The sequence below is a fragment of the Rhinolophus hipposideros genome, assembly GCF_964194185.1.
Source record: "Rhinolophus hipposideros genome assembly, chromosome: 25".
Classification (NCBI taxonomy): Eukaryota; Metazoa; Chordata; class Mammalia; order Chiroptera; family Rhinolophidae; genus Rhinolophus; species Rhinolophus hipposideros.
The window spans coordinates 20,431,097-20,575,275 of NC_138071.1; the positions used below are offsets into that span (position 1 = coordinate 20,431,097).

The following is a 144,179-nucleotide window of genomic DNA, read 5'->3' on the forward strand; positions in this document are numbered from 1 at the left end:
GGTGGTGAACACACAATGGGATTTATAGATGATGTAATACAGAATTGTACACCTGAAATTATGTAATTTCATTAACAATTGTCACCCCAATAAATAAATTAAACAAACATACAAAGAAATTGACCCAGATTTCTGCGAAATAATTGATAATATGGAATAAGACCCTTTGAATGTATTCAGACCATTAGCCTCAGGAATTTCAACTCTAGAAATTTATTCTATGGAAATAATCTTAAAATTAGATAATTTTTATGCAAAGATATTTAGATACCATTATTTGTAACAGCAAAACTGTAAACTGTAGAAACCACCAAATGTTTAACTTTGGGGAATGGTTACATTATGCAGAAAAAAATATACAGCCCCTTCCTTCATGTGAGGATACGATGAAAAACCTGCAACCCAGAAAAGGGCCCTCACCCTACCAAGCTGACACCCTGATCTCCAACTTCTACCTCCAGAACTAATTACACACTTCATATTTAGACAAGAATGGCGAAGGAATCAGCAATTCCTTGGCTGAAATGTTAAGGAAGCCAGAGTGCCAATGACAAATGTTTCAGAGAAACAAATATAATCAAGTTATTAAAGGAAAAAAGGTTTTTAGTCAAGAAACTCAGATACATGGAAGCTATGAGATTTAAAAAAAAAGTGATAAATTACACAAGAATTTGGAAAAAAGTATACATAAACATAAAATGATGGATAAAAATGAGTCTATAATGACATTAGACAATGTGTATTGCAATGCTAATGAAGACAGGATAGAAAATTGTGTATATAGTATGTCCCTCAACTAGGCAAAATAAAATATCTACGAATACATAGGAAGAAGCCTGGCAGGAATTCCACCAAAATATTGAGGGCTGTTGGAGTAAGTTGCATAGTAACTGGGCAACACTAAGGGGAATTGTGTATGTCTGGGTGGCACATGTGTATGTGTGTTTAATTATGAATTAAGCACCAGCATCTCTCCCGGGTTTCAATCCATCATGTAAAGAGCTTGGAATTCTGTTATAAGGTAAATGTACTACCTGTAAAGTAGTATAGCGCTATTTGCAAATGGACTTGGATTAGTCATATGTATATTGCAAATTCCATAGCAACTGCTTAAAAAGTAAAAACTGAAGTAAAATTGATATACTAAGAGAGGAGGGAAAATGGAATGATATAAATACTGAAAAAGACAGAGAAGGAATAAAAAGAGTGGAAGACAAAAACAAACAAACAAACAAAGAACAAGGTCAATGAATGAAAACAGTAGCAAAGATGGTAGACATTAATCCAACCATATCAATAATCACTTTAAATGTGAATGGTCTAAATACACCAATTAAAAGACAAGGACTATCAGAAAAGATTTTCAAAAAAAACAAGACTCAACAATGTACTGTGTACAAGAAACCCACTTTAAATATAAAGACAAAGACAGATTTAAGGTAAAGGGATGGCAAAAAATATACCATGCTAACACTAATAAAAAAAAAAAGCTGGAGTAGCTATATTAATTTTAGACAGAGCAGACTTCAGAGCAAGGAAATCTATCAGAGATAAAAAGAACCACTACAAAATGATAAAGGGGCAAGATTCCCAAGAAAACATCACACTTCTTAATGTGTATACTTTTAACAACAGAGCAACACAAAATGTGAGGCATAGTTCTAAATACTAATAGAACTGCAAGGAGAAACAGATGGATCCACTATCACATTTGAAGACTTCAACACGTCTCTATCAGTAACTGATAGACCTGGCAGGCAGAAAATCAGTAATGACATAGTTGACCCGAACAGCACCATCAATCAACTGACCTAATTGACATCTATAGAATACTTCACACAAGAGCAGCAGATTACACATTCTTCTCACGCTCACATGCAACATTCACCAAGATGGACCACATTCTGACTCATAAGACACACCTTAACAAATTTAAAAGAATAAATACCACCGTGTCACTCGGTCATTTTGTTATCCCAAATAACAGATACTATTGATCTGAATGTATCTTACTCGCGCCATGGAAAATGAAGCAGAGTTCATTTTTAAACAACCACAAGATTAGACAATTTACTGGGAATTAATGTTTTGCTACCTACTTAAAAAAAATCCTTGAGCTTATAAATCTAAAAGAAATGGCAAAGAAATATTCACTTGAAATTATTTTTCTCAGAACCAAAAAGCTTGTCAGTTTTTGCTTATCTACAGACTAACCTGAATGCGTTGTGTTATGTTCCCTCCTTTGCACAGTGAGATAATATGCCTGCTCCTCCAAAAGCGACTTTGCCCATTATGCTCTGAATCCCAGCCCTTTTCCCTTACTTCTCTTTCTTCTGCATTATCAGTACGTACTAAACTCCCACCCCATGGGTCATCTCCATCAGCACAAACACATCTGATACCTGTCATTTTAAGGTTCCCAGTTAGCAAATAAAAAAAACAGATACCTAGGTAAATTTGAATGTCACATAAACAACAAAAAATAGTTTAGTGTGTGTGTGCCATGCACTAAAAAAGAAAAAAAAAGTATTCCCCGTTTACCTGAAATTAAGATTGAGTTTCCTGTATTTTGGCAACCCTATGTCACTTACCCTACATCCCTACCTACCAGTTACCACCTTCTCTGCCTCCCTTCTCAGCAAAATGTCTGAAAAGAGTGGTCTAAATTTGCTGTTCTCTTCATTCCCACCTCTTAGTCCTCCTTCATTCCCCCACCAGGCTAGCCTCTTTCTCTAGCATTTAACTGACACTGCTCTTGTCAACATCCCGAGGACCTTCATGTTGTTTATCTACAGCCTCCCAAGGGAGCAGGGAATTTGTCTTATTCTCCAATCTATTATAAATTCCCAGCGCTTACGACAGTATCTATCACATAACTTGTACTGAACATTTGTTTAATGAATTCATGCACACATCAGTAGTATTATCATACAATCTAGTCAGTGTTCAGTGCGTTTACCTGCTGTTCCATGAGTCTCAACATCGAAATTGGCAGTTTGCTCTTATGTACGAGGAATATACCACGTTCTAATTGTAGAAGTAGTTTTTAATATGCCATTTACATTTATAAACCATCCAACTTTATTTATATCTACTTTTCCAAGACATACTAAACCGTATCTTTTTCTCCCTTAGTTTAATGACATAATCAAACATAATGTAGTGGGGGGATGGAGTATGTCCCCATCATACTGACTCTGGGGAGAGCCGGAGCTGGTTTTGTTCAGTCACATCCATCTAGGTTTAACCTTCCACATCGCTGGCTCAGGAGTCTTGGAAAAGGACCAAGTAGGCTGGGTGGCCTCGGGGCCCAGACATGCAGCCCTTCTATTGGAGGACAGGTAAGGAACAAGGAGTGTCGTGGGCGGGAGGTCCTTACCAGAGGCTGACAGGAAAGACTCCTAGAGAAAGGCTTTTTCTGTGTTGACCTACTGAGACACCTGTTCTTTCAACTGGGCCAAGACCTGCTTTCTCTGAGGTATTAGTTCTATCTTCCAGAATTCCATAAAGCAAGTCACCCCCCTCTTCAGGGTAAACACCTAGTTTCTTGATTTCTTTTTGAAATGACATGGTTTCCAGTCCTGCCATTCTGGTTCCCCTTCTCCCAGTCTCTCCATCCAATTCATAAACATTCCGTTCAAAATATGGCATCTGTATTCTTCAAAGAATCAGCAGAGGAGATAGAAATTCTTACATCCGCTCACTGGGGCAATATATTTCTGTTTATAGTGCCTACGGCTGTGCTGATCTTTCAAATATCCCCCGTGCTCTTAATCCCTGGCTGGTCAGTGAACATGCTCAAATCTCTTTCTATAAAGTCCTGTTAGACCATATGCATATCTTATCCTATATGCATATAATAGGTTTTTTTTTAAACCTACAACTAGGACTTTAAATTTAGTAGGAATATATGAAATTTTGGTGTTCTGGGCTTGGGTTTTAGCCTGTCAATACCATTTTGAATTCTGATAGCCACCCATCACAATACCACCCCTCTAAATTTTGCAGCATCTGAAAATTCAGTAACTTTGAACCCAGGGACGTGAAGAGCATACAAACACTAATTTCTGTAGTCCAGGGGCCAGTAACCTCCGAAGGTAAAACCTTAATTATCTAGAAAGCGGTTGAGGCACAGAGGGCTTTGTCATAGGCCAAACACATACTTTTGACCCTGCAGAAATAGTTGAGATGCTACTCCTGGTCAACGTAGGGGGAGGAAAAGGGGGCCAGCCTGGGCAAAAAACAGTATGAAGAACTGATGTGTATGCCTAGTTAGCCAGTTAAGGAGCCCCACACTGAAGAAAAAGACATCAAGGCAGACACATGTGACAAGGGTCCCTGTAAGGCAGTTTGTGTGCCAAAGCCTCTAAATTACCTAGTGTGAAAGCCAAAGACTAGAAATAGAATATGGCTTTCTGGACCAGGCCTGCCTAGCCATGAAGTCTTCTATCTCAGCTACAAATACTCAGAAGGCCCTGCAAATTTCCATGAGATCATGAGGTCAGTTGAGCAGTGACCCCACTGGAGTACAGAATTCGGCACAAAGGGGTGGGATCTCAAGGTCATGGTGCCATTTTCTTCCAGCAGTTAAAAAATGCTGTCAATCCTTTCCAGATTACATCCCACACCAGTTCCAAACCTTTGGCCATCCTCCTCATCCTCCCCATGCCTTTGTATGCTTTAAATCCAAAGCAATAGCTTATTGTAAGATCAGTTAGAAAGCAAATCATCCTCATGAGTCCGGGTCACCAAACAAGATTAACTTGGCTATTTATCTATTGAAAACAAAAAAAAAGAGAGAGACCAAAACTTACAAAAAGTTTGATTGCAGTATCACTGATGATGGAATTATAGTGGTTTTATTTCCTTCTTTTTTGCTAATCTGCATTTTGACCAGGAAAGGTAGAGCAAAAAAGGTTAGGGTTAATGGGCTACATACAGTAATACAATGTTGTGATTTAAGCTTGGCTAATCAGGTGTTTGTTTGTTTTTAACTTTACTCCTAGTTTGTGAATCACATCTATCTCACAGAGAATCCAAAAAGAACGGTATCAGAGAACCGTAAAACAGCGATCCAACATATACTGGTTCTTGGACTTGAAATCCAGGCAGTGATTACGCTCATCTCTCACTTAGAGCTTTAGGGGGACCTGAGGGGAATAACCGCTTCTGGGTTCTGCTAAAAACAGAACATCCCTGCTGCTCTTTCAAAGCAGCCACAGTGCAGAACTACGGTTGGAAAAAAAAGATTAACATTCATGTGTCCTGAAATGCGGCAACCCCATTTTCGCTTTCAAGCCCTTTTTTTTTTTTTAAACACACTCTTTGTACTAATGTTTCCTTTAGAAGAATCTCAGAATTTTAAAACGCGCAAAGAAACCACTGATTGGGGGTATCTCATCACATTACAGAATCAAACTCTAAGTACTTACACTAACGCGTATTTTCATGGTACTTATACTCGTAGAACCAACCATGCGTTTTACGCTTCTGTAATGCTATCCTTTGGCACAAGTACAACAAATAGTTCAACTACACAAATGTGGGTTAGATGTGTGGCTGTAATTTTTCAAGTCCACACCACCCGAGAAATCAAAGACACACCACCCCACTTATTCCCCCAAAGGGTGCAGAAAGGCAAGTGTGAGAGATCTTTAGAGGAAGAAAGTTATAAGATAAATAGTGCACAGTCCAACAACGACGAAAACATTTCATTAATTATCTAATTCAGACACTGGAGCAAAACATTTTTCTTCATATTTCCTATTGTTTCTTATTTTCTTCTTACCTTAAGCTGTGCTTTGGCGGGTGCAACGTGGCAGAGGCGAAAGAGGGATGTCCAATTATGCGAATTATGGTTTAAATTCATTACTGTCAACTCAGTGTTCAGGCTCAGGGCGTGGGACCAGCCTGACCTTAGCTGCTTCTAGTCATTCCTTGTTCTTCTACCATTTTGAACCTATTTACATTCAGGGCATATAAGATGTCTCAGTGGAATGAGTTGTACCAGTTAGTCTACACTGTGTTTTAGTTTTTAATCTGAAACTGTATTTATTAAAACAAAGATATATTAAAATTGTCATAATAACTACTGCTTCAGCTATATCTAAAATATTGGAGAGTATCTGACCATTGGGTGTGCACATGCGTATTTTTCAATTCCCTTATTTTTCCTTCAAGGATTTTGGGTTTTGTCAAATGTGCTTAAACTTTCATAATATCCTTCTCCGTTGTTTACTAGTATTTTTTTGTTTGTGTTTTTTTTGTAACCTCTTTAAACACTTCAAACTTTTTTTTTAAGGCTGTTTCATACTGCTCTATCTGCTCTAGGTTTTAGGTTTAAATTCTCCTTTTGGTCGATCCTTGGCCCTGAACTCTCCTTCCTGAAGACTTATTTTCTGCAGAGACTTACAATTGTTAACTACGGTTTCAACTTCAGCAGGAGCTGGCTGCCCCGTAAAGTATGGCAGGTTCTGGGTAATGGACACCCAGAGCAGGCTCATATTAGCCTCTGCAAGGGGAGGCCTTTGTACCAGATTAATTTAAAAACCATACCAGTACTGAAAACGATTCATTTAAGAACTGCGCCAGTTTTTAAATTGTTAAAAAATAATTTTAGATTTAGAGAAAAACTGCAAAAATAACGTAGTGTTTCTGTATACCTTTTACATTGCTTCCCCTAATATTAAAGTCAAGTAACCAATAGTAAAGTTAGCAAAACCAGTAAGTTAACCTTTGCACAATACCGTCAGCTACACTCTAGACTTTATTTGCATTTCACCATTTTCCCACTGGTTACCTTGTTTGTAGTTCCAGGATCCTATCCAGGTTTTCACATTTCATTCAGTTATGGTCCACTGCATTTCAGTTCCTTTTCAAGGGGTTCTTATTTTCTTAGGTTTCATAAACAACTCCCGGTTTACCCTATTACCTTTCCAGAGTGTACAGACTTTGATCTTCTCATTTGTCTTTCTAGACTGTAGAGTCCTAATCTTTTAATTCCAAAATGAATCTGCTCTTAGTGGAAGCATCAGTTTGATTAGCAGGTAGCAGTAAAGCAAAACATGCGTAGAAAGGAGCGGCACTAGCCAATGTGAGTGAAAACAATTCTGCAAATTCCACATAGTGAATAGACTACTTTCAACTTCATTCCTTGGAAAATCCAAGTACTGGGTTTTCTCACCAGGGACACAAAAATTACAGACCGAAAAAAAAAAAATCATCTCATTCAACTTTCACATTTTACAAACGAGAAAACGCTCATGTTGTAAAGGAAATAAACAGAAAATATCACTTGACACCAATTCATAGCATTTATTGACATTTCCATTTAAAATGCTAGGAAAGCTGTATAAATTGTAAACATGGAAACGAAACACTTGCATAAATTATTTCAAAAACTCTACAGCACATTAGAAAACAGTGCAGCTAATTGAAGGGTAGAAACGTAACCGTCAAATAGAAGGGAGGATTCGATTACTAAATCATACACCCATACCGAAATTTAAGTGCCCGTTTGAGACCAGCAAATCATGATTGTCAAGTTCAAGTTGCAGTACTGAGCCACGAGTGGCCTCAATTTACTCTGCGCATTTTCATACATTAACACTCATAATCTAGGAATGAGAGTGCAGGAAGAGTCAGAAGAACATGGACCTTGACAAAGTAGAAGGTGACAAGGCAGCATCCAGAGTGGCTCTGCTAAGCAACCTTTCCTGTAAGGGTAAGGCTAGCCCACTCTCCATGCTCCCTAGCAGGTGCCTTGGAAGAAAGCAAAGCTGAGTTCTACTCCCCTCTTCTGAAATAGGCTCTCTGGTGCTTATAGCAACTGAGTTAGTTGGTGGAGCTCCCATTCCTCTAGTGCCTCCTTCTTTCCCCATATCTGCAGGAGGAACAGTATTGGGTGTCTGGCTTCAACTTGGCCCTGTACTATTCCTAACTTGCAAGTTAGGGAGTCAAGTTATGAAGGCATGAAGTCTGATGGGCATGAGAAGAGACTCCAAGTTGTCCAGAATGGTTCTGTGGAATCAGGAACCACAAGAGCCAAATCCCTTACATTTTTATCTTGGTCCCTCCTACCAATTCATACTTCCTTTAAATGTGAAGTGGCCCCAGAACAGAAAAACCTGGAGGAAGAAGGAAAAGCAAGACATCTGCATAATTATCTACCCTGTGGGAAACTAATTTGGACTCAGATGAAGACATTCACTCCTTCTCCACTTGCTTGCTGGTTCCTAACTTTGTTTCATGTTTCCAAAGGCATTTAAATATTCTTTCCCTAAATTTCAATGCTGCTGCGTGTTCTCAAGATAAATTCTCAAGTGTACCATTACACACATAAGCATGGAAGTTAGGATCGTACCGTGAAGTTTCAGTTTTCAAGTCTTTTTAATACTAGAGAAAGGAGTCCTAGTTTCAACACTGAAAATCACTTCCAAACATATCAAAAGAAACTTGAAATGTACATACACACTCCTTGTTCACTAAGTAATAAGTGTAAGCCTATTACATTTTATGAGTACTTTACAGCAGTTCCTCACAGAAGCCCCTCTCACCTTACAAGAATATCTTTTAATGTGTTGCATTAAATGTAAAAACGAAGTTCAAGTTACCATCCCATACAAATGTGTTTTGTAGTCAATGGTCTGTTTGCAGGTATAGAAGTGGACTTCCTCACGCTCATGTCTGGGACAAATGTGGGTCCTGGAGGCTGGCTTTGGAGACTTGTTCTGGAGGTAGAAATGAAATGGCTAAAACTCAACTAGAGCTGTAGTGTCGGAGTTAAGACTGGAGCCCCCTTCCCCTCTACACCCTCCCCCCCCACCCCCAGCACCTTAACCAGTTTTCCTTCCAACCAACAAATTCATTCAGGTCTAAGAATCTAACATGAAGGGGACAGAGAAGTTCAGGTAATGATTAACATGTGAATTACGGCAAATGCAAATCAGTGTCCGCGTGATTGGCTTGGTCACCGGAGCACTAAGAAGCTGTGCAAATGCCGTAAACACCCACCCTGGACACAGTTAAACAGGAGGCTCATAAAGCACAGAATCACTTGTTTTGACCCAAAGCCTTCAAGAGAACCTTCTTCAACTGGGCTTTGCATCACCGGCCTGGGGCCCTGAAAAGTCTGGTTGGCAAAAACCCACTACTTAATCTGCTGCTCAAATGTGCCACCCAAATCGAAACATACTCTGAAACAAAATAAAATTTGCAGGACAATGTGTAGGTAGCTGTAAAGAAGTCAAATATTTGTATTTATAACCCACAATGCTCCGCAAAGGATTCAATGGCTGACCACTGAGATCTGCTCTAAGCAGGGGTGCACATGGTGTAATTCTTACCACTATTTTCATACTTTACATTGGGTCCTTCAGCAGTTCTTGCTACTCTCCCCTTCCCTCCAGAATGATCTCTTCCTCCGTAGACCATGTGCACAGGCCTGGTCATTTTCTCGCTGTATTACTGCAAACATATACTCACAGCACCACTGCCTCCTCTTATAAAACTCCCTAACCCGTGTGGTTAGGAACTTTGTTCCCTTATAGCAGCTCAGGGTCACGTTCCCTTCCGATGACAGCTTCACCCATTTTCTACCTCCGTCCCAGGCCCGCTCTTCCCACGCTGTGTCACCATTTGCTTGGCCAGTTCCTCTGCCTTCATTAGTGGCTCCCGGTTGACTTCTCCCCAAGATCCTGTTTCCCAATGTGCAACTTCCGCTTCTTCTTCTGGGTACCTAATGCACTTGTGTACTTTCGGCACATCCTATTGGGGTTTAAACCAAGTTATTTATGTGTATCTATTAGACATGGGTATTTATACCCGTCTGTGCTACCTGACTTAGAGTCTAAGATCTTAGAAGGCAGCATTCACGTTTGAGATCTTTGAGGCCAGAAACAGCAGAAAATCAGGAGCAGAAAGATTTTGGTGAAACGCCACTTGAAAGTTAATGGAGAAGGAAGCGAATGTAAAGCAAATCAGGAGCGAGAAAGAAGAGTCACACCTCCATGTGAATTCATTCACGAAAAGATCACAGCATACCAGATCGTCCATCCAGCATCATCATACAGATAACGTTTTACATTTTCACAGTGCTTTGGGGACGTGTGCACACATGATCACATCTGATTCTCACAACGAGAAATCCTGGGAGGTGGGGTGGGCAGGGGAGCTCTGTTCTTGCTTGGCTGCTGGGGAGAATGAGGCTCAGAGAAGGGTACTTCCCATGTTAGTACCACTAGAACTTTGAAAATAGGAAAAAACAAGAGACAATCAAATTTCACTTTTCCTTTTAAGAGTGCTTCAAAGAAATGGAACTCCAAAGCACACATGTTGGACACGAGGCCTTCCTTTCAAGTCGATTACATTAGCTGAGTGTCTGAAGATCCATTTGGTGTGGTGATCCCCATGACAGCTAGTCTGCCCTGAGTTTGGTGACTAGTAAAAGGGATGGGGCAGGGGGTTAGAGAAAACAAGGGCAAACTGAGCGTGCATGACGACCCACACAAGAGTGCAGTGATGCCACAGACCTGCTCACACCACACACCACTGGTTGTTTACTGTACGTTCTCTTTGGTCTTGACATCGGTTTACAAGTGTATCAAGTCTAAGAAGAACAATACCGGTAGAATCCTTTTATGCTAGTTGGAAAGGCATCGAAATCACTATTGCAGCCCCCCTTTCACACAGAGGCCCGTTTCTGCACTGTACAAAGGCGGTAACCATTTTCGGTACACTCTTAGTGCAAACACTTACCACACTGAGCAGAATGGGAGAAGAGGGGCCTGCATTTACTCCACTTGCTGTCACAGGACTCGAATTCACTGTAAGGTATCCATAATACTGCTTGGATATCTGAAATTCTTAATAACATATTCAGGAAAACTGGTATCTTTTAGTGACATACAAAGAGAATGTTCCACTCTGGGTATTAAACCAAGATCGAGAGGTAAGAAATCAAACCCAGAAGGGGCTCTTCTCTCCCATGCTCTTAGAGCCTGGGAGGACTGCCTGAAAAGGAGTTCCCTTTCCTTAATTTAATATCCTTGAGACTAATTCTCCCGCACCCCTCCCTCCTCTTTCAGGGGTGTACAGATGAAAAATGGCTGCATTTTAACTTCCTGGAACCAATTTTCCCTCTATTGTAAGGCTGTAGACAGGCTCAATGAAAGAAATGCTGCAATATGATTCTGGAGTGATGATTACACTTCAAAAACCTATTTTAGCTGTTTTAGGGTTCTTCAAATATGACACAGATTTTGATTAGTCAGAGCCCCAAATTCTGTTTGTACATCTGTTGTTTAAAGTATTAGTTAATCTAATTTTAAAAACTCATAGTAGAAATATGTTATCTAAGCCTGTTTTTCTTCTGAACGTCACTCAGGTACCAGAAAATAGAACAGCCCTTGTTATTATATCCCGCATTCTGATTTGGGAAGTGGGGCATTTGTTGACTTCGGGAGTAAACGGCAAGGGAGCTGATACCCGCTGTCAGGTCCAAAGCACATAGATGGTTTTAACAGTCACTCAGCAGAGTCAAGCACAATAAAATCAGAAATTAGGAGTGCCCCTCTCCTTGCCCTTGTGTTCTCAAAGGTCTTCTTTACATTTCTTGATTGAGCAGAGAGAGGCTGGCGAGAACTCAGTTTCATTTCCAGGTCTGAACACAGACAATTTGATTACTATTCCCATATTCATGAATCACAATTTGGTGGTCCTAGGAATGTTTAAACATAATTTTTGCTCATGTAAGATTTCTCATTCAAACAAAATTTGTGAATCACTCATCGGCAAAGTGCAAGGATTGGTTAAGACCTCCAAAAAGCCTCCTTCCACAAGACTGGCCTTAATGACGACATGTGCTGAAATGGGATTCTCAATCAATAAACAGCAAATACGATTAAGAGAGTAAATCTAAACTTTGATATGTATTTTGAATAACCAAATAAATACTAAGCTTCCCACCACCTACCCACCCTCACTTGGGGAGTTGTTTTTCGTTTTTTGTTTTCCTTCTAGAGCAAAATGAAACTTTCAACATCTGCTTCCATCGAAAAAGCCAATGTTGCATTTCACAGACATAAAAGATGAAGGGCCCTTGGAGCTGTAGCACCAGAAGTAGAAGAAAAAAATGCAGATGATGGCTTTGTTTGGAATCATCAGGCTCTACAATCTATCATTTGGTTTCTCACTAGTAGTTTTTAAAATTCCCGAACAGTCTTAGTATCCTTGTTGTTAATATTACTATTAAAATAAGTTCCTATGGAGAAAAAGAAGGACATACACTGTTAATAAAATGTCTTCAAATTTCTTTTCTCAGAAAAAGCAGCAGGTTCATCGTACAAACCAGCCTGAATCACATCTTCCCGTGGAAAGGCTGGACTCCAGTTATCCCTGTACCATCTCTACATGTTCATCTTTCGCTTTGAAAAAGGAGACTAATTTAGTAATTTTGTCAGCTTAGGTTTGTGGTTTGCCTTTCGTGAAATGCTGCTGGCTTTTGGCCAAAAGTACATAAATTGAGACTGGACCCAAGTGGTCACAAAATTGCCAACGTATTAAAAGCGTCATGAGCTGTCACGTGACTTATGGCATCTTCTAAAATTGCAACTTGCTCCCTTCCATGGGCAGCCAGCCCAGGAGACGCTCGTCCTCTTACAAACACCCACTCCGTTGACTTCCTTTTAGTCTTGCTTCCACAGGAAGCGGACACTTGGCAAATGTGCAAGGGGAGGCCGATCAGCTGTGGAAGTTCTGCACGGCGGTCTGTTTCTGGGAGAGACGGAGGAGCTCCTCACGAATTGCTTTGATGAGCGAAGCGGAGGAGTGGCCGGGCTGGAGGTCTTCCGTGGAGCTGGTGGTATAAGCCAGGCCGGTGCCCTGAAGCCCCCGGTGTGGGAGGTTCCCGGGAGGAGCCGAGGGCTCCCTGCCTGAAGTCCTTGGCACCTGGAACAGCGGTGAAGAAGAATACTCTTGATGTCCGAGCATGTGTGTCTGAAAAACATGGCAGATGTTGCTGTACTTCCCATGTAAGAACAGGAGGGGAAAATCAAACTCAAACTGGCAGCGAGCATGCTCCCAGGATTTCCCCCACCCATCTCCCACCCAACAACTCAGCCCTCCACAAGGACCCCCTAGGACCGGAACAGAGAGTAGGAACCGTGGCGAAATTGTTCAAGGGAGAGCTGTCCAATAAAGAAATCCTCGAGCTTAACAGGCACCTAATAAATACTTGCTTAAAGATAGACAGAAAGAATGATCCCATTGGCCAAGTCGCTGTGTGGCCCGCTGGGAGAATGGGGAGGGACCGGGAGAGCTGTCTAGATTTTCTGTAATGAATATTGCTTTTATGATTTTTTAAAAGGTTATTTTTTTTTAATCATGACTTCAAGTCTGAAACGTGCCTCAAGAAAAATTATATGCTTTCCAAAAGTTCAATGCCAATACTCTCCCACTCTGGGTTTTTAAAAGGGATCCCCAAAGCAGAAGCAGCTGAATTAAGCGATTACATCTAAATTCTCCATCGTGACCCAAACACAAGATACTCACGGCCTCTCTTCGGCCTGCCTCATCCTCCCCGTACGAAGGCCAGCCTGGTCCCCCATACTGGCTGCCTCTGCTTGGTGCAATTTCCACTGGCTGAGCCCCGATTCTGCTCACAATGCCCACCTGAGTCAGGTGCTGGATCTGGGAGCCTGAAGGAACACAATGGAGTGGCCTGGTTATCAACACTGGCAGGAGAGCAAGGCTGCCCAGTAAGGAAGGCCCTTTGGTTCTGACCCCCACAGTCCCGTAGGGATGGGGATAAGAGTATTGTTCAAACACAGCACCAATTCTACCTCCAGAGAATGACATTTCCTGAGAAAAACAGACTGTGAGCTTCTTGGTTCAGGGGCTCTGACTTCCTTTAAATACACTGATGTGATATTATGTTCCTGGCTAGACATCAAAGGACTGGGAACAAAAGGTATAAATAACAAAGGCCCTCCATTCATTTCTGTAGATGTTACAAATAAAAAGATCTTATTTATTCAACAGAAAGGAGTGAAAGGTCTTGGAGCCATAAAGAAGCTGAAACCTGGCTGCTTATGGCTCGTAGCTTTGGGAATCTCAGGAGCTGAGAATACAACGTGTTTTCTTTTTTTTGTCTTAAAACGCAAGGGTGTGGGGGGGTGGGAGATGAGGGTAAGGGGGAATCAAATATATGGTGATGGAAGGAGAACTGACTCTGGGTGGTGAACACACAATGGGATTTATAGATGATATAATACAGAATTGTACTCCTGAAATTATGTAATTTCATTAACAATTGTCACCCCAATAAATTAAAGAAAAAAAAAAGTTAACCAAATCTAAAAACAAAAAACAAAAAAACGCAGGGTGTATATTTATCTGAATTCAGAATGTTGTGGTATATTTTCATTATACTTCCATTGTTTCCGTAACTTAGCTGTATCACATTAAAAGTGTAAAGCCACCCACCCAACCTCATCAGTGAGGCACACTGATGGCAAAGCCAGAACGTTATCTGAGCTTGTTATCCTACATTTACACATGCTGTAGCCCTCCCTGTGTGGCTAGGAAAAGCCAAGCTTTAACCAACATATTTTTCTCCATCAACTTTTGCATATGGAAATATCCCAACTCTGCAGATTAAGGGAGAAAGAGAGCGATCTTTAAGCACTGTGAAACAAAAGCACTTATTTCCGAAGGTTCCTAGGATCATCAAATATAACTGTGATGCTCAGACTGATCCCATCAAGGTTCAGAGACTTCACAGAAGTAAGGGAGGCGGTCCTCTCCATCTTCTCCTCCTCCAGTTGTCTAATTAATAGCCTCCCTTAATTGAATACATTAAAAAAAAAACTCCATAGTTTTATTAGGATATATAACGTTAACTAAAAACAAAAGGTCAGAAAAAAACCTTCCACGCTCCTCTCAAAGTAACATTCTCTGCAGGTGCACTTGTCAGTTACTAAAGATTCCAAACAATTACTAAAATTATTAGGACTGTTAGTAGTATATGCTCAACAGTGTTTGAGCGAATCTCACAAAGAACACAAATGCAGCACAGGGTTCTCTGTCATTTACAAAGATTCAGACAACTGCATAGGGAAAAAAGATGATCTTTGCATTAAAATCCCAACGGTAGTTGAAATCATAATTCAGACGTGATTTTGCACCTCGTTTTAGTCACTTAATGATACAACCCAGGCTTCCTCCATGATTCAACATGGGGCATCAGGCCCAACAAGCCTGGGTTTGCATTCCAGCCCAGCTACAGACAAACCCCACTACCTTGGGCATCCGGCTACCACTCCTGCTGAGCCCCAATCCTTCATTTCTCAAATAGGATTTAAAAAAAAAAAAAAGACCTCATGATGTTATTTCAAGGATTAAAGGAAATAAAATAGGTCAGGTACTGAAAGCATAAGAGGCAACACAGAAATCTTAAATTCCCCTTTTCTGGCTCTTTCTGAGCGCTTCATATTAAATAGCTGCACAAGTTACTCACTGATGCCCTTTTTACTGGGTATTCAGGGAGCTTACATTTATTTGCTATTAGAAGTAATGCTGATAAACATCTCTATACATGCAGTTTTTCTCCACTATTTTGGATTTCCTTCAGGAAGGAGAGCCTAGATTTCCAGAGGTGGAATTACCAAATCAAAAGCTCACTAAGTCATTGCCAAGATGCTTTCCCTAGGTTTAATGATTTATACCAACACCAGAAATAATGGTAATAATAATAATGACAACTATATTTTTTAATAGTTTATGATGTGCCAGGCACTATTTTAAAGCACTTTACATGTTATCTTCTTTAATCATCAGAACCACCATAGGAGGTAAGTACTGATGTTATCCCATTACCATATATACCATATATATGGTATACCATGTATACCATATATACCATACACATTATCATGAAATTAGTTTCATGACTGAAATGGAGCTGGTGCCTCATCAGAGTTTTAATTGGCATGTCTTTGATCATTTCCAAAACTGGGCATTTTTCATGTTTACTTTCATATAGTACACACACATTTCTTTTGTGATTTCTTTCTTCCTGTCCTTTTGCCCATTTATCTCTTGAGGCTTGCCCATTTATCAATTTATATGAGCCATCCTCTATAACAAAAATACTTTTTGATCATCATCTCTGCTGTAAATCTTGCCTAGGTACTATTTTCCTTTTGTTTTGGGTCATTTTTAGACATATGAATGTTTGATAATTTTACATAATCAGAAAGGGAACTCTTCTTGTATACCTTAATATTTTTTCCACTACAAATTTTTACATAATTTCATCTCATTCTTAGAAATTAGAAAATAACTTCCTCTTCAAATGTTTCATACATATAATTTCTATATCCTTCTAGATTAAGTGAGTATGTCTGAATTTTACTTGGTATATGTGCTATGCAACAATTAGCAGGAGAAACAAGACTCACTGCAAAGCATAGTACCTGTGAAGTATGGGAAATCCTATAGGATATCAGGCTATATTATTTCTGTTCACCGACAGACAATGCAAAATGCAAGAACTGCTTAGGAGACCATAATGGATAATTACCCACCAATTATTGCTAATTTGGAATTGTCCTAGTTTCTTGATGACATTATAAAGGTGTATATTCTCCAGAAAGTTAGAAAATAGCAAAATACATCATTGAACATGTAATAGCTCCTCCTAGTAAAGCTTCAGTCTTCAAAAGGAGGGTGAATAAATGAATGGGGAAAATAAAAGAGTAGCTTTGAGCCCCTGTAATAAAATGCAGTAGGATGGCATGATAATGAACTTCAAGGATTTTTCAGAGTGCAGAGTTGTACAAGAAACGCAAAGAGCTTAGGATCTTAAACTACCTAAATGCTTTAGAACCCTGAACAACATCCCCAAATATAGAATTCATAATATCAACTATTACTGAGAGGATGTTTTATGACATGAAACAGTAATTTGTAATATGGGGTACAAGATTAGATCTCAGGGAAGCTGGTGAGGCAGACTACTCAACTAACTGCCCTATGAGAATTTGGGATGTGGCTTGTTAACCCCCAGCAGTGTTTCTCATTATGGGTCTGCAGGGGATCAATTAGCTGGTCCACTTGTACTTCTGCTGGACCGATTAGGGAAATCAAATGTAAAGTATAGCAGCATTTGAAAATCTGGGGATTTACAAAGGTCTCAGGACAAGTCCCACATAAATACCAAGCAGTTACTGACCTTGATGAGAATTTCTTGTGTTTCAACTATTAACACAAAACTCCTAGGAGACGTTAAGATAAATGTATTTCTTTTTCTTTTCAACTCATTTTTTGAAAATAAATTTATTCTTAATCTAGATGTTATTTATTTTTAATCTAGATATAATCATTGAGAACACTCAATTCAGAAAACATTCTTTTTTTATTTACCCAAATTCTGAGGGCTCCTCATTTTCTCAAATCTTTACATGTATCTCGAAAACTAAGCATGAAAGACTGTTAAAATACATGTATTTATAGCTCTTTTTCTAAAAAAAAAGTGAATACATGAAAAAAGATTTGTGAACACACAATAGGATTTATATATGATGTAATACAGAATTGTACACCTGAAATCTATGTAACTTTACTAACAATTGTCACCCCAATAAACTTTAAAAAAAAGAGAAAAGATCTAATCCCTTAATTTTAATTGTGGTCTAGGAAAAACACCATGTTATCTTTTCACTTTAAGCAAACCAAATTATGCATAATGTTTCTCAAATCAACTAATTACAATTTTTAGAATTTTTTTTAACAAAAAAATTAACAAAATTAATTTTCGCTTTGGCTTCAAAATTTCCAGAAATTGAACTATGGTTAAAAGTTCCAACAACTTTTACAGTTGCTTCTTAAAAGCAGGAAAACTGCCCACTTTGAAACAAATAAATGTTTTTGTGCCATAACAAGTGCTCACAAATAGGTATTTCAGTTTAACCGTGAGAATTTAGAACCATTTTACCTGAAAGAGGTGTGCTGTGAATTCCATGTGAAGGGACTGCTTCTGAGACGCGGATTCAGGAATGAATCAGTGGACGTGAGTGTCCAGATCTTAGACACACTGTCCCGTCCCACTTGCCCTGCATCTCACCAGGATCAGAGGGAAAGCAGCTCTTACCAGGGGAAGAGGTTGCTGGGAACACTGGGATTGCTGATACACCGAGAAGTCTAGAACGTACTCTGTCAGAATTTAGCCAAAAAGCAGGCATCCTCTAGTTCAGAAATGCAAGCTAAATAGTCACGTGTACCTGTGGTGCCCCCGACAGGCCGAGGCCGGGCCACCGATGGCATGTCCTCAGAGTAGATCCCTCGGGCAGCATACGGGCCTTCAGTGGATGCCTGGGGCTGCTGGGGCTCAGAAGGCACCAGCTCTGAAGACTGCAACACACCAGGGCTAAAACCGGGTCTGAAGCAAAGCACAAGAAGCATCAGAACCACACTGTACCCCATCTCTGGCATCTGACTAGGGGCACCCTCAGCCCTACGGGAAAAAATAAGACCCATTTGTCTCCTGGTTTATCATCCATCTCCTCTCCTGGAACACGAGCTCCCTGAAGACAGGGACGTTTTCTGTTGGCTCACTGCTGAAACTCCAGAACGCTGCCTGGAAGACAGCAGATGCTTGACCGATCTCTGTCGGAGACTGAAGAAGAAGAAACCCTTTAGTTTACAGCTCAAAAGAAGACGCAGTCAAGTTCTAGGGCCTGTTCATCTCCAGCGTCTGACTACAGTGGTGATTTGCAACTTTGGCCCACCTGACCATCACCTGGGGAGCTTTAAAAGCCCCGATGCCCACGCTGCACCCCAGATCAATTAAAACAGAATCTTTAGGGGTGGGGCCCAGACATTTGTAGTTCTGAAAGCTCCACTGATAATCCCGAGATTTATCCAAGCTGAAAACCAGTGCTCTAAGTCAGTGTTTCTCCAATTTTTTTGGTCTCAGGATCCCCATATACTTAAAAATTATTGGGGATTCCCAAGAGCTTTTATTTTTGTGTATTATATCTATACATATGTATTATATTTGAAATTAAAACTGAGAAATTTAAAAAATACTTGTTTTTAAAATTTATTTAAAATAACAATAGTACACATATTACATGATAATATTTTCATTAAATTCATTATATTTCCAAAAAAATAGTGAGTTTTACATCTTTTTCAAATTTCCTTGATAGAAGATATCTGGACTTTCATATACTTAGTATTCAATCAGTTGCCATAAATATGTAGTTGGAAAAGGAAGGAATATTGTAATAGCCTTTTCAGATAGTATTCAAATAGTTCCGATATTCTTCTTTCATACCACACCAAAACTCAACAAGGTTTTCTTACGGGTTAGTGGCAACATGGAATCTGAAATATCGATGAACTTTTCATACTCTGTTACATTAAAGCCCACTGGTGTATCTTGCACTTTGAATGGACCCACCTATGATTTTATGACATTGGTCATTTGGAAAATATTAGTTCACTGTGTTCCGTAGACTTTCTAGGTATTGATACATTTCATTTTACAGTATGGAAAATATCACATTCATTAATATCACCATTGAGCTCATCAGAAAAGTCTTTAAGTACTAGGAAGCTGTCAAGTTCACGATAGCAGAGGAAAGTTTCCGAAACTCTAATTTTCATTTGAAGGCTCAGTTTTATTATTGGCAAGATACTGTTACTGCAGTTGTGTTTCTTGAAGCGACAGGCCCACTTCGTTCATTTTCCAGACAGTATCTGTCAACCACCCAAGTCTGAATAATAATATCTGCCAGTTGTTTGTTCAAGTGAAAAATATGGGAGCAGTTAGCTCAGGGCAGTTCTCAACTCAAACAACTGAACATGCGCCATTCCTCGAAAATTTCCGTATTCAGCAAAGTGCTTTATATGTATTTCCTCTTTTGTCACACAGACTACTAAAGAATCGAGGGTTTAGGTTTAATAAATTTAATAATTTTTACTACGTCATCAAGGACGTGCTAATATAAATCTGCCATCTTTTTTTAGAAACTGCGATGGTGGTAAATATGATAACTCAAACAACCTGCTGCCACGGTTTTAATTCACCCGCAGTTTTAACTATCACAACTTTTGCACCTCAGTACAAATGTCAACATAATAAAAAATGTCAGCTAATGTCTTAAAATTGTTATGGAAATAATTTTGAGCTCACAGACCCCCTGAAAGGGTCTCAAGGATGCTCCAGGGGTCTTCAAATCCCCCTTGAGGACCACTATTCTAATTTTTAAAAATTAAAAAGATGACAGTCTAATGATAGTCCTTTGCAAATGGCAGTCTCTACCAGTAATTACTAGATCAAACCAGTTTGGTGAGAATATAAACTGACTTGCCCTTAGTCTACAGTGTTATTTCTGGAGTATATCTCAGAAATTGAAGCTCAGGCTATCTATATTACTCTCTTGAAATAATTGCTGTCGTTTCAGATCGACCTCAGAAAGAGCTGTCTTGATATCTTTGACCTTACAGATCTAAGAGCTTAAATAAGGCAAGATATGCATAATGGAGCTCACCTAACCTCATCATAAGCTGTGCACCAACCATCCATTAACTAGCGCTTGCCATTTACTTTTTTCTACTTTACCCAGTCAGTTATCTCCTGCCTATATTTACAGCCTGTCTATATTTACAGCCCTTTTATCCTAGGTTGTCTGCTCAAGTAATTCAGTATGCTCCAAATACTTCGCAATCCTTTCACTCGGGTGACCAATTTACCATCCAAACTAGAGCATTTTTGAGAGCAGAAGTTACTAATAATTATGCTGGACAACAGGTATAAACCGGAGCAAAACTGGGCAAACCAGATCTGATGATCCTCCTGTCATTAACTTCTTCCTGGGTCACCTGAGCTTCACCCGCTCCCTTTACCTTTGTTGCTTTGAGACCACAATGCAATAGCTGGGTGGGAGAGTAGAGTTGGGGATAAATAAACAAACCCCTCTAAAAATGAAGGGGAACAAAGAAAAGTAATAGAAAAATCTAAGGAGGAAGCAGGTAACATTCCTACTTCTGTGTGACTCTTAGTCATTAAAGAATAGTTGAGTATTTCTAAGATGAATTCTGTTTCTCAGCAATTTCTTCTTTGTAATCAAAATCAACTGTCCACTCATGTGTGGGTCTATTTATGGACTCCGTTCTGTCTCATTGGTTTATTTGTCCAGCTATACAGCAATACCACACTGTCTTAATTATTTGACAGTAATTTATAACATTTAGAAGAGTCTTAACACTTTATTCTTCTTTCTTAGTATGTCTTGGCTATTCCTGGTCCTTTGCATTTCCACACATACAGAGGCTACCAAAAAAGTGTATGCAAGAACAGAAAAAACTATTAAACTTGTAATACTAAACAAATACCGATAACAAAAGATGAATACAAGTCAAGTTTGACCTCTGCAATTACAAGAGGTGCTCAAAGTGGTTACCATTAGCGTCCAGATACTTCTGATTACTGCAAACTACTGCTTGAGCAACGTCGACCAAAGTGTTCCTTTGCATACATTTTTTTGGCACCCCTGGTATTTTCAGATCAGCTTGTCTGTTTCCACATATTAGGAAAACCCAATACACTACTGGTATTTTTAATGAGATTGCAATGCATCTGTTGATCACTTGGGGAATACTGACACTTTTAAAATACTGAGCTGTCCAATCCATGAACGGCTTTCTTTAGAGGGCTTGAATATCTTTGGTTAGATTTATTCAGAGGTATTTTATACTTTTAATGCTATTTTACGTAATATCTTTAAATTTCTTTATTTTCTGTCTGTTGCTCATAAACATAAATAAAATAGATTTTTGTAAACTGATCTTATATCCAGCTACCTGGTAATTTGGCTATCTTGCTATTTAACCATCTTGCTAAATTCCTTGAATTCTAACAATTTATGTGTTGACAGCTTAGGATTTTCTAATACAAAGTCATATCATCTGCGAATAATAACAGCATTATTTCTTTCTCTTAATTCCTTAATCTTCGTTTCTTTTATGTGCTTTATTACACTGGCTAGAATCCCCAGGACGCTGTTACTAGAAGTAATATAAGTAGGCATCTTTGTCTTGCTCCTGTTCTTAGAGGGAAAACTTTTAACATTTCACCTTAAAGTAATATTTGCTGAGGTAACTTTTATCAGGTTAGAGAAGTTTGTGTCTATTCTTTGTTTGCCAAGATTTTTACCAAGAGCGGGTATTGAATAGTATCAAATGCTGCATCTATTGAAATGAAAAGATTTTCCTCCTTTATTCTCCTCAAAGTAGTGAATTACTTTGATTTTCTTAAATACGAAATGACCCTTGCATTATTGGAATAAATCCAATTTGGTTGTGATGTGATATCCATTTGTCTATATTGCTAGATATATCTGCTAATATTTACTTTCACATTTTTTTGCATCTATATTTATGAGTGAAACTGAACCCTAACGTTTCCTTTCTTGAAACGTCCTTGGTCTTCTTACCTTGTCCTTGGTATTAAGGTTACGCTGGTTTCATAAAATGAGTTGGGAGTGTTCTCTCTTTTTCTATTCTTTAGAAGAGTTCATATTACATTGGCATCTTTTCTTCCTTGAGTATTTGGTAGCACTCACTGTTGAAGCCACTTAGGCTTCGAGTTTTCTTTGTGGGAAGAATTTTAATTATGATTTCAATTTCTTTAATAGTTAGAAGATTATTCAGGTTTTCTCTTTCTAGGAATTTTTCCATTTCAAATTCATTAACATAAATGTGTTCATGAAATCTTGTTAATGTCTGAAAATCTTTTTTAAATCTGTCTTTTAAAATCTTTTTAACTTCTGTAAGATCTAGATTAATAATATGTCCTCATATTGATAATGTTACAGATTACTTGATCAAGCTCTCCAAGTCTCCAGGGGTTTATCAATTTTATTAGCTTTTTCAAAGAATTTTGAGCTTCGTTGATCCTCTCTATTATGGTACTGATTTTCTATTTCATTAATTTCTATTCTTATTTTTATTATTTTCTTCCCTCGTTCCATTGCCTTTAGGATTAATTAGATCTTTTTTAATATTTTGAGATGGATACTTAGATCATTAATTTTCAGCCATTATTCTTTTCAAATACATGATTAATATGCAAACATATATGGCTGGTCTAGTTGTTGATTTCTAACTTAATTTTACTATAATTGGCAAATATACTCTAAGCGATTTCAATTCTTTGAAATTTGTTAAATTTCTTATGGCCCAGTATATAGTAACTTTTTTTTAAATCTTGTATTTTAAAAGTGTGTGTATTTTGTGGTAATCAAGTCCAGTGTTCTATATATGTCAAGTAGGTCAAGTTGATAAATCATATTGTTCAAATTTGCTATATCCTTTCTGTATCTACATATTTTTTTGTCTCTTGTAAGTCAAATGTAGTTTTTGAAATCCCATTTGACAACCGTTTGGTCTTTTAATTGGAATGTTTAGCCATTTATATTTAATGTAATTATTCATATATATGAATTTAGATCTCTACCATCTTATATTTGCTTTCTATATGTCCTGCCAATTGTTATGTTCCTTTTTCTCCCATATTTCTTACTTTCTTTTGGATTGTTTTTAAATTATTTTATTTCTCCCCACTATCTTGATATTATTTTTTGGCATTCTTTAGGATCTTATCCTAAAAATTACACCAGACTGTTTGATTTATTACAATCTAACATAAATTAGTAGTTTACATCTTCCCATACAATGGATCTTAACTCCACATTAAGCACAATTACTTTAAAATCTCTGTTCAATAACTCTAATACCGGGATCTCTTCTAATTCCATTTCTATAGTCTGTTTTTATTTTTTTTAAGTCATATTTTCTTTTTTTTTCCCTATGTCTGGTAGTGTGTGTCTGTTTCTGTGTGTCTGTTTCTGTGTTTCATATGTACAAAAACCATAATGATACTGGAAGGTCTAGTGTAATATTATCTTCCTTTAAAGGAGAATTATTTTTGTTTCTGCCAGGCAGCTGGAGAGACTAACAACACCTGATCACTCAATCCAATCAGGAATTGAGATAATTCCAAGTTGAGTTTTAGTTCCTGTAGGGACCCACTTACTTATTTACCCTTACTCCTAGGATGTAACTTAAAAATCTGAACCCAAAACCTTTGGGTGTATAAAAGGGCCTATCATCCTTGTTCTCTAGCCCCATAAGTCTGTCAAAAGTTTTGCCCAGTTTTTCAACTATCTCCTCTGAAATCATCAGGTGCCCCAGGAAAAAGTGGCCCAAAGGCGGGGCTCACCTCTCCAAATTTCCTAGATCTTGGCCCCATACTGCTTTATTTTTATTTTAAAATCTTGTCTAACTTTTCCAGTTGGCCTCAGCAAATTATCTAGTCTGTCATTACTGAAAGCAGAACTCAAATTTCAACTTTTTTTTTCTGCTTTTCTGGTTAGATCAAGAGAACACACAACTCAAAGTTTTGCATCTGCTCATACCAGCTAAAGAAATAAGTTTATGAAATTCAGAAACAAAACAAAACAAAACAGCCTACGTTAGGAAGTTCTAATACATTTTCTCCTGAAAACTTTACCTTGGCAATGGGCCTGATGGGGGAGTCATTCCATAGTCTTCGTATCTCTGGAAGAAATTCAAAAGAAGATAAAGATTAATATTCAATACTTATTAGAAAGTGACAACAGCAAACTTGTAAATTTAGGTTTACGGGATCAACTTTCAAGAGAATTATTTTTTCATAAAATGTTAGCATGGTATTGGGGCATTCTGCCATCAGTAATGCCAGAAGTTTCAGTTTGGGGAACTGGGCTACCAAACTTTAAAAAACACACAACTAATTTCCAGACCTCTCTTTCTTTTGCAAAAATATGAATAATCAGATTTCTGTGCCTGCTCTTCCCTACCGGCTTATTTGCTATAAACCTGTATCTTTTGCTAAAAAGACAGGCCAAAGTGGCCACGTTAATTACAAGCGATTCTTTCGATACTTCCCAGTAGCTATTCAAATACACTCAAGAAACTAAACAACTCAAGTGCAGTACCATGTTGTAAAAAGAAAAAGATATAAAGAACCAGAAATTAGAGCAACTCTTGAAGATGAAGTAAGAACCTTCAGTTTCTGGCAGTTGTCTGGCTCCCAGGAGGCCCAGCCATACTCCCTGTCCTTAAGTTCCATAGGTGTCCCCATATTTTTCAATCAGCTCTTTTTTTAATTGTAATTTTTTTATATTGAATTTACTGGGGTGACGGTGGTTAGTAAAATTACATACGTTTCAAGTGTACAATTCTGTAATATGTGTACATCGTCTATATATCACACTGTGTACTCACCACCCAGTTCAATCAACTCTTTACTTGAGCTAATCCGAGCTAACCAAGTGCGCTTTGATTAAAACAATATGGCATCAGATTTAAAGAAACAGACCTATGCTGCATTCCTCATGAAATCAACATATCCTAACCCTAACGTACGTGGGACTCCTATTTCAATATTTCAACAACTGTGAATCATTATTTTGGAATCAGCTATTTTAGCAGAACAGTAACTCTGGATAGAGTCCATCCAGCTCCAGTTTGAACCAACTGGCTGTTCACAGGCAGAAGAAAAAACCAACAACTCCAGGTTACTAAGTCAGCCTGGCTTCCGGATCTGCTCTATTAGATCTTTATTTTTCTTTAACCTGCCATTTACTGAGTTAGTATTTCTGGTACGCACTGTGTAAGCACTAACTCAGGCCCAAAATAACATTAAAAAAAGTGCTCACCACTCGTTTTGATTACTTAACTCGTAAAGTTAAGTAATTGCCTCCTGATTTGTCTTTCTGACTCCAAAGACGATGGTTTTAACCACTGTACTACATTGCCCATGGTTCCCCAAAACAGATGATTCCGACCCCCCCCCCCCCATAATTTCATTTCTATTGTGTTGAAGACGTAGATGCTCTGGAGTCAGACAGACTGGCCAAGCCACTCAACTTCCCAGGGCCTATTTCCTTATACCACGAAGGACAGAATGATCTCTACACCTCGTAGAGTTCTGAAGGGGTTATTAAATATGAAACTGCTCAAATTACTCCACCTTCTGACCCTCTCTGTTTCCATCCCCTTGGCAGAGTGAGAGAGTTCCCTGACGTTGTTGAGTTCCCCAACTGAGGTACAATAGGCCAGAGGGGAGTGTGGAAGAAGGGAGAAATATAAGGAAAAGAAGCTTCGATTCTTTCTCCAAAGAATTAAAGGGAAATTGAGACTTGGAAATTATTCACAGTGGCCTTTTTGCTCTCAGGACAGTTTGGGTGTTTAAAACATATTCACACGCAAAATAAAACAGAAAAGATCAAGGCTTAGCAGTTTACCTATCAGGATTTCAAATCTAATAAGAGGTAAACTTTAAAAAAATAATGTTGCAAACAGCTGTCCACTCTACCTATTTTATTATTGCGCCAGGCATTTCAACTCAACTCTAATGTAGTCAGAAAAGGGATGTTATTTTTCTAGAGACTGCATGTCCCAATGAAATTTTTTTGTTTTTTTTTTAGTCACAGACGGGCGACCAGTTAGCTCAGTTGGTTAGAACACGGTGCTCTTAACAACAAGGTTATCAGTTCGATCCCCACATGGGCCACTGTGAGCTGCACCCTCCACAACTAGATTAAAACAACTATTTGACTTGGAGCTGATGGGTCCTGGAAAAACACACTTAAATAAATAAAAGTTTTTTTACAAAAGTCACAGACAGAATGGCAGGCATTTACTCTAAATGGGTCATATCTGTATACAAGTTTGGGAGACAAAATAGAATTTTACGGTTTCGATCAACTATGTCAATAAAAATCCCATTTTAATGCATCCCTTCATTCTATACAGGGGACCAGCACAAGAAAGGTAATCAGTCGGTGGAGTCTGCGATGGGCCTGCTTGTAAATGTCTTACTCAGCTCAGGTATCCATACCTGCTACTCGAGGGCTAGTCCAGGGAGGTTAACTTAGCTCAGGAAAGAAAATACGACCTATCAAGTGGTCTGACTCATCAATGCATAACTAACACCCTTACACTGGCAGAAAGGAGAAATGTCATCAGATGGTAAATAAAGGTTTATGGGATAACTGAAGAAACCTTGAAACCCACATTCCTGTGGTTTTCAGTGTAGTCAGAAGAAGCAAATAAAGAGTGATCAGGTTCCTCCTGGCAGCAAATAGAATCTTTATGACCAGTTTATAAACACATTGAAATTATACTAGGTATTCACAGATACAACCAATGAGTCTCATTTTCCACCAGATTAAGTTGCTATCATTCTCACCAAAATACATAAGGGTAACGTCAAAAGTCCACAATGAGAAATCCACTCAATAACAGCATTTATAAAAATCTTACTGCGTGTTTGAATTCTTAGTTGAGATGGTACATTAAGACATTATCACAGAATCATTCATCTCCAACACCTTTGAACAATGAGCAAATAACACAGATCTGTCAAAAATTCCTGCTAAAATTCATCAGCAAAAACCAAACCAGTCAAGAAAGGAACAGAATCATGCTATAAACTGAGAAAAGTGGTCACCAAGGGAAAAACCAAACGATTCTGGCAACACGATGTGGCTCCAAACCCCATATCCAGAACATGCAGAATTACCTTCCTATTGAGAGAGAAGTTGACTACGCAGTACTGGAAAGGGAAGGACGGGAGGAAGTAAGGAAAAACAAGGATAGTAGGAGCCCCTAAACAGTACAATAGGATGTAAGGAAAAGCACGAAGGACCACCCACTCTTGCCTCACCCAAGTCTGGGTGTGAAGGAACACAAGCTCACAGGAATGTGGTTACTCCAGCCAGGTGGGTGGGTGGATGTTGGGTAGGGGCACTAAAGAGACAGCAGAGTGGAAGTTCCAAGGAGGACTGGACCTGCCCCACTGGGCCCTACCCTTCCCCTTCTGCTATGATGTCAGGCTGCAGAAACATAGACTGAAAGCCATCCTCAAGAGTGAAACAGGTCCCAAATAAGGTAAAAAGAATACTAAGGTGAATTTACCCCTATTCTAGCAAACCAAAGTGAAGGTAGGAGAGACCTGGAACGAGACAAAAAGAAATCAGCATGGCAGCTCAGCAAACATACTATAGCAATAAACAAGCAAACAAACAAATATATGTTTCAAAAAAAGGAACATATGTAAAAGACAAAGAACCCAGTCTGGAAGAAAATGAAAGTATCAATCAGATTCTCGACAAGTATTTGGAACTATAAAAGAACTTACAAATGGCAATTCTTTGTTTTTGTTTGTTTTTAAGTCAACGATGAGATGATGAGACAGCAGAATAAACTGAAATGGGAGACCACAGGCTGTGGAAATAATCTGAGAACCAAAACAATGCTATTATGGCTCTAAGAAATCAACTAGCAAGAGAAAAAAAGATATTGCTTAATGTCAAATTAATGTCACAGAGAAAAGGCCCATGATAATCATAATGAAGGCAGAGACAAAGGACAAAGAATCTAAAGTCATTAGAGATAAAGTGGTAGATACAGAAAACAAAGATGACCCAATATAAAGATAATTGCTACCTCTTCCTCTAATAAATGAACGAGAGTAAGACAATTATTTCAGAAATAAAGTTTCCCTGAAGTAAAGGAAAGAACTGAGTCTGAAGATAAAATGAGCACTGGTTATTCAGGGGGGGAAATGGAAACTTATTTTTCCAAGTGCCAAGAACTACTTAGGCTTCCCAGCAGATCAGGCTCATCCATCCCCTATAAAGAACAATTCAAGGAGCGCTGCAAGCAGGAGAGGTAAGTAACATGTACAGGCCAGCAGGAAACAAGTTCAGGTCGGAAAGTGAGAACTCAAGGTTGAGTGAAGAAGCTCCTGGTATGTCTTCCTCTTCATTTCAAGCCCTGCTGTCACCCATACGAATCATCTTGAGTAGGTCTCTTAGCTCCTCAGCCTGATCAACGCCTATGTGTCTAATTGTCGGCCACAGCCCTGACATCCTACCCCCAAGAGCAGAGGCAGGAGAAGTCCTTGCAGTAATCTTGGTGAGAGATGATGGTGGCTGCAGCTAGCATAATGCAGTGGAAGGATTCGAGGGGAACAATCTACCAAGCTCCAGACTAGAAAATACTAGAAGGCCTGTACTTACGCTACATGGGTTGTTCGCTGCCGTCTGAGCTGGGCTGTAGAAGGACCCCCACTGGGTGGCTCGTCTCTCTTCTCGGGAAGGGGTGCTGTTCACAGGCAGGCTGGCTGGGACTCCAGGGGCAGCAGCCGCAGCATTGACGGGCTGGCTGCTGGGAGCCACGAGGGCAAAAGCGTCGTCCAGGAGAGAGTGCATGGTCTGGCGTGCCTCCTCAATGGACGGCTGGGGCGGGATGTACTGCGGGGTGGGGAAGGGCAGGCCTGGGTACCGCCCCAGCTCTACAGAGGACGGCGTCTGCACATCTGCCGGGAGGTCGGGGTCAGACTACAATGGGGAAAACAGCCAAGCAGAGAACAATCAGACACCAGCATTGAAAGCAACCTGAAAACAAAACTCGATCTAGGGCCAAAATGGAATTTAACAATTTTCACTGACATTGAGGAAAAGGTTTACCATAAGAATTTTTTTTAAATGACAGCAGAGAAACGTGTGTTACGTCCCATGGAGGCAAAAAGTTTGAATCAGAAAAAAGTGAAAACATTCAACAATCCTTTGTCTGGCAAAACTCTTATCAACTACCTGAAATGCATTTTAGTACCCGGAAGTATACTGTTTGTTTTTTTTTAATTGAAAGCCACTAAGCAACCAAAAATGATATCTGAGTCTATATACTAAAAAGGCTAGCCAACTTTCCATTGATATAGAAAACAAAAACCGAAGCAGTCTACCGACTATTAAGAAAGACTAGCCCTAGACAAACCCCAAAAGAGTTCAAAGTCACCACCACTTTACAACTGTTATGTGTATAAATTTTAACATTTGTTATGACAACTGTTTACAGCAGTAAATATAATAGTAACAATTACCTATTGAGAAACTATCAAATGGCAGTATCTCTAGGTAACAAGAGTCATCAAGAAAGGTTTAAATTATATTCTATACCCAATGTCAAAGAGGCAGGGGTATAAGTAACAACTAAGATTTTTTTTTAAACCTTATTTCCTGATACTGCCTTATGAGCAAACATTGCCGTCATGTACACGAGGTAAGCTGTAAGGGACAAAGCAGGGAACCAATGGAAGAGGGCTTTCAGGTTTCATGGCTCCAGAAGCCCAACATCACAGTCACGGCCGCTGACGCACGGAAGAGGTTCTGCACAGGGGATCAGTGATCCCATGTGAAGAAGGGTGGACGCCTTTTACCTAGAATGCTTTGCTCGCTCTGCTGGTTGGATCACCCTACTGAAGGGTTCAAGGAAGAAACAGCGTTCAGTAGACACATCCTTACACTTAGCCAACTGTCTGGAAAATGCTTCCTAATGATTACGGTCTGTCCGACAGATGATCAGGTGTTCTTCACGCCAGCACCAAACACTGCAGGGCAGCAGCTGCGTAACACCCAACAGAGAGAAAACCATTCTACAAGCTGGCAAACCCACAAACAGCGCACAGACCCTGTTTTGCTTGGCCCGCACAGTCTTAAAAAAAAAAAAAAAAACTTAGCCACTATTTAAAAAATCTGAAAATTTAGTATTGAAACTCAGATTTCTGGATTCTCTTGGCAGATTCTGAGGCTCAGGCATTCCCGGGTCCTCACTGCCCCACAGAACAACTGCTGTTGAGCAGCGGCCACCCTCCTGAGATAGGACAGATGCTCTCCCCTTCACCACAATGAGTGGGTGGTCTCACTCCCATGTACATTACACCCTGGTCCTATAAATCTGCTTCTCCAGGACTGCAATATGCCAGTAAAGGTTCCAGGAAGTGACATCTGTCATCTAGGAATTCTAAGTAAGGCTTCTGGGCCCCAAAGGGGGTCTCTGGTGTATGACGTAGCATTGGAAAGACTTTGAGTCCCTTTCCTTATGGGGTACATAAAAGGTCCACATGCATGTCCTTCCCCTATTCTTGGTTTTCTTGAGGAGCAGACAGGGAAGCCTGAATGGACAGTAGTGTGTCACCAACCTAACAGTTCATGGTGCAGAAACGGAAAAGCATGTCTGAAAACACATCCTACTGGTCAGATGTTCCTGGCCGTGGCTCCAGGAGCGGACCCGGTTATCTGTAGTACAACGATGTGAGTGGTGTGGCCACATGTGAAGCCATAGCCCAAATGGAGATTCCACTGGGGGTGACATCTTAGATACACTTAAGGAGGGTCCAGAGCGACAGTCACTGCCAATCTCACTCTTCGTGGTCATAAGTTGAGAGAAGCTTTAACTTTTAAAGCAAAAGAGAGATGTTCTGAAGGTAGAAAGGAAGGTTCCCTTGGAATCCACTGGCCCCCTAAGTCCTGCCAAGAAGGCCAAGGCTACAGAGCCCTGATGTTAGAGCCTCTTGCTCTTTCTTGTTGCCTTATTTCAAGGCAGGCAGAACTCGCAGGCCAAGAAGACGTCGTCTTCATTTTTCTGTATCCCAACATCTAGCAGTGTTTCACTTATAGACCGTACTTAATAAAAAATGAAATGCTGTCATCTATAAAACTGCATATGTACCCAGGGTCCCTGAGTTGGAATTTGAATTCCACTCTCCTGAATCGCAGACTGATAATTCTGTTGTATTTAGTTTCTTTCCTTTGCACAATACATGCTCATCTGTCATTCTTCAAAAATACATAGGAACCTTTTCACCTACAGTCATCAGAGATGGTGTATTCTGGTGCCTACTCTGCAATCCTTTGCAAGTATAAGAATGTTGTAAGAGTATGATCACACATCCTGGTTGGCCCAGGACAATCTCAGTTTATGGCTGTTGGCTCCAGGATAATAATTAATAGTTTCCTTTCACTCTCACTAGTGTCTGGTTTGGATGATAAACTGTACAAGGGGTTGACAAACATCTTCTGTAAAGGGTCAGACAGTAAATATTTTAGGCTTTGTGAGTCATGCAATCCCTGTTGCAACTACTCAATTCTGCCCATTGTAGCAAGAGCAGTCAGAGATAACATGCCAATGAATGGGCATGACTGGGATCCAACAAAACTTTATTTACAAAAACAGGCAGCTGGCTGGATCTGGCTTGAAGGCCATAGTTTGCGTAGAAAATAGTTTGCAAGGAATCCAGGCATATTTTTTCCCCCACTTTTGGAAAAAAGAACTCTCAAGGAGACAATATTTTGAGGGGAAAAGTGTAAAAATCAAGATAATTCAAAAACACGTTTGTCTAGTACAATCTTGAAGACAAAATAAAACCGAAGAAAAGGTGAGTTCCAAGAAAGGCATTATCTTTGAAAGTACGTGTTTCACAATCTTTAGGGAAAGCAAAAAGTAAGTCTGTCTGAGGAAAAGTTTCGTTTTAGGGACTCAGCAAAATAGAGCGATCGGAGGCGAAGCAGCTGACTGAGGTAGTGTGGGGCAGGGAAGGGTTTCTTTCCATCACTGAAGAGGAACCTCCGGGCTTTCTGCTAAGGGGGGTAAAAAAAAAAAGCAAGGAGAAAAAGGATGGTCCGGACCACCAGGAGAGGCCTGATTGAGCCCGACTGGTTAAGAAAGTGTTGTTTAAGTATTTGTTAGTGTCACACGAAAAGGTCTGGAAGTCCCTGTGTGACTCTGCTGAGAAGCCAAGGGGACCGCCCTCCCCAAGGACAAACCAAACACCACAGAGGCCCGACAGCCAACCGCCTGTCCAAAAACACAGCAGCCCAAGAGCACCATCTGCTGTAAGAACAGCCAGCAATGCTTCCCTTACCTTAGGGAGGCCTTCACTGCCTTCAGAAACGACTGGATTCAACCTATCGAGGAGCAAAGCAATCTAATTTGTCGACCTGCCAAATCCCTGGAAACTCTCCAGTCCTCACGAGCAGGTAGGAGGAGCACGACACACAGTCAATTCCCAAGGAAAAGCCTGGTTCTGTCACATAACCACGATTCAATATTTAGCCCCAATGTCAACATGGTGTTTGGCACATTTGTATAATTATATTTGGCATCTATCGGTGTTAGGAAGGAGTGTAATTCAGGAGACAAAATATAAAACTCAAGAAGTGGCTGGCTCATCAGCTCTATCTAAAGTGATCACCTACTTCACAAACCCCTTCTCCGAGGATGTATTTTTTGCTAATTTCTCTCGAAACAAGGATGGCTGTGTACATTTGCCTCTAGGAGGAAGGGAGGGCTGCACCCTGACGCAAGGCTGTGGGTGCCCACGGCGTGTCCTGGGGCTGTGGGAGTTGGTGCAGCTGGCGCTCACTCTGTCTTGAGATGCCTTTGTGTCTGTATTTCTCACTGCCCCTCAAGGATACTGGCCCTTTCTTCCTTACTCAATGGGTGTGTGTGTGTGTGTCTGTCTGTCTGTCTTAATGCTATCGATGTCTGCCTTTTACACTTCAAACATCTCTGTCTGTGCCCTTTCTGGTGAAAGAATTTTTTCATTCGATAATTCTTAACTTCCCGTAAGTGCGTTCTCCCATTACAATAAAATGTATACATATTATTAGCAAATACAATACCTTTTAGTATTCCAAGAACCGAAGGGAGGGACAAAAGCCTCAGTATCCCTGTTATCACCAAGAAACCCAAACAACTCTCTGACGGGGGAAAAGAAAAACCTTCTGGATGTTTCTGTGTTGCAATTAACCTTACGAAGTACTCTTTCAAGCCTGAGAGGGCTTGCATATGGAAAGGGAAAACACCATGTTTCCAGAGGGCTCACCCAGCAGCCCCTGGTTTACTTGACTTACATCTCCCCTCAAAGGCGTGGCCCCTCCCCTCCTCAACCACACACCTCACAAGCCAACTGGTCTTGGAGCACCAGCCACTGGCTTCACACACGGCAGCAGCCACCACTGCTTATTCTCCTCTCCCCAAGAGCCACCCCAACACTGAGTCCAGAAGAAAGGATCAGCATTACGCACTGGGCATCCAATGTAGGCAGAGTTGTGGACACCGGGGGGCCTTTTGTAAGTGCCGTCACTGTCTGTGGTGATGAGCCTGTCCTTCTCAGCATCTCCAGGGCAGCCATTGATCTGGTGTTTCCGGCGTGGCTTAGGAGAACGTTTTATCCGCGAGCTACGAGGGAAAAAGAGGTTATCTTCAGAGGAAACAAGCCATCCTGCCACTGGGGTATCAGCTAAACACTAAGTATTTTCTGAGCACCTATGACATGCTGGCCACTGTAGGAAACACCCCACAGGATAAAAACAATGTTCAAGACACAGTCTCTGCTCCAAGAAGCTCACTGTCTACCTGGGCAGAAGAGAGTAACACACAAGGAGCAACAGAAAACAATACAGGGCAATATATACTCATGACGTTATTTGGTTATACAGACATTCAGAAAAGGGCGAGATCAGTGTGAGCTACTGATTCACCACTGACTACATGGGACCTGAGCTGGGTCTTGAAGAGCAAGTAGCATCTGCAGACCAGGGGGGATGTGGGAAGAAGGTGTCAAGAGGGACGGAAATGGAAATGCAGGTGAAGGTTCGGGGGCAGGGAGGCCACCAGCTAATGGAGTGGCAGGCCTACCTATGCTGCAGCGTGGTGGAGAGCAGCTGGAACCGAGAGGGAGGTCCCACCTGTTACAGGAGCACAGGCCCCACCCGGAACCATTACAGGTTTTGAGTGGAGAGAGACATAAATGACCGCAGTGTCTAAGAAGATGCTTCTGCATTAGGGAGCAGGGGTCTAGGAGACCCGGAGACCAAGACTGAGTGTGGCTGGGGCACAAGACCTGAGCAATCCACCTGGGTGACCAAGCATAGGAAGTGAAGATATTGGGGTGGAGAGGACTGTGAAGAGATGGAGGGCCCAGGAAGCTAGGGAGAGGTCGGCCTGGGCAGGACAGGGTGAGGACCACTTCAGAATGCTGAGCTGGAAGAGACAGATTAAAATCCAGGGAAACGGTCTGAGGCAACTGGAAGTCCAGGCAGAAGGAGAGCAGCCCATCCGCACACAGGTGGCTGCCCAAGGAGGATTAAAGCCCCCTAGCAGCCTACACAGCCTTTCTGTGCATAAACCTCTCTGACCCGTTTTCGGAGGCCAGGCCCTCCTATCCCAGCCCAGACAGCAGAGGCCAGCTGGCTCTGCCCTGGGACCCCCACCTCTTCCTGGGCTCTATGAACACCGAGGGCACGCTCGCCGTGGGGTCCAGGATCTTATCGATCTGCATCTGCGCCCTGCGGTAGACCCGGTGTCGCTCCCGCGTGTCGCCCGACGACAAGTCGTCCACCACTGGGAACTCGTAGTGGCCACGGCGCTTGGCACGGAGTCGGATCTTGTTCCGATGGTGCTCGATCTCCGACTTGTGCCGCAGCGCCGTCTGAATCTGAGGGGGCGAGATGGGAGAAACCAGACATAAGGAAAGTGCTCGAAGGTGTCTGGGACCCAGGCTCATTTTGCATTTTGCAGAGGCCTTCCTGCCACGTTCCTTGTACCCTAGAAGGCTGTCCTAGGCTCCTACGAGGCCCCAAAGGGTGTGACAAAGGCAGGTACACCCACCCGGGGCACAGAGGACCTGCCATTACCCATCGGCTGTAACCCCAAACTCGCCTGTGTGTGTGTGTGGGGGGGGAGGTCGTGGCGTCGGCCCCTAGAGCCCAACAAAGATAACTCAAACCTGGGACAACGGTGACAACTCTGAAGATACTGAGGGACACTGAAGACTAGGTATAACATGACCTGAGAAAAAGAGTAAATGTTTACTATAAACAATTACTACGTTAGAGACCTTTAAACCCAATAATGACTATTTAAGAGAATTTTAACTTGAGACAGATTCAAAGATGATATTTGCATTATGCAACAGAATATCCACTTACTAATAATTATCTAGTGTCATCAAGCCAAGGTCCCTGACACAAGACCTTCCCCTTCCCAAAGAGGGTATCCACATGTACGGACACCTGTCATCACTGGCTCTGTGGGGCCAGAGCGATGTCTTGAAGACGGAGTCAGATCTGAAGAGGGGAAGGGCGTGGGAAGAGGGTGTGAGGTGCAGGACCAGGCAGAGGACGGGTGACAGAGGAGGGACAGCGCTGCTGTACTGTGGTGCAGTGCAGACTGAGAGGCACTGGCTTTCAACAGGCGCATCCCACTGTCCTATAAACACTTGGCAAGATGGAGACAGAGAGGAAGAAGGGAAACCGAGCCGGGAATCTGATTGGGAGGCAAGAGCAGGACCGTAAGCCAAGGTAAGATAAATATTCCAGGCTCGGCCACAGGGAACCCAAAGCTCTTTAAGACTGTTTGAGAAGCATAGTCAGTTGCATGAGGTTCTCGGCAATTGACCAGCAGGAGAATTAAGAAAGCCCCTCCTACTCTATCAGGACCTCATTATTCATTAAAATATGAGGTCCTCCCACCAAGATATGCTAGGAAGGTGGACCAGAACCTCCGACTAAGAAAACATTTCAATTGAGCTGTGTGAAGCAGACACTGATGATGCTCTAGTTCTTAAGTTGGGTTTTCACTTGACTATTACGCTCTATGATCAATACATATGTTATCTAGTCACATGTATGCATCTACTACTGCATTTAAAATAGAAGAAAAAAACGGAGATGCAGGCTATCAGGGGGTGAGGCTATGAGCCTGGAAAGTGCATTCTCCTCTTTCTTTCTCCAGACGGAAAGCCCACTGCAGGGCGTTTACATGTGGCAAGTGCAGAGGCACACAGGACCAGGCTAGGACTGGGCCTTGCAGGGCTCGGGCTCCTGTGTATTGATGGGAAGGAGCAGCATCCACCACCCTGAACCCATGGTACACATTCCCATGGTCATGCGCATGGCAAGGAACCAATGAGGTGTGGATAGGGGAAACTCTTAAGAACTCTTGACAAGACGTCTTTAAGATGGTCCACTTTAAGGATCCCCTTTAAAGTGGGGATGGGGGCTCAAGTCTACCAATAACTTATTACTTCAACCTGGCAGAACTCAAAACAGCAGCAGGTGTTTCCTGGAGGTGGGAAACAGACAGGCATGAAGCTGCCTTATTGTGCAGGCAGCTTTCATTCAAAACAGCCTTCATTCCACTCACTGTCCACCCAGGTCAAATCTCTCAGGTTCAAGTCAACAGTGACCTGGCTGGTCTTCTGGTTCCCGACACCTCAGGGGGAAGCAGAGCTAACTCACTCTCCCAGGACTCACTGGAATAAAGTTTTACTGAGAATTATCTAGATCCTTGGAGCTAGAGCAGATCTTTCAGGGGTCACAAAGTCTACTACAGACCCAAGACCACCCCAGGTTCAATGATTCACTGGGAGAACTCACAGGAGTCAGCCTTTAGTCCCAGTTTTTACTGCAAACGGATACACAGCAAAATCAGCAAAGGGAAATGACACATGGGAAGAAGTCTAGCAGAAACCAGGCACAAACTTTCCAAGTCTTCTCCTAGTGGGGTCACACACGCTGTGCTTAATTCATCCAGCAATGAGTTGTGACACACATGTGAAATGCTGTCTACCAGGAAGCTCATCAGAGACTCAACATCCCGGATTTTTATTGGGGGCTGGTTATCCAGGCAACCTCTATCGGGCATGTGCCAAAATTCCAGACTCCAAGATGGAAAGCAGATATTCAGGATAAATCATATTGTTTGTACAGTTAAGGCACGATGAGCTCCTCTGTTACAAAAATGGTGGGAATTTTTCCTGAAATTCAACTTCCTAAACACCAGCCACAGGCCAGAACAAGACTTTCTAAGGACAGCAGTCTCAGGTCTCTCTTTACATCTGCCAACGCACCTCTGAACAATATCTGATCTGAAAAAAAAAAAAAATATATATATATATATATATATTTTAAAAATGAAAAATACGTTGTCAGCAGCTCATACCATTACGTGGCAACCTTTTGGCACTAACTTTCATTTTTAAGCACTGATCAAATTGGCAGGTGAGGTTTCATTCTTCTTCTTATTAATGTATTTTTAATAAAAACCAGTACCTCTTTGTTAATTTTGTTGGTTTCTGCCACTCGGTCAGCCAGCCCGGGGTGGTGAGCTGGAGGTGCTGGGATGGGCTGCATGGCAATCAGTTGGATCTTACTGGGGACCCGCCGACTGGCCTCCGAGGAGCGGGACACCCTGTCCACATGCTCAAAGATGGAGGCCGAAGAGTGCTGCTCGTTCCCTGAACTGGGTGGTGGGGGCCCTGGAACAGAAGGAAAAGTCAAATGAATCAACAAAGAAACACACATACATACACAGACACACACACACACACACACACACACACACTTCCTAAAGAAACAGCAAATAATCCAAATTAAGGATTAATCCTTAAAGAACCCTCAGATGGGTGCCTAACCAAAAACACACATCCTCTCTCTGTGGCAGAGGACTTGAAATGTCACTATTTGAGCTTAAATTGCCTGGGTTCAATATTGCCTCCCTCACCCTTATTCCAGATTACAAATGCTGTTAGACAAGATATAAAAATTATTATGACACTTGTGTGCCAAAATTTGCCATTTTGTCTAAAGGGGTTTCAAAGTCTTTGTTAAGAAAGGGTAAAGGAAAGGAGGACTGTGGAATTGCTCAGTCAACAGCAATTTACAGAACTTTTAAGAGAAACGATTATAGCAGCTCTGAACTTCCATTCTCACTTGGAGAGCGAGAAATTCCGTTGCCGGCAGTACAGACATGCGCTGATTAACCATGAGCACGTCTGGCTTTTCAGTTCTGATGCAGGAAGAAAATTAAGTTGAAGAGGCATAAGATAAAAAGGCTGCTGCCTAGAGGAGATTCGTTTCCACTTTAAAAAGAGATGAAGAGTACCCTTAAAAATGGTTAAAAGGGTACGATGATGGCATGCATGTTACCACAATGAATCTTTTAAAGTAATCAGAACTTCAGGAAAAAAAATTTTTTTTTAATGCGTAGGAAAAAAAAGAAGAGAAACTTCAAAATGATAACAGAGACAAAATCTTGGTATAACAGGTGATTTTCCTCCAATTTCTTCGATTATCTGTAATGAGGATTTTCTCTAACAAGTACTGTTTTTACAGTAGAAATAATCCTAATGCACTTTAATTTTAAAAAGGCAAAAAGAGACACAGAGCGATGAAGAGGGGCTAAATAGAGGAAACAGCTCTACAGCCCACAGACGTCCCACTTCAGATAAGCCACACTCTGGACGCTGCTTTAAACTAAATACTCAATTGGCCAAGAGAAGGACTGAGCGCCTGCAGAAACTGTTTTCAAACAAAAGCCTGAGGTTTGAAACCTCAATCACAAGTGAAAAATACAGAGGTTTCTCCCGTGTAAAAAACGATAGACTAGCTGAGCAAAGCAGTGAGAAACAGTACTGATATTTGGTACAAGGAATACACACGGATGCCATGTAAGTCTTTGTATCTCCTCTCCATTTCAATTATAATTGTTTGTGGTCCCCAGGGACTAGAGATTATATATATATATATATATATATATATAACTCTATGAATGAACATCATCTCTCTTAGCAAGGAGGCACAGTCGTATGGATTCCGACTATTCTCAGGCTTTCTTCCCCTGCCCTGGGTCTGGAGGGAGACTGACACTTGCAATGCGAGCACAGCCCAGCACCACCATTCATCCAGTGGCAGCTACTCAAATTGCAGGCACACGGCCTAAAGGAGATCATTAGCTTCACCAGATAGACTGGCCGATAGGCCGGCCTTGCTAACTCAAACTTACAAAGTGACAGCAAATGTCACAAAGAATAGCACTTAAACTACTGATACCTAAAGGTGAGATCACCTTCCTTCACGATGGTAAAAAGACCAGAGTGGCAGGGAGCTCCAAGTGGCTGGAATACAAATGGAGCAAAGGAAGAAAGCCCCCGTCGCCCCTACCCCGTGCTGTCTGTCTGCCTGGGTACCATGGAACTACAGGCCTGTGATTGGCTCCTGTCTACTCCCCATCCCACCCCCCAGGTGTGGTCATGGATCCTTGCTCTATAATTCACCAACTGCAACCGGAGAAGGAGGAGATGCACTGAGAACCCTCAAGCCTACACACTGCCCAGAACCCAGCCTTTCTAAAAGAATGAAAACAGGCGTTATTTGTCATATATCCCGGGCGTGCCAAAAAAATGTATACAAGTGGACACTTTGGTCAATGCTGCTCAAGCAGTAGCTCGCCATAATCAGAAGTGTCTGCATGCTGATGGTAACCATTTTGAGCATCTCTTGTAATTACAGAAGTCAAATGTGACTTGCATTCATCTTTTGTTATCAGTATATATTATTACAATTTTAATACAGTTTTCCTTTCTTAAAATGTGTATATGTATACACAAGTTTACATATAATACATATTTATGAATTTTTTGTTCTTGTTTTTAAAAAACTACCTGTATAATAATGGCCAATGGAAAGTACAATGGATACACAGAGATTAATGCCTTAAGGCTAGTAGGGACTTTAGATTAAAACACTTTTCTCTACCAATATAGTAAAAACAAAAAAATAATGATAGAAATTACATACAGGATAATGTAACAATAGAGAATGGCAGAGGAAAGGGCAATCTGAATTACTAAAATGCCCAAGCCATAGAACATTTTTAAAGAAATATTATTTCATCATCTCTAGGTAAATAAAGTCAAACTGCATTATTATTAATGCCTGTGACCCAGGTTAATACCCTGTGAGGCAAGGGTCACGAGTATTTCTTCTTCATCCTGTCCCTACACCTAATCCATCGCAGACATTTAGTAAACATTTGATGAATGCATGACTAAATGACTAGTCACTTCAACTACGTTTACAAAATTTTACCTCAAAGAGGCCTCTGGGAATCTGCCTTAATGAAGAGATAAGATTTATCATTTATGATCTCAGTTATTTTATAAACGGATGCTCTGCAATTACTTGAAACACTGGGATGTTATATGTAGTCAAAATAGCAGGGAGGGAACACTGGTCCCAGGACAACCTGGCAGAGGGTGCCAGAATGGTTCTCAAGCAAGCTCCTGCTTCCATTAATTTGTATTTCAGCATGATTGGCAACAAAAGGAGGATTTTTAGGTGAATTACAAAATAATTCAAAAACTATGTTTATGAACTCAGAATCTTTTTTATAGGGTATTTAACTGAGTTCTATGCAAGCAATGAAATGCCTGTGTGGCAGCATTGTAGCTTTAAAGAAGTAAACAAAGTTTTAACAGTGAATTGATATTTGTAGTGAGAAACCCATCATGCTAAAGCATGAAAATAATGTACCGATTCTAGTGTCTCTTCATAACAGCGACATCTTAGCTTCTAAAACTCACAAGAATATCTAGTCCACTGGTCTCTTTCCACCATCACCTCTCAGTCCCAAAACTGACATGCTTACTACTGGGATTCTGAATATATGTTGAGAGTTATACTTGATTTTTGTCAGCCGTGTAGAATATACTGGTCGCCATTCTTTCAGTAAGGAGTTAAATACAGGAACTAAAAGCAAGATTTTCTCAGATAAGTAACAGAAGTCGAGAAACTCCAGAGCTGATTCTTTTTCCCCCCAAATATTTCTTTCCCAGAATCAAAATTAGATTTCAGTCCTATCTGAAACAGTGTACCTGTTACCATGGTGCTAAGTAATTTGTAAGATTCTGTGAAATTGGATCCGTAGAAAAAAACTCTTCCCTTATTCTAAGGGGGTATTTCTTTAACATCAAAAATAAAACAACTAGAAGGAGTTGGAAGGAATCTCAGGAACCAGCTAGCTGAGTCCCACAGGAGCCCCAAAGGGCCAACGGAATTACTTGCAAGGTCACAAGCATGACAGTAATGGAACAGGCTCTCTCGCTTCTGCCAGAATCTGTTCATTTATAGTACATGGTTCACTCTGTACTGCATTTTCATACAGAGAAACTTGTGATGAAAAATTTCAGTATAAACATTACTATTAAAAATAATCTCCTCCGGCATCCCAATTTTCTTTGCAATACTGAAACACAATCCTGAAATATAAAAAAAAAACTCCAGCAAATACAACAGCTGCACTAGCGCATTTACTCAACAAAAACCAAGCTACCTTGTCATCATGCCAAAAAAAAAAAGAAAGAAAAAAAAAAAGCTGCTAAGTCTAGTAAGACCTGTGGGCCTCGTTTTCTTACAAGGCATGAGTTTTCATGCTCATACTTTATCGAATGGGAGTCAAGTTCATTGTGGACCTGGTCTAAGTACCTAGAGCATCTGACTACAAACACAAAAATGCGAAACCATCTGATCACACTGAACTCTCTGCTGAAAGAAAGATCTGGGACCCAGTAGAATGCCCTTGGATCTCTGAGAAATACACAACCTTCTAACAGTGACAGCTGGGAAATAACTGAATGTTGAGGTCACTGAATCCTGGAGGCAGTTTTAAGACTCGGGTTTTAGTTCGATTCCTTCCCGCCCTTTGGGGAAGGAAACCCTTAGGATTCTATAAACTAGAATGGAACGTGGCTATTAACCTCAAAACATACCTCCATGAATCTCTAACCTCGAGTCCAGTCCCCCACCTCCAGGCAGACACCAGTACAATGTTAGATGGCAGCAGTCAAATCTGAGACACTCAGCGTACGAGACATGAATATTCCACTGCACAGGCTTTTTTTTTTTTTTTTAAGTTCAGCGTTTGAAGAATGTAAAACCCTAGTCTATTGGAATCTCATAATTTCTACTTCTAACGTGGAGAGCAAGAAGAGTCACAGACCGCTCTGGGCGGCTCTGTGGGACTTGCCGTCATTCACTGCTCCTGGCGTCTTGTCTCCTGCCTCCCTCTCACTGGACTCCTCACTGACTGTCGAGTCAGCATCTGAGGGGGAAACTCTGCAGACACAAAACAAATGTACACATTAGGAAAATAAAAGAAAAGGGGCGGGGGACAAGGTCACATTCATTTGTGAGTGGACGTCAGGCTTCCAGGCAAAACTGATGGAAATGACCCAGAATGCTCTTTCGTGGCACAGTATCAAGGACCCCAGCGACAGCGTACAGTTATTCCCTGAAGACAGTAAAACACAGCATGTGAAACGGCTCCGCCATTTCAACAAATGCTAGGAAACTAGGTGCCAGATTGGAGGACAGTCCCTGAGGGCCCGGGACGGACATTCCGAGTCAGGCATGGGTTAGGTCACAGGATTTGGAGTTCAGGCCTGGTTCTGGGTGAACTGGGTCTGCAGGATCCCTAGGAAGCCAGGGGCGTCCTACAGTCACCCCAAAGAACTCCAGGTCTTTGGAATAAGCTTATACTTACAACACAAAGGCAGTGGTCACCACTGAGACTTGATGCTACACATTAAAAGCAAGGATATCATGGAAGCCAGGTGGCACCGGCCTAGTAAAAACCCTTAAGCAGTTAGCACCCCTTCTCTTTGCACTCCCTGGCAATGTGGGATGCTAACACATTCTGGTGCCCGTGAGGGATGCAAAAATATTATATTAACCGTGCAGGCTGTTGAAATGTTGTGACTAAATGTTTAGGATGAGACTACAAAGGGAGGAAAAAAAGACTCTGCACCATTGTACTGATATATTAAATAATCTTTAAGGATTTGATTTATTCTTAGCCTGCATGATAATTCAATAAATAACACCTCTCTACATAATTCAATTTCTTTTGCAAAGATCACGATCTAACATCCATTCAATTCTTAAAACTAGGCCAGAACCCCTACAGGGTAGGTTTTTCTGAGAAGTCCGAAATTATAACACCGTCTCACATGTTGGTATGATCAGACACTTTGTCTCTCTTAGCAGAAAATCAGGATTGGGAGTTTTCAGAGCTCTAAGGCAGGTTGATAATTTAAGGCTTCAATCTCCAAAGACTGTCTGTGCTCTGATTGAAAGTCAACTTAATAAACCTCATTCTGAACTTGTGTCTTCTTTCACAGAGCTGTAGCCCTTCGCCCAGGACCCGAGGGTGATGGGGGACTTCCAGGGAGTGTGTTAACAAGCAGATCTCCCCATGCTTCACTATGAAAGGAGGGATGGAAATAAAATTGGGACTGGGGAGCTGGGCGGGGAGGAGGCGGTGAACAGTCCACGCAAACACACTAACAACGGTGACAATACAGGCAGCCAGAGAAAAAGCAAGCAAAGACAGAAGGATGGGATGAGGGTCACGTGCAGCGACAGCGAGGAAGTCCTACTAGCCACTGGCCTAATGGGCCGGGACAAAGCCAATTCTGGTGTGTATTCTGTGCTGGGCACTCTGCAGACATTATTTCTGATAACATCTCCAGAGGGATAAGCACGCTTACCCTAGAATATATACACTCAAGCTGGTCAATCCCTGATCCGGTCCCAGGGGTCCACCAAACCATGGCAGACAGTGATTCATAATCTTAAACGCTTCTGGGAAAGAAAGCAGACAGCCTCCTCTGGGAGCCCTCAGGTTCGCAGACTTGGGGCAAGCTGTGGTCATCTCCTAGGCTGCAGACTCGGGCAGTACTCACCGTCAGTGAGCCCCTCTGATAGAGGAAACTGACAAACTGAACACAGAAACATGCTCTCTGATACAATGCAATCCAGAAAGCCCAATACAAACCTTCCTCGGTGACGGATGTTCTTGGCGGGGACCTTGGCCTTGGGGCTGGGCACGTCTCCATTCTCAGAGGGCGTGGTGTGGTCCTTCACAGGTCCCGGCAGCGGTGCTGGCTCATGAATAATCAGTATGTCGTCTTTATTGTGCTGACCCAGATGCTGCTTGGCAAAATCGAAGCCCTTCACACTGGGGATCTGCAACTAAAACACACATGCGCACGTGCGCGCACACACGTGAGACAATCTGAAATCTGAGGACTGTCAAAGAGATTGTGAGGGCTGGCAAGGTGGTGAATGCCAGCATCGGACTTCAAGACTGTGCTCGCAATTCCTCCCATCTAATTCAACAAACATCTCTCAAATGTCAACTGTGTGCCAGGCACCATTTCTACCTCGAGTTTGCAGAAAAGACAGACGCTTGGGAAAGATGCAAGAGGAGTACGAGGATGACACAGCTAGACCGTGACACAAAAGACATCACAAGACAATACCTGACCCACTGTCATACTAGCATAATCACGTGTGTGCTGTGCAATTCTAGAGAGAGTGGCCCGGGCGCAATATTCTTTATAGAGAAATGGAGACTTGTGCCAGGACTCGCAGGACAGGCAGAACTTGGAGATAAAAAGAGGCAGCTACTCTGCGTGTGTTCTAGCTCATGCCAGGGACAGAGAACAAGTGAGGTCTGGAAAGAGATCCCATTAGCTGCACTAGAAGGGTCAGAATCTAGGGGAGTGAGACAAGGCCAGCCTGTATGTCCACAACTCCAAATGCCAGCTTCTAGAGCAGAAAACCACTAAATATTTCCAAAAAGGCAGATTTCTAAAATCCAAGCAGACAGGACACAAAGGGACCAGTAAGACGGCCCAATACTACCACATACATGAAATGACAAAGGCCTGAGCCCCAAATCTTAGCAATGTAAATGGGAAAGAATGAACAGCTCCCCAGAAACTAGGCAGGAGGCCCCGGAAGCCAAATAGACGAGAGAGGCAAAGGAGAGAAAGAAGCCGGCAATGACTGGAAGTCACATTAACAGGTGAGTCCTTGAGGAGATAAAAAGACAGCTTTCGCTTTAAACATGCTTAGTTTGAGATGACAAAAAAAGCTCCAAAGGAAAGCATCTCCACGTAGCTCGAGTCGAGGACAAGAGCTTGGGGGAACTTTCAGGCTGGAGATGTGACTTTGAGAGCATCTGTACAGAAGGTGACACGGTGGGGGGCAGAGACTTTTAAAGATGAAAACAGCCTGCAAATAAAACGTTGGAGAACATCGAATCGTTTGGGGCTCAGAGGACAAAAAAGAAGCCAGGAAAAAATAGAAGGTGACTTCAAAAAAGAAACTTCAGTGTAATAGAAGCCAAGGGAATAAAGATTTCTAGAAAGGAGTGGCCAACAGAAGTAACGGGGGCACAAAGATGAAGGAGAGAGGGGTCTTCGAAAAAGTCCACCTCTCACACTGGCAGATGCAGGAGCCCTCTGTGGGGGTACAAGGTGCCAACACCACACCCACAGCCAAGACCCTCTGAGCCTGCCACCACGGAGTCCAGGCCTCAGCGTCTCGCTCGGTGCGAAGCCAGGAAAGGTGCTCGAAGCATATGGAAACGTGGACAGTAAAGGTGGGACACCACTTTTGATGACACTAAAAGTGCCAGGGGTGGGTATTAACAGTTTCCTTAATTCGAGTGTACAGAGTATAGGAAAATAAACTGCATGTACATAGCTTGTTTCCAGGGTCTCCCCAGCAGGGAGGTCACATGCAAACCCAAGCCCTCCTTGTCAGGCTGGGCTCAAAAGACACAAGGCAAACCCATCCAAGGAGTTATTTTAACAAGAAACTATGGAGAAGCAAAATGGTTTTGGCGTATTTGTGCTAACTTTATGCGTAGATGAGTAAAAATGCCAATGGCTTACTTTGTGATCTCTCACGTTTCTAGCATTAAAAATCTAGCATCAATGGGCAGGAAAGTAGTCTGCAATAATGACTTATGCCAGCAGAGGGAGACAAAACTTACAGTAAATATAGTTTACAAAGCTGTTGCTTGGAAACAAAAGGCAAAGAGTGGGAGAGCCTGTAGTTTCTAAATTGAAGATGTCTTGTTACAAGAGCAGGCTACTCCACCGACCAGGCAGTTTGTGACTGGCACACACACTCAGCTCACAAATGTGGTTTCGAAAAACCTGCCACTCCATGGCTCCTTCCATCTCTCACGGCCACCCAGGATATTTCTTCATGCACGAGACTGGATTAGCACAGTGACCTTCAACTGGGTTCCCCAAATCCCTGGGGATACACACTTTCCTAGGGGCACGCAGTCCTTTCAGGGGAATCAAATTCCAGATAGAAAACCTCTGCATGTGCTCTCTCCTAACACAGGATTTTCCTGAGACTGTACCTGTCATCTAGTCATCATGCTGGTCCCCCTACTCCTCTTCTTTCATAAGGGTCCTTCTCCTACTTTATAGAAGAGAGGCTGTACCTCTCACCCATGTGGTTGCACCTCATTTTAGCTCCATAAACAAGGTGCCTCTAAATGAAAGAGTCACAGAAATCAAATTATTTAATCATCACCATCAGCGTCATCTTATCAATTCTGATACAATCCTTTTTGGTATTATCTCCCAGTAAGATAGTAAAATGCCACTAGCGAGGAGGAAATAATCTCTTCTGCAAGGTAGATGGTTTGCTCTATCAAAATTGAAGGCGGAGCCACAGACGGGAGACCTCTAAGCAGAGGTCTCCCAAGTAAATAAGGAAAAAATATAAACCCACTGCCTCTGTGGTACAGTCTGTGTACCCCAAGTCTAGGAAGTAAATGCCTTCCCTGACACACTCTCAGGACTCACGTAAGAAACAAGCATATGTGTATGTCGCAAAGTTTCACAAATGCCAAGTTACCATACAACTGAGACCGACAGTATTATTATTGCTTGTGGTTGAGAAACATCAAGCGGGTAACAGAAAGAGTCAGCTAAGAGTCCTCAGGCATCAGATAAAGCTACAGACATAAATTCAGATACACAATTTTGTAATTCCGCAACAGGAGGTGACAGGTATATGGCAGACCCTTGAAAAACATTTGATGATGGAATGAATTTCAAAAAGGTCACCTGAAGCGCCAAACGTACTAGATTTGGAGCAAGGAGGGGAACCAAGAAAGGATATATGTCATAAATGAAATGGATATCCATCATAGCCTTGAAGTTCAATATTGGCTTGTCGTTGATTCTGACTAACGTCTTTAAATATACCCATTAGATCCTTGTACTTCTCACAGGCTGGGTGAATCACTGTCTTCTACAACAATATAAATTTGGCAACTCATCTGTGCTTACGCACAAAACAGAAGCCATCTATACAAAGAAGGAAAAACCCAGAGGAAACACTGCCCTCCTCACTTACGGAATTAGCTCCTTTTGTTTCATCCCTACTTTCTGGTACACTTTTTCTAGTTTTCCCATTTCTTTAAAAAAAAAAATCTAGGGTTACGTATGGCTGTATTGTCTTAAGCTTCCACATGCAAATACTCAATATTTTTTAAAAGAGGAGTGATTAATTAGTGCCTTCAGTATTCCCATTAGGACCCAGTTATTTCTGAGGATAGCCAGCCCTGTTGTTCCTTCTTTCTTTACTATATCACAAAGGAGACAGGCTCCAGCATCTGTGCTCTACCAGAATATGTCACGGACAAGTCAGGGAGGCTCAGGGAGCAGGTCAGCCAGGGAACGGAAGAGACGCCTGACGTAAAACACACGAGCTGTAAATACAACACAATCCAGATGGAACAAGACAGAATGAAGTCGCCACGCGTCAGTTAGCCTGAACCCCTGGGAAGGCACACTGAGATGACAACAGAAACCACACAGCAAACCCCAAACGTTTCTGAATGAATATTTGCAATCTCGAAGAAAGCGTCATTGTTCAAACATTTCCTGGTTGATGGATGTGATCTGTGAATACTCATCACAACCACCATGATGTTTCCATTTAGAAGGTGAAGACAAGGCAAAGTTATTGCCATCTACGTGTCTCTGCCATGGCCCAGCATGGGGACCACCACATGGTCTTGGGTTTGGCAGAGCAATCCTTCAAGATTCTCCCACGCTAAGCCACAGCAAGTCACGGTCAGCTGACTGTGGATGAACCAGAACCACCTACACAGGAGGTCTTACGAGAATCCTTGCTGAGAATCAAAGAGCAACTGCAGGGGATGAGCTAACCTTGGCTGTGATGAAAGAAACACTCATGGAGCTTCCTTTAATCCACTGTCCACACTGCCAGCCAAATGACCATTGCAAACATATCTATGTTACAGCTGCATTCCTGCTGAGAACCCTCCAGAGGTACCCACCACCTACAGCTTCACTTCCAAGTCCTTACATGTCCTATAAACCCCTCCGAGACTGGCTCTTGCCTACCTCTGTCGCCTTGGCTTTGGCAGTGCCCTTCCACATACAACCTTTGCTCCCTCCTTCCTGAGTTACATGCCGTTCCCTCTGCCTGGGCCCACTTCATCTAGCTCCGTCTCCTCAACCTCTGAGTTTCAGCCTCCACATTACCTCTTCTGGGAAGGCAGAGGTAGCCCACCATATACAGTGGGGTGGCTGCCCCTCCTCCATGCTCCTGCAGCACCCCAGACAGACTTACACAGTGACTGCATGTCAGCCTTTGGAAGGCTTGTCCCTCTCCCGTATTAAAGCCCTCGAAGGCAGGATTGCATGGGTATTTGTGCCTGTAACCCAGCGTGGCCCTGCCTGGCTCAGAGCGAGCCCTCAGTGTTTGGTGAATGAATGTGCAGTGTCTCAGGCAGCTCCATCTGGCTGCCCGCAGTGCCAGCCGGCCAGGAACTATGGTCCTGAGCCAACAACAGGGTGTGGACTGTCCCCGACAGAGAACAAGTTTCCATGGGACCAGCCAATGCCATTCATATCTTTAAATAGAACCTCAACAGGGCGAGGCGGATCCAAGCTGGAGTTGTTTTTGGAGCAGTGACAAGTGATGACTTTGGGCTACAGATTAAAGAGAATACAGATAAAAAGAAGACATGGGTTAGGGTTGCTTTTTTTATTATTATTTTAAATCATTAGAAAAAAAAAAAAAAAAAAGACCTGTCTCAAAAGATGACAGAATGGCCTCCCTCTTTATCACATTTCAAAACTAATCTACTCCCAGACAATCTGAAGAAGTTTCCTTCTCGTTACAATGGGAAGGGGGTGTGGATTTTTGGTCAGCAGATTTATTGTTTCCAGATGTTTGTAGCTCTGGGATTTGCTAAAAGATTTTGGAGAGTAGCGGCAAAGCAGCATCAGGGGGCGGGGTGAGCAGAAAGGAGAAAGAGAAAACAGAAAGACACATAAGGGAAAAAGAACTATACTCAGCCAGTAAGATAGCATCTTTTCCAATTGTCCCAAGGACTAGGCTACCAGGATGTCGATACTGCCAGGTAATCTTAGAAGAAATGCTTATGAAGTAGAGATATTTGTTTTTTCAACGAAGTGGAGATCATCATTTTCCTACTATAAACACATGAGGAGATGTACACAGTGGGTTTCTGTGCCAGCAAAACTAAGCCTATGACTCTGAAACAGGGGAGGTCTTACTCTCCTACCAGAAGTCACTTCATCTCTCAGGGAAGACCTTTCCTGTACACACGTAATTTAAAACAACAAAAAAAAATGTATGAGCAACTCCAAAGGCTGGAAATTCCATTTGGAACTGTTCATTTGATAGACAGCCACCTCTGGGATGTGAAAATATTTCAGAACTGAAAGTGGGAGAAGGAGAAAGCTTGGAGAATATCCTATTTTGAACTCAAGAGATACGGACCTCTGATAGCTTCTTGGAGTAACGGACAATGGATGGACTTTCATGAGGAGTGCTTATGCTGGAACTAGGAAACATAATAGACCTAAATACATAACCATCTCTACTGGCTAAATCTGCAACTATACTCTTGCACCAGAACAAAAAAACTTCCAAATCTATTGCTGATCTCATTACAATAAATTCACACTATGAATCATTTAGCATGTCAAGTACTTTTTTTTCAGGTTTTCTCCCCGTCATTCATTAGTCTAACAAAACAACCTTGGCAGTCTATGCAAATAATAAATGAAGAGAGGTAATAAATCTAAACTTAATGTATAAAATGCTTCCAAAACACGTGAACACCATAAGCTTGCAATTTAATCAAGACTTTGCATTTCTTAGTTAATGAATAAGAAAAAAGATAGTCTTCATTTACTCTTACAGAAATAAAATGAATTTTTAAAACACTAATTTTTTTCATTTAGCATGTCGAGGTTTGTAATGGGCAGAATTTCTTATACCCAAACAAAATAAAATTCAAAGCTGAATCAGGTAATTCTTTATTTCTTGTTCTTTTGCCTCTTGCTTTTTTCTAATGAAACTTTGGAGTCAAGCGAGTTCTCCAGATTTGTGAGACCCCTGGAGGGCACATATTAGTAAATATGGTAGAAGGACGACCACTCTCCATTCCCCTGGTAATGGCTGATTTGCATGCTATGCTAAGTGCCAGCAGCTAAGTGGGTCCTTCTCCAGTACTTGGCATGTTTTTGCTCACACCAGGTGAACTAGAACTAGATATGGACAAAGAGTCAATGTCCTTGCTCTGAAACATGTATGTGACAATGAAATATTGCAGAAACTGTTGAAATATATGTGTGAGAAGAGAATTGCTCTTACTAGTATGAAAACTACATTGAATGCTGTAGAAAGACATGGAAAAGGAACTGCTGAAAAAGAAAACTGCTGTCAAATTAGGTGTGGGTGAGTTAACTCTAAAAGACTGTAGAGTAGGGTAGGTTGGGAGGAATATTTTAAAAATCTAGAAAACTATGCACTCAGGTTGCTTGGCTCTTCTCCAAAGAAATCCAACCTGGAAACTGCAGCTGATGCATTATGGGTATTGTTTATTACAAGAAAGACATACAGAGAATTCCTCTCAGTACACCAACAATCCAAATGAAAAACTTCAGGTATAGTGAAAGATGGGCAACTAAATATCTATTCAGTAACTTAAGTTAAAATGTGAATGGCATGTATTACCATTTTTTAATGATTAAATGGTCTTGATCAAGGTGGGTAAGTGAACTTGCAACATGATAAACGGTAGAAAATAAAGGAGCTGTCCAGTGAGGCTTTACATGAAAGAAATAGACACACAGATCTGAGAAAACCTCCTTTGGCTCCTGTTCTCTGAAGATATCCAGAGTTAAAATAGATCAGAATTCATACCCAAAATAGATGTGATCTTCTAATTGATCGTCTCAAAAATAAAATCACAGAGGAACTCAAGAGCTCAGAGCATTGCTAAGCCTTTATAGAGGTTCACCTTCCTGGCATATAGCGCATACAACAGAAGAACTGGGGCATCAGTAAGTAAACATGAAGGCACATGGACACCACCATTACAACCAAAAGGTTTCCCTCATAGCCCTCTGCCCCGTCTTTCAGAATCTGAGACTGAGCTTCCCCAGCCCTGCTTGCAAGTTGCCTATGCAAACGCTGGTGGGTTTGCCCCTTACCTTCTGCCGCTGCTGAATGTTGGCCACGGTGTCGGGCTGAAAGTCCAACTTGTCCGTGCGGCAGAGTTTCCAGTAGAGAATGACAACAATCACCATCACCACCAGCACAGGAATGACCACACCAACAATGACCCACAGGTTGCTGCTCTGCGACTCTGGCGACGGCCTCTTCACCCTGTCCACAGCTGCAGACAAGGAAGAAAGGTCTCTGATTCATCCTCTGCAGTCCTTTACTGAACAGCCCTTCTGGGCAGTGAACGTGCCTTCTGTGAGAAATCTGGAAAGTCTCTGTTGTTTCAGCTCAAGACGGCTGGTTAGAGGCCATAATCTCCTGATGACGGGAAACGTGGCCAAGCAACCGACACCACACAACTAGAATACATTAGGGATCAGTGATATACATAATGTGTCTACAAGAACATGGCTAATTCTATAAGTTAATTTTAGGTCTCCTGACTTTATTCTACTAGCTCTCCCTAAAGTCTCAGTGCAGGAACGCTTCCATACCCAAAATTAGAAATCCTCTACATTATCTGTGAGCAAACTGCCTCAATTCCCTCACCTGTGTCTCTCCCTAAACCCTTGAAATACGGCTTTTAATTGAAACTGCTTTACCTAAGGTACCACTTGTCAATTTCAAAATTACTCATTTTGAATCTGCCACTCCCCATCCTCCTGCCACCCTCACCTCAGCCCCACCCCCCATCTTTCATGGCCTTGGACAATTATGCTTCAATTTCCTTCACCCGCTCCTTTTCGTAACTCTGCCTCCCAGGACTGGGCCCTCGTCCTCTTCATTCACTCACCATCTCAGAGGACACAGCTCCTCTTCAAGCTCAGGTTCCGGTCACCAGGAGCTGAAACCCAGACTGGCCCTCCTCTCTGCCCAACCTCCTGATCCGTTCGGGCTGCTTCATAACCACCTCTCCATGACAACACTAGCTCCCCCCTTGCCTAAGTTCTTTTGTTCTGGTTGTCTTTGTCTTGCAGACAATACCTTACTATTCTTTCAAAATGCATTTTATTACATAGATGTATCATGTTGACATACCGCACTACATTGCCCATTAATACAGTCACGGCTCCAAGTCTTGTCTTTTCAAATACATCTCAGTCTTTATGGGCAGGGACTAAGCTTTACACTCATTTGGTGTCCAATAATGGTTAACACATGCTATGGGATCACAACGTCTCTGCTCAAAGACATAACAACAAAAAAGATTCTTGGTGCGGCTTTAAGTTTGGTTTGAGGCCCCGGAGAGAGCGAAATGGGAGGTGAACTTAAGCACTCTAAGTTTGCGTACTATGAAAGCACGAATTCCAGAGCCGAGACTAGGCAGGAAACGGAAAAGGTGACAGTGTGAAACAGTAATATTTTTAAATTTGGCCTGGATATAGGGTACATATGTAGCTCATTTTGCATGAAAACAACTGATGATATAGGATTGACAGAGTCACACTGAGGAGAGGGGACAACTGGGTATTCTTCTTAGTTCTAACCTACAAAACCCTGTCAGTTGCACACATTGGGCTGGCCTCGGTGTTGGCTGAGGCTTCCAATCCCAGGATTGTTACCCCTATGGTTTTTCGCATGAAACTGAGAAAGAGAGCTGCAAAGAGCAGATGGAAGTACACTTGAGAGGTGCCCATACCCTACTGCGATTTATCTTTTTTAAAAGGTGAAGTGCATAGCTGAAGTGGGGCACCTCTCCACTTCAATCAGACCAAGCAACAAACACCACACAACTAGAATACACATGAGTGAAGTCAGGCTGAGAAAGACAAATACCACAGGATCTCACTTATACATAAAATCTAAAGAACAAAATTAACAAACAAACAAAGCAGAAATAGACTCATAGATACAGAGAACAATCTGATGGTTGCCAGAGGGAAAAGGAGTTGGGGAGCTGGGTGAAAAAGGTGAAGGGATTAAGAAACACAAATTGGTAATTACAAAATCATCACGGGGATGTAAAGTACAGCATAGAGAATATAATCAACAATATTGCAACAATTATGTATAGCCAGGTGGGTACTAGACTAATCTAGGGGATCACTGCATAAATTATATAATGTCTAACCACTGTGCTGTACACCTGAAACTAAAATATTGAATGTCAAAAATAAATAAAATGCATGAAGGTAAAAGTCATATGAAAAAATGTAAGTGCTTTGTTTTTTTCCTTACCACTTTGAAATAGAACACACTAATATGCAACCATATATCAAGTACACAAATGCAAACCACTAATAGTTATTTGCTTAAACTCTCCCATCATCTTATAAGGAATGGAGAAAGTGTGTCCATTAGTCCTCACCCTGGTTAGTTTCCAGGGAAAAGTATAGATTTCACAAAGAATCTTCTACTGCCGAGGATAATTTCGAAGCTGTCATTTTTGAAAACTGCCGTTGTCTCCTACGTAGTTTCTGTACAGTTTTCCCAATATTCTCTGAGGCTGAATTCCTTCTAAACATTTACTTATCCCTCTACTCTTGGGAGCAAGGATCACCGAGCTTTTATTAGGGTTGTTCTCAGGATCATAAAGGAAAAACATCCACATAAAAATAGCAGTCTGATTCATAAATGTATATTTAGAGAAATATACTCTTCTATGCCTCTCCTTTTCTTAATTTTAAATACCTAAAATCTGTTAACTTTGGGAAAAAAGAAGGCACTGAAAGCAGCCATTACTAGGCGGCAGGGGTCTAGTTTCTGCCCCAAATAATAAAGAAATATCAAAAAACCTCTTTCTAAATTGTGGAATGGCGTAAGACTGGGTGGGGGAGAAACAGGATTGAAAAGGGTAAGATCAAGGACTTCTTTGTGTTAAAAGACCCAGAAGGAAGCCAATAAATGCAGAAGGCACCTCCCAGCTTCCTGCGTGACTCACTGTCCCCACCAACATTCAAAATATGACAGAAAGGATTTTGGAATAAATACAGAGAAAACATGTTTTTACCTAAGACACAATTTTTAAAAAAAGAAAAATAGTACAGGAGGTAGAGAGAAAATATTCGATGTAAGTTAAGCTACTATAACACTACAAATACAGAATGCGAGGTAGGGGACAGCAGTGAAGGGTACAACCTCAAATAACTGAAATAAAGAAGGTCTTGGCAAACAATTTTTAACAACTGACATCTTATGTAAGTGCCACTTAAAAATAAGGGTTTGAGACATAAATCTACTACTATTTATATACACACAAGAATGCCTTAAATTCAGAGTTCACTGTCAGAAGAAGACTGGCTTTTGACCCCAGCACAGCACAGGTGACTCCTCAGGAGCCAAGCCTCATGCACTTACGTTGGGCAACAGCGCCTTGAATTCGGTAACCCAAGATAATGGCTGCTCTCTGGATATCTATCTTGTTAATCAGATCTGAAGACTTGACCGCACTGAGTCTTTCTCCATCTTGATCTTCCACAAAGTAGATGAGCTGCACGGGATTGTCATCTCCCTCGAGCCTTGACACATTTACCACCTGAAAGATAACAGAAACCATTAGCATTTTAGAAGCTCATGTTTCCAGATGCCCTTTCTCAGGGCACTCAATCTTGACTGTGCTACTCAGAATTTATTTCAATCCTCAAAATAAGCTCCTTAGACTGTTTCGGATTCCAGAATCCCCATGACACTTTCTTAGTGGGAAGAGAGACAGTTAAAATGAAAGTTCCTCTGTGTGGAATAACTAATGAGTTTCATCTCACTCAAAGTCTTCTCTGAGACAAAGGGCCAAGTCCAATACACAGAGCATAGGGCTGCCAAGGGCAGGAATCTAGAATTGCTACCAAGAAGCTCCAACCTGTCATGGGAAGGCGCTGCTGTCCTCACAATATCAACCACAAGGGTTAGGTACATCCCAGGTCTCTGAAACTATTAATTATTCTATCTAATCCCTTCTTGAATTCAGTAGCATTTTCTCCCTGTTCTACTAGGGCAAGGCTTCTCAAACTTGGCACTATTTCCATTTTGGCCCATGTAATACTTAGATGTTGGGGGCTGTCCGAGCACCGTAGGATGTTTAGAAGTTTCCCAGCCTTCTACTCACTAAATGCCATTAACAACAGCCACAGTCTCCCTCACCAATTGTGACAACCAATTGTGAGACAAATGAAAATGGAAACATGATATACCAAAACTTACAGGATTCACAAAAGCAGTTAGGAGGAAAGTTTATAGTTGTAAATGCATACACCAAGAAAAAGGAAATCTCAAATAAATAATCTAATTACACCTCAAGGAACCAGGGGGGAAAAAAACAACTAAGCCCAAAGTTAGCAGAAAGGAGGAAATAGCAAAGATTAGAGCAGAAATAAATGAAATAGAGAACAGGAAAACAATAGAAGAGATTAACAAAACTTCGAGTTGGCTGTTGGAAAAGACAAACAAAATTGATAAATCTTTAGCTAGACTAACCATAAAAAAGTAAGAGGACTCACATTAAAAATTATAAATGAATGAGAAGACATAATTGATACCACAGAAATACAAAAGGTCAATAGACATCTCTGGACAATTGAACAACAAATGAGACAACCTAGAAGAAATGGAGAAATTTCTAGAAATACACCACCCATTATGACTGAATCATGAAAAAATAGAAAATGTGAACAGACCAATAAAGAGTAAGGAGATCGAATCAGTAATAAAAACTTCCCTACATATAAAAGCCCGAGGACCAGATGGTTTCACTGCTGAAGTTTACCAAACATTTAAAGAAGAATTAGTATCAAGCTGTCACAAAATTTTCAAAAAAATAAATAAACAAACTGAAGAGGGGGGAATACTCCTAAATTCATTTTATGAGCCCAGCATTATTATCCTGATACCAAAGCCAGGTAAGCAAACTGTAAGAAAAGTACATTACAGGACAATATCTCTAATGAGCATAGATGTAAAAATTCTCAACAAAATATTAGCAAGCCAAATTCAATAGCACATTAAAAGTATCATACACCATAATCAAGCGGGATTCATCTCAGGATACAATGATGGTTCAACATAAGCAAATCAATAAATGTGATACATCACATTAATAAATGGAAGATAAAAATTATAAGATCATCTCAATAGATACAGAAAAATCGCTGACAAAATCCAACATCTATTCATGATATAAACTCTCAACAAAGTGAGCGTGGAAGGAATATACTTCAACATAGCAAAAGCCATATATGACACAGCTAACATCATACTCAATAGTGAAAGGTGGAAAGCTTTTCTTCTAAGATCAGGTATAAGAAAAGGGCACCCACTCTCACCACTCCTATTCAACATAGTACTGGAAATTCCAAGCAGAGCAATCAGGCACAAAAAAGAAATAAAAGACATCCAAATCGGAAAGAAGTAAAATTATCTCTGTTTGCAGATGATATGATCTTATATACAGAAAACCCTAAATACGCCACCAAAAACTATTAGAACTAATAAATGAATTCAGTGAAGTTGGAGGATACAAAATCAACATACAGAAATCAGTTGTGTTTCTATAAACAACAAACTATCTGAAAAAGAAATGAAGAAAACAGTGCCATTCACAATAGCATCAAAAATAAGAAAATACTTAAATAAATTTTACCAAGGAGTTAAAAAATCTGTACACTAAAAACTGTAACACATTGATGACCAAAGAAGATACAAATAAATGGAAAGATATCCCATGTTCATAGACTGGAAGAATTGTTAAAATGTCCACACTATTCAAAGCCATCTATAAATTCAATGCAATCCCTATCAAAATTGGTATGATATTTTTTTACAGAAATAGAAAAAACAATCCTAAAATTTATATGGAACCACAAAAGACCCTGCTGACAAAGGAGCCAAGAATATTTAATAGTGAAAAGATAGTGTCTTCAATGAATGGTTTTGGGAAAACTGGATGTTCACATGCAAAAGAAAAAAACTGGACCCCTATCTTGCACCACTCACATAAAATTAACTCCAAATGGAAAGATTTAAATGTAAGACCTGAAACCATAAGACTCCTATAAGAAAACATGGGGGAAAAGTTCCTTGACATTGGTCTTGCAAATGAGTTTTTAGATATGAGACCCAAAGCACAAGTAACAAAACCAAAAATAAACAAGTGGGACTACAGCAAACTGAAAAGCTTCTGCACAGAAACAGGAACAACAAAATGAAAAGGAAACATGGAATGCGAGAAAACATTTGCAAAACATGTGTCAAACAAGTGCTTAATATTCAAAATATACAAGGAGCTCATACAACTCAGTAGAAAGAAAAAAAAAAGATTGAAAAATGAGGACTTGAATAGACATTTTTCCAAAGTAGGTATACAAATGCCAACAGGGGCTCAACATCTTAATTTTCAGAGAAATGCAACTCAAAACCTCAATGACGTATCACCTCATACCTGTTATTAATAGAATAGCTAATGTGGAGAAAGAGAACCTTTGTCACTGTTGGTGAGAAGGTAAATTGGAGGTTACCCCAAAAGTTAAAAGTAGAACTACCATTTCTGGGTATATTTCCAAAGAAAATGAAATTGCTATCTCAGAGATATCTGCACCCACAGGTTCATGCAGCATTATTTACAATAGCCAAGACATGGAAACAACCTGACTGTTCATATCTATGGGTAAGTGGATAAAGAAGATGTGACATATATATGCGTGTGTGTATAAATATTATTCACCCATGAAAAAGAAAATCCTGCCATTTGCAACAACATGGATGGACAGACCTTGAGAGCATTATGCAAAGTGAAACAAATCAGAGAAAGACAAATATTGTATGATCTCACCTATATATGGAATTTAAAAAAACAAAAAACAACCCAACTCACAGAAACAAAGACTAGATTGGTAGTTGCCAGAAGCTGGGCGTGGGGGAAATGGGTAAAGGTGGTCAAAGGGCACAAATTTTCAGTTATGAGTAAGTTCTGGGATCTAATGTAAAACATGTTGAATATAGTTAATACTGTACAATATACTTGAAAGTTGCTGAGAGAGTAGATCTTAAAAGATCTTGAACATCTTTCTATATCACTAATTCAAAAACATGATCATGGCACAGTAGTCCACCATAGAAAAGACTCATGACAATTTATTTACCCATTCCCCAATTACTGTACATTCAGGTTGTTTCAATATTTTCTTTCATAAATTCTGTTTGCTGAAGAGTCCTGTGCTCTGTACATAAATCCTGTCTCCAGCTTCACGTTTGGTTACTCTAAAGGGGAGGAGATATAGGGCACGGTTTCTAAGCAACCCATCAGATGGCACCATTAGCCTGGGGTGGCTTGGTTAACTTTCCCAAATCCAATATTCCTACCTTAAGGGGCTTTCCTATCTTAGCATCTCATTGTGTCATTTTATGGTGCTTTATAACTGTTTTATGTGCATTTGTTAATCTCCACTCAGACCTTGAGCTCTGTGAAGCTAGGATTACTGAATAAAGCTTTTATAATTCATTTTCATTTGTATTCTTGTTTTATATTTATATAAATATGTATTTATGTTGATTAATATTACTCTCAATATTTATTGTGCGTGTTGTTGTTTTTTTTAATTTCTCTAGATTCTATTGCATCTGGCAAAGGAACTAGTTTAGAAACCTAACAAACACCTATCTGGGAAGGGAAATAAAGAGCAATGCTTACAGGGGAAAAGTTGGTGAAAGGGGTCTGGCATAATGACGCCAGCTCTAGGCAAACTGCCTCGTCCCTGGGTCAGTTTTGCATTTCTCTAATATTCCTTTGGCCTTCTTACAGTACCTGCACCACGCTGTTCCCGGCGGTGATGGTGGCCCTTCTCCACATCCGCCTTCTGGTGGAAACCTCACTGAGCAGCTGGGCCAGTTTGCGCTCCATCTCAGTTTGAAACACTTCATTCTGGAGCTGCTTCTCAACGACACCCAGGAGGACTACATTTAGAATGGAACACACACCGGCCCCAAAACGAGTTAGCAGTGGAGGAAAAAGAAGGGTGTGTGTGTAAGAGAAATTAACATAGGGTTACTATAAAATGCCAATCCCTAGAGAGGAGATATTAAAAAAGAGAAAGTGAGAGAGGAAGTACTGCTCATGGGTCTTATCTATAGTTCCAAACTCCTGTGTTACAAAGACTGGTGGCCACAACTCCTAGGAACTTGTCAAAGCAGGAGCTTTGGAGCTAACAGTGTCTACACATTTTGTCTACGCTTATTACAAAATTCCAAAACTTCTGGAAATGGTTTAAGTTCATACCATGGTTCCCTGAAAATAAGACCTTACCGGAAAATAAGCCCTAGCATGATTTTTCAGGATGACGTCCCCTGAACCTAAGCCCTAATGCGTCCTTTGGAGCAAACCTTTATATAAGACCCCGTCTTATTTTGGGGGGAAACACGGTATCTTATCTTGACTCATAAACTAACTCAAGACCAGGTGCCTGTCTTCAGACATCTGCTGTAAATAAAATGAGCTAAATAGGCAGTTGGCACATGAGCCAGAAGTGGTTCAAATCCTCTCTGACATAGGACCACGGGCAACATTTAACTGTTATGAAAATTACGTGGGAAACGAGACCACTGTACTAAGCAGAGATGGGGCCCTTACATGGGATGTGAGCCAAGGAGGAGCTGCAGGGTATGGGAACCCGTAAATGGTGATTGTCACTTTACGTGCTTCTTCTTCACCACCAGCCACTCACTGCGTGGCTCATATTCTGGGCATCCAATGAGCGTTGTTACTTTCTCTTACACTTTGGTGAACTACGAGGTTAGAAAGTCTTATTCTACAACGCATAGCTGTAAATATCTGACCCAGGCCCACAAGACTTTTAAAAGAGCTTCTTATTTGCTCACTGAGTTACCTTATTTATCCTTGTAAAACCAAATAAATAAGACTTGTAGGAGGAAAAAAAAAAAAGAGTGAGAGAGAAAGAAAGAGAAATCTTTGCTTCAGAACCTTGTCTTGTTCTGGGTTGGAAGACTGTCAGTCTGTCAGTTCCTGTTAGAATACCCTGGATTTGATGTATGAATTTTAGAGAAAATCAATCCTTTCTGTGCCATAACTCAGTGGGATACATTCCCACGGCCAAATCTGAATCCCTTTCTCATTCGTTCTTTGCCAAGAATTTAAGGTACATTTTGCCCTGAATTTAGGACACAGAAACAGGAAAGGCGGTATCATTCTTAATATGCCCATTCAGACTTCTTATTCTTACAGTTCCCAAAATACGACGTTAACTTAAACATACCTGTTCTTACCCAAGAGGACTTCAACAGCTGAGACAAGTTGAGCTGTGGGTACTGGAAGGCTATAAAGAAATGAGTTAGGAAAAGAGACAAATCTGTAAAAGACATGTTTGCAACAGTCAGAAAGGTAAGTCACAACGCACTGCCTTTGCTATACTATGTAACACTAAGTATGGATGACGAAAATGCTAGATTGGTGTGGAGGCACAGACAGTAAGCAGTTTCTGAGCACATTAGTCTCATGAAGAAAGAGGGACAAAAAGAAATACAGAGCTTGCTCAAGGGATATTGTGGGATACTGCTTCAGAGAGATCACCCACGCGTTCCCCTTGAAATGTCATTGTTCCAGAGCAATGAGTTTTCACACTGTGTTTCTCAGAGCCCTAGGATTTCCCAGCAGTGACTCAGGGTAAGGTGACCTATGTCCTGGCTTGCCTGGGACATTACCAGTGAACACCTGTGGTCCAGCACACCTATTATTTTATCCACACCTGCACTGTCCAGAACTGAAACTTGCTAGATATAAATAAACATTTTATCCCTGTCTACTGCTGCATTTTACAAGTTATTCTTTTCCATTTAATTAACAGTACACTAAAATAAAATAAGAATCATTAGACCATTTGGCCGTTCTGTTTTGAAAAAGAATTGATTTATTTTTATTTATTTATTTATTTATTTATTTATTTATTTATTATTGCCTAACTTAACTCTGGAATCTTACTGGAGCTTGTTTTGTTGTTTTGTTTTGTTTTAAAATAAATGTTTTTCCCATCCCCACCCCACTTCATTTGCACTATAAATCTAATTGCTACAGGTAGGAAAAAAGGGTTTATCTTTTTCATTTATTATTCTTTTTATTTTTTATTTTTAAGTTTACACATAATAAAATTCTCTTTTTGGCGTACGGTTTTATGGGTTATGATGAATGCATAGTGTCGTGTAACCCCCACCGCAATAAAGATACAGAACAATCTCACTGCTCTCCAAAAATTGCCTTCTGCTACCCTTTTGCAGTCTAGCTTTCCTCCGACCCTTCATCCCCGGCAACCACAGATCTGTTCTCTGTCCCTCTGGTTTTACCTTTGCCAGAACTGGCAAAAATTATAATAGCATGCCTTTCCTCAGAAAAGCAAAGAATACCTCAGGGCCCAGTGGCTGAGGAAGGCTCTGGAGACCCACTCTGGCTTAAATATGAGAAGCTCCAATTTTATCTGATTTCTATTCTGGATTGCAGCCAAATACTTCATTTGCGAAAATGAGGTCCACCAACGAATATGCTCACGCCACTTGCCCAGCACTTCGCAGGAGAGCAGTACTCACGTTCGGCGATCTGCAGTACCGGGTAGCCCAGATAGAAGCTGAACTCCACCACGCTCAGGTTCCTGAGCAGCTCACTCACACGTGTCCCGTTCCAAAACCCCTGCGTGCCTCTGACCGCAAAGACGATGTTCACGGGCCCCCGCCGAGGAGCCACTCTTGAAGACCCCACGGTGACATTCAGGATCTGGAAGGAGGAAGTCAGAGTCAGCTTCTAGAATAAATTGAAACGTGCTGCTAAAAGTTTGACTATGATTTCCCTCTCATAATTTCTCTCGATTTTCTTTAAAAAGGAGGGAACATGTTTAAAGGAAGTGTGACTGGCTTCACGACCTGGTTCCCTTTTGCAATACTGCAATACTTTAAATTCTCAGGTTACTGAAAATGTTTTTTTACAAAGTGATGAACTCAGTACACGTATTTATAGTCCCTCCCCCTTTCTCCTCCAAATTCCACTGAAACAACGAGCTGAACCAAAGGGGATAAATCCACTACAGTACTGAGAACGGAAGAAAACCAGAGATTCTGTCCAATTTCTGGAAAACGGCAGAGGATGGAATCAAACTGATATAAATCACAACTGAGGGAACCATGACCCCAAACACACACAGGCACAGACTAGAGTGGAGCTGAGAGCTCTTCTCCCCAAGGGGTCCGGGAGAGGCTCCAAGGTAGAGATCCAAGGAATGGAGACCAAGAGTAGGCTGCCATAATGAACTGAAGACTGTATGTCAATTGCCTCCCTCCTCTTTCCTTTCTATCTGCCACACCCAGACCAGCACAAAGGTGCAAGCAGCAGCCACGTCTCCATCCAGAAGAGCCCAAAGGACTGCTCCCTAAGGAAAATGAGCTCCCTGCTTGAGAGGATCTACGGCGAGGTTGGTCCCTAAGAAAGGAGGTGGATAGAAACAGCATATAAGAGACAAAGAAGGAAAGAATGTGAAAGAAAAAGCAGCTCTGCCAAGAAAAATACACTAATGTACTCCATTCCAGGGTCCAACCTCTTTATCTTGCACTAGGGAGAGGGGGCCAGTCTGCCTGTCTCTGAGCTGACCACACACTGCCTCAAGAGAGAAGCCCACCACTGATACCTTCTGCCCAGTACCCAGTGCTCCACTGAATCTCCCTTCAGGACACAGGGCTGACACAGACATGGATCAGGCAGCTAAAGGGGAAACCCGCACGAGCTGCCAAAATTAACCACCTGCTTCTTCATTCCTCTCACCAACCAACCAAAGGTCTCCACAAACACTTACAGAAAACGAATAGCATGAAAGCAAAGGATCAAGATAGATACAGAACAACGGGTGCAGAGAAAAGAGAGATAGATAACTTAGGAAACAGAGACAACTTTGAAAAACCTCTAATGTCCTCAGAGCCTTTCAAGGTGATACTATATCCTCATGCTGGGTAATCCTCCATCATTTCAGAGGAGGCTACAATAAAAAAAAGGAGCAAACAACAATGAAAAAAATGATGGCTAAAAAAAAAATTCAGTAGAGGGATTGAACAACAGCATAAACACAGATGAAGACTAAATCAATAACTTGGAGAACGAAGTTTAGAAAAATCTGTAAAATAAGGAATTTAAAAAAGAGATGGAAAATATAAGAAAAAATTAGAAATATGGAAAATACAAAAAAAAATTAGAAATACGAAAGGTGAATCCACGAGCACCAAAATCTATTTAACATGAATTCCAAAAAAGAGAGATCAGAGAATATACAGGAAAAAATATCAAAGAAATATCAAAACAACAGCAGTGTCCATACAAAGCGTGTTTTTTGATCAGTAACTATATTCTCTGTTTTTAGAGTGAACTACTGCCTTCCATAGTATTCCATAATATGGAACACTTGTATTTAGGCATTATATCCCCATTGGATATACTGTAAGTTGATAATGTTCCAAAATGAATTTCCTGCTTACGCTCACCTCTCCTCACCTCACCATATCTGAGCTCCCTGGTTATCCCGCTACGATACAATAGAAAGAGATCAACCCTGAGCCATGTGAGCTGAATCAATTAGGAAGAGTTAGGTGCGTCTACAATGGAACACTACGAAACCGGTTCCTGTCAAAAGGCTAAAGCAAGGTGTTCTGCATTTGGTGCTGTCTCACCTGCACCGTGAGATTATACGTGCCCTGCTGGTGTTTTCTCACTTCAGAGAGCGCGATCATCAGGCCTTTCTCGATACGCAGGGTGAAGTTGCAGAAGCCAGTGTCCACACTCTGAGGCACAAACTGAAGGACTGAAAGGACAGCAATCAGAGTCCATGAACTAGGCGTTTCTTTAGTATCAAGGAATGAGGAGCAGGGAAAAGCATCTAAACCAACCAATTCATCCACAGCACGGGGTTAAGTTCTATGACATATTATTTGTATGTAGAAATATGGAAAGCCATCTCTGCACCAAGCGAAAACATGCAACGTGAAGGTGACATTATCACTTTTAAATGGGAAAACACCTAAGGTAACAATCTGCACACCAGAAGATGCAACTGATTCGAAACATTTCAAATGTATGTACATGAATTCATTAGACGTGAATTCGTAAGTATTTATGGGTGAAATGACATCATACCTCGGATTGCTTTAAAACACACTAGCTTCCTCAAAAAAAGTACGTGGGGGATAAATGAAACAAAATTGGGAAAATGCTGATAAATTTTTTAAGCTTAGCGATGGGCATATGTGGGCTTAGTATGTTATTCTCTCTACTTTGTATATATATTTGAAGATGTCCATAATAAAAAGCTAAATATTAAGGAATTACTGTGAATTTTAGGGTGTGTGATAATGATATTGATAGATGTATATGAATATATGTATGTATATATGTATACATGTATATGTGTGTATCTATATTTGTGTATGTAGATATGTGTTTAATAACCTTATCTTTTAAAGGCATAGGCTGCAATATTTATGAATGAAGTGATATGAGGCCTTATCACAATAATGTGAGGAGGCGACATACATGAGGGTGCAGATCTAACAAGACTGGCGAGGTGTTAAAAACTGTTGAAACCATATGATGGGTACATGGGGGTTCAATAAACTGTTGGAAATGTTCCATAATTATGAACTTTTTTCAAAATTTAAATAATGAATTTTTAAAATAATCCTTCCCTAATTTTTTCAAAACATAAAAAATGAAATCCTATTTACAAGCCAAGACAACTGTGCTCAGTGTTCTCACCGGTTTGAACTTGGAACCTGGACTCCGGGACAAGGAAGGACGGTTTCACAGCCAAGATTAAAGGAGTTTGGTCACGTACAAGTTTACTATTTATAAGTACATTTATGACTGATATTGCCGTGTAAACGAAAGGACCAGATGTTACCAGAAAAGTGAAGTCAGCAAATAGTTCATAAACCTATGATGATAAAAGAGACAAAAGACAAGAATTACCTAATTATCAAATCAAATGACCATAATTCAAACGTATAAAAAGTTGCACTGAGTAGACAAGTAATAAAGTAAATGAGGTTAAAAAACATAGCTTGTTTTAACTGAAGGGGTAGGGCTTTACAGTCAGTCAAACTTTATTTCATCAATTACTTTTACACATTTGCTCTCCTCAAAAACAGCACAAAATTACAAGTACAAGGACAATGAGAAAGAAGAACAGCTAACGATAACAACTGAAATAGGGGTTATAGAGAATTCAGGTGTTTGCTCTTTTAGGTGTTTGCTCTTTTTAACCCACATAAAAATAAACTTATTCTATTGAGCAGCGCTGTCCAAAAGAAATGTGACTCACCTATGCAATTATAAAATTTCTAGTCGCCATATTAAAAAAAACATAAAGAGAAACAAGTGAAATTAATTTTAAAGACATTTTACTTAGCCCAATATATCTGACATATCAACAAGTAATCAACACAAGAAATTACTAGTGAGGTATTTTGTTTATTTATTTATTCATTCATTCATTCATTCACTTAATTTTAAGGAGGGAGCAGCTCACAGTGGCCCATGTGGGGATCGAACCGGCAACCTTGGTGCTATCAGCACCATACTCTAACCAACTGAGCTAAACAGCCATCCCAGTGAGGTATTTTACATTCCGTTTTTCACTAAGTCTCCAAAATCTGGAGTGTCCTTTGCCCTTAACAGCCCATCTCAGGGCAGACGAGCCCCATTCCATGTGCTCAATAGCCTCATGGGGCTCATGGCTCCAATCAGGATGCTGTGGGTCTACTATGTAGCTTCCGAACTCATTGGGGAGAGGAGGTACCAGCACAGTGTCCACAGTAAAATATTTGGAAACCTCCATCTCCCTAAATGTACAGAAACATGCATATGCACTCACTCTAAAATCTTAAACTCTAACCCAAGTCCTTTCACGTAAATCAAGAGAGACAAAATCCTTAGGGTCATCACCCCGACTCTGGCCTTGGAGCCCCTTTGTTCCAGCTCTGCAGACGCATCCCTCCCATGGACTACACCTGGCCTGGGGTCAGAAAGGGCTTCCCTGATGATGTGACGATTGAGGAGCGATTCAGAGGAGGAGCAGGTGATCCCCAGGGGAAGGGAGAGCAAAGAGGAAAGAGAACGTGCCACAGCCATTATCATGTGCCCTCACCCCGGGCTCCCAGTCAGACGTCCCCGCTGCAGGGACCTACCTTGAGCTCCACCGCACGGTTGAAGCGAATCCTCAACACCTCCTTGATAGACGTAATGATGTACTCCTGCACGGCTCTTCGGGCCAGCACTGCGAATCAAAGCCAACACCAAAGGCAGTCAGTGGCATGGTGAATAATGCAGGCATTGCCCCTCCGGATGCCAGGGCAGAACCTGGACTCTGCCAAAGCATCCCAGAGGCTCCAAAAAGCGTTGTTGTCTTTTTTTTAAATAAGGCCCCAACTAGGAAAGAATAGAGGAACAGCAATGGATCTTGACATTACCAAGTCAACCATGCACAGCATCAAGCCAAACGTGCTAAGAAAACCCTTAACTCTTTGCCCGTGCAGGTGAGACCAAGAAGCAGAGGCCGTGGCCCAGCCAGGAGACAGTTGAGCATGGAGCTCTCGTTTTTTATGCGATTTAAGTTCCTCTGGCATCTCATAAACGCTCCAACGACATTATTTGAGGACCTGCTGTATTATTCTAACAGCCCCCAGGACCCACCACTATAACCTCCACCTTCTCGAATTAATCAGAGTAAGAGCTACAACTGCAACATGGGAAGAGGACTCCAAGAGGAGTCCTTCCCCTTTGAGGGGAAAAGGATCATCCACAAAGACTTTATAATTTCTCCAAAAATCTACAGTTTCCGCAGAGCCAAGAGAAGTGACAGGGGCCTCGTGAGGAGGCACGGGGTCAGGCGGGCCCTGGGTGGGACTCTCACTCTGTACTGAACACATATGGTCAGTGTCTCCCTCAGAGCCCACCAGGATTAGCGGAGAGTGCTCTTACTTTTAGTACAGAGCTCCATAAAAAAGAAATCCTTTCAGAGGACAAGGAACCACCCTAACCGCCTCCAACCGATAATTACTAAACACAAACAAGTAAACAAACAAAAACACCAAGGTCAAATCTAAATGAGGTGATACTTCCTCTGGGTCAAAATTATCACTGAGAGCAAAAGATGGCACTCGTCTCCACTTAAAAATACCATGCAACAGGGCCGGCCCAGTGGCTCAGGCAGTTAGAGCTCCATGCTCCTAACTCTGAAGGCTGCCGGTTCGATTCCCACATGGGTCAGTGGGCTCTCAACCACAAGGTTACCAGTTCAACTCCTCGAGTCCCGCAAGGGTTGGTGGGCTGCACCCCCCTGCAACTAAGATTGAACACGGCACCTTGAGCTGAGCTGCCTCCCAGATGGCTCAGTTAGTTGGAGCGCGTCCTCTCAACCACAAGGTTGCCGGTTCAACTCCCGCAAGGGATGGTGGGCTGTGCCCCCTGCAACCAGCAGCGGCTCCTGGACCTGGAGCTGAGCTGCGCCTCCACAACTAAGACTGAGAGGACAACAACTTGAAGCTGAACGGCACCCTCCACAACTAAGATAGAAAGGACAACTTGACTTGGAGAAAAGTCCTAGAAGTACACACTGTTCCCCAATATAGTCCTGTTCCCCTTCCCCAATTAAAAAAAAAAAAAAACACCATGTAACAGTAAGGCACAGCTCTGCCCATTACCTAAAATTCTGGATGTGTACGTTTACAATGGGTGAATTTTACCCCCAAATGCTATGAAAAATATATGGATCCCTAACAAAGAACACCAAATTCATTAAATGTATGTCATATGTAAAAGTTATCCCCTGCTACATGTATCTGATATTCTTAGAGACACTTCTAAAATGGTTTCTAATTTGTAGAAAAATTCTAGAGGACCCATAACTATCAGTATCATAAATATCACAGAATCCCAGAGATAAAGAAGCTTTCAGTAGTTCTTTTAATAAGCTTCTTGTCACTGACCACTTTGTAGGTATCGTGTACCAATTTTGTAGGAAAGAGAAGAAGCATCATGTCTATGAGAGCTCTTTTCTCTCTCCTCTGGACCACTGTAATCCCACAGATGAAAGTTCACCACTTTGTCCTCCCCTCACTTCCTCCTCCCATTACACAGTCTGATTACCAGCCAAGCTGAATGTGCCTGGGCTGTCAGATCTCCCCACCTGGGCGCCCTCCCCCCCTGGAGGGCACTCCTCTCCATCTTCAGATGACAGCTTTTCACTCATCCTTTGACGTCACCTCCAATCATATCCTTCCAAACCCGTCCCTGAGCATCACAGTCACTCTTAGAGAACTCTGCTTCAGACATTCTCATCACAGCTACCAAGAAAACATGACTCAGCAGCTGCCCTACTAGACCCTAAGCTTGAAGGATGGAACCGTGTCATTCATCTCTGTCCTTTAAAGCCTCTAAAAGCACCTCACACATACTAAGTGCTCAATAATTACTTGTCACATGAATTAACAAATGGTATGTTATTGGGGGAGGGGGAGTTAGGAGAACAAAGTCTTCAGCTGCTCCCACCCCTCTCAGAGGATGATAGCAGTGCCATGGTGAGCAGAGGATGCCTGGCCCACCTCACTTGGCATGGATAACAAAGACCAAGCATGTTCTCCTCCTCCTTCCTCACCCCCTGTCCCTCTCCACTCCACAATTCCTCTACCTCCCCTGCCATCATCTTCCTGCTTCTTAATTTCTGTCCCTCATCCCCATCCAAATCAGCACACAGGGCTAGGCTGCTCATCTGTAATACGCTGTATGTAAGTAGATATAAACAGGTCATGAGACTTCATGCACACCCTGTCATTTCTCATGAAGGGTAAGTTGGAGAGCCTGATCAAGCAGGCCAGTCACTCGACCTATACAGACATGACAGCAAATGTACTGCAGTCTCATGGGACTAAAGCAGCTGGGCACCTAGCTGCAAGGGAAGCTGTGGCTTGTCAGCCGCCCAGGGCTAGAGTCAACGGTCGTGACCAAATTCAGAGGAAAATCAGTCACTCCGTGCTCCCTTCCTCAGGGTCCAAGTGACATTTACAGAAGTATGTAAGAGCAAAGTGTCCCCTCCTTTCAAGCAAAAGAGCAGTAAATTAGTAAGAAATTTGCAATGGTTGCCCTTACACATTTGCCCAACTAACTGCTCGAACTAAACATGAAGGTGTTTGTTTTAACCGTGTCTTCTAAGCAGCCACTAGGTTATGAGTTCCAATGTCTAAGGTTTAAATCTTTCATTTGTTCTTATTGCTACTAACTACCGTGTGACATTATGTGGGCCAGGCACTGGATTAAGTATTTCATATGCAGTCATGCATTTAAATCTTTACAATACCCACTATCATTGTTTAATAGTGGGAGAAACTGAGGCTCTGGGAGGCTAAATAACTGCCTGGTGAACTCACAGGTGACCACCAAAGGAGGGAGGATTGCTAACCCAGGACATCTGTGGGTCCAAAGCGTACATCTTTGGCACGATGCTGTACATCACATAAGTACTTCATAGAGCACCTTAGAAAGATGACCCTAATCAGCAGAGGTGACTTGAAGCAGGGCCTTACCGGTTGTGATCAAATAGGGATCAGGAACTGCGATATCACACACATATGGCGGCTTGGTGGTGACCAGCGCTGGAGTGTCAACCATTGCTTCTGGAGTAGGGGTGGTCACAGGATGAACAGACGGCAGGGGAAGAGCCATGCTGCTCTCCTGGGGGTTCTGACTCGCAGGTGTGCTGTTCAGGGTGGTGTCATCAGTATTATCAGGGGCAGCACTGGTATTAGCTGTGCTCAGGTCAGCAGAGGTATTCAGCGGTAAATCTGTGGGTATGAAAGATGGACCCACAAACATTGGCTCTGTAGGTACAGGTGAGGGGATCACTTCAGAAATAAATGAGGACGCTGACGACGAGGACATGGTGGTGACCGATACTGTGGTGGTAGGCGTGACTTTGGAGAAAGAGGATAAGACAGATGTGTGATTATCCATCGCACTGATCTCGTTATCATTGAAAGGTGCTGGAGTTGAAAAGGGAGGTATTTCCGTTAAAATGGGTGTTGTGTGAAAAGCAGTCAAAAGTGACGTTAAGTGAGTTCCAGGAGTCAGAATGTCAAAGAGGGGATAGGAACTGGAGGGCACCAGTGTGGTGACTGTAGATTCGTGGGACATGAGTGAAAACTCAAAATAGGAGGTAGTTTCAGTGAAAGCTGAGGTAAAACGAGTTTTAGAATCTGTCAGTGAAGCTGTTGATGATTCAGAGAACGTGAGGGAATCAGAGGGGAAGCTTGATGATAATGGTATTTCAGAGGAACTAGGTTGAAAAGTGAATGTATTAAAAAGAAAGTCTGAACTTGGCTGGAGCTGAGGAAATTCAAGGTGTGTGGAATTTGGAACTGACAGCTGAGGTGACTGCAAATTGATGGAGTTGGACAATGTAAATGTCTCAAACAAGGTCGAAAAAGCCTGAGAAAGGAAGGTTGATAAATCACTTGACATAGGAGACGAAGAAGCAAGTACTTCTGAAGATAAAGGGGCCGCGGTGCTAAATTCCAGCGGTGGAGTTGAGAAAAAGCTGGATACAAACTCCAAAATACTTCCAGTTTCCTGTTGGGAAAAACTGGCATGTTGTCGGCCAGGGAAAAGGGAGGACTCTACTGAAGGATCCAAACTATATTTAGCGGACGTAAAAGGAGCTGGGTCTCCGATAGCAAGCGTTGGTGTGCTTTCCTTTGCTGTGACAGAGAAAGATGAGTCCAGGAGGACACTGGTGATGACCCAGGGAAACACAGCTGTTACGCTGGATGGCGTGCCTTGAGTTTCAATAACAGAGAAGGAGCCAAAAGAAGCAGTATCGAGTGACACAGGTACGGAGAGGTGGCCGTGGGCAGGATGCACTTGTGTGGTCATGACACTCCTCGTGTCCACCGCGGCTGAAATGCCAGAGCTCGTGGATGAGATTCCCACAGAGCGAGAAGAAAGTGGAACTATTGGTCTGGAGGGGAAAAGTGTATTAAATTCTTGAGGATCTTCCTCAAATTCGGAGAAGTCGGCCACCATGCTGCTCATTGGAGAGATGCTGCTCATTTCCAGCAGGGTCATGGACAGGGTCTCAGCACCATCCCCCGACCCCACATCTTTCTCCACAAGGCTCGCTGACAGAACGGGCCGAGGTGACGCCAGAGTACAGGACACCCACCATGTGTATGGTCGGAAGGAAGATGTTGGGCTCCAGATCGGAGTGTAGTCCACGTAACTGGGGACCACGGAATGGCCGGGCAATCCTGACGCTTCAGTGGAGCTGCTGGGAAGAAAGGAGTCATATGACACATCGGCTGATGGAGTAGAAAAGGACACAAACGCAAGAGAAGCTGAAAACAAAACCAAGTCTGTGCTGCTGCTGCTGCTGCTGCTAAAAGCAAGGGCTGTCTGTGATGAACTTGCAATAGGGGATGTTCTTGGAGAGACGATTTCTTTTAGACTCTGACTCAAAGCAGTGGTCACATCCCAGTATCTGTCTGTACCTGTGACCAGAACATCCACTGGAGGAGCTGAGACCTCCCCTGAGGGGGGAAATGGCTGTTGAGTGATACCGTCGCCTAACTGCTGAGGCACTGAAAACCTTAAGCTAAAAAAAAGGGTTTCTACAGCCTCTGTTCCTGAAGCGACGATCTCTGGCAAAGTCCTGCTTGGTAAGTGCCCATAAGGGACAGTAGGATAAAGCACCAAAGTCCTACTAGGAGTTGGAATTATGCCATCGGAACTCAGAAAAGCTGACCGAAAAGCACTGAAATGACTGGGGGATTCAGCACATGTCGTTGGTTGTTGCATTGTGTCTTGCCAGGCTGTTGTCATTTCTTCATCTTGTGAAAAAATAACGGGTGACGAAGGAGTCAGCACAGAGTCTAACGTTTCTTTGGGCAGCCCCGGCAGGCTGACTGGGAGATACTGTATTGGAGAAATCATGCGGGAGGTGACCCATGGAGTTTCTGGCAAAAAGTTATCCATTTCATCATCATCTATGACCACCTCGTTGCTTGTCACTGACATGTCATTTGCCACAAAGATGCTGTGATCCGCTGTACTTCGGGTCTGTTTTCCTTGGTTAAAAAAGGCTGTGTGAAAAGTAGTGGCAGAGGGAGATGACAGGATGTGGAGAGAACTGCTTTGCGGGGATCCTGGAGCAGTTTCTGTTAAGGCCACATGTGCAGAGCTGTGCACCGTGCTCTGTGTCAGCGTGAGCTCCACGGAGGGTGAGGAACGGTTGCGCTGGTCCAGAGAGAGCTCATCTGCAAAGCAAGTCAAAGCTAGGTTAGCCGCAAGGCAACGAAAGTCACACTGTTCACATTTCAGATACAAAATATATCCTTTCAACAAGTATCCACTTACTGTGAATGTCCACCATCCATACTTAGAAGTTAAACAGCTAATTAGGAAACAGAAATTGCTGGAATTACTGTCAGGCTAATATGTGCAAATATTCATACATTTCAACCTCACTTTTTTACTTATGCTCGTGTGTGTGTACACAATGGCGTTTTTTGTTTTGTTTTTCTCTGACTTTCTAACACCACCACAGAATACTGGCAACGGAGGTGGCCTTAGGAGGTTGTCTAGTTCATTTTCTCTTATTTCCATGAAAAAGAGGGTTTGGAGAAGGTAACTAAATCAATTACGTGATCAGCCCAACAGAGATGGAGCTGGAATGTGAACATATAACCTTGCCTTGACTCCCAAACCCATGTTCTTTTTTGTCCATAAGAGCTGGCTCTTGAGAGAAATGAACATGACACGCTGACAGCATCACTCACTCCCCAGGTAGGAGAACTCCAGTTTCCTAGTTATGGGGTCTTCCATGGTTAGGCCTCAGGCCACCTCTAGGCTCAGCTCTCATCAGTTCCTGCTCCACTCTCACCCCTTCCCAACTACGCTCTGGCCAAATGAGCTACCTGCAGTCCCCCAAACCCAAATGTTTTCTGGCTCAGTCACTTTGTACATCCTTGTTCCTCCGCCTGCGATGCCCCTCCCCGGCTCTCCACTGGATGATGCCCACTGGCCCTGCAGACACAGCAAGGATACCATCTCCCTCCTCAATATGCTGAAGTTGGGTCAGTGCCTCTCCCTAGGCTTCTACTGTCTGCTCGTTACCCGGTGAGCTTTGTGAAGACAAGGGACTGTTGATCTGTTTCCCTTACACAAAGTAAGAGCGCAACAAACGTATGTTAAATGAATGTGTGGTATCTGAGGACCAAGTTCTGATATGTGCCAAAAGCATCTTATCATTCTCTCAAACTACCGTGTTCTTTATCCTTGTGACAGCAGTCATTCTCCTTTAAGTGATTTAGGTGTCTCCACATGTAATTCAGATATGCCGTGTAGAGAGGCAGGACGTGTGAACTCAAAAAAGCTGACTGAAGGCCCAGGGCATGGGGTACCATCCCTGCAGCACAGGCTGGAGACTGAGCCTCTATCACAACCCGGAACAACACCCTCCTCTCCTTATCCAAATAGTATATCACAACACGAGTAAATGAAACAGTATAGGGATAATATTGGATTCACCCTTATTTTTCAAAAGCAAGTGATTTCTATGCTATTCCTGGCAATACGGCACACTAGAGACCTCACCGCCTTACCACTTCATAACAATTATGCTTAATAAATGTTCAGAAATATCCTTTGACGTGACTAAGCCCACAAGACAAGAGGGCACTTGTGCTGAGTGTAGGAGCAAAGCAGGACTGGACGGGTCATCGAGCACTGAAGCCACCAGGTAACCTAGAGGGACACTGGACCAAGTCAGGAACACAACCGAAGACTAGCTCCCAAAAGTGGAGATGCGGGGAGGGCTGAATTAAAAAGAAAAATATCCACCCCTCAGAGGACAGCAAGAAAAAGTGTCTGTCTCAACTTTGATTTTGTGCAGAAATTTTACCAAAATATCTTCCAAAGATTGGAAGCTATACTACTTGCATGGTCCTAAAAACTAGAATCGTAATTTAAAGTCGACCAAGTCTCCAATACCTACCAGAGGCTAACAGAAATCATCTCCAGAAGAACACACGCTCAAACTAGGCATCAAAGTGTTCCTGCAGCCAGAGTTCCAACAAATACACATGCAAAATTAAAAATTACAAAATACATAAGGAGATATGGCACTATGAGAAAAAATCAAGAGAAACCCCCCAAAAAGTGTAAAAAAAAAAAAACCAAAACACACACACACAAGTAGCATCAGCTCTGTAAAGGCTTCAGAAATTGGAATTCTGGGATACCCTTTTTAAAGTATGTTTAAATCATTTAAAAGAATAAAGAGGGGGCTGAAAACATGAGTAAGGAGCAAGAGACTATGACAATGGTGAGACATTTTTGAAAAAGAATGAAAAGAACACTTAGAGATGAAAAAATATAACTTTTTGTGTTTTTTTTTTTTTTCAGGAGGGCACAGCTCACAGTGGCCCATGCGGGGATCAAACCAGCAAGCTTGGTGTTATTAGCACCATGCTCTAGGCAACTGAGTTAACTGGCCACCCCCAATAATTAACATTTTAAAACTCAATATACAATACATAATAATCAATAAATAGCAATCTAGACAAAGCTGAAGAAAGATTTAGTGAACTGGGGGACAGAACTGAAAATTACTAAGAATGGAGCACAGAGAAACAGAAAGATGAGAAATATGAACAAGAAACATTAAGAGACATAGAAGATAGAATTAAATAGTCCAACATACCTTTGATCAAAGTGATAGAGGGACTTGAGTAGAGACAACACTCAAAGACACCGTACTAAGAACTATCTCAAATTAATAAGAGACATGAATCTGTCAATACAGGAAGACCAAGAAATCCCAAGCAGGTGATTGTTTTAAAAACCCATCCCTACACACATGATGACACTCTAGAATACCAAAGACAAAGAGAAATTGTAAATGCAGTCAGAGAAAAGGAATGGCAATTACACCGTCAGATAACTACTTCACAGAACTAGGAGCCAAGCGACAACAAAATGAAACCTTCAAAGTACTGAGAGAAAATAACTGACATTTTAGAGTGGAATAACCAGCAATACTCTCTGTGAAAATAAGGGCATTTTTCAGAGAAGCAAAAAGTGGTTATACCAACAGAAGACCCTCAGTAGAAAAGCCTCTTTAAAAGAGGATATGCAGTAAGTCCTCAACATCATCAAAAGGTTCTATAACTAAGCAAACTGATGTATAACAAAACCAATTTTACCATAGGCCAATTGATAAAACAAAAGTTCCTACAGCATCTCATCAACGTTATAATGAAACAACATTGAATGTTATATGAGCACCTGTTGTACTTCAAGAGGAAAGGTAATTGTCCCATGAAGGAAGATCTGAGAAGAAGGAATAGAGAATAAATAAATGATAAAGGTATGACTAAATCTAAACAAATTCTGACGGTATAAATGAATACTGCTACTACTACTACTACTACTACTACTACGTAATTTGTGAGGTTACAAAAGACGTAACATAGAATGAAAAATAGCTTTGTACAATCACACAGAAGCGGAAAGAGGCATCCAGAGGTATTTGCAATTCACTAGCAGACATAGAAATCAAGAGTTAAGACAAAATTTTGTGGGTGTATACTTATATTTGTAAATGATATTTAGTCATACATTTATATAGGTGTAATATTTCTAGCTGGTTCCATTGGCAGATATCTGAAAGTCACAAACTTACACCAGGTAAGAGCTGCTTACTTTAAAAGTCATATTCCTGTCTACATAATATGACTTTAAATGAATGAATAAAAGAAGAAAACCACTTCTTAGCGATTTTAAGTTGTTTCATTGCAATATTACGCGGCATTTGTTGCCTTCTATACAAACTGGCTCTAGGATTTGTCTATGTGCTTTTACTGTTTGCCTGTTACATTCCAAGCACGTGTAAGAGGAAACATGATACTTATGACAACCAAGGTAAGGTAGCAGCTGTTCTTTTCTATAGTAAAGGTGGAAAAGCTATGCATTTAAGAAGTAATGAAATCAACATTCTGTCCAACTAAGTAGCAGATAGATTTGAAAGTGTTCCTAAGGATAAATCATTTTATGTGTCTGTTTGAAAATTCTGCTATGATGTCATTTATTTTGAAATACTCATATAAGATCTAAACAGAGAACAACATCCCTTTTTAAATGAATGAGAAACATTTCTAAGTGCACAGGAAGACTGCAAGAGACAAAATGACACAGAAAAGCAACATTTCCTGGCTAATTTATGAGGGCAAGTATCTGATGCAAATTAGAATTCAGTGAACTCTGCCTTCAAAGGACAGGGAACGAGAAGGCAAAGTGCTCAAAAGGATGAAAAATTCTCCTGACAAGTAAACAGGAACGAAAACTTCCTATTAAGAAATGTGAGATGTGCCAAGCTGTGATGCCGCACCCCCCGCTGCCTTTTTTTTTTTTTTTTTTTTTTTTGGCCAAGCCCCAGGAGAGAGAAACAAGCTCTGAAGAGACAGTAGCTGAAATGCCACGGAGAATTACTTCTGGAGTTAATTCAGGAAGAGGTTAGAAAACCCAGGTGAGTACCTCTCCCAGCAGACAAGCCTTCGGGGAGTCTAATTTCAAGCCCAGGAGATCAATTTTCAAGCTCTAAAGCGTTAGTTCACAAAAGGTTCTCTCTGTGATGACAGAGAAAAGGGAAGAGGGTTGGGCCCTACCAGTGCTCCTCAGACTTTTGTGTGCACTTGAATGATGTGGGGAACCTTCTTTAAATGTAGACGCTGTCCAGCAGGGGTTCAGCATCACTCCCAGGTGGGGAAGCCCTGCTCCCAGGTGGGGAAGTCCTGCACCCAGGTGGGGAAGCCCTGCTCCCAGGTGGGGAAGCCCTGCACCCAGGTGGGGAAGCCCTGCTCCCAGGTGGGGAAGCCCTGCTCCCAGGTGGGGAAGCCCTGCACCCAGGTGGGGCCAGGTCTGCAACCACACTCTGAATAGCAAGTGTTGAGGCCCTTCCTCCCATGTAGACTGCACAACACACGCTTACTGGGTGCCTACCTTGTACCTTGTCCTGGGAGAGGTCCTTGTCATGCTTTAAGTAACAGAGCAGGAGTACCCTCGAGCCACGCTGATACACAGTGAATTAAAAATCCACAAGGTCAACCCACAGAATGCACAATACTGAGAGTGAACCAAAGGTAAACTGCAGACTTTGGGTGACAGTGCTGTGTCAATGGAGGTTCATGGATTGTAATGAACATACCTCGCTGACGGTGAGAGGGACATTGGTAATGGAGGAGGTGATGCTCCAAGTGTGGGGGCAAGGGGTACATGGGAAATCTCTGCACCTTCCCTTTAATTTTGCTGTGAATCTAAAATTGCTCTTAAAAAAAACAACTATTTCGTAAAAACATTACGTATCTTACTGAATGTCGGCAATAATTTAAAAATAAAATTTAAAAAAATTTTAATATATATCCTAAAGCTTTTGAAAAACTTTTGTAAAATTCATGAAAGAGATGCCAGTTTCTAGGAACTTGGTGTTACACATGCAAGATGATTTGGTGTTTAACTATTTTTAAGTCATATTTTTCTATCTGGAAATCTTCCCTAAATATACTAGTCGATCATGGAATCAAGGACTTCTCAAGCTGAATGGATCCTTTAAAACCATGGCCAATCCCCTCACATTGCAAATGAGGCTCAAAGAGTGTAAGCTGATTTGCTTAAAATAGCACCCAGGGCAGAGCCAGCCTGGAAAGGCAGGTTCCTAAGTTCTCAGGGGTTGAATGCCCTTCATGCCACACTGTGTTCAGTCAAAGCAGTTCATTTCATTAAAATTGCTAAACGAAGAAATGACGTTGAAAGACACGTGGTATAATGGATCTGAAAGCATGTGCTAACTTTAGTAGTTGAAAACTATGGAAAGGCATGCACTTCTAGCCATGAAGCCCCACCATCCACCTGGGGACAGCTCACAGCTGCAGTCATGGGTACGAGGAAAACAAAACGTCCTCTGAGGGCTGGCCTGGGAAACCCAAAGGACAGCAGTGTCAAAAATCTCTAAAGAGCTTTAGCCCAAATAGAACCATTATTTTTACTTCTTTGCTCAATTGTGGAGTTTTCAAAACGTGACAAGTCACCTCAATGCTCTGTGGATAGTGAGTCTACTACAAAACAAGAGCCCTTAGAATTTCTAAGGGTTTAAAAAACAGAACAGTGGTCACATAATTAAATGACTACTAAATATGATAACTTTTATTCTTCTTCTAGTTCTCAGATTGTCCTAAAAGAGGATTTTAGTGCCATTATTAAAACCATCCTTCCCCATTTCTTCACTTTTCTCCCTGGTCTAGAAAAATATGTCTTTCTTCCCTTTCTTTCTCCAACCCCAACTATATATTAATACCTTCTACCAGGTTACTTTTCCTTCCAACTGGTAGGTTTTATTATCAAATATCAAATAGATAAGAAATACCATTTAGGGGTGGCCGGATGGCTCAGTTGGTTAGAGCACAGGCTCTTCACAACAGGGTTGCTAGTTCGATTCCCACGTGGAATGATAGGCTGGCCCCCTGAAACTAAAGATCGAAAACGGCAACTGAGCTTGGAGCTGAGCTGTCCCCTCCACAACTAGATTGAAGGACAACGACTTGGAGCTGATGGACCCTGGAGAAACACAGTGTTCCCTAACATTCCACAATAAAAACATTTTTAAAGTAAAAATAAAAAATACCATTTACAAAACTGTATTTATCAGGTATACAGATAATAATATAAAGAATACCTAAGTTCCCAGCATTCATTTTAAGAATGAAGACTATTACCCTTACTTCTGGTATCCCGTGTACCCCCTATGCACTCCTCCCTAGGGCCTTCCCTTCCCATTGAGGGAACCACTATTTTAAAGTAAGCGTTTCTCACATCCTCGTTTTTCTTTATAGTCTTACCACATGTATGTATCCCTAAAGAGTATATTCTTCAACTTTGTATGTTTTCAAACTTTATCAAATGGAATTATTCAGCATGTCTTCTACTGCAACTTTATTTTTTCACTCCTTATTTTGTTTAGGTTTATCCATGTGTGTTTTGCATGGAATTATAATTATTTTCACTTCAACCTGAATCCCATTGTGTGAATATACCAAAATGTATCTATCTACTGTCAATGAACAGTGGGACTATTGTTAATTTTTGTTATTACAAATTTTCCTGATAGGAACTTTCTTACTCATCCCCTCGCACATATATGCATATATAAAGTATGTGTGGGCATGAGTGTGTGTATTATGTGTATATGTGTGCATGTATGTTGTGTATGTGTGTGCATATATGTGTATATTGAGGTACGTGTATTGAGGTGTATTGAGGTACGTGTATGTTCACATGTATACATGAGAATAGAATTGCTGGATCAGAGGATATGTTCACTTGCGACTTTACTAATTAATACCAAATGATCTTTCAGAATAGTGGAACCAATTTACACTCCCACTTGATTTCTGCAAATCCTCACCAATACTTAATACTCCAAAACTTTCACATTTTTACTAATCTGCCTGCTATAAACCTATATGGCTTTAATTTGCATTTCCCTAATTGTAACAGACCACGCACCTCTTCCTATCTGCTGGCCACCCATGTTTCCTCTTCCAGTGTCTTTTCAATTCTACTGACCATTTCGCTATTGGATTGTCTGTCTCTTTCTTTCTGATTTAAAGGCATTCTTGATATATTTTAGGTTTGGTTCTCTTTATATGGTCTTTTGATGAACAGAAATTCTCAATTTTAATATGGGCAAATTTATCAATCTTTTCTGTTGTTTGAGATTCGTGTGTGTGTGTGTGTGTGTGTGTGTGTGTGTGTGTCTTAACATGGAATGTTTAAGAAATTCTTCCCTAGATCTTGATAAAATCAGTTTCTGGCACAGTAGTGTCTTGATGAGTCTACTAGGCTTCATTTCTGAAAAAGTCCTAGGGGAACACTCTAGTAACAAAGTTCTTAAAAAATCCCACTCAGTCTAAGCCACCATCAATCTCAAGCTTCAACTGCTGGGATCACATCCTGATCTGTCCACATATGTACGTGCCCCCCCCCATCACGTGTTCTTAACACTGCAGCAAGAGGGATTTTTAAAACCATCATTCTCATGCTCCTACGCGCCTTCGGTGGCTTCCCAATGCATGTATGCTATTGTTCATTACTGTTGGCATCATGGCTTCCAAGTCTTGCATGTTCTGATCCCCTTCCTACCTCTGACCCCATCCTGGAGCTCTTTCTCTTTCCTTCCCAGACATCCTGGTCTTCTGTTGTTTTTGGCTTTTTTTTTTTTGCCACGGGCTGCATCTCCAGTACTGCCCCACCCAACCCACCCCACTGGGGCCTTCCCTTCAACAAGTGATTCACATGCCTGTTAAAGTTTGAGCAGCACTAGCCTGAGATTGTTTTAGCGAAATCCAGGTGGAAATATCAAATTTACAAGCGGATATGTGAGCCTGAAGATAAACCTGCAAAAGTAAGAGGAAGAGGTCTGAGAAGCAGGGGAAAACCAGGAATGTGAGATGACAAGAAAACAGCAAAGGTGTTTAGGACTCAGGCAGGGGTCACTTGTGTGGAATGACCCAGAAGGTCAAGAAAAGGCTGAGAAAGCATCTCTTAGATGTGACAGGTTTCTTTAGCCTTGTGGTGGCAGAAGCCAAGTTGCCATAGGGGGAAGAGTGAATGATGAGTGAGAAATGGGAATTATGTGCAGACAACTTTTTAGCTGTGTAGGGCAGGGAAGGGTAAGATAGCCGCTGGAAGGCTCCAGGAAAATTTGTTTGGTCCTCAGACAACAGATTAGAATCACCAAGGAGCTCGTTAAAGATGCAGGCTCCTAAAAACGCAAAACGTCAATCTAATCAAGAGAAAACATAGGACAAACCAGGAGATACTCTCTGAAATTTCTGGCTCTTCAAAGATCTCAAGGTCATAAAAGACAAGAAGGAAAAACTGGGCAACTGGCACAGGCTAGAAAGACTCTTAAGGAGAAGTGACAGCCAAATGCGATGTGGGATTCTGGATTAAATTCCAAAACAGAAAAGGTGGGAAAACAGGAAATCCTGTAAAGTCTGTGGTCTGGTTAACAGAAGTGTACCAATGTTTATTTCTGAGTTTTAATGATTCTATTCTGATTATATAAGATCTTATTGAATTTTAGTAAGATTAGTAATATTAGTAACTGAGTAAAGGGTATATGGAAACTCTGTATTAACTTTGCAACTTTGCTGTATGTCTAAAATTCTTTCAAAATAATAACTAAAATAACTCAGGTTGTCATCCACTCAGCTGGCCTGGGACTCAGGAATTGGTGTGTGTGTTTGTGTTTCCTGCTGTGTTCGCTGTCTTGGAATCTATGTTTTGACCCAACCACTTGGATCTTTCTAATGCAAATACAGGGACCTTTCTCTGAAAATTGCTGGGCTACAGCAATGCTGGTGGAACAACTGGGAAGAAAGGAAGCGTGGAAGATGCAGAGGAGAAGTGATGAGCCCAGGTGACAGAGAAGGAGGAAGGAAATGGAATCCGAGGGGAACTGGCCTTGGGTTCTCAGTTGGAGGAAAGACAGAGGAAGAGAGCAGTTGTACAGATTTGTTGGTGAGAAGGGAATTCTGGTCAGGGGTGGGGATGCGGCAGAGTGCATCAGGACAGTGGAGAATGTGTGAAACACACATGGAGGAACAGGGAGAGGAAGCTGCCTATAGACACAAAACCGGATGGCCAGGCTCTACCATGGGAGCTTCAGTCTGGAAGCAGAAAGAAGGTCTCAAGTGTCTCACGTGAGGAAGTACTGCTGTGCCCAAGTCAGCATATTAGGCTACACTTGGATATGGAGACTTACCCAAAGAACGATCAAGGATGAGCTCTCTGCACAGAAAAGTATCAGCCTCAGTGTGAATGATAAGTAACTGACTACATAGCGCCAATATTTTAAGATCTAAACACTGTGTAAAAACACCTTTTAGAAGTCTTCCTTTGACATCCTCTGTTTCTCGACCTTTATTAAGTCACGGACACCATGAAAATGTCCAGACTACCATGTTTCACATCTGGTATGGACTGAATTGTGTCCCCACCCCCAACTGCCTATGTTGAAGGTCGATTTGGAGATGATAAGGCCTTTACAAAGGTAACTGAGGTTAAATGGGGTTCCAGTAGAACTGGCCTCCTCATGAGGAAGAATAGACACCACAGCTCACTCACTGTCCATGTATCACAGAGAAAAGGCCTTGGAGAAACATAGCGAGAAGCCACCATCTGATGGAAGAAGAGTGGCCTCACCAGAAACCAACCCTGCGAGCACCTTCATCTTGGACTTCCAGCCTCCAGAACTATGAGAAAATCAATTTCTGCTATTTAAGCCACACAGTCACATTTTGTCATGGCAGTCCTAGTGACTAAGACAACACCTTTCATTCCTGACTCAAACAAGAAGCACTGTGACAGAGGAGAGACTGTCGGAAATAAAAGCCTGCAGGCCTCGGGCCTCACCCAGGTCTACCACAAGCTAATTCACTGCCAACCTTGAGTAACTCACTTCACATTCCTAGGTCTCAGCTCCCTGTTCTGTTAATAAGATATAGGGTTCCCGAAAATTACTACCAGGAAATGGGTGTGAAAGTGTTGACTTTCTATGTATAGGCATGAAATATGGCCCCATGCTTATGCTGGCAGGTTTTCTCCGTCGGGGTTCTTTGTTATTTGCAATGGAAACAATTCTGGCTACATAAGCAGAAGGGGCGGTTCCGTGGAAGCATACCAGAGGGTCCATGGACTGGACAGGGCAGCTCAGGTTCAGAACACAGTCAAGAGCCAAGCGAGACTGGGCAGCAGGTCTCACTGGGGTCTCACTGCTGGAATGTCCGCTGCTGACACCAAGCTGGGACGCCAATGGCGTAGCTGTCAACAGACTCTCCATTGCTCTGCTTCATGGCAGCACTCCCTCAAAATTCAAAGTCTAGCTGGGAGTATCCCACCTTACTCAGTCAACCCTGCAGCCCTCTGACCCTCACACAAGGAAGGACTCCCCAGACAGGGAAAGGGTAGTCCCCACAAATGACGAATGGCCACTACATCAGTAGTGGTAGAGGGACTCCAGTTTTAGCTAATAAAAACACAGCTCTTCATCACTGGTAGAATACAATCCCAGTCAGAGAGGGAGACAACAGGGCCAAAAGCTCCAGAACATTCCATAAAGAATAGACTGGGTCCTGTTCTATCTCAAACTTGCTACATTCCCCTAGAGAAATCCCTTATAATTAGTCACACCTTCCATTTCCTCCTTTAGCGATGGGGACACAGAAAACAATTAGTGACTTCACATGAAGAAAACTAACAAGTAACTTCAGAAAACAAGTGCAGTCAAGCAATACTGAAACAATGGTACCACAAAACTTTCTAAAACGTCATGTTAAAACATCAGTCTAGGCTTCATGTTGGAATTTAGGGACTCCTTATTTCTTCACATGATTTTCTCATGCGAGAAGACAAAGGTGTTATTAACATGTTGGTTTAATTCAAAGCATGGTGCACAGTATTTATTGGAAGACTTTGTTTCGCTTTGTTTTGTTTTATTCTTTCCTAAATAAAATGCAACCCTCTTTTACCAACCTGGTAAGCAAGCCTGTCAGCACTTTACGTAACCAAAACAAACTAAACAAAATACTCAGTTCACTCAGAACAAAGGAGAAAAAAATTCTCAGTCAGCCATCTGTTTCTAAAATAATTTAATTCAAAACACCGTCCCATAACAACAGGGAAAAGGACACCATCAGCTTCAAGATAATCTTCTGTCTCCGATTACTGGAAGGGCACACAACATCCCATGACTAGGCATGAGGAGGCATTTCCCAAACCCACAAACCAGCAGCCATTGGTTTCCACACGAATGATCAAGCTGGGAACAAAGTGACCAGGAGACATCACTGCCTCACTGGGTAGATCTAATTCCCACAGACAGTGAAGAACTTATACTACGGGCTCAATCCCTTACTTCAGCTCTCACTTAAGCTTGTATTCTATATCAAGGGAGTACAAGGCTTAAAAGAGAGAGAGAGGGGCCATGCGGGCTGGAAGCAGCAGCATGGACAAAAGCTCCAAGTCTGGACAATGTGGGATGTGTTTGTGTAACAAACAGTAGTGGCTCCAGTTGGTTGGAGAGAATACTAGGAAAGCTGGCTGAGGAGTGTGAGAATGTCGGTAGACAATGGGAAACCATCGGATATTTTGAGTGAAGTGGCCTTCTCATCAGAGTCATGCTACAGAAGAATCAACCTGGCATCAAGAAGCACCAAACAGTAACCTATCTTATGCTCGGATACACAATGGATGGGGCAAGGAGTTAGGCGAGAATGATCAGGCAGGAAAGGAAAAGGAGTTACAAGTAAGAGACACCACACAGTGGTGAAACGGATGGTAAAACTTAGCAGCTGATGGGATGGACATGGCAAGAAATAAGAGAAAGTCCAGATTCAACTGCCCAGCCTGGACAACTCCACCTAAGTATCTAACTGGCCCTTATAAACATCCTGATGCTCCCTCATATGCCAGTTAATAACTCACCCTCAGTCAGGCTATTCGAGTTAACTCTCAAATCCCTTCATCCCCATCGCCACTCCTTAGAGTTGGGGCCCATATCATGGCTCAGAACTCTGCCTGGCACAGCCTCCTTGAGGAGACGGGCTTTCCAAGGTGCTAGAACACAGAAGGTAGAGGCGCTCTGAGACCCTGGACCCCGTCGCTGCTTCCTGGCTCTCTCTGAGATTGGTTCAAGAACCAGGAGAGCCCAGAGCACCCATAACCATTCCTTCCAACAGCAAGGAAGAGATTGCTTCAGTGATTCCTGAGTGGTGTTGTACACCCCAAGTACAAAGGGTGGGGGCCCAGCACCAGCTGAGCACCTTCAACATGACAATTCTCCACAGTGTCACTAGTACGCAGTGTCACTAGAGCTGTGTGACATCACCTTCCATGCACCCCAACCCCTGGGGCTGTAGGGCCAAGGGAAACTGTGCTGGAAAACACTGTTGACTGCCCGTGCCCAAATGCCCTTGCCCTGAGCAGAAGTGTGTGCCTGGGCACAGAAATCAGTCTAGGCTCTCATCTCTCCCCACCAGCCATGACCCACTCTAAACCCTGAAGCTGCCTTTTGCCTCCCCCACCCACCCCTCTGGAGTTTTCTAACATGCAGATCTGGTCGCTCCGTTTCTGTATGTCTGAGGAGTATCGAAAGGGACAGGTTGATCATCCCAGTCTTAAGCTCCTCCAGGGGTTCGTAACAGCCTTCAGAAGTCCAAAGTCCTCAGCTGTCACACAAGAGCCCTCGTTTCCCAGTCACTGCTAGTCACCACTCCTACGACCAGCCCATGCTCCAGCCATTCAATGCTCTCTTGCTCTTGAGGTGTTCCCTCTCCTGGGAATACCTGTCCTTCCTTCTTTCCCTAGCTCCTATCATGCCCCAGACTTCCCGATTTCATCCTCCCAAGAACCCTGTGTGTACTTTCCTCATAAAACCTAAACTGTAATTTTGGGCTCGCTCATCTGCCTCCCGAACAGGCTATGTATGAGCTGCTTGAAGGAAAAGACTATCTTTCATCCGTCTGTCTCCCGTGTCCCGCTCAAAGCCTAGCATGCTCATTCTGTCATTCAATCATTCATTCAGAAATCCAACAAATATCTACTCTTCTTGTAAGCTAAGTGCAGGGTATGAAATATACGAAGACAGAAAGGCCCCCTGCTCATAGACCTTCCAGTGGAGACGGGGGAGAAGGGAGACAGATAATAATGATAAACTGAGAAGAGCGCTAAGGAAATGAGCAAGATGCTAAGACCGAGAATGATGGACGGAGAAGGTGAGGAAAGGTGAGATGGTAATGTCTGAGCCGAGAGCTGAAGGATGGGGAGCCAGGAGGAAGACTGGGAGGCTGCGCAAGGCAGAGGGGACGGCTTGTGCGAAGGCCTACAGCGGGAAAGGTCCTGACAGATGTGAACACAGCTGCATGGGGCCCGAGCCAGGGAGGGGAGCCTGGCTGGGGCGAGGCTGCCACGAAAGGCAGGGGGCCAATTCCAGGCGGGTGGAAATGTGATTCTAGTGCACAAGGAAGCAATTTGGGCCAAGGATACAGATTTGCTGATTATCTGCGGAAAGATAACGGAAGTAAGTGAGCCCATCAAGGGAGAGAAAAGTTCACCTCCCACACCTTGGAGAGCTGCGTCCACTTGAGGGGTGGCAGGAGAGCCCAGTATTCTGCAGCAGTCAGAAGGGGCCACCTTAAGTAATCATACCAAAAAAGGGCTATTTACACGTTCTTCTACAACTCAATTCAGTCAAGCACAGAAATTATTCATCTTTACTTAATTTATTTCCATTCACTGACAATCTTTCCCAAACCCTCTCTTCTGCCCGTTTACTGGTATGAAAAGCCTACTGATTAGCAATTACCCATAGCGTTAACTCTCTAACTATCTATAATTATGACTTCTCTTGGTTTATTTGAGGCCTCCTTGGAACTCCAGGGTAAGGAATAACATGAAGTTAATGTAAACACTAATTTGCCAAGAAACTCTCCAGACCAAATGCAGAGATGAGCCAAAAGGCATTTTTCCAAAACTGAGGTTCTAACAGTAGGAAGAGTTCTATATTTGTTTTTGCTGTTTAACGTGTTTAAATGTCACCAATAAAACAATTTTGGCATTTTTAATCTTTTATTATGAAATTTTCAAACATACAAAAAAGTTGATCAAATATATGGTGATGGAAGGAGAACTGACTCTGGGTGGTGAACACAAAATGGGATTCATAGATGGTGTAATACAGAATTGTACACCTGAAATCTATGTAACTTTACTAACAATTGTCACCCCAATAAACTTTAATAAAAAAAAAGTGAAAGACTAGAACCTATTACCCAGCTTCAACACCAACTTCCTGCCACACTTACTTTATCGATCCCCTCAACTTTTCTTCTTAACTAAAAGGAAAGCAAATCAGACACCATTCATTCCACTAATAAATATTTTGGTATATCTGATAAGGGCTTTTAAAACTCATAACCACAACCATTATCACAGCCAACAAAATTGAAAATAATTCCTAATATCATCTAATTATCCATTCATACTTAGTTTTCCTTGATAGCCTCAAAATATTTTTGTACAATTCCCTTTTCCGAATCAGGATCAAAATCAGAGGCACACACTGCTTTGGTCGATGTGTCTCTTGTGGCTCTTTTACTCTGTAACAGTTTCCCCCTCCTTTTTTTCTTTTTTTAAACTCCCACCACTTACTTGTGAAAGAAAAAGGTCATCTGTCTCTATAGACAACCCGTATTCTGTTATTGGCTGACTGTATTCTCATAGTTTCATTTAACATGTTCTTCTAACCCCCCAATCTTTGACAAAGTGGTCATTAGAGCAAAAGGCTTCCTTAGATTCAGAATCAATATTTTTGGCAAGAATACTTTCTAGGGGGTTGGTCCTCTGTGCTTCCTTCTGCATCACAGGAGGTGCTGAACGCCTGGCTGTACCACTGTGAGTGACACTAAAATGTAGCAGGGGCTTTTGGTGGTGACAGTGTGCTCGATCCAGGGTGAGACTTCTCATCAACTCTTCACCTACGGATTCAGCAGTCACGATGATCCTTGCTTACACCCATTATTTCATTAGGGAGGCTGGGTTTTTTAAGCCTGTATTAAAGATATCCCCTACACTCAGATATAATTACAGAAAGAATAATAATTATTGGGATCTGAAATAAGAACGTGTGCTTGAGCACATTGAAATCACCTGATTAGGAGTTCAGGACAAAGATGCTGATTTCTCTGTTCTTTAGAAAGATGACAGATAAATCACTGACTCTGTATGTATGTCAGCTCTCTCTCTCTCTCTCCTTTTTTTCCTTTCTGACCACGTTCCAAAAAGATGGTGAATGAAGCATGAAGGAAATATTGGACATTATGACAGTTATGAAGAAGGGAAGGTGGAAATAGAAGTGTCAGAATATTTCCAAAGCAGTACATTTATTTCAGTCCCTTTCCAAAGGAGAGATTAATGAAATACTAAAATAACCTTAAAACATGATGGTTCAACAGTTTCAAGTTCCACTTCTTCCCAAATCCCCCGTAACTAGAGTTTCTAAAAAACAGGGAGGAAAAAAAAAAAAGAAAAGAATCTTTTCTTCCCCATCCCATACTCACAGAAGTGTTAATAAGCAGTATACTCCCTGTGTGGACAGAGGGAAGAATCTTCCCTTCCTCCAAAAATAAAGACTAGTTATTACTTTCTGTAGAACCTTTTAGTGACCCTGAGAAAGCCGCTATTAACAGCTAAGCTTCTCAGGCCCTCCTCGTTTTCCCCTGCGATAGGGCACCTGCAGCTCACAGAAGACCAGCCTGGAGCAAGAAGGCAGAGAGTCTCCTGCCCTCACGTCTGACCTGCCTACATGCTGCTGATGGAGCCTGAATTCTCCAAAGAAATCGGGAAAGGTTAAAAAATGTTGCAATCAATGCCACTATGCTGTACACTTAAAAATTGTTAACGTGGTCAATTTTATGTTACATATATTTTACCGCAATCTAAAAGGTTTCCACGAACAGGTGGAAACAACCCAGAAGTCCATCAAGTAATAAATGCATAAACAAGATGTGGTCTATCCGTACAATGCAGTAGTATTTGGCCATGAAAAAAAATGCGGTACTGATACAAACGTCAACACGCACGAACCTTGAAGACATTATGCTGAGTGAAAGCGGCCAGACACACACACAACAGCACATATGGATGATCCCACTGACATGAAACTTCCAGAACCGGCACGGCCATAGAGACAGAAGGCAGATTAGTGGCGGCCAGGGGCTGCGGAGGGGGCAGTGGAACTAGACAGCGGGGATGGTTGTACCACACTGTGAACGTACTTAATGCCACTGAATTGCACACTTTAAAAATGACTAAAATAGTACTTGAAGGTAAAGGTTATGTGTATTTTACTACAATTTTTTTTAAAGGTAATCAATTCAAGCGCACAAATGCAAAAAGCTCCTAGGTACAAATTAAACATCCTTAGTCCCATTTAACTTTGCTCTTATTCACCAAAAGCTGGCTTTCCTTTCCGCCAGTACGGTTTTTCTCAGAGCAGCCCTGCTCTGAGAATCGCCTGCGGATCTTTAAAACTTGTGGATTTCCAGGCCTCTCCGCAGACTCTCCAAGGAGGTGGGACCCAGGAACGCACAGGTTAATTTAGCCCCAGGCCTTAGCACTAAGACGGCTACTCCAGTCCTCCCGGCCAGGCCAGTTCCCGGAGCTTCCTCAAAGGAAGGTGTTAATCACCTCCTTACTGTGCTGACAGCTGCTGTCTGGGTAGTACCTCTGAGCTGTTAGCATTTGCTGCGTTTAGCTCTCAGCTGGCAGTTTCTACGTCAGCCCCCTCCACTTGACTGAAGCTGACCTCAGCCCCACTAGCTATTCGCAGTTCTGTGCCGCTTCTGGTCCACCGAGGTGGCTATCTTGCTTTTGAGACTGATGAGGCTTTTCGGGTTTCTATGTTTGTATTTCATCTATCACCTTTATGCATGTAAATATAGTTCGTATTTAAAGCATGAACTCACACATGCCATCTTACCCAAAGACTGTGATTTCTGACCATCCCCACTTTGAAACCCGATTGCTAACATGTTTTCTTCTACGCATATTGAAATCATCCTTTGAGACAGACCAATTTTTAAATAAGATTATAAAGATTTTTTTTATATGACTGGCAATTTTTAACTATATCCACAGTTTAGGTCAACAGCAAGCTTGACAAAGAACTGGTTTAAGCTGGTTTCCCCATCTCTGAGCTTACTAACCCCCACTCACTTACTAACCCCCCATGTGTCTTCCCCCATCTCTCTCCATCCTTTTCCAGACTCTCCTGTGTTAGCTCCCTATCATCTCTCTTCCCTCAACCAGTTTCAAATAAGAATATGAAACTAAATCATATTATACTCATTGTTAAATTTACTGAATGAGGTGTTTTATTCCCTGCTTTTGAAACACTGGTTAGAATTTATTCTTCAAAAAAATTTTTTTTCTGCCTGTATGTAAGCCTTGGTTGATCTCTCTAGAGGAATCAGTGGCCTCTAAGAGAAAAAGAGTCTTGATTCTAACACTTTAAATAAGGAACACAGGGCATCCTCAGTGAGAATTTTAAACTACTCTACTGTCATAATACAATTACTCCTTCTTTTGCTTGGCGATAGGGGCAGGGAGAAAAGTCTCTCACAAACCACAGATATTCTAAACCAAACTTTAACTTAAAAAAAAAAAACAGTAATAAAACACTAAGGCCTTACAACAATCTTACAGAGAGGCATCTAGAGATCCCGTTCTCTGGAATCCCTGGCACTACCCACTGTCTGTAATGTCCGCCCCGCCCCCATTCTGACAATGACAACACCAAATGCCCAGCTGAGAACCAGACATGCACTCTATCTTTCCTGGGGTGGCCTGGAGATGGCAGCTGATGAGGACAGGTAATACCTCTCAGACACCCTCTGCCAACTGCTACACGTATAGGAAAGCCACAGCATGTTTCACTTGGATTTTATTTATCAAACTCTTCACACCAAGTAGAAGGGAATTAAAGAAATTTGCTCCCTTCCACAAGTATCTCATAAGTCCATTAGTATAGAACCATTGTTCATCCAGTTGAATTTCTTATGTAATTTGTGGCCCTCGTGTTGACCAATTTCCCCAAGATGAAATAGTAAATAAAGTAAGCTACCAGGGAAAACAACAAAAATCAATTTATTAACATAAATGATCGCTAGTATTTACTGAGTACCCACTATATGCCACGTTCTGTACTAAGCACCTTTCAGGCATGATGTCACTTAATTTCCCCAACAACCCATTTTGCAGGTGAGGAGACTGAATCCAGGAAGGTTAAGAAACCTACAAAGACCATCTGTCAATAAGACGTGGAACGGGGATTTGCACATGGGTTTGCTGGCCTCCAGCCCCCGTGCACCTGACCCCACTGCTCAGACAGCCCCGGTGGGGGTCTCCAAATTGTGTCACACATTCCATTAATAAATTCTGAACTAGGTAAAAGCATGACCTACCAAATAACAGTCAGAGTGATAAGTTTTTAAAATAACAAAATACAACACCCTAGCTGCTGATTCTGGCGAAAAGCTTGTGATCTACGATTCAGACAATATATTTGCTAGAAAATAGCTAAGTCGCTTGCTACTGAGTCAAACTCACAGAAAGTTACGTTTCTTAAAGTCCTCATTTAGGAACCTCAGGAGACTCAAACACAAATGCCTACAGCAGCCAGGGCGAGAAGAGGCCCAGGAGTGACCCTCCAAAAATAAAGGGCACGTGATCAAGAAACGGGGGCTGCAAAGACTGACCCCCAGCGCAGGAGAGTGGGTATTCAGTTATTCCAAAAGAAGACAGAAAATCACATTTTGACGTGAAATCCCCCCATGTTTTAATGTTGGCGATTCTTTCAACATTCAAAAATAAATAAATAAATCTGCAGGCCAACAAAACCACTTCTTCAGGCTCCAGCTTGAAAGCTGAGTACCAGGAAATGCCTGCCTCGAGATTAAGAGTTCCTCAAGTTACCTAACCATCACATGTGTTCCCTGGGACGAAGGCAGAGGCCCCGGGGCACCGAGGACCTGGAACAGAACCCAGGACTGCCTGTAACACACCAGGCCCCCAGAGACCCATGGGTGTGTCACACACAAGTACGTCTGAGCCAGCCCCCGGCAGGACTGGGGACAGCGTGTGCAAGTTCACGAGAGCAATGAACAGATCTGAAGTCAACGGACTGTGCCAAGCCACAACCCTCCTAATTAATGTCACATTTGCAAGAGGATGGCTGAGCCCATCTTATTTCCAGACCTGCACATAAACAAGTTACCCGGCAACATGAGCTAACACTTGGCTGTCTCCAAAGTTGTGTATGACATGATCACACATGCTAATTTAATATTTCAGTTTGAAATCAGGATAAGGATTACCTTGGAGCGGGGAGGGGGCTTGAGACCAGAAGGGGACGTGGGGGGGAGGGGTTGGGGGGGTTGCTGAAGGACAGGTAATGGCCTGTTTCTCGATCTCAGTGGTGTTGCACAGCTGTATTGGGCTAATCCACATCCAGCTCTGTACTTAAGAGTAATTGTGTGTGTGTGTGTGTGTGTGTGTGTGTGTGTGTGTGTGTGTGTGTGTGGTGTGTGTGTGATACTTGAAGTTACAAGAAAAAGGCCTAGATAGAGGTATATAAAACTTGAAAAACTAAATTTCTGTCAAACTTGCAAAACCCTTGAAACACTTTTAACAGATCCAAACACTCAAACTAAGCAGGTCACTTAGTTAAGTCACTTCAACTAAGCTGTTCAAAAACAAGGAAAGGTTGCCTAAAATCTTCCTTCTAGCCTTACCAGTGTTCAAGAAAATATACTTTGTGAGCTTTAATTTGTATGATGAGAGGAATTCTTGACAAGCGGAATGGAAACCACCTCTGGAATCTGAGTTATATTGAAATACGAGTACTATTTATTTAAAAGGGATGCAACATCTGAAAGACTATTATAGCAAAAGAATAATCACTTCCAATTTATTTCCTGGTGCTGTTCCCCACCACCTCTCCTGCACTGCTGAAGGCAGAGGCCACCCAGGCCACCAGCTCAGTGACCTTCCTCACTGCAGCTGCTCTACTCCTGCTCTCCCGAGGCTGAAACCTCACCCTCTCATCAGATCACCTCTCCCACTTTGCTGAAATTATCAGCGTCTCACGTGAGGTTCCCCCATCACCTTCACCCTCACCTCAGCCCATCTATCACCACAGTTCCCTCCCTATCATCCCTTCATCCCCACGCTCAGGTGTGCCTCTCCCCTCCCCCACTTACACAGTTTCCTCTCTGTGTAACCTGAATCCCACACGTGGCATCCCAGAATGCAGGCTTCTCGGGACCTATCCTCCTCCTCCATCTCCGCTTCTCTGTCTCTCCCCTTCAAACATCACAGATCTTCTCCCCCTGTAACACTTTCTCCTTAACCCTGTGGCTGCCCCAGGCACTGGTTCTCATTTTCCCTTTCCTTCCCAGGGCCTTTCCTGGCATGCACAGCTGACATCCCGTGCCCACATTTTCTCTTTGATAGGCCTGCACTCACAAGGCTGGCCCTGGAGACTGTTTATGGCCATCTCCACAGTTCTGCAAACTGCTCCCAGATGAGCAAATGCACTGGCTTATGCTACACACCCACTTGATGCCAAACAATTAAAGAATGGCTCGAAAAGTTCTGCTCTACAAAGGACTAGGGTGCATCCATCACAAAATATTTTAAAGAGGTGGCCGGTTAGCTCAGTTGGTTAGAGTGTGGTGCTGATAACACCAAAGTTGCCGGTTCGATCCCCGCAAGGGCCACTGTGAGCTAATATATACATGTTAAAGAGTATGACAGCACGGAAGATGTTTGCAAGAAAACGAGAATTACAAGATGCAAAATGATACAGACAGCATGGTCCCATTTTATGAAAAAGTGAAGTCTGTTACACATACATGTATGTACACGTGTATATATAGAAAAATGCATACCCAACTGTTTACAAAATCGTTATTGTTAGACAAAGATGTTCACTTTCTTCTAACTATATTTCCGCATTTTCCAAAGTAGCTATAAATTAGTGTTATTTATCATCCGAGACAAATAAACCTTTCTTACCCCCACAGAGAAAGAACGGACATGCAAGGGACTCAGACATCGACAGTATTGAGTTTTAAATGACAGCAGGGGTTTAAGAAGATGCCGTTTTGGGGTTCAACCACATGGAGATGACTAAGGTCTTCAAAGAAGAAGAGAGGGTATGAAAAGGAGTTCCGACTTACGATTCAGGTGCGAGCCCGAGTACTGAGCTCACTGAGTCATTATTCATTCTGGTTCATTCATTCACTCATTCACTCCTAGAATCATTCCTCCAATCATCCATTTAAGGACTCAACAAATGTTTACTGAGGACCAGGCATGGTGTTAGGTGGTGGGGATGAAAGTAGAGTAATGCACCATCTACCCTCAAGAAGCTTTCAGTCTAGTTAGAAATAATCACAGCACACAGGGCTCAGGGCTCTAATAGGGACGCACATGCAAGAACACATCTGACACATTCTGGGATTTCTGGACGGCTTCCTGTAGGTGATGTCTGGGCTGCGATTTTTGAGGCAGGAGTAGAACCAGGCAATGGAGGAGCAAGCGCATTCCCAGCAGAAGGGACAGACAGCATAGGCACAGCATGTGCAAAGGCACAGAGGCATAAAAGAACTCCACGTGGTTGCCCTTATGGGGAACGACCACACGGCCAGGGCAGTGTGGTGGAGAGAGGCAGGAAGTGAGGCAGGAAAGGGCAGGGAGGGAGCTGTTCCACTAATGCCGACGGATCAAGGAAAACGCGGACTGAACGATGCAGGAACACTGCCCTCTGTAGCATCACACCGACCTTCTGATCAAATAAACTTGGTGAACACAAGGAACAGAGCCAAGGGGCCTACGAAAACACACAGCAGACACCCAAAGGCAAGTTACAAATCTTAGCCCACTACTGCGTTAGAGCATGTAGCTCTGGACCCAATTCACATCCCGTACAACTTGCTGTTCCTCCTTATCTGTCGCTCCTCTAGTCTGTCCTTTATTCACTCTCGACTACGCAGCCCTCCTTCTGCCATTTTCTCTCCAAGCACCCACGCACTTTGCCATGGGCATGCACTCATGAGTCTGTCCGTAGTTGTGCACATATTTCCCCATATATATCTATACATGCATCTGTGTACATACTGCTGTTACCTGTACATTTGTACACATGATGCTTCCTGGTGTACTCACATGTCCTTGCCCACTTTGTATTTGTCTGTGAAAATGTCTATTAATACACATTTCTGTCTTTCCTCATCTTTGCGTGAGTATCTTCCTCTAGATATATGAGCATGTTTATCGACGATTCTGTGTGTGCATGTGTGTGTATACAGGTAAAAAAAAAATGTGCTGTGCCTAAGTGGGCATGTGACTCACACACACAGGCCAGGGAGTGGACATGTGGGGTTTGGGCCTGCCTGGCACCCACTCCCCCGGTCTTGCTTTGGAGAACACTCCCTCCACCCTGGCTCATGATCTAGGTACATCTGTCACCCAAGATACCCATTCTCGCCTGGCCGTACGCGGGGCACCTATCCCAAGCCCCAAGCCCTTTCCCCAAAATTTGAATCTTGACAGAAGTTTAAAAACGGCTGAAATTCATCCTGTTGACTACACCCTGAAGGAACAGTCTTCTGACCCCTGCAGCCAGGGTCCTGAAGGTGCAGGCCCTGGGGCACCTCCTCAGCGCCACAGAAGTAGAGACTGACATATGTATGTTCATATAACTCATCAGCTGTAACGTTCTATGACTCACGAACGATTACACAACCTGTCACTTACTTTCCACGGTAACGGCTTTGCCTGGGATTGTCTTTAAAACGGTATTTCTCTCCCCGGTTCAGTTTATTGTTACTCTTCCTCTCTCGGATCCAGAGAGAACCGGCTTCTGCCCAGCAACCCCCGACTAACGTGGACACAGCAGACACTTCTGGATCCCTCAGCAACAATCCAACACAATCCCATGTGGTGTGGCCCAGGAACTGCGCCTGTCCAGGTAGGCCAACAAGTTACGCTACTAGAGTAAGGTTTGTGCACAATGGCCAAAAGCTCTCATGCCTAATTTTTAAACAATCTTAGTAGTATTATAAAAATCTGGTATATAGTCATTCTTTCCTTCATGGCAATGAACCAACCATCAAAACTAAAGCGACTATCACAAATCACGACCATAAACAACTAGAAAAAGTACCATGTACTCATTCCTTCCCTCATTCATCTACTAGTACGAGACACTGCGTTGGGCACTGTGCAACAAAAAGATGATTCTAACAGTGTTCCCACCGTGGGTTGAAGGGGTGGAGGTTTACAGTGGAGAGGCCCAACTGCACAGGGCAAAGGGTCTTTATATTTAGTTCCCATAAAAACCCTGCAGTTAGAACCCAGATTTTACCAACAGAGAAAGTGTAATCCCTGTTCAATCCTTTTTAACCCTGATGTTGGTTATCAATTACTGTAGCATGAAGTATGTCTTGAAAGTTTGGTTGCAAATAAAATGTATTTAAAGTTAAATTACAGACTTTTTTTCCCTTGATTAGAGGATCCATTAACAGATCCCTTTATAAATTTACATAAATTTCACTGTCATATAGTTGTAATTTGGCAAATTCGTAAGAGCTGAACTCATGAGTCAGAGGGTAGGGAGGCCAACCTCACTTGTGATGTTCCCAGAAGAAATGTTTAGGGAACCGTATCTCGAATCAGAGCTGACCCTTCTTTCAACACTCGTTTCAAGAACCAACAATTTTCAGCTCCTGATGTCATGGCCGTGTTGTATCGGGTCAGGCGTCAGGACGAGAGGGGAAAGACAGAGAGGCCTGGCTGCTCCCTAGACATGAATGAGATCTTGTCTGGTTAGAGGCTTCGGCTGACACCACAAATGTTACTCCAAGAGAGGGTGAAGCAAAGCATGAATCAGATGTCCCAACTTCAATTGGTCACAGGATGACCGGGCCACTGGGGTCCAGGAGACACAAAATTCAGCACCAGGAGCTCTGTGGCTTAGGAAACAGTGCAAATGATGTGTCCAAAAATACATACAAAGATGTGTCTAACACCAGCAAAGGGCTGAACCTCCCAGACACCCCAGGCTGGAGCCCAAACTGCAATGACAGGCACCTCACAGGAGGGTCCCTGAAGCCTTCTGTATTGAATGTGCTTTTCTCAAGAAATGCTTTCTAAGGCACTCTGGGTAGGACTAGAAAGCCATGTGGTGGTGCCTTCTGGATTTTCCAAAGAGAGCAACTATATGAAGATATATTCCTATGACTCCAAGTATGTAAGTGAGAAGAATGCTAGGAAACTGCAGGTCCACAAGACCCCGCACAATTACATGGATGGATGTATGGACGATTACAAGATGGATGAGGCATAGTATGCAGTCTCTCCCTCGGCACGCTCATGGGCCCTCCCTGTGCAATTCTGGAGACAGACAGGCCCCTTGCAGGCCATCAGCATGGCCAGAAGAGCAGAAGCCATCTGCCCCTCACTGTGATCTGGGGACAGTCAATGCCCACATCCTTCATCCCACCAAAAAGAGCGGCGTCTCCTCTCGTGGCACTGTGGGTGGATAAAATCCCATTCTAAGTGCCAGGGGCAGTCTCAAGACTTGACATTTAGCACTTGAAGGGTCCCTTGAATAGGCTCCCAATTAAACGTCAAAACCAATGTGCAGGGTCAATGCACATTGACGCTCTTCAAATCTAGGATGGAAATGCTGTTTTGGGGAGCCACCGCGGAAATCTTGTGCCTGGAGCAATCACAGCAGCTGGGTAGAAAACAGACCTATTCGACTTGGATCACGAGCTGAAAGAGCTGCTCTGGGATCAGCCCGATGATGTACCTTCTCTGCCTGACACACCCTGACAGGACCAAGGGAGGATGCTGCTGCACACGGATGGTCCTCACTCACCTCCAGGGGTCCTCGACCACTCTACAATCCCTTCAGTTTCGGCTCTACTCCTTCTGCTATAATCCACAAGGACTACAATTATAAACCTCTTTTTCCACAGAGCCCAACCTGTCCCTATCCCATTGCACTGAAGCGATGACCACATCACCTTTAAAAAGAAAAAAGAGGCGATCGGACATTAACTTCCTCAACAGCACCATCCTCCCACCCCTCACCTGCAACCACCCAGAACTGTAGCCAGCACTCCCTCCTTCCTACTGTCTCAGTGGAAGAGGCGACATTCTTCCTGCCAAAGGACTTTGAAGCCCTCCTCTTCCCGTGACCTAACGCCCGTTACTTCATCTCCTTGTGTATCTGGTGCCTCCCTGTGAAATGGAGTGAATAGTTGTACCTCATAGGGTTATTGTCAAGATTAAGTAAATTAATACAGTTAATTCATGTCCAGTGCCTAGAAGAACACCTGGCCTGTGGTAAATGCATATTAAATGTTACTTAGCTATTATAATGCCTCTTTTTATCACTTATTCCCATCTCTTCTGAGAACTTGCTCGTCATTATACCTTTTGTTCATTATCTTCAATCATTTTCTGCTTGTGATAGACAGTCTCCAGAGATGACCACCTCCGATTCAGATGCTATTCCATTCATCCACAGGGAGCTCCTATTCTCTCCCACCCCCTGAATCTAGGTTGGCCCTGTGACTTGCTCTGACCAACAGAATGAAGCAGAGGTAACATGCTGATTGCTTCTTTGGGGAACTTTTGAACCCAAGATCTTAAGAGAACTGGCAGCTCCTGCTTCATGCCTCCTGAAAGCCTGCAGCCAAATATGAAATCCTCTATCCTGGGACCAATATGCTTTGAGGAAGACAGTCGCACAGGAAGAGAGAGGGAGGGTATGTGGAAGAGCTCCAAGATAGTAGACGCATGAGTGAAGCCCTCTTGGACCTTCTGGCCCAACCACCTACAGCCCAGTGAGTGACCTCCGTCGAGACTACATGGAACAGAAGAATCTCTCCTCTGAGCCCCGTCCAAATTCTTGACCCACAGAATCATGAGAAACAATATATCATTATTGTTTTAAGCCATTCTGTTTTGGGGTGATTTGTCATACAGCAATAGATAACTGAAACCATGCTCCCCTTCGGCACTAAAAGAATGCTTCATCTTACATCCCATTTCCCACACAGCTCTTTGATCCTACATCTACCACCAGTTACTGCCTTCTTTATATTACCACTGCAGTCCTCTGTACAGCACTTAGCACACTGTGGGACAGTTATTTATGTATAGGACTTCTCCTACTGGACTGATTTCCCTAAGGGCCACGACTGACTGCCATGTTTATCTCCATATCCCAATGGCACTCAGCACCTGGCAGTGAGTACTCAAACAAAATGTTAACTCACTAATACATGCATGCATGCATGAATGGGACTGCCATACAACTGGTCTACCTGCAGGCATGCATTCTGTAACTGGAAACCCCAAGACACGATAGAAGAAGAAAACACAGGATCCAGGTAAGCAAAAGTTCCCAATAAAATTCAAAAGGTGCAGCAAAGACATGTAAGAAAAGATCAACACGGTGGTGTCAGAAGCCACTGAGATGAGGGGCTATTTCTGCAGCACAACTAGTTTATCCTGATGGATAAAATCTATTTTCTACAGTATATGCTGTTTTCCTCTCATGGGAAGCTGCATTGGAAGAGGGAGAGTAACTTGAAGGTTGTCAATGAATAAAGTCAATATAAACTGTGATGAAAAATACAGAACCATTTCTGGCCTAAGATTTCTGGAAATTATTTAGAAGGTTACACTTTAACACCAGATCCAGGCGAGAACTCAAGGCATTAATACACTGTTTTACAGAGAACAAAAAAGGCTCAAGGGGCACATAAACAATGGAAGTAGAACCGCGTGGTGCCCTAGTCGGGTTTTGAACAAGGTATTTATTTTAAGGCATTGACTTCCTCCCACCAAAATTGAAAGTTAATGAAAAATTGATTTTAAACCAGTGATATACACCAATTTATTAACAAAGAGGATGCATTACAACCACACTTTACTGTCAGAAACAAACCACAGGAAAATATAGTCAAAACAAAGTAGAAATATTATCAAAACCACAAGGATATGATAACAGAGGAAATGCAGGAAAGAAACTTGGTATTAAGAACACTATTATCTTCTGTGCTGGAAGACATGGAATACAGGCTCATAATAGAAATGTTAACTTTCTAAAATTTTTTATTTTAAAAAATGTTTAATCTGCTGAAAGGAAACACCTCCACACAATACTTGAGCTTGCCAAAGCCTGCTTCCTTCATTTTTCTTAACCAATATTTGGTGAGCACCTTGATATGCTGGGCGTTTGGGGGTGCCTTCATACCTAGGGATTCTAACACAGGCAGGGGGCTGGCCAGGGGCCCCACATGGCTCAGCTGCGGCTCTCCAGCCTCTCCAGCTGCAGAGTCCATTCTAAGAAGCAAGCAAAGCCTGTGAGTGAGCATTTCAATGATAGAGATCACAGAGTCACTCTCTAATAGGCACCCAGAGCAAAGGAAACCCTGGATGGGGGTGCACATCCCCATCCCTCAAGGTTACAAGGACTCCTCCTCAGCTGTGTGACCTTGAGCAAGTTAGTGAACCTCTCTAATCTTGATTTTCCTCATCTGTAAAATGGGGGTAACAATAGTGCCTACCTGGTAGAGCGGTTTTTAGATTCAACAAGATGCCCTATGCCTAGCACAACGTCCGACACACGGCCAGCACTCTGTAATTGCTAGATAATTATTCCCAGGTCAGCCCTGAGATTTCTGGAGAGAACCAGAGAAAGAAATGCAAAAGGGACCGCAGTGCCAATGAACAATCAAAGAAATGCAACTTTAAAGAAGGTATTTTTTAATCTCGAGTTTGGCAAAAGTAAAGATTGGTAACAGCTTATATCATGGAGGGGCGAAGCAAAACTGGCACTCTGGTTCATTACTAGAGAGAATGTCGATTGCTTCAAACTTTCTAGAGAACAATTTGGCAATATATATCAAAATTGAATATATGAATACTGCCTAGTCCAGCAATTCTATTTCTGGGAATTTATCCTAAGGAAATAATTAGAAAAGTGTGTAAAGACAAATGTACAAAATGCTCAACTTTTTTTTAATCACAGCGAAAGCTGAAAGCAACATAATTATCCATCAACAGGGAACTGGTTAAATAAAGTATAGAATATCCACAGCACCAAATAAAATCATGATGTGGATCCATATCTCCTGGCAACATAAAGATTTGATGATAAAGTGTGAAATGGGGGGAAAAAAAGCAAGTCAGCAAATATGTAGGATTGGATACTGTTACTTTGCATGTATGAGCATGTGCTTATGTGCGTGGGGGAAGAAAGGTTTGAAAGGAAAAACAGCCAAATGTCATTGTGGTTATGTGAGTGGTAGGATTTGGGGTGATTTTCACTTTCTAACTTACATCTCTTTCTACCATCTGAATTCATTTCATGTGCAATACATTTTATATTTTAAGCCTCGTTGTATCACTCCTCTGCTCGAGCCCTCCGACTGCTTCCCACCTTACCTGGAATGATGCCCAAGTCCCGGTGGCCTATGATGCCGCACCCTCAGCCCTGAGTTCCTGTCACCCCCTCACCATCTTCCCCTCTCTGCTCTGGGCACACTGGCTGCCTCCTCAAACCCAACAATAGGTACACTCCTGCCGTCACACTGGCGACTTCATCTGCTGGTAACCCTGTTCTCCCCCCCAACACCTTCTGGGCTCACCCCCTTGCCTCCTTCAAATCTTAGATTAAATGTCACGGGTTCAACCAGGTACCCCCAAATTTCGTAAAGTGGAAGTCCTAACCCCAAGTACCTCAAAATGTGACCTTATTTGGAAATAGGGTCACTGCAGATGTAAGTAGCTAAGATGAGGTCACACTGGGATAGGGTGGACTCTCCTTATAAAAAGAGGTCTTTTGCACCAGGCAGGCACACAAGGAGAACGCCACATGAAGACTGCAGTTATGCTGCCACAAGCTAAGGACTGCCAGAAGCTAGGAGAGAGGCCTGGCATAGATCCTTCCCGAGCACCGTCAGAGAGATCTTGGCCCCCGACCTTGACCTGCGGACTTCTGACCTCCAGCACTATGTGACAATAAACTTCTGCTGTTTAAGCCGTTCAGTTTGTGGCACTTTGCTATGGCAGCCCCAGCAATCTAATCCAGTCACCTTGTCAATGAGGCCTCCCTAGTCACCTTGATGACAACTTCGGTCCTCACTCCCAAGCCCTTTATCTGCTCCATTTCTTCATGGCACCTGTCACCTAGAAACACACCACGTAACAAACTTACCAAGGGCCCGGCGCAGTGCCTGCACAGAGTAGGCATTCACAGAAGACTTGCTGCACAAATGAACAAACGACACGGAACGAAACAGTCAACTCCACCCTGGTGGAGCTGTCTGGTGGAGAGAGACGGAGAACAAACACCCGTGTATGTGGACAGGCGCCACGGAGAAAAGACAGGGCCAGGAGCAAGGCTGTGGAGGAGGTTGTTAAAAAGCACAGGTAGGGAAGGCCTCGCTGATGAGATCTAAGCAGAGACCTAAGGAAGAGGCCTAGTAAACCATGTAGATAATATCTGAGATAAGAATGTTCCAGGCGGAGGGAACAGTAAGTACAAATTATTGCAATGAACATAGATTATTTTTACAATCAGGAAAAAAACCAATAAAACTATGGTAATCCTGAAAATGCATAAAATATTTAAAAGCCCAATTCTAAGGGTTAGGAAGCAGAATCTGATTTTTTTTTAATACCTGAAACTCTATTCAGCCTCTATTCAGGCCTCGGCTGCAAATTGTAGCCCCTTCCTAGAGGCCCTTCCCCAGCTCTGTCCCCCATCCCATCCGCCATCAAATGGATGTGCAGGGAAAAAACACTCAACGATGCCAAGGACAGTGACAGGGGAGGTCTGAGGGGAGAAGAGAGGCAGCGAGGCCTGAAAATCCTCATTGGTGCCAGAGCCAAGTGACTCTGTCCTAGCCGCCAGCCACTGACTTGCTCCCCTGACCTCCCACCACTGCCCTCACCCAGATCGGGCCTGTGCCCACGGCCTTCCCATCCCAGCCTGTCACCTGCCTCTACCCACCTGTCCCCAACCTGTGCTCCTGCCCTGCCCCCAGACCACTGTGACTTCCAATTCTGAGGAATGTTCACTCCTGCTACCCAACCAGCTAGTTCCCATTCAACCTAACTTGGATCTTTTTTGTAATTACAGTAAAAAAAAACACACCGCAATAACATAAAATTCACCATATTAACCATTTCTAAATTTACAGCTATGTGGTGTTGAGCACTCACACTGTTGTGCAACCAACTCTTCTCATCCTGCAAAACTGAAACTCTTTACCCATTAAACACTGACACCCCATTCCTTCCTCCCCTCAGCGCTTGGCAACCACCATTCTCCATGATTCTGATGACTCCAGGTACCTCACATAAGTGGAATCAGACAGCATGTGTTTTCTTGTGACTGGCTTATGTCACTTAGCATAATGCCAAGGGTCATCCACGTCTGCGCATGTGCCCGAATCTTCCTCTTCTCTAAGAAGGGATAGTAAATAATCCCATTGTGCGAACAGACCAGTTTGTTCATCCATGCATCTGCTGATGGACACTGGGGCTGCTTCCACCCCCACCTCAGTTTTGACACCTGTTTGCTTCCCCCATCTCCAGGAGCTTTTGTAATCCTTGGCAGCCCCCAGCCCGACGCCTGCTGACATCAGTGCAGGGACTGACAAGCTTCCCAAACAGGCATTCCCCAGGCATTCCGGCCCCCTGGGGAAATACTGAGCGTGGGCAATTCTCTGAGCTGCACGTCCCGCCAGACACCAGCTCAGCTCTGAACCTGCTGCTGCTCCTCCTCTTAGTTTTCCCAATCAACCGAAGCTGAATTTTTCTCCCCACTAAATAGGTAACCACCAACGATCTTTGAAATGCACCCAACCTCGATGAGACACCTTTGCAAACCCTCGTGTGCATACAAATCACTGGGAGATGCTCTTAAAAGAGTCAGTCGGTCTGGGGCAGGACCTGAGAGTAGCCCAGCACTGCTGCTGGCCCACAGGCCACACCCACAGTAGCAGAGGCCTGGCGACCTCCCACCAGTTCACACCTGTCTCCTGGGCTTTGTCCAAGTTCCCCTAGAAGCTGGCTTCAGAAGATGGTGTGTGTGTATGTGTGAGGCTTCCCCCTCTGAAAGTTCCCCAGCAGTATTTACCCAGTGTTTTGAAGCAGCCCTGCAGGCTGTCTGGCTCCACAGTTAATTCTATGGCCAAAATGGTAGTGACGGAGGGTTCCTTCCACAGGCCCACACAAGAGACAAGGGAACAAAGGAAGAAGGAGAGTTTCCAAATGACTCCACACGGCTGTGAACTATCTATCTGCCAAACACCAGGACAGAGGAGCCTTCAAAGCCCCTGACCTCTTGCCAAGACATGCGATTGGCAACCGAGGACCGCTGTCACCTGCTCATTTTCTGCCAAGGCGCTAGGCCACCCAGGGATGCCGTAGGGGCAAGCCGAGAGTGACTGCCTGGCCTTCCAACTCCAACTGGGCCTTGCCATTGCCTGACGATTCATACACTCACCTTTTTTCAATTTCTTCTGGAAACCAGCAGTATTTTCTCAAGTTCCCAGTCCTACTTCATGCTTGCCCTCCTTTGAAAAGATGGTCTCATCTACCGTTCTCCAAAGAGTCACCCGCTCCATAACGCATCTGCGTCTCCAGATCTAGCCTCCTAGTTCTCCTCCTGTCTTGCTCCTCTCTAAAATGAGTCCCTCCACTCTTGCCCTAGATCCCATCCTCTCCAAACACCTGAGACTTTGCCTCTGCCCTCACTGCCTCCCTTTCCAGCAATGTCCCTGCCAACCCCACCCCAAACTGGCTTATCCCTCTCTACTTCCTCACCTGTACAGGTGGCCCTACCTTACCACTCCCCCTTTGACCATCCCCTAACTCACTTCCTATTTCACTCCTGGAACACACACAACACCTCCCAAAGCAGAAGCTGGCCCTGTCAACTGCTGGTCTGATACCACACAGCACACCCACCCTGGGGTTGAAAAACGGCCTCTCTGCTGCTGGTCCTGGATCTGAGGAGGGCAAAACGCAGTCTCCCAATCACTTCACTTCCCCTCTCTTGTTGGTCCCTTTCAGTGCCGACATTTGGAATACTCCGCACCCATGTGTGCATTTTCTCATGAGCCCCTACATCCATAGCCCCACTCCCAGCCCGCCCGCCCCACAACGCTAGTACCTGAGAGCATCATGAAACCATGGGCAGCCAGCACAGATGTTTAAAAAGGATATGATATGAGCAAATTTGTTTCTAGAAGGACCTTCCAGCTGAAGGTGAAGGATGGGTAGATGGAGCAAGAGCAGAAGTGGACGCCATGTCAGTAACCCCGAGAAAAGATGGCGGGGCTTGAATGAGGACAGGGGCAGTAGGGATGGTGGAGAAAAACAGATAGAATGAAGAGACAGTTCCTTCCCTATCACAAGTTGTCATCCGGTCACTTCTGTTCATTCGCTGAGGATTTGGTGCCCTTGCCCTTGCCATTCGTCCTGTCGACCTCACTCTTAGCAAATTCAACATCCACAGATTACTCACGCAAAAGCCTTCATCCACATTCCACATTAACAAATGACTCCCACACTGCACCTGCCCCTGAGTCGTTAACCAACACCAAAACCAGAGTTGATGCACTCCTGAAACCTTAAATGATGACACTACCAATCCCTCCAGCCTTCTCCCCACCTCACTGCCAATGCTTCTGCTCTGGGATCTCATGGAGACCCCCTTTCTCAGTCCTTCACCCATCGCTCCATCCACTGCTTCACTCCCTTCCTCATCAACCCAGATTCCATATCACATCATCCAGACAATGTCTTGCCAGGTCCCTCAGTTTCCCTTGGCCCTTTACCACGCCTGCCCTAGGTTCCCAACCCTAACTCAAGCCGATCGCCCCTTTTCCCTTGGAATGTCAGAGGCCACAAGACGAAATCACATCGCACGTGCACTGGCCATCTCTACGAATTTCTCCCATCACCTTAGACTTCACTCCCAGCCCTCCACCAGCCCCCTCCAATGCCTTCTCCCGATACTGTTTCTCCCCAACCCTCCTTCCAGCGAGCCTGCCTGCCCACATGAGAATCCTTACTTCTGGGGAATTGTCCTGTAGTTACCTCCACTCTTTCTTAAATTTTCAACCACTCTATCTTTACTGATTCTTCCCTTAAAGCGTATTAACATGATCAAGTCTATAGCATGTGTTTGAAACCTCCATCCACCCCCATGCCATCATTAAGTTGCAGGGGTAACTAAAACCTCACCAGGCATAAGAATCACTTGAGAAGCTTACTGAACATTTCAAAACTACAAAACCTCAGGCATCACCTAATAGCATCACCTAATTCAGTAAGTCAAGCTTGAACTTGAGTCTGAGTGTCTCACGAGAACCCCAGGTGATTCTGATCAGGTGGTCCTTACTCCATCCTGTGAGAGTTTAGTGCAGCAGCATGGGATATGGTGTGTCCCTCACCTATATACTCTCTCGTCCCATGGCTTTCACGCCACAATTTTGTCAGGACAGTCAGTTTCCTTTGTGAGCTCCTCTTTCTCGTCCCCTGTCCTGAATGTGAGTTTCCTGGCCCTCTATCATTGGCCTTCATCTCCATCTCTATATGCTCTCCTTTGGTAGGACCTTCCAGGTCTGTGACTTCAACTACCATCAAATGCATCCATTTAACACACTTTAAGTGCTGGCTCTAGGATGGATGGATGAATGGCTGAATAAATAAATGACACAGTGATACTCAGCACCGTAAACAGCAGGCGGGGCATGCACACTGCCCAATCGAAAGGGGGGCTGTTCTAAGGCAGAGACCTGAGGTCCTGCCAGCTGAGCATTAGCCCTTCATTTGCTGGGTAATGCTGGGAGGGAATCCTAAGGGAAGGCATACAGGCCCAAGGCACTGGGGGAGATGGGGAATGCTCAGTACAGCAGCTATTTACCAACTGGTGTGGTACTATTTCAGTGTTTTAACAACCAGCCAAACGTCCATAAAGAATGAATGGGTTATGAATCGGGGCAGGTCTAGAGAAGCACTCTGTTCTGAAGTTGCCTGGTCTAGGGGTGTAGGGCTCTTACATAGTATTCACCTCGAGTCAGTCCCAAAGGCAGGTGTATCTCAAGGTCTCTGAAGATCTGGGTTGGCTCCAGAGTAGTCTGGGCTGGCTCAGACCCCAGCAATCCAACGCCCCTTACTCCCAGGTTGGAGCAGGAGGTTTCGCAAAATTCAAGTGTGTGTGTGTGTGTGTGTGTGTGTGTGTGTGAGTATGGGTGTGTGTGGGTGTGTGTGAAATCACCTGCGGACCCTGTAAAAATGCAGATTCTGCTTCAGACTGACTCAGGTGGGGCCTGAGAGTTTGCATTTCTTACAAGCTCCCCATCAATGGTGACGCAGCTGCAGGCCTGTGGCCCACACTTTCAGTAGCAAGGTTAGAGTTTCACTAATGAGGAGAAGCAATACCTGAAACTATAAGTACTAGCATCCCGAAAGCCCTACCAAGGAAGATGGAAACAAGGAAGAGACAAAGAGAATAAGAGAGCAAAGTAGGTGTCCTGGGGGTAGGCATGCCAGAGAGAAATATAGAGGGTTTATTAAAAAGACTTGGAAAAACACACTGTTTTTTTCCTGGAAGTACACACTGTTCCCCAATAAAGTCCTATTAAAATAACAAAAAGAATACAACGGTAAGAGTGAACTGCCTTCTGCAGATCACTCTACAGGGCCATGCGATGGAGACACTCATAAACATTCAACAGAAACAAGACAACTGCTGTCTAGAACAAGTACATTCCAAGGTAGCCAACATGTGGACTTGAAATGTAAGCGCTAAAAGGGAGGTCATCTCAGTGACCTCCTTCTTACACCAAGGAAGGAACTTGTGCACAGTCACAAAGCCCGTTTTGAGCAGGTAAGAGCACAGTGGGGTTTGCTAGTTCACAGTTCAATGCGCTTTCCAACACGTCGTGCTGCATAGGCATGTGAAAGAGAAATCATGTCACTGTGCGCTGCAGATGAAAGGTGGGTGGCCACAACTTGGCAACGAATTAGATCAGTGAGCACAGCTTCTGCCTATCTGGGAAAATCAACCTAGTGTGATTACAATTACAGTAATTAGCGGCCTCTAGCACCCAGGGCACCGATACAAGAAAACCTGTGGTTCCCAGGTCCCGGGCACCTTTTCACAACATCCTGGCTGGGTTCTGTTTTCAGGATTAAGCGAAGCATTTCCTGACAAAGGCTGCAGCAACTGTTCCCAAGGGAACAAGAGTGAGACTGGAAAATAAAGTCTTCTTATGTCCTTTTGACTCCCAACCCAAAGAAAACCAAGCAAACAAGATAAAACCAAAAATAAGTCTGTTCCAATGTCACAATTTTAAATCAACTATTCTAACAGTGGAAAGACAATTGCAAGATATTAAGTGGTATGCCCCAAAAATGCTATTAAATTTTCCGTTACTGGATTTATAGCATCTGGATCAGTGGGCCAAAGTTTAAAGGGCCAAAAAAAAAAAAAAATCAGCTGTGAACTTGTTAAAAATGAAGATTCCCCTGGCCTCCCCACCAAAAATTCTAATGTAGATCAAGGGAGAGCCCCCAGAAATCTAGGTTCTTAAGCACCTCCACCTACCCAAGTTGGCGCAAGAGGTGAAGGGATCGCTTTTAAAACATTTATCTAACTCTTTGTTCATAGGACACTAAGCCAGCCCAAAAGAATAACAAGTGTTCACCTTGAAATGACTAATAAAATAGCACATCAAGTAAGATAAAATTTTAACCTGCCATACGCATACATACAATGCAACAAATTACAAAGTGAAAAAAATGGCAGATTTTGCTAATCAAAACTAATTAGAACCATAACCTTCTGAATTTCAAAATTATATAAAATTTAAAAGAAAATCCACTGGAAGGGGGGAAAACACAACGCATGGGAGAAAAAATAAAAATGGTTGCTATCCAGAATATACAAAGAGAAATTTAAGTATATACGCCACAACAGATTCATAAGAAAAAACACAAGAGGAAAATTCATGGAACACAAATACAAAATAAGCAAAAAACATCCAACTCGAAAGTAATAAAATTTAAAGCACTGTATTACAAGTTTATTTAATAAGGGTTGTATTATAAAAGTAATGTGCAATACTAGTGATGATGACAAGAATAAGGCAACCGCATAAATTGCTAGGGTTTATTTCAGTATCACAGCTTTACACAAAAAGATGATTCATTCAACTTACTAAGCACCTATTAGACACCCAGCACACTGAAGACAACACGCAAAGATCCAGCCGATTTAAATTACATTCTAATTTCCCTTCTAGAAATGTATGTTTTAAAAAAACAAACAAAACGAAAAAAAATCCACACACAAAGAAATCCAGACCAAGCCTTACCTACATATCTATTCATCACAGCACTATTTACAACAGCCAAAAAAGCTGGCAATAAAATAATTAAGTAAATTATTAGGACGGGAACTGTTTTCAAACAATATTTAACAAATAGGAAAGTGCTGAAGTTAAATATTGAGCGAAAAAAAGTAAATATGCATATAGTTCAATTTTCATTTCTTTAATATTAACAAAGAAAAGACAAAACTATTTACAGTGTTACCTATGGATTGTAGGATTATAACTCCCAGTAATTTCCAAATTCTCTGCCAAAGTAACAATTTCATAATAACTTATTTTAAGAAAGACCTCTCTCTGAATAAGATAAAGATAAAGGCCCAATTCTTTCTTTTTACATTGTAGAAGTAGCAAGTCCTAAAAGCACAACATTCAACGGTATTACAAAGTATTACAAACTGTTTCCACAACAGTGAACAGCAAGACCAAACTTACAAATGTTTAAACAAACAAACAGGGACACTTTCAAAATGCTGAATGAAATAGAAATACGCAAGAAATCAATAAAACATAGAAGTTTAAATAAGGGGCTGCAACTAGAAGGTAGACTCCATTTAACAAAAGTTAACAAAGAAAGAGAAACCTCCTGAAGGCGGTGGTTTTCCGACAGGACAGGCACAGAGACTGGTGCCTAACCTAGAAAATCCAAAACAGGATTAAGACATGCCATTTGAGTTTTAGACTACCACGGCTTACCCTTTAGGAAGAGCACCACCACAACAGGGTCCAGGAAAGCCTCCCCCACTCCCCTTCTCATAGTGAAAATACAACACTCAGGACTGGGAGCCAAGCGGGTCCTAGTGGCACAGAGAGGAAACCAGGGCCAAACAATCGAAAGGCAACCTCTTTCCAGGATCAGCCACCACTCACCATGCATGGGGAAGCCACCCTTCACCAACATTACTCCTCACAGCTTTCAAGAAGTGGATCAGAGGCCACCTTTGAGAGGTCTTCCCTGACGCGCTCTCTCACTGCCTCTCCTGCCCGTGACCTCATCGTGCAGGGGTCTGCGCGCGCTGCTTTATCTCTAATTGGATCCTGGAGGACAGGTGCATGTCCTCCGCTTCGCCAGGTCCTGCCTAGAAGCAGCTGTGCAGACCAGAGAAGCCCAATACACAAATGAGTGAAAGGATGAAGTCTCTGCTTCTGCGATGTCAGCTCTAGAGCGGACATACAGTTAATTTCACGTCTCCAGGCTGAATACAGGCAGACCTCAGAGACACTGCAGGGGAGTGGGACCAGAGACCCCGCACGATACTGCAGGTTCACTTCCAGACCACCATGATAAAGTAAGTATCACAATAAAGTGAGTCATGATCTTTCTGCTGGCGGAGGGTCTTGCCGTCAATTTGTAAGAAACTCAACACATGTGAAGTGCAATAAAAACGGGGTCAGCCTGTATTTCTGTGGGGACAGCGTCCCAGAGAGCAGTTTCCAGGCTCTCGGCCTCCCATGGAACGGTGCTGGCTCGGGTAGTAGATGGTCATCAGCTGTGACTAGTTAGCCATCAGCTGTTACCAGTTAGCCATTAGCCACTAATACAACTGCCGTGGCTGAGCTAGCAAGCATGGATTGCAGTTAGCAAGTGGGTTCGATTGGCAGAGAAGCGGACACGGCAGATTGTGGATTGTGTGGCTCCTACTTCCTGTGTCTCCAACCCAGCCACCAGCCAGCGAGAATATAGTGGTATGACTCCCTTATCTATGGCTCCGTGGGTGTTCCTTTTTGGCCTCACCATGTCCTATGCTCTTATGTGGGGAGCGAGACCAGAGACCCCGCATGACAATTTGTATCGGGGGTTGAGGTAAAACAGGAACGGACTTCTAAAGAAGAGCAAGTTATGGAGGGACAAGACAAACAGCCCCGCTATTGATTTTAGATTTATCAAAAGAATTACTTATATTCTCTACATTTGTAGTATACCCAGTTGGCCCCATTCATGTGGGGAAGCTAAGTGCATAGAGCCTAAGTACATAGAGTTGAGAGTTTTGGAGTCAAACTAATCTACACTCCTACAGCCTTAGTTTCCTCAATGGGACAGTGATGCCTAACTCATAACGTGATTGGATCATGTGTATAAAACGCACAACTGGCACACAGGCAGCACTCAGTAAAGGGAAATGCTTAGTTTGCTGTGTCCCACAGCTGACGAATCTATTAGCTGACGCTCATGTGGGGAGCGGGACCAGGGACCCCGCATGACACCCTGCATGACAAACACCCTAAGTGTAGAACTGAGACCTGAGGTGATAGATTAGGCAAAGCTGTTTGCACTCTCTGTATACTGCCTGCAAGAGACCCATTTTGTTGCCCCCACCTCCCGCGTGACTTTGTGAGACAGCGTTCCACCCAGCTGTAGGAAATCTATGGAGGCCTCGGGTGTGTAAAAGTCTACGGGGCAGTGCAGCAGGACAAATAGAAAAGTGATGATTGTACCAACCAGCCTGTGACCTTGAGCAAGTCACTTTTCAGTTTCCTCTTTAGGAAAAGGAGCGGTTCCATTCTGTGATTTCTGAAGTCTCTTCCTGGCCTTGTACTGTACCATCCCCTGCATGGCATTGGTTATAATTCCTACAGTGAGGTGCAAAGGGACACCTTCAAATGTGTTCCATTTCCTTCCAGAGCCACTTGGCAGTCCCTTGGCCCTGCTCCCAAGAGAGGGGAGGATTTGGAGTAGCTTGCATGGCTTTCTGTTTTTGTTCAGTGAGCAGCAGCTCTCCACCCACAGCTGTTCATTCCACCTTTCCTTTTCTGCCCCCAAAGTGGCCAGTGTGTGTGGGGAGGGCAACCAGTGGCCTATAGCATTGTGTCAGCTCAGAGATGGTTTCCAGACCATCCTGTGTGCATGCACAGGGGGGGACGAATAAACATTTCAGAGAAGCAGTATGAATTAAATCATTTCCTCAACAACAAAACCCACCCACATGCTTCTTCATAAATCATGCCTCTTAATTCCATGCTGACGAACAGTCAGTAAACTGCATCTACTGTAAAAACAACCGTGACTCCTTTCATGCCCTGACACTTAAGAATCACAATATTTTCACACGATGCTGTACTTTTGCAGGAGTGATAGCAATAGCTAGTTCCCTGGAAAGATCCATGGCCAGAGCGCTTTCCAAGAGAGATTCTTTGAATGTTCTTTGTGTCCTGTGCACCGGGGGACACCGCCAGCCTACCTGCATCTGGGGGACGCAGGGCTGCTCAGAGTAATGCAATACCGTTTTAAACCGAACGTACCCCTTCGCCCCGACAATAAAGTACTCCCAAACATTTGATACACATTGATACAGCCATGCAGATACAATTCCAGAGCTTGCATTTTGCAGGGAAAAGAAAGGCACGTTCGGAGATGAAGCCACCAGACCCGCCTCGGGCTCCGTGGATAAGAGGATAGCTTTGCAGACCTTTAGCAAGATTGGCCACAATCCGCATGCCTTTTACGTTTGATTTTCTCCGTCTCTTTATTTGCGGGGCCCAAGAAGAATGGAAAAGCATCTTAAGAAAAGAGGGCGAGGGAGCGGTGGAGAATAAAAGGATGGGCGGGGAAAGCAGGATTTTGAAAATAACAGCAATAAAGGCAGGCAGGGTGGCGGCGGCGGCCCGCGGGGCTCGGCCGTGCTTACCTGGGGCGCACGAGGCCGGCCGGGCCAGCAGCAGCAGCAGCCAGAGGCCGGGAAGCAGCGGTCCCGCGCGGCGGCGGCGGGGGCGGCGGGCGGAAGGCCCGCGGCCGCTCGGCCCCGGGACCAGCGCGACCCCGGCGCGGGTCTTCCCGTCCATGGCCGCGCCTCGGCGTCGGCGCCGCGCCCCCAGCTCTCCCGGCCGGGCCTCGCCCCTCGGCGCCCTGGGCTCGGGAGAGGCGGCCGCTGCGGCTGCTGCTGGGACCGGGCGCCGCTCCCCGGCGCGGAGGGAGGCCGGCGAGGCGGGGCGGGCCGGGGGCCGGAACCGCGGACAGGGGCCGCCAGCCGCACGCCGGCCTCGCCGCTCCGCCCCCTTCGGAGCCTCCGAGCCGCTGCCCGGCAACGCGCGCGCCCCGCGCGGGGAGGCGAGCACCCCCTCCCGGCCGCCGGCCGCCGGCCTGCCTGCCTGCGGGGCGGCCGGAAAGACGCGCGGGCGGGCGCGGGCGGGCGCGGGCGCTCGGAGGCTCCGGGGCTGCGCGGCGGGGGCCGGGCCCTCCCCCAGGACCCGCCTCCCGGGAGGGGGCGCGGGGGACGCGGGAGGCCGGCGCCGCCCCGACCCGCACCCACCGACGGGGCCGCCGCCTGGGGGCCCCGCGCGTTCCGCCCCGGGGGCGCCGGGACCGCGTGACGGAGGCCGGCCGGCAGGGGTCAGAGCGGGAAAGCCGGCCGGCCCCGCGCGCGCCGGGCCTTCCCCCTCCTCTCGCGCCTGCCCGCGCGCTGCTCGATTGTGTGCGGGGCAGCAGGTGGGAGTGGGGCGCCCGCATTTGCAGGGACAGCCTTCGGGGCTGCAGAGGGGACAAAGCAGAGGAAAGGTCGTCGCTGCCTAAGAGCCCGACGTGCAGTAACGGGGGTGAGAAAAGCGCGCACACAGCGCGACCCGTCCTTTCTGCTGGCTAGGGGTTCTGCCGCCTGTCCCGGTCGGTCGTTGGACCGGACGTTCTGGGCTTGGGAGGCCCGCACACCCCGCACGTAGTAGGCCTTCAGAAGGCGCCCGTGGAACCGAATAGAAGCGGAGCTGGAGAGAACCGCGCTCGTCCAGGCTCTTTTAGGGAAAAGAGCGCTTTGGGGAGATGGAGAGAACGTGAGAAGATTGGCGTTTGGGGGTTAGCGTTCCCTGGGGAAATGAGGAAAGTGAAGAAGGGAGTTAACGTTTGCCAAGTACCTGCTACATATGTGCCAGGCATCTAACGCTGAAGACGCTCTGTGATGTAAAGGTCTTGGAACGTGGAATTGGCAATTTTGAATCTTTTCATCCTATTGGAGCGCTTGCACCAGGCAGGGCACCGAAGGCGTGAGTTGAGAACACTATCTTATTTCCCGGGGAACTATGGTGGACAGTGAAAAACGTGAATCATCTACATTGACAAAAGCATCTGTGTTGCTCCAGTCCGGTCCCCCTACGAGGCCCAGCCTTGCAACTGCAATCCATCTAGGTGTCTTGCCCCGGGGTAAGATTGGAAAATCAGTAATAACCCCTCCTCAGAATAAGGCGGAGGCGTTCTTCTGTGCCTACTTGTTAGGCTAACAAGTGCCTACTTGTTAGCTTCAAGGAAAATAATTGAGAATAAAGGTTACAGATAGCTTTGGTTGGTGTTCCTAATTTGTCTTTTATTATGCCTCCAATCTTAAACAGTCCTTTGTTCTTAGCAATTAATCTTCCCCTGCCCCTCTGCCCCATTAACAGGAGGCTTTGCAGACCTTGCCTCCAGCTCATAAACGCCTGGTGGGTACCTATGTGGAGATGCTGCTGCCTGTCCCAGTATGTCTGGTCCCTTGATCCCTGGCCCTAGATCTGGGACCTCTTATTCACACTTTTCTTCATCCTCTGAACTCATTGTGTAAAAACATTTGACTACAAACCGCTGCCTTGGGGTGATTCTTAAATTGTCCTGTTATGCTATTTTATCTTTTATGCATTTAGGCTTTACCTCTCCAACTAAATTACAACTAAATTAATGTGAAGTTTGAATCCTGCTTCGGATCTCTCCTAACACCAATAAACCCTCATTATACGTGTACACTTGTTGATTTGAACCAAAGCGTCTACTTACCCAGTGAAGAGGTTCAGCCTTTCAGATTTGGCCCCAACCTCCAGTGAGCTCCCACCTACACCAGCACCCAGGATGTCAGAGAAAGAAGGCACCCTCTCAATTCTCAGCCAATTCAAGGAAGATGAAATGTTTGCCCAGCCAATAAGAAGGGATTGACATCAGTTGGAAATAAAAATCACAACTTTGAGATAATAGAAATGATTCAAGGTCACCAACTTTCTAAGGAAAGTAAGATCCGTGGAGTCCCATAGTCTCCAAGTTCTGAGGGCATAAAACCAAATATCACTTCTGTTAGGATTTAGAGCATTCTACGTCAGTGTCCAGGGCTCTTACAGTCCAGCTGGTAAGTAGTGTGACTTGGAAGTCCAAGACAAACTGAGTGGTACAAGGTAGGGGTGTGTACATGTGTATACTGCATGAGCATATACGAGTATACATGTATGTATAATATAATGGAATATGATTCAGCTATGAAAAAAGAAGGAAATCTTTTCATTGTTGACAATCATGGGTGGACCTTACGGGCATTACGCTAAGTGAAATAAGACAGAGAAAAGCCAAGTACTGTACAATCTCACTTATTTGTGGAATCTAAAAACATTGAGCTCATAGAAATATGGAAATAGGGGCTAAGGAGTAGAGGAAATGGGGAGATGTTATTTAAAGAATAAAAACTTTCAGTTATAAGATGAATATGTTCCAGGGGTCTAAGGTACAGCAAGGTGGCTAGTTAACAGTACTGTATTTTATACTTGAAAGATGCTGACAAAATAGAGTTTTCATGTTCTCACAGTAACAACAACAAAATGGTAATTCCATGAGTATGAAGGTGAAGGTTAACGAATCTTACTGTGATAAACATTTCACAATATATACATATATCAAATGATCACATTGGACACCTTAAACTCACACAGTGTTATATGTCAATTATATCTCAACCAAGCCAGAAAACAAAGAGTAAAAACAATTGAGCTAAAGTTTGAGACAACCTTCCTACTAAGAATGTTAAGACAGTAGTGTAGAAGAGAGAAAGCTGGGATAAAAATCAGGACTCGAATATCTGCCTAAAGTTCTGGATTTAATTTTGTAGGCAATGGGGTAATGATTTTTAAGATATTATTAGAACTAAGCACAAGAAGGATTACTCTATTAACAATATATAAGGTGATTTGGGGAGAAAAAAGACTGCAAGTAGAGAGAACAATTAGGGCAAGATCTTAACAGTGTGTGCCTGAATTATCAAGGATCATAACATTTTTCACCATCAAATAGACAGAACTTTTTAAAAATTGATTATATCTATTTGTGCGAGAGTGTGGGGAAATAGGCACTCTCAGATTCTACTGGTGGCAGTGTAAATTGGTATAGCCACTTGGGAGGACAATTTGGCCTTATCTATCAAAATTTAAAATCAGCTCACCATCTGGTACAGAAAATTCCACTTCAATAAAGCTTTTGCTTTTGCTTCTTTCTTTCTTCCTAACTTTTTCTTCCCTTCCTTCCTTCCTTGCTTCCTTCTTCTTTCCTTTCTTTCCTCTTTCTTCTTTTTCTTTTTTCTAGTCAGACTTAATTCAGGCAGGTAAATTCAGTCCGGTAATTCATCAGATAAAATTCACCTTTTTAAAAGTGTACAGTTCATTGAGTTTTGGTAAATGTATGAAGTCCTGTAAAGACCATCACATTCAAGATATGGAATATTTCTTTTGCCCTAAAAAGTTCCCCTGTGCCAGCCTATCCCCTGCTCCTACCCCAATCCCTGGCAACCACTGATCTGATTTCTGTTTCTACAGTTTTGTCTTCCCTAGTATTTCATATAAATGGAATCACACAGTATGTAGTCCTTTGTGTCTGGTTTCTTTTACTTAGCAAAATGTCTTTGAGATTCATCCAAGTTGTTGAATGTATCAGAAATTTGTTCCTTTCTATTGCTAACTAGTATTCCATTGAATGGATATACCCCAATTTGTTTATCCACTGGGAAAAGAAATTATTTAGAAAGAGGTTGGAGAGTAAATACATGAACACGAATGTTCATGTTTCTGAAGAGGAACGTTCACTTTTTGCTCTATATATTAATACATCTGATTACAATGGTATTATATCTGATTAATACAACTGGTATCATTTGAATTTTTAACACAAGCATGTACTACCTTTGCATTTAAATCATTTTTAAATAAAAACTATGTGTGAATGGAAATTGGAAAATGGATGAGACACATTCTGGATGTTAAATCAACTGGTGAAACATGAAGAAAACAAAGAATAAAAGGCAATTCAGAGGTTCTGAAGCCACATACATAAGGACAGAAAGAAGGAGGTCAGTTGGAGAGGCTGCGTTTGGGGAAAAGAAGCAGTGAATGCTGAATGCGCTGGCTGTGAGTAGCTGGTCCAGCACCAGGGAGCAAAGTAGGCGCAAGCAGTGGGTGGTGGAGGGGAGCCTCAGGCTTGGGAAATGGAGCAGGTGGGGCTAAAAAGACAGCTATGGAAATCATTTGCACAGTCATTCGTTTAAGCTGTGAGAGCAAATGACTGTGCCTTGGAAGAGAGGGGAGAAGGAAAAGAAGACTGAGAACTGGCCCTTGAGAAAGACCTTCATTTTGGAAATGCAGAAGAGGAAAACAATGTTTAGAAGGCAATGTCTTGCTCCAAGAGCAGAAAGGACAGATGATGATGGGGCAAGATGGACCTTAGATGGTCTCTGTCTTTAGCACCACAAGTCTCAGTGTTAAACTGCAGGATCGGGACTCTAAATATGAAGGTCCAAAAAAGGAAAAGATAAGCATGGGCTCCAGTACCAGGGAAGTTTTCACAGACCATGTGTGGCTTAAGCTGGGTTTTGAATGATCGAAGAGAGCAATGGGTACATTTGTTAAAGGAAGGGAAAAGAAGTGGTGGGGGGTGGGGTATTGCAGAGAAAAGAGCGGTAGAAAGGCAAAGCAAAAACAAGACAGAAATTAGAAGGGCAAGAAGGTAAAAATGAACAGGATGTGGGCACAGAGCAGGGCCACTTGCCCAACTGTAGGAAAAGCTATTTAGAAGGAATTTGGGGACAAAAGAGCAAACAGGTAGGTTATGATCAGATTGTAACAAGCAAAGAGTTTTGACCTGACATGCTCTAGACTAAATAATTCCTCAATTTGACTCAATCCCTAGGGAAGACCGCTGGCTTACCAAAGGGGAAGCCAGTGAAGGGAGAGACATCCTCAAAGCACCCATGACCGCAGGTACAATGCTTAAAACTAGAATCCGTGTCTTGGATGGAATGGGCTGAAAATGTCTGTCCTTCTTGCACAGTTCGGTAGCAATACTGGCAAGTAAGAATGTTCCTGAGGCAGGTTCCAGGCCTCGCCTCTATCTGTTGCAGTTTCCCTCTCTTCCTTTCTTCAACCCCCAACACACAAGCTGCCACCGATCAACTCACTCAATCTTCTGCCCACACTCTCCATGGTCATTTCCCACTATAGCCCCAAACCCATGGGCAGCTCTCCTGAGCCATGCCAAAAATCCACAGTAGAATCACGGCAACAGTTGGTGAAAGCTGTTTTTGGAATCACCCTCATTCTCTGGCATTCAACTAACTCCAACTCACATATGACTGTGCTCTAAAACTCATCAACTCTGGCTCAAATTCAGAATCAGAATAATGATGGTCTACCTCAGTTCCTTGTTCTTCCATCTTGCCATGAGTTCAGATCAATTACATGAATAAATGAAGCCAAACTCACACTAATTCTGTATCTGTCCTAATTTCTCTGCTTCTCTAGAAAACTCTGTCCTCACTCAGACCCCTAGATGGACACCTTTCCTGGGAGAGATCTCCGCTCTTGAGCCTCCTGGAGTTGTGGGCAGGACGTTACTTCTCCCGAAAGCCTCCCCTGATCTCCCCGGGCTGAGTTTGTTGCCCTTCCTCTGTGTTCCCATAAGTCTCTGTGATACTTCTGTCACTATACTGACCACATGGAATAAATTTTCATGTGTCTGTAAGTTTTTCAATGGCAGAGATCTTCTTGTTTTCATCTCTTTATTCCCTAGGGTCTTGTGCAGTGTTCGGCAGGTTGTAAGGCTCAATTCATGCTTGTCGAATGAAAAAATGGAAGTATTAGAACTAAGCTCCAAGCCAGTCTCTTCCCTCATCTCACCCCTCTCTGATCCCCAATTAACAATTAACCCAATTAACTATGTAAACTTAGCAAATAATCTAAGGGGAGCAGGAGTTTGTCTGCAGTTATTTGGTTCAAGGGGCAAAAGGGATGTGGTACCTACTTATCTATTCTTACACTGACAGAGTAACTTCTCAGACTTCACAGTATGTCAAGAAATGCTGGATTCCTCTGCTATAGATAATGAAACACCAACTGGAGATGGCTTAAAAACATAAAAGGTCACTTCAGACATGACATTAGTTTGGCTTTGTACAGACTTTGGTAACCTATCGTAACTGGCACCAGCAAATGTTTATTAAATTTAGTGAACGAGGGCTCTTCACAGAAATAGAAGAAAAACACAATCTCTGCCCTTTAGGAAATGGCAATCTCCAAACAATAAAACATGCTTACAAAATTGGAATTTTATATATAGGCTCCGGATGAAAATTGTAAGCTGGATGATAAAATTACCTGCCCACAAACAACTCTGTGTGGAACTTACCCACCATTGAAAAGGGCGAATTTAAGAAATTTCTAAGTTAAGAAATTTCTAAAAAACAAAAAAGAAAGAAATTTCTCGACCAGGGCTGTCCGGAAGAACTTTCCATAATGATGGAACTATGCTATAAATCTGTATTGTCCAATGACGTAGCCAAGCCACTAACCACAAATGGCTATGAGCACTCGAAGTGTGGCTAGTGGGACTGATGAGCTGAATTTGTCATGTTATTTCATTTTAATTGATTTCAAGTTAAATATCCACATGTGGCCAGTGGCCATCATATTGGACAGCACAATCCTAGACCATGAGAAAAAGTGTAACAGCTGCTGTGTGGTAAACTAAGTACAGAAACTGCCAATTCATAACACACTTTCAGGTCTGATTATAAATCGTGGACGTGGTCCATGATAGGCACTGATATCTATGGCAAAAAACAACATCCTGTACCTGAGTTTCCTCACCACTGTGTCCCTCTAACCCTCTGAAAAGCACCTGGAATTCTAGGTTTGGTTGTGAGGGGTTATCTGCCTGAGACTCAGGCCAGAATCAAACTCAGCCACCATCCCTCACAACCACAGAAGAAATCTGAGGGAGTCCGATGTGCAGTACGAATTAGCTATCGGATGAGTTTTTTAATAACATGACGTCTGCAGTTAAAACATCTGTCGTGAAAATATTTTGTAAAACAAAACTTCGAAAGCTCCCCAGAACTCTTCAAATAAAACCCATTGCTCAGCACGGCCTGCAAAGGTTCTCAGGCTCCTGCAGGTAAGTCGATACTGGGACTACCTTTCCAGGTGCTGTCCCTGGGCCCTCTGCACCTGCTTCCTCACTGCCCCTGGCCCTTCATCTGATGAGCTCCTCCTTATTCCGGCCATCCCTGACTGCCGTCCCCATCTAAGTAAGTCATTCCTGTTGGTCTCTTCTTCCTTAGCTCTTACTATTGGAAACTGTATATTTAATTTTGTCAAGAAATGCTGGATTCCTCTGACTATGAAACACCAACTGGAGATGGCTTAAAAACATAAAAGGTCACTTCAGACATGACATTAGTTTGGCTTTCTACAGAGTTTGGTAACCTATCGTAACTGGCACCAGCAAATGTTTATTAAATTTATGTTTGCCATCAACACAGAGGCCATTATTTCTTGTTTAAAGAGGGTTAATTGCTCAGACTCTTGGGCCAAGATTGTCTGTATTTGTCACAGCTCCACTACTTCAGAGCAATGACACGTTAGCTCCTCTGTGACTCAGTGTCCTCATCTATAAAAAGGAGCAACAATAACAATAACTACCTTGTGGAGATTTATAAAGATTAAATGAGTTGGTATATATGAAGCACTTTGAAAAGAGCCTAGCTAGTTATAGCAAGCTCCACATTAGCGTAGCTAATATATCTTTTGCCACGTTTGGTCAATGCTTGCTATAGTATCTGGCACATAGTAGGTTCTTAGTAAATACTGAATGAATGAATGAATGAACGAATGAATGAATGAATTTCCATCAGGCTACTTATTGTAGCAATGTTCTGATCTTTTTCTTTCCAACCGCTTTTTGCCGTCTTAAAGCAATGACAATAATCTCTAAAAGAATTCTGAATAATTATAATGGTGACCAGTTAATTTATAGTTAATGTGTTGACATTTGTTTTTAAACAGACACCAGGTTAATGAAGAATCTACCCACTTCCAGCTTCTGACCGTCTTTTAAATATCACACAATGCTGTTGCTGTGTCTATAATCTTCTGATGTTCACTATTCCTTTTGTTGACATGATGTAAGACATTCCAAGTTCTCTTTGTGATCTGCTAGTCTTGTGTTTGGAGATGAGTCCTACTTAGACACGGTGTGGTTGAGAACACTGGGTTTAAAGGAAGACAGACCTGGCATTGAATACTATTTCACCATTTAATAACCATGACATTCTGGGGCATAATTTTTCTGAGCCTTGGTTTCCTCATCTAAAAGTGGAAATGTGAATAGCTACTTCATAGTGTTGTATGAAAATAAGAGAATCAGGCAAGTCACTCAGCATTGTAACCAGCATCTAACTGCATACAATGATAATTACTATTGCTCAGTTCTTTGCTAGGATTTTATTTAAGAATTTTGTAACTGTTCAAAAATGAAATTGGCTTCCAACAGAATTTTTAAAGAAATTTTCCTTTTCAGTGTGAAGACTAGCACCTATTTAATTCACAGAATTAATTTGGGATCATGCCATATTTCTAATTTTTATAAAAAGAACTCTAATTTTTATTAGACATTGTAGAAAAAGCAGAATATACAAAAGAGCAAGTTATGAATATTAAAATTATCTGTAATCTCACCACCCCAAAAGAAGCACTGTTAACATTAGACCGTATGTTCTTCCAGACAGTTTAAATGCATAAATGCGTGCATACAGACACACACACACACACACACAAACACACACAATATACTGGCAGAAAATTGTTATCTGAATATACATAAAGTTTTTTGTTTCAACAATATATTATGAACATCTTTTCACCTTAATATTTCCAACACACCATTTTTCATGGTGGCATTGTATTCCAAGATATGAACCTATCATAAGTTGTTCAGCAAATTCCTGAATGTGGATGCTCAAGTGGGTCCCAATATTTCACTATTACAAGTAATGCTGCATCAGACATTGTGCTATATGTATCTTTATTAGCCCTCAGCCCATGCTTTACCTTTATCCACCATGCTATTGGCTCCAGGAAGCTGACCTTTGCAAGAATGCATCACTGGACTTCTGCCCTCTCTAGCTTCCTCTAGGTTTGGCTAATGAAGGGCACCAGCGAGAAATCTGATAATGGGAAAAGAAAGAGGCAAGAGCATTTATTCCCCCAGCTCCCTCCCCTGAAGGAGGGAGCACTACTTGGCTGTGTTGTTGACCGTAAGACCTTGAACCCATCTGTTATGAAGTTCTCTCCTATAGCTATTTTCCCTGGGTTCCTGTAATAGCTCCCCTCCCTTGCACCTTGATACTTAGGCTGATATGGTGCCCCCCGCACTGCTAGTCCAAGCCCTCCACCATTCTTTGGTTTCTTTTAACCCTGCCATGCCTTTACCAATAGTCCTTCATTAAATTCTCCACACTTGTCCAGTCTAAGTGTGTCATCTGTTTCTTGCCAGGACCCTAACAACTAGGAACAACTTTGTAGGTAAATTTCTCAACGCATCTTTTATTAATATCACACGATAAATTTCTTTTCTTTTAAAAAAATCTTTTATTTATTTAAGTATGTTTTTCCAGGACCCCTCAGCTCCAAGTCAAGCAGTTGTTTCAAACTAGTTGTGGAGGGCGCAGCTCACAGTGGCCCAGGTGGGGATCAAACTGACAACCTTGTTGTTAAGAGCGCTACGCTCTAACCAACTGCACTACCTGGTTGCCCCTCACATGGTAAATTTCTGAAACTGGAATTATTTGATCAAAAAGCATGTGTGTTTTTAGGACCTTTTGTAATATTGCCAACTTGTCATCTAATATAGCCTTCCTCCAGCAGTGCATGAGGATCAGCCTTAAGGCTCCTTGTCCACCTAGATATTACTTTTGAATTTCAAGCTCAGCTTATTTTTTTCTTTTATTTTTGGGGGGTTTCATGTTCTTTGTTTTTATTTTTCTTGTGGTTTTTTTCCCCAGCTTTTTTCCCTAATTCTAGGAACTACTCCTCTATTACAATCCAGATTAAGTTGCTAGTCTATTATTTCCTCAGAAATTCCTACTCTAAAAAATAAAGTCTTTCTAAAAATATAGTTCTATACACTTTCAACAAACAAAATATATAACAAAACGCACATATATAATGTATCTACCCACTGAGAAAACAAACCCACAGGAAAGCTAAAACAGCAGTTATAATTGCTCACCAATCCACAGGTCAGCTGGGATTGGAGAGACTCACTCATGCTCTAAGGGTCAACTGCAGGGCCATCCCTTCACTTTGTATTCTATTGATCAAAACAAGTCATGTGGCCTGCCCAGATGTAAGGGATGGGGATAGAAACTCCCTCTTTCTATCGGGAGAAGGACGGGAGAAGCTACAAAGTCATGGATATAGAGGAGTAGAATATTGGGCCATTTTTACAACCAATCTACCACTATAAGAGCCATATACAGTGCTGGCACAACAAGTGTTATATATTATTATTATGGATGGCCAGGTAATACATCCAGAGCCAAGTGACCACCAGTATATCACCTAATATTGAATTTGGGTGGATGGCTAATGCTAAGTCCTGCCCATGAAGATCTGAATGTGTTTAAAATACTGTATGTATTAAACATGTTTTTTTTAATTTCTGTATCTGAGATCTTGACATCTGGAGCCTTTCAGATGAGAGAGGGACTGTCCCTCCCAGGGTTAGAAGATTCCCGGGACTCCTGGAGGTAGAAGACAACCTTCTCCCCCTCCCACTCCTTCTCCCGTCCTCCATTGCCTTCCTATGCAAACTAACCAATCCAGAGACCATATTCCCCCACTTACTGTTTTATTTGCTCTGACACTATTCCTCTGCCCCATCAACCCAGGGCTAGGTATCAGACAACTAGAGATCACTACACCCTAGAACCCAGTGACATTATCCAAACCAACCAGCCTTAAACCTGCTTAGCCTAGTCACCCACTCCTGTTTTTCTCTCTCTTTCTCCCTATCCCTCAATCCATCTCTTTCTCCCGCTCTCTCTCCTTTCCCCCACTTCCTTCTGCCTGTGACTGACAGTGTTCTCTTGCAGTTCTGCATGGCGTGTCTTGCCCGTCCTCTTGGGAACTGTAATTTACTGTCTATTCTCCTGATCTGTTGGCCTCGACATACCTGAATAAAAACAAAATCTCCATTTTAAAGCAAATACTGCTTGCCTTGTCTGCAGGAACGGTAGCAGGGATGTATAATCCACAGGCAGAGTCAAGACTGACAGGAAACACCACTGCCAGGAGTTACCCAGTATCCACTAGTCCAAATAAAAGTCATCAGCAAGTCAGCAATAAAGCCTAGGACCCGGAATCGGTGTAGTGCCGCAGCAGGAGAGAATGATGTGGAGTTAGTTGTGAAGCAGTTGAATTTATTCTGGCTGTTTCTTTCTTCTCACCTTGAAATTGGGCATAGAGAGAACACAGAGCCAAAAAATGAGGAGGAGGTTGACAGGTGAGCAAAGTTGTGAACAGATAGTTTGTAGCATATTGGGCGTGAGAATCGAAGATAATCCAGAGGGGAGGGATGGAGGTGGGAGGAGTAAAGATGGTCAGCCTCTCTCCCTATAGAATACATGATGTATATATTTTCTCAGTGCTGGTTTTGGTCCCTCCAGCTGGTGGCTAGAAACCAGAACTCTGCAGTATCTTTGTTTACCTCCATTGTCAACATATTGGCAGTGTTGACCACATTTTGGTTGAAGTAGTAAAAGTATACCAACATCAGAAATGCTACAGCATCTTTAAAGAAACTGCCTCCGCACAGCGCCACCTATCTGCGCTTCCTCCCATGGTTGACTGTGTTAGAGTTCACAGTATTTACCGCCACTTCCTGAGGGCACATTATGGTCCTTGTCCATTGACACTAGGCTTGGCCATATGACCCATCCTACCCTTCCACATAGGATTATACATCCCTGCCCTATTGTGCCCAGGATAGTCACATGATCTGCTTTGACCAATGCAATGAGAGTAGATGCTTTTAGAGCCAGCTTGGGTTTCCCCCTGCCAGGACACAAGCACTGGTCCAGATAGGGGCTTTTCTGTCCACCTGGGTCCCAAAGTGAAAAGGACATGGAACAGAATTGAAACTGACCATGATGAACACAAATGAAAAATAAATCTTTGTTGCTATCTCATGAGATTTGGTGGTTGTGTACTATTGCAGCATGACCTAACCTATGTTGATGATATATCTTTACATTATGTGTAAGCACTGATTGTTCCTGTATCTTTGACTTGGAGCAGTCTAGACATTCACTGGACTCTCTAAAGGGAGTCCTGGAGGGGAGGAAGAGGAAGATGGGCTATCCTGCAGGGGCAGTTGTGAGATGACTAGTCTCCATCATCCAGGTAACTAACAGAGCAACCTTCCCACAGTGCCAGCAATCTCCTGTCACCATGGCTTATTCTCCCAGTACAGGAAACATCCCAGGCAGCTAGGTGAGTGATGGGGAGCCCAGGAAAGCAGCCACTTGGCAAACATGTGAGAAATAGGTCAGAGTGGGTACATGGACTTGTGGCTGGAGATGTAGGGACTGAAAGAAGCCACACTGTTCCAGAAAGTTCCAGAAAGTAAGAGTTCCAGAAAGTAAGAGTCAGATATCAGGAACCACAACACCTGGAGAGACCAGAGGGAGAAACAGGAACATATGGAGCCGAGAGATCAAATAAGGAAAATGGTTTATGGAATGTCTGCCTGTGTCTTCTGGCTTGGTTTTATGGACCTGGAGAAGAGTAGAGCTGAAGAAAGGTTTATTTGAGGCATTTCCAAGTTTTCCCTAACTAGAGCAGTCGTCCAAAACCTGAGAGCAGGGATAGTCAACTCAGATTAGTAGACACTTCACCGAACTAAGAGCTTGCCACGTGTATTAGAGGGAGGCAGTTTCACTGTATCTCTTTCTGAATAAAAGAAAAATTTATCTGGGAGATAAATATCTGAGAGTGAGCACCTATGAGGCACTATGAGAATAAATTTTACCCTAGTACGATGAATGCATGGTCATCAGTTCACACACAAAAAGCTTACTATGCAAATGTAAAGCAAAAAGGAAATTTCAGTAAAGGTAAAAACATCAGAAATTGCACATAACTTAATCATGTTATTAATAACAGTCATAGCCTTTACCATGTAATTAAGTAGCAATTAATACCAATGCATTTTTCTATTATCTATTTTCTAAATACCTGCCCAGAAGAACTCCATAGGAAACAAAAGATATTCTCTCTTTCATCAGCTTGTGCCTGTAACATGCTGTTGAAAGTGTAGTAAGAGGCAATTTCGTTGCTAATGATGAGTGTCAATGATAGAGCCACACTGGAAGACAATTCTGAAAAACTTTTTTGAGTGTTTAAAATATTCATATCTCTGGAACAGTATATTCACATCTAGAAATATATTCTAATAAAATAATCAGAAATGCAGATGATTTATGTACTAAAATGTAGCAAACAATAAATATCCAACAAGAGGCCTATGATTAAATAAATGATACATAAAAAACAGAATACAGCCATCAAATATAATCATGAATGCTTTCAATTATGTAGGAAAATGCTTACAAAATAATATCAACCCAAAACAGCATAATATGAAATTGTATTTATAGTATACCCTCAACATTTAATAACATGTGTATAAAAAAAGATTGAAAAAATATCCTAAAGTATTTAAGAGTAATTGTCTCTACATAGTAGTATTATGGGTGATTATTACTTCCTTCTGAATGCATTCTTGTATTCTCCAAAATTTCTACTATTATATTTTCCAAAAAAAATATTTTGGAAAAATATTCTTAAATAATACTAAAGAGAGTGATTCAGGATACAGTAATACATTATTTTTAATGTAATAATGAATGTGAGGTGATGGATAAGCTAATTAACATTGTGGTAATCATTTTACAATGTATACATGTACCAAATCATCACCTTAAACTTCCACAATGTAATGTCAATTATATCTCAAAAAAGCTGGAAAAATTTAAAATAATGACGTTATAAATCAATTTACAAAAACTCAAAACAACACTCAGAAAAAAATTTATCCTTTCAGTATACACCAATAAAAAACAAAAATTGCTACATACACAGATAAAACATAAATGAATTTTATTTATAAATGTATGGATGTATAAACTTATAACAAAGATTACCAATTAGGGGGAAAATACATTAAAAGAATATAATGCCATAATCAAGTAGAATTTACTCAGAATTTAAGGAAGGATATTTTAATATAGTGAAAACCATTAATATAATCATATTAGGTGATTTAAATGATAAAAATTCTGATTGTATCAAAAGATACCAATTCTTTTTAGAAGCTTCTAATAAACAACAGATATCATTTCCCTTATTAAATAGAGAACATTTGTTTAAAACCAACAAGTAACTTCATATTTAATGAAGAATTATCAAAAAATCTTTTTATCACAATTTTATTTAACACAAAACAAAATAGAAATACATAAGGAAAGATGAATATTTTTGCAGCTACGATTTTATATTTCGAAAAAACAAATAGGCCTTCTAACACTGTTAGAACAAAGGTAATTCACTAACAAATATTTTAAAAATTAATAGCATTCTAACGATAGAAATTCCCACACTGAGTAGCAATACAGATGTATTTATCCCAGAAAGAATTAATGTGTTAAGGGTTAGATAAGACCTAGACAAAAACAAGAACAAATTATAACGATTACAAAGAAATCAAGAAACACATCAATAATGGAGAGAGTTAATTCCTTGATGGAAAGAATTAGTACCATGAACATAAGTCTTAAAGCATTTATTTTAGACCTAGGCAATTCAAACTGAAGCATCAAAGAGATGTTTATCTTATATAACACATTCCTTAGGGGGAAAAATATTTTTTGAATATTAAAAATATATATGTGGGAAGAAAAAAGAACAATGAAGACCAATATGATACTCATTCAATGGATTCAAATGCAGTTTAATTTGTTAAATGGCAAAAAATTATTAACTACCAAGTGTTAGAATAACCAAGAATAAATAATGTTTCTGCTCAAAGCTAGGGAATAAAAACAAAAGGCATTGCAATGTAATGTAGTAAGTGCTATGCTAGAGCTTTGAAAACTCTCTTGGGGTCAGGAAAGGTTAGGTCAGCATTTTAAAGAATCTAACCTTCCCAGGTTTTGAGGCAGGTGGAGGGAGAAAGAAGGAGACTCGGAGTATCATCTACAAACGCAGAGTCACACGGTAAAATGGCACATTCCAAAATTTGCAAGGTCACTACACACAATTAAAAGTTAGTATTTAAAAATCAGAAAATTTCTCAGAAAAATTTGGATTTCTGGCTTCTTTTGTCAAATTGGACAGTATCACAAACTGGGCCCACATTCCCACAGGGAAATAAGGGGCACCTGCCCCTTTTAGAGGGGACAGTTTACCACAGCACTTCCTCTTTTCCTGATCCTTCTTATGTCTAGCTCACTTCATCCACCTACTCAGCTTTCTGGTCCCTGTACCCATCTGAGTTTATGACTCCTACCCTATATGATGGGGACCAATAAGGGTGGTAGCAGCAAAAAGCAATATGATTAAGTCAGGATTTCAAAAGCTCAACCAAGCAGCAGAGTAGAAGGCAGAGGGAGAGAAGGGTGGTAAGGAAAGCAATGAAATCCACAAAAGCCTATTACATTAAAAAGCAAAATGGGGCAACCATCGTCAAAGGGGAGTCACCTAGCACCTCCCACAGAAAACACAAGACATGAAAACCATCGAGTTCTGCATCTGTAGAATACAAGAGGTGATGATGGTTTAAAACAGGGCAAAGTGTAGAGAATAAAAAGAAAGGGGCAAAGACAGTTAATATTTTGAGGATGAAAAAAGTCTCAATCTAGGTAATCGATTTGACACAGGGAACAAGGAGAAAGACAAGATTAGGACAGTTTGCAGGTTTTTGGCTTAAGTCATTAGGTGGTGACGCTCCAAAATAAAGAAACAAAAGGAGGAAAAAGTCTAACAAGTCTGGAAAAAAGTTCATCACTCAGTTTAGCATATGCTGAGTTTGTAGAGGGTAGAGATATGCGACTTCATCTTATAAGTTCCAATAAATTGCCAAAGAAAACTTATCTCCATGTCTAATGTGATAACTCTAACAGCTGATTGTCAGACAAAAATAACAGTGACAGATATGATTATATATTTCTACAGAATGGATACCAACAGAACTAAGATTGAACTGGAATATTCACAGAATTGAATAAAATATTGCAACAAAGATTACAGAGGGTCAATAACTTCATATAGAAAAGTATAATTATAAGATATATAAAAAGAACAATAATAGAAAAGTCTAGCAAGTCTTAATGTAAAGGATATGCATTTATATACTACACTGTTTCCATTAAGGATTTAAGATGGCTTACAATAAAAATATACATAGTAAAGGATAAAATGTAAATAATGATAATAAAATGTAAAAATAATTTTTTTAAAAAAGAAGCTAGCACCAGGAGAAATCAGAACTAGGGGGGAAAAAAAGTAAGATACGCAGGAAGTAAGTGCTTTCAGAAAAACTACTCTTCACAACCAAAGTGAAATGTTTCACGTAAGGTGGATCACTATTTCTGTATACATTAGGAGAAAACACAGCAATTTCTCCCTTCACAAAGGTCATTTTTTACACACTTTCCCCAACAGAAAAGACAGCATTTCATGATAAAAGTTTTCGAAATTAAACAAATTTAGCTTGATGAAAAACTCACTACCTTGTCCCTATTTCTCAAATGGTATGTTATTGCTGGACAATTAAATATTTTCAAAAACCCTTCGCACACTGATATTTGGGAAATATTATTACACCAAATAGGGAAAGGATTTAATGAAGCTGCTTCTCGTGGTACCCTTTGATGAAAACCAAGAACTACATATCTAAGTGTAACTGGATGAAGACAATGGGGGGGTGGGGGAAAGAGAGAGGGGAGGAAGGGGAAAGTCAACATGAAATGGACGAGGTATATAAATTTCTGACGGTCCACCCTGATCCATATTAGAATGGATGCATCTTCAAGGAATGGATGAACTACACATCCTTCAAACCACAGCAACTGGACTTTGGCAAAAGTTTAATAAGAGATGGAGAGCAGACAGAGTGAGGTAGAAATCTCTGGTGAGCACCGAAAAGTTGTACACTCTCTGGTGTTGGCTGAGGATGGATTCACAAGAGTTAGAGCACAGTTTGGTTGACATCCTTTCATAAAAATTAAGGAGCCTAATTAAAGGCCATCCCACATCAGCACAGAGGAGGTAATTAGATGCCCAGGATTAAAGGGCAAGTATAAAATGCACAAAATCCAGACATACAGAAAGCAGACACAGAAAAATATTCCCTTGTACATAAATTTAAAGAAATGCAAATCATAAGACAGCATCATTTGGCAACTATAAGCTAAGCAAAAGACTAACTTTAAAAACTCACTATTGTGTGGATTTTAAGAAGAGCTATATTCAAAATTTGTTAGAAAGAATCAAAATATCCCAGAATAAGGGAAGAGTTACACAAACTATGATATATTAGTGCACAAAAATGATTATTCATGATAAATGTGAATCAATATGGAAAGATGCTTCTGGAACATTAAGTGGAACAGAAGAGACTATAAAGTTTCCATACTCTATGAATACCACAATGTAAACTGTATATATGGAGGTACAGAAAAACATGGGCCTGGGACACAGAGCAAGTCAGCAGAAAGCTGCCTCTTTCCGAGCGCCAGCCAGCCATCCTGGGGAAAGCTCTCAGGGGCTGCAGGCAGAGGTTGCCATCTCTAGGATTTGCCCTGCCCTGACCCCATCTGCACTCAGGTCTTACCCTTTCTTTGCCTGTTCAATGCCCAACCCCTCTGCCCTCCAATTTTATCCTCCCAAGTTGACGCTGTCTTCTTTTCCATCTTCTTTAATTCTCACAACACCCTGTGAGGTAGGTATTATTACAGCCATTATTAAGAAATGATTAAATGAATGAATGGTTACAAATTAAAGCTCAACATAGCTTTGTTTTCAGACCTTCCAATGGGACGCGCTGCTTCTTACTTCACAGATGTCCCTTACGGTTTACCTGCGCATGGCTTCTTGGCGGACTGGGAAGGGACAGAAACCAGGGGACAGGCTTCTGCAGCCCCAGCTACTCGTCCTCCTTGTTTCTCAAGGCCCTGTGACTGCTCTGCAGAAGGAGCTGAATTATCTGAAAAAGGAGAAAGAGATGAGGCTTCCTAAGACACTCTTTTTATCACTCTACATTTTGTTTTCTGTTGGGGGCATCAGTCCAGGTAATCAAATCTCAAGACAAAACTCCTGTCACTCGGGTTTTGGAGAGTTCGTGTCTTGTGGATTTGAAATAAATTAAATACACACACACACACACACACACACTCAGCAAGCAGAAAGAAACTCTCCTAGTTAGGAGAGACCCACAACACAGGCCCAGATGAAGAGAAGGACAGCCCCAATACATATACAGAGCAGAGGGTCTCGGCCACATTCGGGCGTCCTAGTTAGCCTCTCACACTGTGATTTGTACAGCCCTCCTCTCCTTCACACCACTCGCTCATGAAGCCCACCACTACCAGCCCAACATAAGAAAACTCCACAGTAAAAGCTTAGAGACTCTGATTTTGGTGATTTGGTTTTCTCATCAACAATTCCCCTGACCGGACTACGCACTGAAACTGATTTCCAGCTACAGGCAAATCTATTAATAAAAGAAAAAGTAACCTGAATGCATTACAATGAAGAGACCACCAAACCATACTTTGTAGACCTTAGAAAACGAGACTATGCAGTGATATGAGAAGATATTTATGATGTTGTATAAAGTGAAAATTTAAGATAATTAATACAATTGGACTAGTATTCCTATAGTAACAAAACCGAAGGGCCTACAATTAAATGGTAACAGTGACTGTGAATTAGAGCAAATGGAGTTACACGCAATTTTTACTTCTACTCTATTATCCAAAATTTTCTGTAATGTGGTTCAAATTTCCTAACAATTAAAAAAGAAAAAACTTTAATTCAATTTAATACAAGAAAGCCATCCTTACCTTATCCTTACCTTTCTAGTCACTGGCCCATCTCCCTCCTCTTTTTCCCAATGAAGCGCTTAGGACTGGTCTCTGTAATTCATGACCCCCAACTTACCACCTACACTGTTCAAATACTGGGGCAGTGCTGAAAATAAACTCCATACCGCCCTCCTTTGGTTAAAATCACAGTTCTGAAACATACAGTGTTGACTATCCGAAGCTTCCACAAGGACAAAGCACTTAACACGTGAAGTGCTTTCTCCCCAGACTCATGTTCAGGTCAAAACCACATCATTGATAATGCTCAGCGAGTCCTCTGATACTCTCACCTTTATTTTCAAGTATCTTGTGCAACTTCATGTGCCTATAGGTAGAGATGATCTGAAAATTAACGACGCTGGGGATATTCGGTCCTTGGTCCTGCAGCAGCTTCAGAGCTGTCGCATGGATGAGCTGATGGGACCGTTTGCATCTCTGAAGCCTGCACTCTCCCCTGACAAAGGACTTGCACACATGAAACTTGTTGCATTTGTCCTTGAGGTTGCAATAACCATACAGTGCTTCACCTTTGTTGTAGAGCAAACAGACCTGGGAGAGAAATGAGGGAACACTGAAACACTGGTTTTCACTGTATCTTTCACGCCAACAAACGACAACTTCTCTAAATGGCAACTTCTGGTCCTCCGTGGCTATTAAAATCACTGGATGAAAGGCAGATGGGTAGTGTTACAGTACTCCCACCTAGATCTCCCCCAGCTGTTACTAAAGCACAGCTGCCTCTCTCTGACTTTGACCCTCATTTGACCTGCCGTCCTCTCCCAAATCCTGTAGCTAACCAGGAATTCTATGCAGGTACAAAAGTCTGGGCCCTTTGCCGTAAGGCCAGAATAATTATTCAGGGTATTTCTGCTCCAGAGCCCCACCATGAATCAAGTGAAGGCCAGATTTTACCTTGCTTGTAGCTTTTCCTTCCTTGTAACCTGCTTTCCTCCTTTACGGAGTGTTTACCAGGGTCCCTCCTTCAAGAAATCACACGCACCTAAATCCCTAAGTCAGGCTCTGCCTCCAGGGAATCCAACCCAGACAGGTAACGTGAACAGATGATTTATCACATAGACAAGGGAATTTTTTAGGGAGCATTATTCATCATTACATTGGAACAATTAATGTCAACCAGGTCTGTCCTAGGCAAACCAAGACCCTCCTGATGGGGAACTTGATAATAATAGGACAGGCTGTCAACCATGAATCAATCTCAACCTCACAAACAAAAAAGGTGACCAGGCATTGTGTACTTCCTGGCCACGTGGTTGGAATGTATCTGGCTCATGATATACCAAACCTGGGTTCAAAATTTGAAGAAATGAGAAAGTAGTTGGAGGCCAAGCAGGAATATCTTGGCTCCCAAGGCTGCCTCCAGTGCTGCCTATGGGTACAAACTCTGCTGCCTTGAAGGGCAGCCTCTGCCATCTGAACCAAAGGCTCCAGCCTTGTGACGTTCTTCCGTTCTAGACCCTGCAATACCTTAGAGTTAAAATAGGACCACAATCGTGAACCACCCTCTATTTTCTCAATGCTCCCCCTTCTTCTGACAACTTGGGAGCGTGTCGTGACAGAATCACTGTGCCAAATTAGAAAACTCTACTTTTCATTGGTAGTCTCTCGTAAAATTTTCTTTTGGGATTCCAATTGTTTTATACTTAAATATTCTTTGTGTCTAGCTAAACAGACACAAACATACTAATTTCACCATTAGAGCAGTTATAATGGGTACTTTTCAAGCATTTGGAACTAAATCATGTTGTTTTGAAGCAATCAAATTTAGTATCTAAAGCTCCCAAAAAAGTAAATGGAGGGGAGGGATACTTATAACAAATGTGACCCAAAAAGGAATCTGTATCATTGAGGACATCTAATTATTAACAGAAAAAAACAAATGCATCAATAGAAAAAATAGGCGAAAGCATAAACAGGCAATTCACAAAACACAGCCTTCATAGGCAGACCTACTAAATTCAAATATGCCAGTTACTATGTGACCTTGAGCAAGTTATTTAATCAGAGACTCAGTTTCCTCACCTGTAAAATGGGGGCAAGTTATTAATAAGCTAAAATATATAAATTGCTAAGTATGCAGTAAGCACTCAGACAACCAGTTGCCAATATTATTATTTCCATACCACATACATCCATCATTCCCTGTGTGTCAAAGCCCAGCAAAATCATAGAGACTCCAGAAAGGTTAACACTGCACCATAACCCCACCTCACACCAATACTTCTCAGGCTGTCCTCTGTAAGCAGACTTCTGATACTCTCTCCCGATTTCTTTCACCAGGCAGACAATCTGAGGATGACTTCGTGGTGACTCACCTCTGGTAAAAGGCAGGGGTCGTTCTGTAAAAGCAGAATCCGAAGCTGGGCCTCATTGAGGCCAAAAAGCCCATGGTTTTTCAGGACCTGGATGTTGACAGGTGTGTGGATATCATGGGAAAGAGTACAGGTAGACCTAGAACACAAAGCACTGGATCAGAGGCCCAGATGAAGAAGAGTCCAGTCTGTCAAATTCCTTGCCTAGGGCTACTTTCAACTTGCATCTGACGTGAAACAATTTGCCATGAATTCGTAGACACTACAGCCTACTAGGTTCTGATAATAAGAAAGCTGGGTCATTTTCATTTTAAATGAGGATGCTTTAAAGCCAAGGGTGCCCCCGCCCCCAGTCACCTGCCTTGACCGATGGTGCCCACCTGTTCTATAGGTGATTGCACTTGGGTTCTCCACGCCAAACAGCTGCCCACCCCCACAGTCCAGCAACGTTAAAAGAAGTGTCCCCCCAACTCCACTTTGGGGAATTTCTGTACACCCAGGAAGGCTGGACTCAGTAGGCAGCCTCAGGCGACCGTTCCCAAGTCATCCACCGCTGTTTCCTTGGGGTCAAACCAGATTGGCTTTCTAAACCTAAACAGCACAGACTGGCTTCTGTAAAACTGTGTTTATGTAGGAAGAGGCTATCTGCATAAAGGGTCCGTGGATCTGATGGGCTCCGCAAATGCCCCCCAAAGGACTCCCAAAGTCCCAATCCTGATTTATCCCAGCCAATGTGGAGGATCCCGGGGCAGGGGCTGCAATTTTGGGGGCGAGAGGCCGCTAAGTAACCCAAACGCAGCCTCACTCCGCACGGGAGCTAAGAGCGCAGGGGAGGCCTCCCCGGGAGGACCCCGCCCTGGGCCCTTCCCATGGAGGCGGCTTCCCTTCCGCCTTTTCGGAGGGAGTCGCCGGCCCCTGGGCGAACCGTCCCTTTTCTCGTTCCTCTCGGGGCCCACTTCCAGCTGCACGGCTCCCGCCCGGCCCCGCCCGCCGCCGGGTCCCCCCGTCGGCTCACCAGCAGTCTCGGTTCGGGCACTTGCCCAGCATGTGGCGGCGACAGAGGTGCAGCTGGTCGCAGGCCTGGCACTCGCCGCGCTGGTAGCGGGCGCAGAGGCGCGCGGAGGACACGGCCACCACTCTCCAGGCCAAGGGGCCGCCGCCGCCCGCCCCGCCCGCGCCCGCCGCAGCCTCGGCCTCCGCGTCCCAGAGGCCCTCCTTCATCTCCACCTCCTGCAGCAGGAAGCGGTCGGGCCCGGCCTGGCGCAGCACCTCCAGGAGCCTGGCCTCCGACAGCTCCACGTGGGCGCGCAGGTCCTGCAGGAACATGCGCCCGCCGTTGGCGCACAGCACCTTGGTGAGGAAGGAGCACACCGTGAGCTCCGCCATGGTCGCGGCCCAGCTCCCTGCGCCGCCAGCACGAAATCCGAGGCGGGCAGACTCCTCCCAGTCACGTCCACGATTTCAAACCAAGATCCCGAGATGGCCTGGAGAAGGGGGGCGGGGGGCGGCGGCCGTGGGCAGCGGCTGTCAGAGGAGGGCCCGGGGGTCTGCGCTTTGCCCTGGGCGCGGGTCGGGAAGGGGCAGTGTTTACTGGACCTGGTCAAAGTGAGTCCCGGCCTGAGGCTTGTATAGTGGGGGGGGGGTCACCAGCAAATGAGAGAATTTGAGGGACTGGTAAGGGCTGCAAAGAAGATGAACTAGGTAATGGTAAGTTAAACAAAAAAATGTTAACTTCCACGGTGGAAAGTCTTTTTAAAAGAAAAAAATTATTAGGCCATTGCTAGCAAAAAGACTGGTCTTGGGGCTGGAGTCTACACCACCAAACGCCCTGGGCAGCAGATGGGAAAGTTCACGTGCACATAAGCTGAGGTTCCTGGGGTTTTTTGGGGCCTGGCTATTGTCTCTTTGGGATAATTGGGGAAATAGCCACCTGGAAATTTATCCTACATTCCAACAGACATACAGGAATGTGAGCAGTCTTTTGTCAGAGCTGATCCACAGCTATTAACTGACTATTAACTGACTATTCCCTTTCACGCTCTGCTACTGTAATTTTAATTTAGAACATATCAGAATATTTTTTATTTTGTGTTTTGGTCATGTGGTTAGAAGATGCAGGGCTGGGTGGTCTTAGGTAGTTGGTAGGGAAAGGTCTGAGGAGGTAGCCAGTAGCCGAAAAAACACTTCACATGTGACCAGTCTAAAGGGAGATGTGTGAAATATACACACTGGATTTAGATTTAGAATGAAAAATACCTCATTAGTAACTTTATGTTAATCATGTTAAAATGGTATTTAGATATTACAATTTCATCTGCTTCTTTTACTTCTCTGAAGTTGCTATGAGGAAATTGCAAATCACAATTGTGGCTCACCTTACATTTCTGTTGGACAGCACAGGTCCTGACCTGCACCTTAAGCAGCTGGCCATATCGCCCAACGCCATGCTCGTTTAATGAACATTCACTGAGCCAACTGCTAATGGCAGTGACAGTGGACAAAGATGAATAAGACGTAATCAATGACTCAGCCAGCCTGGTTGCTCTCTTATGGTGGGTTGTGAAGATGGAGTGAGTCAGTGTCAGGCCAAGAAGCTAGAGGAAGGCAACTGCTGGAGGATCTTTTCTACCATGCTAAGAAATTTGGACATCCATACTAAAGACTTAGGGAAGCCACTTAAGGAATTTCATTTGGGGAGTGACGTGAACCCTCTGCCTAGAATGCTTTCCCTGGTATAGAGGTCTCCATTTTGTCTTTCAACCCTGAGCTTAAATGTCTTCTTCAGCAAGGCCTTTCCCAACCTCCCTATATAAAGTACCTCCCCAGTATCTGCATGGAACTTAAATCACTGGTATTTTTTTCTTCTGGTTTACTTAACATTTGTAGAATTCAAGGACATGAAAGCAGGAATCTCATTTGTCTTATTCATTGCCATATCCCCAAACTTAAAACCGGGCCTAGCTATACTGTAGGATAGGTGTTTTAGAAAGATCCCTGGAAGAAGTAAGAATGGATTTCTAGAAAAGCAAGACAAGGAATAACAGAAGAGAAACAGGATTTGAGGGAGTAAATGTCAATTTTTATTGTGTTGAGTTTGCAATGGACAACCCAAGGTAAGATGCTCAGTAGGCAGTTGTATTATATATAGAAGAGCTTAAGAAAGATGGAGAGGAATATGGGCTTGAGTGACATCAAAGTGATTAGGTAATTGACCCTGTGAGTTGATAATTCAGCAAAAATGAAGAGCATTGAAAGCAGAGGTGGGAGGATAGAGCCTTGGGGAATAGCAACATTAAACACTTCTGAAAACTTGAGAGCTTGCTATGACAAAGTGAATCAACAAATAGAACAAGCAACTTTAGAAAAACTCAAACATCTGCTCATGCTTGGTTTGGTGGTATTTTCATGTATTTGCATGTGGGTGTTTTGACAGCAATGGCTTGGCTATATTGTTTTATTTACATTGAGGTCCAAATCAAATGGCAATTTGCCTTCACTTGGATCAAATCTATGCTACCACATAGAGATCTGCCTCCTCTCTCTCTCTCCATCCAAAGTTTTGTGATTGAAAAAGAATGACCTGAGAAGGGCTTTTAAAGGAGTGACTGACAGGACAGTTCTAATGACCATTTGTTTTGTTAACTTTTGGGCCTCAGCCTGGCCCTGGTCCCATCCCTGGGACCAGAGGAAGAAGTGTTAGCAGCTGCCAGCCTCTCCCTCTCTAAGCTCCTAGACAAACGATGTGCCAGCCTGCTGTGGGCTCCTCCATCACCATTGCCCTGCCTTTCCTTGGCAGTGTGCTGAAGGCTCCTTGGTCACTGAGTCCTGGAATCATAAAGCTGGAAGAGACAAAACACATCTTCTACCCCCCACTGAATAAGCTGGCGCCTATCATTTTGGAGATACCTAGAAATAAAGCAAATAAAGGCAGCAGAGCAAAATTAGTATTTATTTCTTTTTATTAGAGTCTCAAATTGAGCTTGAAGAAAAACAAATCTCAACTTCTGAAATATAATGGTTGTGCTTACTTTATTCAACAAAATTTATGCAAAGTTATCAGCATATCAAGCGTTCAGCATTGTGGCACAATGAACGAGACAAGTTAACCTGGCCCTCAAGGAGCTTACATTCTAATGCGGAAAGCAGACAACTTCAAGTTGGATAGATACTAAAAATGAATAGAGCAAGACACAAAGTATTTTTTTAAATGGGGATTTGGGAAGCAAGCATCCAATCTAATCTACAGGATTCCTTATGGAGGTAACAAGCTAATCTTAAGATGCTAGATATGAACTGAGTCAGTGATTCTCATGTATTTTTGGAATTGATAAGTAGTTGGTTTAACGATAATTGAGGACTGTCACTGGCCCTGAGTGTATGCAGCCAGAGATGCCATGTTTCCCTGAAAATAAAACCTAGCCGTACCATCACCTCTAATGCATCTTTTGGAGCAAAAATTAATATAAGATCCAGTCTCACATTATATTATGTTATATATGACCGGGTCTTATTTTCCGGGAAACACGCGGTAGCAGAAGTCCTGCAGTGTATGGGTTAGCCCCATACAACGAAGAATTATTCTGTACCTATACGACTTTTTAATGTCCTGCTGGACATTTATGTAGGACCTACAGCTCGACTAAGAAATATAGTCAATTTTTCCCTCCTAAACAATCTATAATTTGTCTTGTCCTATTATCCTTATTTAAAATAAGGTACTTTTTTAAAGTACCTTATTTAAAATAAGGAACTTCGCTCTTTCCCTTACCATATACAGATAAGGTATATGGTCTGTTATGACTTACCCTAATACTGGTCTTCATTCTAGTGTCACCTATACCTCTTATCTGTCATTTTTCTGTACTTCTTTACAGGAAGTAGCCTCTGTCGACTCCTAAATCCAAACCTATTCACTCTAAGTAGGAGTAAATATCTATTTCATGGTGTCATATAGCGTAGTAATGCCTGAGCACTTATATTGGGAAATTCAGTTTATTTTTATGACAAATTTCTTTCCTTCTGTTTCTCCATTATAGTAAGAGTTAAGGCAGTAAATTGATTTGTAAAGAAATGCATGTGTGTAAGTAGATTGTATTATCTATGAATCATCTCAGGACAGCAAAGGGGATGTCACAAAAAATCTGCTCTGAAAAAGGTGACTAGATCTGACTGGGTTTGTGTTGTCAGTAACTGGGAGTAGGGGAGGGTGCTCCTAGCATTTAGTATGTGAGAGCCAAGAATGCTGAACATCTGGCAATACATCGGACAGTTCCTCAGTTAAGGAATTATTCTGCACCCTATACGAATTTTGAATGTCTCACACTAGACATTCGTGTATGACCTACAGCTCGTCTGCAAACATATATTTTCTCATTTTCTCCATTTCGACAATCTGTCAATTTTCTTGCATAGTATCTTTATTTCAATTAAGACTATTTCGTTCTTATAGAAATAAGTATTAACATATGCAAACAAGTTATTGTATCACTAGTTTTTATTCTAATGTCCACTCATATCCCTGCTGTTTCATTTTCTCAGACTTCTTTGTACAAAATAGCTTCTGATCTACTTTAAGTTCAATTTATTCATTGCAAGTAAATGTAAACAGCTGACTACTTAATTGTCCTTTATTATAGCCATGTTCAATTTATGTCCCTTTTATGTCCCTTTTATGTTAATATTAATTTTATTTCATTTTCAATTTATTTCTAAAATTGTGTGTAGCTAGTATGTTACCACTGATCTCTGCAACATGAGGGTCAAGACCAGGAAATGAAAACTCCAAAATAGAAACTACCATGAAAAAAAAAAAAGTGAATAAGAGAGTAACAATTTGTGGCAAGCCTCTCAGAAAATAACCCTACGCTAAAAAAAAGAAATCTCTATACATTCGTTACTGTGGAATCCTTTAAACCAAGGAGTTGTGGCACACTGATCAAAAAAATCTGACTAATATAATATCTCTAATGCTAATTAATATTTGTAACATGTCTGCTGGAAGGCACCATAGCAGATTTTGGCGACTGGCATGGAATGTTGAAGAAGGAAATTGAAAGGAAAAGCCTGATTCAGAATAAGGAAGGAACTCTTGGTCAAGGCACTTCAACTGCTCTAAACACTGGACTACAATTTTATACAATCCGTTAAATTTAGAAAAAGAAGCCCCTTCAGTTGCAAGGCCTGACTGAGGCATTTTTCTCTTTGTTCTGATTCTCTGCTCAGCAGGAAACAAATCTTGCCTCCTTAGAGGGCCCATCCTTCAGTAGGATGGGCCTGTTCCTAACTCGTAGGTGCGCCTCATCTGCCATAGCCATCGACTACAGTAAGACTCAGGTTTATCAGTCATGCTTGTGTGACTCTGGTTAGTACAACTCAGTACTCCCAAAATCCAGACATTTCATGAAAGACTGACCTGAAAAAAGTCTGCTCTGGACTTCTACTGATTAAGTTATAAATGTCTACTTTGCCATAATTATGTAAAGAACCCAAATGGCCATTAACTCCGGTTGGTTGCTTCTCTCTGAGCCACACTGGGCAGCTCTTTAAATTGAATTCCAGAGTCAACCTAGATGGAGTCCCCTAAATAAATGTAGAGATAACGAAAGGTAGGCCCTGAATCAGTTTCACCACAAAGGAACAGTCCTGCAGCTATGTGTGTAATAGCATTTAAATTACCTTCATTATTCCCCCCACATATTCCTAAGCATTCACCCCCCGACACACACCTTTTCACAGTCTTCCATCCAATCTGATGTCCTTCTTTCAACAGGCATTTTTAGATGTCTCTCCAATTTCCCAAATTAATTTTTTTTTTCAATTTAACTAAAACGAAACTATGCCATACAGTAAACTAAAAAAGTCGTTGGGAGAGAAAGTTGCAATTACAGAAGCTTTAGCAATCAGTCTTAGCCAGTTACATTAAGACAGTGGTTCCCAAACTTTATGATACATCTGAATCCTCAGGGGATTTAAAATATAACCGCTGCCTGCTCTCACCCTCGAAACAGTGATTTAATTGGAACGGGGTACATCTTGGATATTGGAATTTTTTAAAATTTCCAGCTGATCAAATGTACAGCAAAGTTTGGGAACCATTCAGCTAAGGCACATTTGCTGAGTACACGAGGAAATGTAAAACAGCGTATGTAACTATTATCTGGGGTAATATGGTTTTGTAACTGAACCGAACGGTGACGGCACCGTGATGACGACGTAGTCGTCATTTCTAACTAATCACACAGGCTTTGTCTCCTGTGGTATATTCGATCACATATTCTGGGTAAATCTGATCTTTCTGAAAGATGACAAAAACGGAGGGATTCAACCTTGTATCCACACAGCTGTCATACGGTGGAGGAGGACTCGTGTAACTCTTATGTCCTTCAATAGACTCTCCAACCAGGACTCGGGCTACAAACATAACGATGTTTTTGGGATCACACTGGCAATTGTTATGGGCACAGATGGCATCTTTTGTGAAGTAATTTCCTAGAAATAATAATAATAATAATAATAAAAAGGTTAAGAATTATAAAAGAGCGTATGCAGTTTGAAAGATTATTTATACATCATCAGATGATGGGCATTGACTAAGTATACATCAACAATATCTTATTGATACTTACAAATTTTCCTTTGCACTTACAAAAGCAGGTTTACTATACAAGTGAATGTGAATACGGTGTATAACCCTACTGAAATAACAGAAACATTTGCTACTGTACAGGCCTCACAGAGATGGGGAAGGCCAGCGGGTACCAGGACTAAGTGGCGATATCACAGTGGCGCAGTTCATGCAGGGTGAGTTGAACGGTAACTGTTGAACCAAAGACATTGCAGCAGAGGCCATTTAATATAAGGGACAAAGGTCATTTACTACTGATGGGAGAGTCCTAGAAAATGTGAAAGGGACAAATGTAGCATGAGCAAGCAGTTGACCCTGGCAGAGCTTGTCAAAAACATGATCGATCCATCATCCTCAACTCTAAAACAACCTCTGATAATCGCTGATGTTTCCATACTCGGCAGACCGACAATTTCTCGACAAATTAAAATTTCCTAGTTTTGTCGTTGCAAACTGACTTCCTGCCCTTTTAAAGGAAATAAGTACATATTGCAAATTCTGATGAACTTGTATGTACAGTAACAAATGTGTTGATACTTTTTTATTTTGTTTGTTCAACTACATTTAGAATAAAAAATAGTCCTATTCGTCTTAACAAGCACAGTTAGCGGCTTGGTAGGGATTCTCACATCTGTTTCTATGCATTTCTATACATATAAACAAATATATTTGGTTTTATTTTTCATTTATTTGTTCATAAATAGGTCATACTATATGAACTGTTCTACAACTTTTTTTTCCACATTAGTCCTAGAAATCTTGCTATCTCAGTACAGCTAACCCTACCTCG

At 42.5% G+C, this 144,179-nt stretch overlaps 3 protein-coding genes across 4 annotated transcripts in view; all 3 read right to left on the bottom strand.

Moving 5' to 3' along the window:
* Positions 1–11,902: 11,902 nt before the first annotated feature.
* Positions 11,903–114,056, bottom strand: KIAA1549. Of its 2 annotated transcripts, none has more exons than XM_081038612.1 (20): positions 113,879–114,056; positions 70,671–73,394; positions 67,278–67,366; positions 65,848–66,025; positions 64,767–64,897; positions 62,649–62,832; positions 61,328–61,387; positions 59,863–60,011; positions 55,428–55,605; positions 52,118–52,302; positions 44,575–44,771; positions 42,766–42,854; positions 38,013–38,218; positions 35,172–35,395; positions 33,984–34,137; positions 29,136–29,456; positions 24,578–24,624; positions 18,279–18,436; positions 13,549–13,694; positions 11,903–12,993 (listed from the first exon to the last, which is right to left on the bottom strand). In XM_081038612.1, the coding sequence occupies exons 1-20, from the start codon at positions 114,030–114,032 to the stop codon at positions 12,739–12,741; spliced, it is 5,829 nt and encodes a 1,942-aa protein (XP_080894738.1). In that variant the 5' UTR covers positions 114,033–114,056; the 3' UTR covers positions 11,903–12,738. The 2 variants fall into 2 exon arrangements, with proteins under 2 accessions (XP_080894738.1, XP_080894739.1); XM_081038613.1 differs by having other exon boundaries at positions 12,591–12,945.
* Positions 114,057–128,437: 14,381 nt separating this feature from the next.
* ZC3HAV1L (ZC3HAV1 like) lies at positions 128,438–137,185 on the bottom strand. Its single transcript, XM_081038511.1, has 4 exons — positions 136,781–137,185; positions 135,769–135,904; positions 133,726–133,984; positions 128,438–132,555 (listed from the first exon to the last, which is right to left on the bottom strand). The coding sequence occupies exons 1-4, from the start codon at positions 137,149–137,151 to the stop codon at positions 132,419–132,421; spliced, it is 903 nt and encodes a 300-aa protein (XP_080894637.1). The 5' UTR covers positions 137,152–137,185; the 3' UTR covers positions 128,438–132,418.
* Positions 137,186–139,695: 2,510 nt separating this feature from the next.
* The window catches only part of ZC3HAV1 (zinc finger CCCH-type containing, antiviral 1), a 47,333-nt gene continuing 42,849 nt past the window's right edge, over positions 139,696–144,179 (bottom strand). The window contains exon 13 of the mRNA XM_081038244.1: positions 139,696–143,253. Coding sequence (XP_080894370.1) covers positions 142,991–143,253 — 263 coding nt within the window. The 3' untranslated portion in view covers positions 139,696–142,990. The remainder of the gene's footprint in view (positions 143,254–144,179) is intronic.

Bases quoted from the DNA above. Each gene is read 5' to 3' on its own strand.
- ZC3HAV1L (XM_081038511.1), bottom strand. From the start codon at position 137,151: ATGGCGGAGCTCACGGTGTGCTCCTTCCTCACCAAGGTGCTGTGCGCC. The intron at 135,905-136,780 runs GTGAGCCGACGG...TTTGTGTTCTAG, and splicing joins TGCCCGAACCGAGACTGCTG to GTCTACCTGTACTCTTTCCC. The intron at 133,985-135,768 runs GTGAGTCACCAC...TTTCTCTCCCAG, and splicing joins ACCCCTGCCTTTTACCAGAG to GTCTGTTTGCTCTACAACAA.
- KIAA1549 (XM_081038612.1), bottom strand. From the start codon at position 114,032: ATGGACGGGAAGACCCGCGCCGGGGTCGCGCTGGTCCCGGGGCCGAGC. The intron at 42,855-44,574 runs GTTTGTATTGGG...TTGTGTCTGCAG, and splicing joins AACATCCGTCACCGAGGAAG to AGTTTCCCCCTCAGATGCTG. The intron at 24,625-29,135 runs GTAAGTACAGGC...AATTTCTTCCAG, and splicing joins CAGCGAACAACCCATGTAGC to AGATACGAAGACTATGGAAT.